The sequence below is a fragment of the Garra rufa genome, chromosome 8, assembly GCF_049309525.1.
Source record: "Garra rufa chromosome 8, GarRuf1.0, whole genome shotgun sequence".
NCBI lineage: Eukaryota > Metazoa > Chordata > Actinopteri > Cypriniformes > Cyprinidae > Garra > Garra rufa.
The window spans coordinates 51,931,300-52,075,478 of NC_133368.1; the positions used below are offsets into that span (position 1 = coordinate 51,931,300).

General features: G+C 35.9%; 2 protein-coding genes across 8 annotated transcripts; both read left to right on the forward strand.

Annotated features, from left to right (window-relative positions):
* Positions 1-13,288: 13,288 nt before the first annotated feature.
* Positions 13,289-84,012, forward strand: LOC141340513 (R3H domain-containing protein 1-like). 7 transcript variants are annotated; one of them, XM_073845512.1, is made up of 24 exons: positions 13,289-13,412; positions 39,052-39,250; positions 41,223-41,376; positions 46,918-46,953; positions 47,182-47,271; positions 53,308-53,428; positions 53,502-53,580; positions 53,713-53,772; positions 55,550-55,690; positions 55,874-55,982; positions 56,094-56,186; positions 56,267-56,295; positions 58,290-58,343; positions 58,428-58,645; positions 59,748-59,975; positions 63,507-63,649; positions 63,899-64,000; positions 66,711-66,920; positions 69,918-70,038; positions 74,945-75,093; positions 75,219-75,316; positions 78,008-78,111; positions 82,198-82,352; positions 83,824-84,012. In XM_073845512.1, the coding sequence occupies exons 3-24, from the start codon at positions 41,263-41,265 to the stop codon at positions 83,995-83,997; spliced, it is 2,628 nt and encodes an 875-aa protein (XP_073701613.1). In that variant the 5' UTR covers positions 13,289-13,412; positions 39,052-39,250; positions 41,223-41,262; the 3' UTR covers positions 83,998-84,012. The 7 variants fall into 7 exon arrangements, with proteins under 7 accessions (XP_073701613.1, XP_073701615.1, XP_073701616.1 ...); XM_073845514.1 differs by lacking the exon at positions 13,289-13,412 and adding an exon at positions 37,071-37,244 and having other exon boundaries at positions 66,714-66,920; XM_073845511.1 differs by lacking the exon at positions 13,289-13,412 and adding an exon at positions 37,072-37,244.
* Positions 84,013-100,756: 16,744 nt separating this feature from the next.
* Positions 100,757-127,814, forward strand: LOC141340259 (serine/threonine-protein kinase Nek5-like). The gene is made up of 21 exons (XM_073845181.1): positions 100,757-100,876; positions 102,426-102,522; positions 102,626-102,723; positions 103,223-103,306; positions 103,394-103,464; positions 103,529-103,615; positions 109,829-109,883; positions 110,466-110,666; positions 111,875-111,947; positions 114,406-114,609; positions 115,115-115,263; positions 116,073-116,221; positions 118,319-118,397; positions 119,373-119,477; positions 119,630-119,710; positions 122,303-122,374; positions 124,585-124,707; positions 124,821-125,022; positions 127,043-127,141; positions 127,292-127,403; positions 127,479-127,814. Exons 1-21 carry the CDS (start codon positions 100,757-100,759, stop codon positions 127,672-127,674), a joined length of 2,457 nt encoding a protein of 818 aa, XP_073701282.1. The 3' UTR covers positions 127,675-127,814.
* The last annotated feature ends 16,365 nt before the right edge of the window (positions 127,815-144,179 follow it).

A 144,179-nucleotide genomic window follows, 5' to 3' on the forward strand; every position in this document is an offset into this window, starting at 1 on the left:
AAACTCAAGTTAAATCAACTTAAAAGTACAAGTCATTCAAACTCAAGTTAAATCAACTTAAAAGTACAAGTCATTTAAACTCAAGTTAAATCAACTTAAAAGTACAAGTCATTTAAACTCAAGTTAAATCAACTTCAAAGTACAAGCCATTTAAACTCAAGTTAAATCAACTTAAAAGTACAAGTCATTTAAACGCAAGTTAAATCAACTTAAAAGTACAAGTCATTCAAACTCAAGTTAAATCAACTTAAAAGTACAAGTCATTCAAACTCAAGTTAAATCAACTTAAAAGTACAAGTCATTCAAACTCAAGTTAAATCAACTTAAAAGTACAAGTCATTCAAACTCAAGTTAAATCAACTTAAAAGTACAAGCCATTTAAACTCAAGTTAAATCAACTTAAAAGTACAAGTCATTTAAACTCAAGTTAAATCAACTTAAAAGTACAAGTCATTCAAACGCAAGTTAAATCAACTTAAAAGTACAAGTCATTTAAACTCAAGTTAAATCAACTTAAAAGTACAAGTCATTCAAACTCAAGTTAAATCAACTTAAAAGTACAAGTCATTCAAACTCAAGTTAAATCAACTTAAAAGTACAAGTCATTCAAACTCAAGTTAAATCAACTTAAAAGTACAAGTCATTTAAACTCAAGTTAAATCAACTTAAAAGTACAAGTCATTTAAACTCAAGTTAAATCAACTTCAAAGTACAAGCCATTTAAACTCAAGTTAAATCAACTTAAAAGTACAAGTCATTCAAATTCAAGTTAAATCAACTTAAAAGTACAAGTCATTCAAACTCAAGTTAAATCAACTTAAAAGTACAAGTCATTCAAACTCAAGTTAAATCAACTTAAAAGTACAAGTCATTCAAACTCAAGTTAAATCAACTTAAAAGTACAAGTCATTCAAACTCAAGTTAAATCAACTTAAAAGTACAAGTCATTCAAACGCAAGTTAAATCAACTTAAAAGTACAAGTAATTCAAACTCAAGTTAAATCAACTTAAAAGTACAAGTAATTCAAACTCAAGTTAAATCAACTTAAAAGTACAAGTCATTCAAACTCAAGTTAAATCAACTTAAAAGTACAAGTCATTCAAATCAAGTTAAATCAACTTAAAAGTACAAGTCATTCAAACTCAAGTTAAATCAACTTAAAAGTACAAGTCATTCAAACTCAAGTTAAATCAACTTAAAAGTACAAGTCATTCAAACTCAAGTTAAATCAACTTAAAAGTACAAGTCATTCAAACTCAAGTTAAATCAACTTAAAAGTACAAGTCATTCAAACTCAAGTTAAATCAACTTAAAAGTACAAGTCATTCAAACTCAAGTTAAATCAACTTAAAAGTACAAGTCATTTAAACTCAAGTTAAATCAACTTAAAAGTACAAGTCATTCAAACGCAAGTTAAATCAACTTAAAAGTACAAGTCATTCAAACTCAAGTTAAATCAACTTAAAAGTACAAGTCATTCAAACTCAAGTTAAATCAACTTAAAAGTACAAGTCATTCAAACTCAAGTTAAATCAACTTAAAAGTACAAGTCATTCAAATCAAGTTAAATCAACTTAAAAGTACAAGTCATTCAAACTCAAGTTAAATCAACTTAAAAGTACAAGTCATTCAAACTCAAGTTAAATCAACTTAAAAGTACAAGTCATTTAAACTCAAGTTAAATCAACTTAAAAGTACAAGTCATTTAAACTCAAGTTAAATCAACTTAAAAGTACAAGTCATTTAAACTCAAGTTAAATCAACTTAAAAGTACAAGTCATTTAAACTCAAGTTAAATCAACTTAAAAGTACAAGTCATTTAAACTCAAGTTAAATCAACTTAAAAGTACAAGTCATTGTACTTTTGAATAGAAACATTTAAAAAACGTTAAACTAAAACATTCCAGAAATTAGGTGTTCCATGTATAAATAAGGATGTATAAATAATATTGTGTTAACATTTTGAGAATGTTATTAAAGACCAGATAACTTTTAATGAATGTTCTACTAATGTTACCGAAAGAACGCTTCGAGAACGTTCCTTGTTAGCTGTCAGTAATTTTGCTTTTCCTCAGTGAAATATCTTAACCTGTTCTCATCTAATCGAGAACACATCTAAAACATGTTATCAACAGACATATGTGACCCTGGAGCACAAAATCAGTCTTAAGTATCACAGGTATATTTGTAGCAATAGACAAAAATACATTGTATGGGTCAAAATTATCGATTTTTCTTTTACACCAAAATCTTTAGGATATTAAGATCATGTTCCATGAAGATATTTTGTAAATTTCCTACCGTAAATATATCAAAACTTAATTTTTGATTAGTAATATGCATTGCACTGTAAAAAGTTTTCACCAGATTCAACTTAAAAACCTAAGTTCAGCAGCTGCCTTAAAATTTTAAGTTAAATCAGCTTAAAACTACAAGTCATTTAAACTCAACTTAAATTAACTTAAAAGTACAAATTAAACTCATAAGGTAAATCAACTTAAAAGTACAAGTCATTTTAACTTAAAAATGAGTTGATTTAACTTGTGAGTTGAAATTACTTAAGTTGATTTAACTTAAAATTTTAAGGCAGCTGCTAAAGTTTTTAAGTTGAAACTGGTGAAAACTTTTTACAGTGTAAGAACTTCATTTGGACAACATTAAAGGCGATTTTCTCAATATTTAGAGTTTTTACACCCTCAGATTTGAGATTTTCAAATAGCTGTCCTATGGAAATGAAAAGCTTATTTTTCAGCTTTTAGAAGATGTATAAATCTTAATTTGAAAAAATCAACCCTAATGACTGGTTTTGTGGTTCAGGGTCATATATGTTTACATGATATATTTATATATGTTTATGTTCCACATAAAGATGCCGTATTGAGGCTGCTGTGAGAATCTAGATGTGGCTCTTTTTGGGTTCTCCGTTATAATTCATGTATTATATCGACTTTCTCAAATGTTTCTCCTGAAATCCCTTCAGAGCAATAAAAATAGCCTGAAATGAGTCAATAGTTGTGGTTGAGTGTATATAGAGCGGGTCACGGGCGATCGGGTCACGGTGAGCCCACACAGGTCAGTCTCTCTCTCTTTCTCTGATTCTATATAAAGACGCCTGAAGGCAGACAGTAATGCAGTCCATTAATGACAGTAACGCGTCGCTCTGCTGCAGTGTTGGAGAGTAACTCGCTCTACTCTATTCTAACACCAGAAGTACTGCTGATGGAACTCTTTTACAGTAACTGTAGAACAGTATTGTTTTCTAGTAGTTTCTCTAGTCGCAGTGTGGCCATTTTATGTCTCATTATATCACTCACGCAACCTTGCAGTGAAGCGCCGAAGCAGAAATCAAACGCTCCGGTAGGAAATCTGTCTGTAATGGCACTGGGAGGTCTGATTTATTTTAGTGAGAACGTTCGTTTTCAGTTCATTTAAATGAACCGGTTAAAAAAAAACACTTTATCATTTTTTCAAAAAAGCAAAAACATTTGAATGATTGCATTTGATGTGTTTCTGGAACTCCCTGTGTGACTTTATTAAAAGTAAAACATTGGGTTTCGATACTTAATGATTGATTGTATTTTGTTCATTGCTTGTTCTCTTGCAAAACTTTTTCTTTCTTCTGAGAAACGCTTTGTGACTGAACATATGTGACGCTGGACCACAAAACCATGTGTCATTAGGGTCAGTTTTTTTTAAAAATTGGGATTTATACACCATCTGAAAGCTGAATAAATAATCTTTCCATTGATGTATGGTTTTCTTAGGTTCGAGATACAACTGTGAAAATCTGGCATATGAGGATCGAGAAAAATCTACATATTGGGAAAATCGTCTTTAAAGTTGTCCAAATTAAGTTCTTAGCAATGCATATTACTAATCCAAAATTACTTTTTAATATTTACGGTAGAAAATGTACAAAATATCTTCATGGAACATGATCTAATCTAAACATCCTAATGATTTTTGGCATAAAAGAAAAATCAATCATTTTGACCCATACAATGTAGTTTTGGCTATTTCTACAAATATGTAGACTGTGACTGGTTTTGTGCTCCAGAATCCATATTTTTTTCATGCAATCATCAGAAGCTCCATGTATTTGACATCTTTTTCTTTTTCTTCCTTCTTCTTTCGTAAAAAATAAATAACTAGTGCTTAAAGTCAGTTTTAGGTCATTTTTTAATTAATTTTTTAAGTTTTTAATTCATTTTTAATGAGGGTGTCATTACTTTGATTAATGTAACGATAAAAGCTTCTCTTTTAATAATGGTTTATTATCTGATAATTGTCTTTTTCTTAGTATAAAGAACATTTTAATAATTTTTCTATTATAAAGAACCTTCACTCTTAAAAATAAAAGTTCCCATCTCATTTTCACATTCAATAAAATAACCATTTGGGCTCCTTTCAGTGGCCATTTATTAAAAGAACCATTTTTTATTAATGTGAAGAACCTCTTTCCACTATAAAGAACAATGTGGATGTTAAAGGCTCTTCATGGAGACATCAATGGCAATAAATGCCAATATTTTGATTGACCAATAACACACAACTCAGTTATTGATATTTATTTATGTCCTCAAGACTATTGGTTTACACCTTACATCAAAAGCAAAGTCAAGTTTATTGTTGCATGACAATGGATAAAAACATCCACAAAATCAGTCATAATGGTAAATTTTTTGAAATTGAGACTTATACATCATCTAAAAGCTGAATAAATAAGCTTTCCATTGACGTAGTAAATAGTTGATGAAATAAAGGTGCTTTAAAAGGTTCTTCACAGAGATATGAACCATTTTTGTAAAAGGTTCTTTAAAGAACCATCCATTTCTCACAAAGAACCTTTTGTGAATCAGAAAGGTTCTTCAGATGTTAGTTCTTTATGGAACCATTTAGACAAAAAAGGTTCTTCTATGGCATCGTGAAGCACCTTTATTTTTAAGAGTGTGTAGGGACAATATTTGGCCGAGATACAACTATCTGAAAAGCTTTTTTCTATTATAAAGTTCCCATCCCTTTTTCACATCCAACAAAAGAACCAATTCAGGTTCCTTTCAGTGCACAGTTCTTAAAAGAACCTTTTTAAATGAGTGTGAAGAACATCTAAAGGATCTTTTCCACTATAAAGAACACTGTGGATGTTAAAGGTTCTTCATGGAGACATTAATGCCAATATTTTAAAAGTTAAAAGTTTCTTATGGAACCATTTAGACAAAAAAGGTTCTTCTATGGCATCGTGAAACACCTTCATTTTTAAGAGTGTGTAGGGACAATATTTGGCCGAGATACAACTATCTGAAAAGCTTTTTTCTATTATAAAGTTCCCATCCAAAAAAAAGAACCATTTTGGGTTCCTTTCAGTGCACAGTTCTTAAAAGAACCTTTTTAAATGAGTGTGAAGAACATCTAAAGGATCTTTTCCACTATAAACAACCTTTCCTCCAAAGGTTCTAATCAATGCTAATGAAGAACCTTAGTGCTCATCTGATGTGTTCACGTAATGTTTATATCAGTATGTTCTGGGTGCAGTGTGAGTAGATATCTCTCCTACAGAGATTACATTTGTAAAGAGTGCAGCAGGAGCAGGAATCCACAAATCCCTCCTCTCATTTCCAGCGCCGCTGCGTCTCGCTCCTGAATGAAACGGCTCAGAAATCCGACATAAGCGCTGGGGTCAGTGTGAAGACAAACCCCCCCGAGGGCGAGATCCAGCAGCACGGCCAAATGAATATGAATGACGCGGGTCAACTGGCCAGTAAAATACGGCTGCAGGGGAGCAATAAGCTAGGGAAATTTTTCGCAGGATGAATAATACAGGGAAAAGCCATCTGGGGCGACGCGAGGGGAGCAAAATTGGTCCATTATGAAGCGCTAAAGCCCTGCTGAATGTTTGCGAGCTCGAGCTGCCCTCCCAATTTCAGCAGGACACAAGCGGCGGCCTCCTCCCTCGAAGTCCTGCCGATCAATTTACAGATAAATAACCTGTCTGGAGGAGAGCGTCTGTATCTCCGCACACACAGCCGAGCCTCCAGAGCTGATCGTATATCAGAACAGAAAGTTTCGGGATCATGAGACGCGCCGCGGATTTGCGCTGTCATTGGAGGATCAGGGCGAATAACGGCGCGCGCGTGGCCGTCTGGAGCGCCTCGTAAAGCGGCTGGCTGACCGGTGTGTCCCGGAGAGATAAGCCCAGCGCTGTCACGTCCCGTTGATGGCTGTATTGTTCTGCTTTCTTCGGTGGCTGCCGTTCAAGCGGCTGAATGCGAGACAATACCTGAATTATAATTCTGATGCTGACGCGCTCTGTAGAGGATCAAGCAGGCCGTGACACGAGGAGAAGGTCCTCTGACACCGAATCATTCACAGCTTTTACATTTACACGCCGCTTGACTAAAGAAACACCACGCGCTGGTGGTTTCAGCACCTCTGAATACATTTACTTGCATTCAGAGTGCAGTGGATTAAATGCTACTTTATTATAATGAGGTGTTGATATGCAAACATATGTTGATGGAAACAGTTATATTGTGTCATCTTTCATTAATAAGTCTAGTGTCAAGTGCACTCTTAAAAATAAACATTCCAACAGGAGGTTTTCAATGCAATGCCATTGGGTTCTCCAAAAACCTTCTTAAGAGAACCATTTAATATTAATGTGAAGAACCTTTTACCACTATAAAGAACATTGTAGATGTTAAAGGTTCATCATGGAGCAATCAGTGGCAGTAAATGGCAATATTTTGATAAAACACAATTCAGTTTAAAATATTTATGTCCTCAAGACTTGGTTTACAGCTTACATCAAAAGCAAAGTCAACTTTATTGTTGCATGACAATGCAATGGATAAAAACATCACTTTCTTCAGTTGATGTATGGTTTGTTAAGATAGGATAAAATGTGGCTGAGATACAGCTGTTTGAAAATCTGCAATCTGAGGGTGCAAAAAATCTAAATATTGAGAAAAACGTATTTAAAGTTGTCCAAATGTAGTTCTTAGCAATGCATATTACTAATCAAAATTTAAATTTGATATATTTACGGTAGGAAATTTACACAGTATCTTTTTGTAACATGATCTTAAAATCCTAATGATTTTTGGCATACAAGAAAAATTTATAATTTTGACCCATGTAATGTATTTTTGACTATTGTTACAAATATACCTGTGACTCTTAAGATTGGTTTTGTGCTCCAGGGACACAAATGTGTAAATACAGACAATAAATACAGATGATCACAGGTGAAACTGACAGTTTTGTTGTGCTGGGGTCAATTTGACCAACGTTCGATTTTTTAACTGATTGAAATACTAGTTAAACTATTTTTTTCTAATTTCTAATTTATTCCCATGAATGTGCATGCAAAGTTTCAACACATTGATGTGTTTTGGAAAGACAAAAATGAAAAAAAAAACTGTCTAGATTCATCAAAAAAAAAAAAAAAAAACTGTTTCTTCATCTAGTTGAGTTTCACAGTCACAAAAATGTGTCAAAGGTTGTTTTTGGATCTCAATTACTAGACAGTTTCAGCACTCAACAGAAGTGTGAAAAACTCATTTTTCACTCATTTAAAGACAGAGGAAGTACAAGTAGCAACTCAATAAAAACCTTTTAGTGGTCAGTTCTTAAAATAACCATTATTAATGTGAAGAATCTTTTACCACTATAAAAAACATTTTGGATGTTAAAAGGATGTTATTGTTGCATGACAATGGATAAGAAACATAACTTTCCTCATTTGATGTAATGGTTTGTTAGGACAATATTTGGCCGAGAGACAACTATTTGAAAATCTGGAATCTGAGGGTGCAAAAAAAAAAAAAGAAATCTAAATATCAAGAAAATCGCCTTTAAAGTTGTACAAATTAAGTTCTTAGCCTTGCATATTACTAATCAAAAATTACATTTTGATTGATTTACAGTGGGAAATTGACAAAATATCTTCATGCATCTTTACTTAATATCCTAATGATTTTTGGCATCAAAGAAAAATCAATAATTTTAACTATTGCTACAAATATACCCATGCTACTTAAGACTGGTTTTGTGCTCCAAGGTCATAAATATGGAAATATAAACAATAAATACAGACAATCACAATTGTTGTGCTGGGGTCAATTTGACCAACGCTCGATTTTTAAACTGCTCAAAATACTGGTTAAACTATTTCTTTCTTCTTGAAATTTGGTGGATATTTCTCATTTAGGGCTATGAATGTGCATGCAAAGTTTCAACACATTGATGTGTTTTGGGAAGACAAAAATGACAAAAATTGTCCAGATTTATCAAAAAAAAAAAAAAAAAAAAACTCATCTAGTTGAGTTTCACAGTCACAGAAGTGTTAAAAACTAATTTCACCGTCACACGGCTTTTAGAAAAGACATTTAAAGACAGGAAGTACAAATAGCATGCAATACTTACACTTAGTACAAATAATGTAAGATGCTATTTATACTATTAATATATCAGTGTGCAAGTCAAGACAAAACAAATCTAAATCTTTATTTTGTGTTTGTGCAGCAACGATAAACTGTGTGGGTCAAATTGAACCCTAACACTATAAACATCGAAGGAACAGAATCAGGATTTTACTTTTATGCCAAAAATCATTAGGATATTAAGATCGTGTTCCATGAAGATATTTTGTAAATTTCCTACCGTGAATATACCAAAATGTACTTTTTGAGTAGTAATATGCATTGCTAAGAGCTTCATTTGGACAACTTTAAAAGCAATTTTCTCAATATTTTGATTTTTTGCACCCTCAGATTTCAGATATATTAAAATAGTTGTATCTCGGCCAAATATTGTCCAATCAACAATAACCTGTGGGTCAAATTAAACCCTAACACTATAAACAGAAGGAACAGGATCATTTAAATTCCTCTCATATTTTAGATTTTTAATCTCTGACTTTCGTACTTTCATAATGCCAATTTTTGCCAAATTGCGTGGAAACCAATGTGGGTCAGTTTGACCCGCAACACAGAAACTGAAGCCAGTTTTTAAGCAGAATACAAACTGGTATTCCATAGTTAAAGTGTAGCAGCAGTGGGATATAATTAATTTGATCAGATTCATAAATGATAAAGCACAACAGACAGAGTTTCCCAGAGCGTTTGTGTGATCAGCGTTTGGGTTTAATAGGAGCTGCTTTTCTCTTTTCTCAGCCAATACTCCAGAAATCCATTGAAGTGCTGCTGTCTGAACTAAATATTAAAGTGGAAGCAACACTCTTATTTGATCTCAGTTTTAAATTCAGCTACATTTTCTGAATTTGCCATTCCAAATTAAGAGCAGACCCACACACAAATAATCAGCAAATACACAAATCAATAGATATTTCCAGCTCCGTTTGAGCGCACACGTATCCGTATCCGTTGTGTGTCACTACTTTGGAGGGTATTTACATAATTTCATTCCTGTACTCCCCCATAACCTGAGTGTGAGCCAGTATCCATTTGTTAAAAGCGCTGCCCACACATCACCCAGCAGAGCCGTATGCACTGGATGGGCTCGTCACCGGCCTCCCACACAGCGTTATATAAAACTAACAGCGTCTCTTCACAGGAGCATGAACGTCAGCAAGTGACTTCTCAAAGGTATCAATCAGTTTAGAGAGAAGGCTGGGACGCAGAGGCTGCCCTCGCTGAATTACAGCTTTCTCCGCCGGGCCCGCAGAGGGACAAAAGAAGGAGGTCGCGGGGTCGTCTGGAAGTGCTCTCCGCCGCGCTCGGGTCCGAACCGTGTCGTGCCGGCGGATCCGCCGAAATGGATTTGACTCTGAAAGCGTTTCCACAGATCAAGGCTGCAGTCATTAGTGCTGTTCTGATCTCAAGATCCACCTGTAAATGGAGCAAATGGAGGGAGGACAACATAAACAATGACTAAACTGCTCAAATTTCTTTTTTAGGGCTTGATATGGAGCTTGAACAGCGAAAAACAGGCCCTGTTTATTTTCTAGCCTATGTGCCTTAATAAGTCAGCTAACAAATAAACATTGGAAATGTTCAATTCAAACAGGGATTTACTCACTGCATGCCTTCAACCTATCAAAGACAAACATATTGCTGATAATATTCACTGTAGTATGAATGAAGCTTCGTCATCCAAAACCAACAATATCATTTAATATTTAGTGATTCATAACCAACACTAGTTTCTGATAAACAAAGGATGAATGTAGATGTATATGTGCATTTTTAAAAAACCATCGCATTTGGATAAAATCCATAAATATGCATACAAATGTGAATGAGTAAAGTTCCACTTCATATAACACATTACAGACAAGTACACTTCAAATCTTAAGTTTAGCAGCTGCCTTAAAGTTTTAAGTTCAATCAACTTAAGTCATTTCAACTCACAAGTTGAATCAACTTATTTTAAGTTTAAATGACTTTTTTTGTTGTTTTAAGCTGATTTAACTTAAAATTTTAAGGCAGTCCTGAACTTAGGTTTTTTAAGTTGAATCTGGGGAAAACTTTTTACACTTGTAAATTTTGAGATTTTGTGTTATTTGGCTTTTCATAGCATGTTTTTTTAGACTAGTGGAAAGAAAACACTCTGTGTGACCCTGAACCACAAAACCAGTCTTATGTAGGACGGGTATATTTGTAGAAATAGCATTGTATCGATTATCGATTTTTCTTCTTTAATGCCAAAAATCATTAGGATATTAAGATCATGTTCCATTAAGATATTTTGTACATTTCTTACCCTAAATATATCCAAACTTAATTTTTTTGTGGTAATATGCATTTCTAAGAACTTCATTTGGACAACTTTAAAGGCGATTTTCTCAATATTTAGATTTTTGCCCCCTCAGATTCCAGATTTTCAAATAGTTGTATCTTGACCAAATATTGTCCTATCCTAAGAATACATCAATGGAAAGAATATCTATTCAGCTTTCAGATGATGTAAATATCAATAACCCTTAACCCTTTTTGGTCCAGGGTCACATTTAAGTGTTTCTTTTATTGCACTTTATCTATTTGCGTCTGCAGGATTCCATTCCAGGCTATATCTTTAAATACGTCAAAACAGTTTTATTCCTGTATCTATATTTTGAAGGCTTGTACATATTTCATTCAAACTGATTTATACAACATTGTATTATTAAAAGCTGTGATACTTTGTTTTTGGTCTGATTACAGTATTTTCTGATTTATGGAGTGATGAAAACAGAAATCCCCTCTGGGAAAACCTTGAATATTTCAACAAAATATTCTAAAAAACAAACAAACAAACAAACAAACAAACAAACAAAAGAACTTTGAACCTGTATTCAGATTTCTGTTCTGGACTAAGCAAATTTGTACATATTTAGATATTTCAGAAAACTTGTATTACAAAACATATTTGCAACTTTTGAATGCAATCAATCAACTGGGGATTTATGGTGATATTATATATATATATTAGATTTGTTTGTCATTAGCTTTTAGCCATATACTGTACATACCTGACCTTAAATCTTAAGTAGTATGGGTATATTTGTAGCAATAGCCAAAAATACATTGTATGGGTCAAAATTATCCATTTTTCTTTTATGTCAAAAATCATTAGGATCATGTACTATGAAGATATTTTGTAAATTTCCTACTGTAAATGTATCAAAACTTAATTTTTGATTAGTAATATGCATTGCTAAGAACTTCATTTAGACAACTTTAAAGGCCATTTTCTCAATATTTAGATTTCTTCGCACCATTAGATTGAATATTTTCAAATAGTTGTATCTCAACTATCAAATCTCAAATATTATCCTATAATTACAAACCATACATCAATGGAAAGCTTATTTATTCAGCTTTCAGATGATGGTTTTGTGGTCCAGGGTCACATTTAAGTGTTTCTTTTATTGCACTTTATCCATTTGCGTCCATAGGATTCCATTCCAGGCTATATCTTTAAATACGCCAATACAGTTTTATTCCTGTATCTATATTTTGAAGGCTTGTACATATTTCATTCAAACTGATTTATACAACATTGTATTATTAAAAGCTGTGATACTTTGTTTTTGGTCTGATTACAGTATTTTCTGATTTATGGAGTGATGAAAACAGAAATCCCCTCTGGGAAAACCTTGAATATTTCAACAAAATATTCTAAAAAACAAACAAACAAAAAAAAAAGAACTTTGAACCTGTATTCAGATTTCTGTTCTGGACTAAGCAAATTTGTACATATTTAATTAGATATTTCAGAAAACTTGTATTACAAAAAATATTTGCACTTTTGAATGCAATCAATCAACTGGGGTGGTATGGTGATATTATATATATATATATATTAGATTTGTTTGTCATTAGCTTTTAGCCATATACATACCTGACCTTAAATCTTAAGTAGCATGGGTATATTTGTAGCAATAGCCAAAAATACATTGCATGGGTCAAAATTATCCATTTTTCTTTTATGTCAAAAATCATTAGGATCATGTTCTATGAAGATATTTTGTAAATTTCCTACTGTAAATTTATCAAAACTTAATTTTTGATTAGTAATATGCATTGCTAAGAACTTCATTTAGACAACTTTAAAGGCCATTTTCTCAATATTTAGATTTCTTCGCACCCTCAGATTGAATATTTTCAAACAGTTGTATCTCAACTATCAAATCTCAAATATTATCCTATAATTACAAACCATACATCAATGGAAAGCTTATTTATTCAGCTTTCAGATGATGGTTTTGTGGTCCAGGGTCACATTTAAGTGTTTCTTTTATTGCACTTTATCCATTTGCATCTATACATTTCAATTCCAGGCTATATCTTTAAATACGCCAATACAGTTTTATGCCTGTATCTATATTTTGAAGGTTTGTTTAAATTTTGCATTCCAACACATCAAAAAGTAATTCCTAATTAGTAATATGCATTGCCAAGAAGTTCATTTGGACAACTTTAAAGGCCATTTTCTCAATATTTTGATTTTTTTTTTCGCATTTTCATTTTCCTCGGCTTGCATTTTTTCAAATAGTTGTATCTCATCCAAATATTATCCTATCCTAAAAACCATACATCAATGGAAAGCTTATTTATTCAGCTTTTTATGTTTAAATCTTCTCAATTTCCAAAAAATAACCACTTATAACTGGTTTTGTGGTCTAGGGTCACATATATAAACACGAGCGCATCTCATCTTGGTATTTATAGAGCTCTTATCTTTAGCACCCGCCTCTCAGGTCAACGCTGTGAAGCGATTGGCTCGCGATCGCAATTAGACCGCTGTGATTGGTCCAACCTCGCTGTCTGTCAATCAAAACGCTCCACGCCGCTCTCTTCAGCGGTCGCTCTCTCAGCCTGTGAGTCCTAATGTTTCTACATTAAATGACAGCAAACACTCCCAAAATATAACAATTACCGTCCACAATCGACACACTGTAACGGAACCGGTAAGAATATGTCTATACTTGTTGTTTTTAGTATGATGTTGAGAAATGGCCAAATGCCGCAGCAGCGGTTCATTAGCGCGTCTGCTAACGCGGTAGCTGGATTAGCTGGTTAGTTAACTCCTCAGACAGCTGGTTTAAATGCATAAGCTGACTGGACTAGTCCTGTATATAGTCAGAAAAGCTCGGACTAGTTCATTTTTGGTTTCACTGCTTCTGTAAATGAATTCTCCGAGTGTCTTTCATTGAATCGGGCGCCGGTTTCTGTGACTGGACTCCACAGATGAGGCCTGTGGTTTGAATTGATTGACATGTCACATGAACGCAGTCACTTTGAATATCTAATGATCTGAATTAGCAGACCTCTCTTTGAGATGGCATGTGGGCTTCATAGAGGTTTACCACAGCCGCTGTCAGATGTGTGTTATTACTGACTGTGTGTTAGCAGCAGAGCTAACATGCTAGCTGTTGTCATTGAGGGCTTCAGTCAGAGATGATGACAGGTGCTCACAATGCTTTATCTACAGACATAACTGTTAATATGATTTCTGTGTGGTCACAATTGTTTGTGTGTGTGTTTATATGGTCATATGTGACACAGAGTGCTGTCATATTCGATCACAGATGCTTCAATCACACTGACATGAAGTTTTTCCAAGTTTCAGCCTGTTTTTCATAAATTTTCATGCAGTTAATAAATTATACAGTATTGGAGAACAGTGCAGTTGTAATGTAAATAGTGCAAACCAAACCAGTCTGTAATGCTTTTGGCTTGCCTTTTGACCTCCATTATGAGGTTTCCACTGAGATTTGGCAAACCGCATTTGGATTTTGAAACATTTCAGATAAAAACAAGTTTACAGTTTGCATTTTTACCCTGCAAAGCCTGACATATGAAATAATAGTCCAAAAATGTTTTTTGAAATGCTGAAGGTTATTGAACGTTTAGACAAAATGGCTAAATTTAATAAAAAGTTTGCACATGTGCTTTTTGTTTTGTGTCATATTTGATGCATCAGGCTCATATAGTCTGATAGAATGAAAATATGGAGCTCAGTTTTATTCAGAGACTCAATCTGAGCAGAAATATGAATCTGGTGCAGATGCTGATATTGATATGATGAAATTTTGAGGCTTGTAATGTGAATCAATGAGATGTTTATAACAGTACAGCAGATACTGACATAATATGATGTAAATATGAGTGTTCGTATTATCTCCAGTAATATGTCTTAGTAAGATGCGATTGAAATGTTTTAAACATAATGCAATGCAATCCAATAATGATTAAGAGATGAACAAACACACCTCAAAAGATGTGATGTTTTGGAGGCTTAGAAAGATCATTCCTCCATGGAGGAACAGTGAAAGTAAAGCTTCTGGAAACATTACTCAAAAGATTCTGATCAGATTTGAGATGCTTCAGTTCAATAAGTGTTCATAAGTATTACAGATATTCTCATGTTTACTTGATAAAACTCAGTCAAGATCTGACAGCAGAAAGACACTTGAATCACATTCTTGTTCGAGTGGATGAGTTGAACCCGGTGCGGTAAATAAGAGTCTGCCGCTGTCAAGTGCACTCAATAGTGATGTAGTAGTGTATGTGGCTTGATCAGAACGCTGTCTTACAGTGTGTGATGCACGGGTGTCAAACTCAGTTCCTGGAGGACCACAGTCTTGCAGAGTTTAGATTTAACTCTTAAGTAGGGCCAGCTAACCAACTCCTTAAGCCTTATTTAAAAGCTACATGGTTTGTGTGTTGGAGTAGGGTTGCAACTAAACTCTACAAGGCTGTGGTCCTCCAGTAACTGAGTTTGACACCCCTGGTCTAATGCATCGGGACAAAACCTGCTCTCAAACACAAGCCGTTTAACACTCATAATGCATTTAGAATCTGCATACTGATGTGGAATTTACTTGAATTTGAACTTGAACTTATTTGTGACACTGGACCACAAAACCAGTGATAAAGGTCATTGCATGCTATGTATGAAATTTTCATATGTATTTTTTCAGGTTTTTTGGTATTCGTCATCCTTTCCTATCAAAATGCTTGCTGTGGATGTGAAAACGCAGAAAATTTAACCTGATCTGATTTTTTTTTATGATGGACAAAAATTCTAGAGGCAGTGTGTAAACATGATTGATACAACGTGAGGTTGTATTTATTTTTTACCCTGCAAAACTTTTGGACTCGGTGTGCAGTGACCTGAGATTTATCATCTGAAAGCTGAATAAATAATCTTTCCATTGACGTATGGTTTGTTTGGACAATATTTGGCTGAGATACAACTATTTGAAAATCTGCAATCTGAGGGTGCAAAAAAAAAAATCAAAATATTGAGAAAATCACCTTTAAAGTTGTCCAATTGAACTTCTTAGCAATGCATATTACTAATCAAAAATTAAGTTTTGATATATTTACGGTAGGAAATTTACAAAATATCTTCATGGAACATGATCTTAATATCCTAATGATTTTTGGCATAAAAGAAAAATTGATCATTTTGACCCATACAATGCATTTTTGGTTATTGCCACTAATGGTACTTAAAGGTTGTATCAGCGATTTCTAGCCTAAAACATAAAGTGTCAATTTCAGCTGACCTTTCTTCACGATCCGCTCGCTGCTTGTCCCATAAATTGTCTGTGAAAAAAACGCGTCTCTCTGGTCAGCCTAGGGTCCGAGATATGCCAAAAAAACAATCGGCACTACCAACCTTTCCACAGATAAACAAACAGTGTTCCAACCAATCAGCGTCAGGGGGTTGGTGTTGTGGACTTTCCTACTGGTGCAAGGATGGTTGGAACACTGTTTGTTTATCTGTGGAAAGGTTGGTAGTGCCGATTGTTTTTTTTGGCATATCTCGGACCCTAGGCTGACCAGAGAGACGCGTTTTTTTCACAGACAATTTATGGGGCAGGCAGCGAGCGGATCGTGATGAAAGGTCAGCTGAATTTGACACTTTATGTTTCAGGCTAGAAATCGCTGATACAACCTTTAAGACTGGTTTTAAAACATAACTTAATGTTTTTCAGCTAATTGTATAAGGCACTTCTCATTAATGAGTGAATGTGGAAAAAAAGGTAAATCTTTGACATTTTAAATTACACATGGACCACACACACACACACACACACACACACACACAAATCAATACAAATATTCTTTTTTAATATTGATGTGAAATTTTGAATATATCATTGAACTCTGTGAAATGAATATAAACTAGAGATGACCAAAAACAAAACAACAAAATTTTTCGTGTTTTTTCCCTCATGTATTTTGCCTTTTGTTTTTTTTCACCATTGCATAAATTAAATAGCCAAAATGTGCTTTTAACATTTTTGTCATCTAACAGTATTTAATACTGTAATACCTGGACCTGAACGTGAAAATTTTTCTCTTTTTAATAGTTATATCTCTTAAATCTCTTAAAAACCACACACACACAAAACGTTTTGAGGGTCTGCAAAGGTTTGTTCTTTTACTAAAAACTATGCAGGTTTTTTTATTTTTTTTAAGAAATGTTAATATCTCTTCCGGGTCAAAACTGATCTGAATGTGTCATGAGGGTGTAAGAAGTGATGATGGCAGCTGATGTGTGTTATTTGTCTGTCATTTAGGTTGAAATCATGTGTTTAGCAGTTGAGGCAGAGAGAGGAAAGTGAGTTTTCTGTCTAGATGTGTGTGTTTGTGTATCTGTGTGAGAGATGTCTTCCAGCATTATAAGTGCTCTTATCAGCAGTATTGTTCATGGTGTTCCTCTATGGCCTGTATCTGTCAGCGGCTGATATTAATAGAGCACTAGTGATGTATGAGCTCTGCTGAACACATGTACTGCAGCGCAGGACGGACGCACCTGAGATCCACCGTCCTTCATCACACACCTCAGAGCCATTTAATCAGCCCTTAGTGTTCAAGCTGTAAGTCAGCCTCAAAACAAGCAGCAAACGCTCTAATTCCAAGCCATGTATTTGTCCAGAAACATTCAAATCAGTTGTGTTAAAACGCCGTTAATTCCAAAACCATTAAAAGCAATTATTGTATCAATTAGCTGATCTGATAGAGGAGTAGTTCAGTAGTATTGATGTTGTGTTTGTGCAGCATGGGGACGTTGTTTTCTTGTTGCGTGGTAATGAAATGTGTTCCTGCTGCAGGTAATGCTCAGGAGGAGTGTGGGAATGAGATTACGTTTGATTGTACGATTGCAGAAGGAAATGTGGCCCCATTATGCTCAAGATGAACACTTATGTTTTTTTAAACCTGGTGTTGGTGGTTTAAACAGCAACAAGTGCTGTATTTTCTATAAAATAAGCTGTTTTATATGATCTGAAACCACTTTTACAATGCAATTAAAGGATTACTCCACTTCCAGAATGAACATTTCCTGTCATCCAAGATGTTCATGTCTTTCTTTCTTCAGTCGCAAAGAAATTACATTTTTGGAGGGAAACATTCCAAGATTTTTCTCCATATAGTGCAGTTTAAATGCAGTGTCAAAGAGCTCTAACCGATCCCAGCTGACGAATAAGGGTCTTGTCTAGCGAAACAATGTTATTTTCTTAAAAAAATTAAACATGTATACACTCTCGTTTAACCTCAATCGCTTGTCTTGTCTAGCTCTTCAATGGTGTAAAGATGTAATCACGATATCTAATGAATGTTAATGTGAGTGTGAGTGATTGTGTATGTTTAATCTGTGCTTTTGTTTCACTTTATTATGGTGGCAATGGTTTTAATGTTAATATTTGAGTATTTGAGCTCTTTATTGCATGGGTTGCAAAAATGTGAAAATTTCCAGTAGATTTTGGAAACATTCCAGAAATTTTAGAACATTTCCAGGCAGAGTTGGGGGAAGTTACTTTTAAAAGTAACGCATTACAATATTGAGTTACTCCCTAAAAAAGAAACTAATTCCGTTACTTAGTTACTTTTTATGGAAAGTAATGCGTTACGTTACATTTACGTTACTTTTTAAATCTGGGCAGGGTTTTCTTGTTTGTTTTTAATATAAAAACTTCTATTTTTGTCAAATTTAAAAGCCTTTTCACAGTAAAAGCCTCAGGTTTAGAGAAAAGTAATTGACGTCTGTACAGTAGACCGCAGAAGAAACGATGTCAACTCTTCAGCAATAAAAAAGGAAAACAAATGTTCGATTATCTTGAGTAATTTGTGCTTATTAGTATGGATGAATTGGATCATCGAAGGTCGGCAGCAAAGACATCGGTTAATAAAACGGGATTAAATACATAAAGGATATTTGTATTATTTAACATTTAATTATTGCAGGTTTGCTTGAATTTCAATGTTTTTATTCAATTTGAAGAACACTGAATCTGTTTTTTAGTGAGTGAGATGAATTAATGCATGTTCACATTTATTCTAGAATAGGGCTGTGCGATATGGACAAAAGAAACCTATCATGATTTTCTTGAACAGTATTGCGATTTCGATTTTAATCACAGTTTTGACACATACATGTTTTACAGTGTGAATCTAAAACATTTTTCTAAAAGGAAAACAATTAGATCTTTATCAAAGACCTGTAACATGTCTCTAAAACAGAAGGCGGAAAAAAAAATCACCTAGCAGGTGAAAAAAAGTTAGGAGCACCAAAAAAAATGTAGGCGCACCCAATTTCTTTTTAGTAATGCACTGATCTTGATTCTTCATGGCTGATTCTGACAGCAGATGTTTTACAAGCACATGATCAAAGTAGGCTACTCTTTCAATATTCAAAGTGCAAATAGAGACCGAATTTTTCAAGCATGATACAGAGCTATAGACAACTACACAATATATTTTTATAGCCCACATACTAATAACTGCCTAGATATTTTATGTAGCCTAATTTGCGCGCATTGAGGAGTCGCTCTCTAAACGCGGGATATTAAAATTGCTTTTGAATGCGCGTCCGCGTTTTACTTTTGGTTTTGTTTTAACGATCGTGCGAGACTCTCTCAGGCGCTGAGCGTGCATTCTACAATAAAAGAGATTATTATAACAAAACCATTTGAAATATGAGAGGACACAAACAGGATTTTGAAAAGCATGTCCCCAGTGAAAATTACACCCCTGTGTGAGTGGAACTCTGCCGCTGAGTTATCATCTGATGTGGATGAATGCCGCGTTGTTCAGTAACGTATATGGACACGGAGGCGCCAGAATTGTATCTGAAAGAATGTACGCTGTAGCACGAAATATATTATATTTCTTCAAAAGCGGTTTGTGGAGACCTTTTTTTTTTTTCACAATAGAAAAAGAGAATGGCGAACCTGTCACTGTGTCAGCTCCCAGCAGTCTGTTCAGTAGTTAGGCTACCGAAAGTTTGGTAAAGGAATGAAACCAAGTCGGAGCACAACAGTTTCTCGCACTCGCACCAATGCTCCCAAATATAATTTCAGGTCACGCAGATTAAATTTTGGGAGCATATGCGACCAAAACGTTCACAATTTCGAGCCCTGCCTAGTAAAGGTAGAACAAAATGTCTTTAGAACAGACCTATGGCAAAACGTAAGTATGTGTGTGCGTATGCGAGTGCGTGTGTTTGAAAAAACAACAACCCAGACCACAGTGTCCCACATAAGAACAGTTAGAACACTGGCAGAGTCTAGCTGCTTTCTGCTAAGAAAACCAGCATGACCATTTCTGGTTTCAAGCATGAACGTTGGCATGTTCTTGCTCTCTGTTTAGGCGCGCTGTGTTGTGATTGGTTCAAATAGCATGCTGCGGGAAAAGTATCAGTCGAGTGCGTGCAAAAAATCGTGCTGTAAGGCGATTTAGAAATCGTGCATGTTCACATCGCGATTTCGATTAATCGCACAGCCCTATTCTAGAACTAAAGTAACATCTCACAATTTCTCTCAACATGGGGACAGGAGAGCTTTTAATCAATAAATCGGGGTAAAAAGTAACTGGCGTTACTTATTTGAAAAAGAAACTCAGATATTGTCAATTTAAAAAATAATGCGTTACTAGTTACTTGGAAAAAGTAATATTATGTAACTTGCGTTACCCCAACACTGTTTCCAGGATTTTTTGGAATGTTCCAGAGATTTTTAAAAGGTTCCAGAAATTTCCTGGAAATTTTACACCCTTTTGCAACCCTACATATAACACATAGCATAAAATCTACATGGGTTTCTTCCTCAGTTTGCACACTGTTTGGAAGATCTATGATCTAGTAGGCGTCTTCAGTAAGCACTGGTTTTATCTTGGTCTGAGGTATATCAGATGTGATCTGTGGACAGAAGCAGTGTTGCTTTAAAGCACGTTTAGCATGTTATTCAATCGACTGAAGTGTACGCCGGCTTTGAACTCGTCCGCTCCTGATTTAGAGCCTCGTCTTTCTTTCATCGGCGTTGCGTTAAGAGCAGTTGTGCGGTAATGGCCTGACCCGAATCGAGCAGAGGTCCGTGAACGGCAACTCGCGGCTTTCTGGCAAAGCGTAATAGACGCAGTCGCCATTAGAGCCGTTATTTGGCGACGTCTCTCTCGACTGTATCATCGTGCGCCCATCCCGCCGGCGTTACACTTAAAAGCCCTCCGCTCTCGCTCTTACAACCTCTTAGCATTTATCCTCACTCTTCGAGCCCCTCTCTCCTGGCCTTTCGCTATGGAAATGTTCCTGACAGAATTTCCGTGATTCGCATCCGTGCTTTTTCTGCACCTTTTCCTCCGTCCTCCATTAGAGACATTCATTTCCCGTGTCTATATGAAGCGTCTGACACCAAGCATTTGTAGAGCTCTTCCTCTGACGCGGCGGGTGGCCGTATCCATCCCCCTCTGAGTGCGGGTTTAACGCCATTAGCGGCTCACCCATCAGTCTTTCTTGTCTTTGAATGCTCCAGGTATCTAGAGCCATCCATCAATGCGGCGGGTCACCGAGTCAATTAAGTTTCCACAACATTACAGTTTCGCTTCTGCGCTTTGCAGAGAACAGAGTGTTGCGCGGTTCGCCGGCTCACTTCTCCAACAAAGTTGGAAGTCTGTGATATTCTTCCTGGTGTTTTCAGATTCGTGAAATGAAAGCGAGAGTGTTTGGAGTTCCCACAAGTCCCGGTTCTCTCCGGCGAGTCGTGTGATTCTCCAGGTCCCGTCAGATCCAGGTAGAGGTCGACGTGTAGTGCACACTGACCTAATTAGAGAAGGCGGATTGTCCCGCGGTGCCCTTCGTGTGTTGGTGTGATTGTGATTGGACTGCGGTTGCACTGAAATGATTCTATTGCTTTAATTGCTGCAGGCGTCTCTCCAGTCATTGAACTGACATTTCTTTCTCTTTAGTGTGGTTTTCTGCAGGTGAATGAGAGCTGCTGGTTTAGTGATGTATGTAAAACACAGCTTTGAAAACCATTGAGTTTTTCTAGCAAAGGTAAAGCGATTTAAAGCGATTTAATGACTCTTAGCTAGAAACAGTAGCCTATCATCATTTATGGCTGTCAACGTCCACTCTGTGGGATGCCCAAGTTTACTTCACCATTTTACAAATAAATCCTAATCTAATCATGACAAACTATATATCATTGAAGAAGGTCTAAGGCTCCTAAATAGATATTTGACATTTTTTTTGTGTTACAAATTATGTAGGAAAATAATTTATAACAAGAGTTTCATAGATTAATTTATGCACCTCAAAAATCTCCTTCATAACCGGAGTTCTGACCTTTCGCACAAACAGACTTTCTTGTTGCCTTTTTCCCTATTACACATTAGAAATAATAAGAAATGATATATCAGATGAAAACTTAAAATGTCAAAATTCATCCTTTGGAATGCCATTTTAAAATCAGACATTGAATTAACATACATCAAAATCATATTACTAAATGTTCTTGTCCATGAATGATAAAGATTTAAGCTTCAATTCTTCATTTTCTCGTCTCTGTTCAAAAATGGCAGTAACAGTTGAGGGGTTAATGGATCGTCATGCTCATATATGGCTCCATTGCTCTGCTGGTCCATGAATCTGGCACCATCAAAGTACTACTCTTTCAATATTCAAAGTGCTAATAGAGACCGGATTTTCCAAGCATGATACAGAGCTAACTACACAACTACACAACTTATAGCCCACATACTAATAAAAGTCTAGATATTTTATGTAGCTTAATTTGCGCGCATTGAGGAGTCGCTATCTAAACGCGGGGTATGAAAATTGCTTTTGAAAGCGCGTGCGGGTTTTACTTTTGGTTTAGTTTTAACGACTGCGTGAAACTCTCGGCGGCGCTGAGCGTGCATTATACAATACAAGAGATTACTGTAACACAACCATTTGACACAAACGGGATTTTGAAAAGTGTCCCCAGTGGAACTCTGCCGCTGAGTTATCATTTGATGTGAATGAATGCCGCATTGTACAGTATATTGAGACGGAGGCGCCATGAATTGCATCTGACAGAATGTGCGCTGAAGATGAAGTTTAAATGGTTATGTAATGTTGGAGAGAACGGCGAACCTGTCACTGCATCAGCTCACAGCAGTCTGTGCAGTAATAAGGCTAGCAAAAGTTTTGTAAAATATAATTGGCTGAATCGTATAAATGCTGGATTAAGATCGTGAGGGGGGTCGAATCGAGATCGCGACCTTTTAACAATTAATTGTGCAGCTCTAGGTCAATCATGTTGAAGAATATTTTAGGGATGCGCCAATATGAAAATTCTTGGCTGAAAGCAAACTAAATTAAACACTAGGCCAAAAGCAGAAGGCCGACATAGGTTTCTTCTTTGGTTTGGAAGATAAAACTGTTTTCTTGAACTAAATTAAACACTGGTCCGAAGGCCGATTACTGAACACCCTTTTCATGTTTTTTCCCTTTTTTTTCACCATTGCGAAAATTAAATAGCCAATATTTGCTTTTTACAGCAAATATTTTTGCTGTAAAAAGCAAATATTGCAGCATTTTTGTCTTGCTTTCCAAAGAAAATAAATAAATTACAAAACAACAATTTAGGAATATTTACTTAACACTGAACATTTTTTAACATTCTAGTAGACATTATAGCCTACCAACAAACCACAATTTAACTTAAAATCAATAATAAGCTAGTAAAATACTATTCTTTGGCCATTTTTAGGACCTCCTTCTTGAATCAGATGTGTTTTTAATGTACAAATAAATGCAGCCTTGCTGAGCAAAGGACAATGTTAGAATAAATGTATTAATAGAGCTGTTGGGATGATTGTTAGCATTATTTTTGTCTTAGTCAATTTTATTTGACAGAATAACAGTAAAATGACAGTACTAGCATTTCTGAATGTTGACTTTTATTTTGCTGTAATCCCACAAGAAGACCTCAGTACTACTTTTAGGTCTAAATGTTAAAAATTTAAAAATTTACTGGAATTTTCCACCCTTTTGCAACCCTACATAGCATGAAGTCTACATAGGTTTCTTCTTTGGTTTGCACACTGTTTGGAAGACAGCACTGTTTTCTTGAACTAAATTAAACACTGTTTTTTTTTTTTTTTTTTTTTTTCAAAATTTTTTTTTTTACCATTGCATAAATTAAATAGCCAATATTTGCTTTTTACAGTGTTGTCTTGCTTTTCAAAGAAAAAAATCAATTACAAAACAACATTCTAGTAGACATTATAGCCTACCAACAAACCACAATTTAACTTAAAATCAATAGCAAGTTAGTAAAATAATATTCTTTGGCCATTTTAGGACCCTCTTCTTGAATCAGATGTGTTTTTAATGTACAAATAAATGCAGCCTTGCTGAGCGAAGGAGAATGTTAGAATAAATGTGTTTGTAATGATTGTCATTATTATTTTTGTCTTACTTTTATATTTTATTTTCCAGAACAACAGTGAAATGACAATACTAACATTTCTGAATGTTGTCTTTTATTTAGTGGTAAACCCGCAAGAAGAGCTCAGTCCTGGTTTTTGCTGGCAGCAGCAGATTTGTGAATGATTGTCATCTTTGGTCTTTGAACCCTGGCTAAGGAGCTGCTGTCAGAATAAACACCATTGGTGTCTGGTGTATTAGACAACAGAACGTTCTGGAGTTGATTGACTAATGGATGATTTCAGTCATCATACAGTAACCTTTCTCTCCTCATGAAGACATGCGATGCGCTTCTAAACAGTCTCTCGCTGTCGCTGCTTGGAATGATTTTTGTGTCTTTCTCGGACAGTTTTAAATGCTTCCACACTGACCACATGTTTGATCATTAGTGCACGCCTCTGTTTGATCATTGATCATTGTTTGCTATCATTTATTCAGCCTCTGCTGCTTCAGTGATGAACATAAAACACCATCAGCTTTGAAAACCATTGCGTTTTACTAACAAAGGTCAGTCATGTTGAGAATATTTTTGTTTGATGTAAGTGCTTCAGAAATGCTAAAGTTGGTTGCTTGTGCTTTTAAGACCCTTAGGAAGTGATTAGTTCCTGCAGCAGCCCATCTGAGATGGAATGACCCATGCTGTTTAATTTCTAGACAGCGGCACACTAACAAGTGCGTCTGGGATTCATAATGTGACTTTTTAACTCGATTAAAAGGTCCAGACTAGTACTTGGTGGAATGATGCTAGATTGGATTGATGTCGTTTATCGTCAAGTCAGCTTTATTTCTACAATACAGATTGTGTCAAAGCAGCTTCACAGAAATAAACTTGAAAATAACAGAATCAGTTATGGAAACTCAGCTCTAAAAGACTATATATATATATATATATATATAGAGAGAGAGAGAGAGAGCTAATTTAATTGTGATCATGATTTCTGCTGCTCTTGGTTTATTAAGCATAACTGTTATATTTGCCTGCTGGTTATTTATCCTGAAAATGTTCCATTTTAATTTGGCATTTGGTTTTTAGACTGCGTTAGATGTGTTTGTGTGAAGCAGTGTGTGAAAATAAAGCGCTGGACGAGTCCCAAACAAGTCAAGACGAGGGAGAACTTATGAAGAGCTGACTGCATTATTATATAATAGAATCAAACTATATCATCCACTTTCATCAGCTTTTCATTTGCAGTCTGCCGCTCAAAAGTTTGGGATCAATAAGACTTGTAATGTTTTTTAAAGAAGTCTCTTATGCTCATCAAGACTGCATTTATTTGTTCAAAAATGCTGAAAAAAAACCTAATAATATTGCTAAATGTTATTACAATATAAAATATAGGTTATTTTTTTTAATATACATTACAATCATTGTTTTCCTGCGATGCAAAGCTGAATTTTCATCAGCCATGCTCTGGTCTTAAGTGTCACATGATCCTTCAGAAATCATATCTAATATGCTGATTTATTATTAGAATTATCAATGTTGGCAACCGTTGTGCTGCCAAATATTTTTTTGGAACCTGTGACACTTTTTTCAGGAGTTAAAAAGAACAGCGTTTATTCAAAATATAAAGCTTTTCTAATATAAGTCTTTGCAATCACTTTTTATCGATTTAACACATCCTTGCTGAATAAAAGTATTAACTTCCTTCAAAAAAAAAAAAAGAAAGAATAAAAATCTACAGACCCCAACTTTTGAACAGTAGTGTATAAAATAAAATATATAGATTTTTTTTAAATGTATATTAAAATAAAAGAACATTGTTTTACATCATAATATTTCTCAAAATTTTCTGTATTTTTCAAATAAACACAGCCTTGATGAGCATTAGAAACTTATTTCAAATACATAAAATACAAAACGTCCTGATCCCAGTCTTTTGACCTGCACTGTATATCCATCAAGTTCCAAATGAATAAAAGAGGAAATAATCAAATTCACTCATTGCATTAAAATTTTGCATAACCTCATTATATTTAAACTTTTCATTTTTACAAGAAAAATTTATTATATCATGATATACAATCAGTGGTTGAAGCATCTATATAAAATCGTCTTGTGTGCCATTTCTGTGCTGGTTTTGAGTTTCTGTAGGTTCAGTGTAATGGAGGTAAATGTGAAGAGAGCTGCACTCAGGGAGCGAGTGTTGAACCTCATGAATGATTGTGTGTAGGGCTGGGCGATAATTCGATAATGATAATTATCACGATATAGTTTGTTGTTGTTTTTTTTCCGATAAAACGATAATGACAGTTCGATAAGCGCTCGATAATGTTTACTCGCTATGCGTAACGCTGCGCAGGCATTTTGCAGCCCGCACTTCCGGATGCCACACGCAGTATTTAGTTTACAGCCACAGGGCTCTACAGTGAGACCATTTCACTCACATTTGCGACTAAAAATTAGTACGTGCGACTGTAAAAAAAAAATAAAATTTGATTTTGTTCCATTTCGTCGTCAAAAGTAGTCTGAAACAAGTCACAACTGCGCGCATCTCCATTCAAACACAGCGGTGTTTCGTTTATGAATGAATGAAATGATTCAGTTTCATAAAGAGAGTCACTTGCTTTATTCCCGAATGAACCATCCGTTTGAACGAATCAAAAGAATGAAATGATTCAGTAATTAAATCAGTGTCTTACCGCCACCTGCTGGCAGATCTGTTCAGTTAGTTAAATCTTTTAATATTTCTGTATTCAAACTTTATTTAAAACATTAATCTCATGAATTTATGATTTTGATTGCTCTCATGTCACCTCTGAGCCTCATTAAACATACGAAAAGGTAAAAGCAAAGGTAAAAAACTAAATAGGAAGGCAAATTTTTTTATCTGAGTTTTAATTATTGCTTACAAGTGCTCCTAGCAAGAAAAGTAAGTGTAGAGCCCTGAGCCATTATTTTTTTTTTATTTATATTTATATTTTTATATTTATACAAAATGTGTTAAATCAGCTGCACAAAGGGATTGGCATGCTGAAAAGATTTGTCTGTTCTTATTTTTGTTGAATGATAAATATCATTAAAAATCACTCTGCGTTTACAGTCAGAACCATGAACCAAGTGTTGTATCATATTACACTTCTTATTTTTTTTTATAAAAACGTTTTATATATTCTATTAATATGAATAATATTGTATTCTATTGATGTTGATTTTACTAGTAATATTCTAATCTGTATTCTACCTCAATTGATCATTGTTTGGAAAGTATTTGTCATGTTCTGACAATAAGCCATAAATAATAATTAACTGTCTGTTTTTTCTTTCATTCAGGAGTAAAAACCTGCCTTTAAAACTGATAGATATAAAGATTAGACATTTATCGTGATAATTATCGATATCGACTGATATGAGAAAAATCATGGTGCCATATCGCCCTAATTGTGTGGATGTTGTCCTGGCGTGAGGTTAGTTTGACACATTGCAGGTGTGACGGGCAGCACTGGTTGGTCATTTGTGTTAGGCGAACAGGTGATTGTCATACTGTTAGTTTGTCAGCAGTGTTAGGCCTGCTGTAGCTTCACTCCATAAGAAAAGTGTCGTTGATTTTCTCCAGCAGCCAAAAGTTGATTTTAAGCATGAGCAGTGCAGCTGTTGATGTGTCCTGTCATCAGAGGCGTGTAATTGCATCTCGTCACTGATGTTCTGCGTTTTCATGTGTTGTTTGAGCTGGATCTCTCTAGATCTTCCTCAGTGGCACTGATATAATAGATACTGAAACACATGTTAAACTGGAACGCCCTTCATTCACAAACTTCTGCACATCTGTTAGATAAATAATTCAGCTCATTTCATCATCCAGGTGCTAGTAAGACAATTTTTAGCTCAGTTTAAAGGGTTAGTTCACAAAAATGATCACTCCGAACCTATAAGACTTTGGTTCATCTTTAAAACATGGTTCTTAAAATTACATTGCTATTGCCTACAAGCTAGAAACGGTGCTTTACCACGACTCGTTGTGTCTCATTATTTAAATATGTTCACGGATTTGGTAGTTATGAGAAGTTCTGAGAGGAAAAACAAGACTTACGGTGCACAGTTCAGGTTTTCGTGGAGCTGCATCTCTGACGGCTTCGGACGAACCACAGTCTGACGGCGGACCCGATGAAGGTGTTGTGTGCACCGAAGGAACTGCACCGGCTCTGAGCCTCACTTGGTTCTTGCTTCGGCATCCCATGTTGAACTGTATCGTATCGCCGGGATAATAATCCTCGTTGTAAAGTGAACGCGTTTTTCGAAGCAGATGCATTAGGCTCGTCTCTTCGCCCGCACAAACGCACCCAGATACGGAAGATAGCACCGTTCTTTGTATTGTAAGTAAACCCGTGGAGATGATGTCCTGACAGGCTGGAGTTTGTGCAGCCTCCATAAACACAATAATTTACCACGACGATGATCAATTGAAATTAAAAATAACTACCGAAAACACACTAACTCACCGCTGCTCCTACTGAATAGCAACAGAGCTTGGCGAACGACTCCCTCTCGTGACGTCAGATGACGCGGTGTGGGGAAAAAGAGCTGTTTTTGAGAGCGGTCAAGGAAATCGTCACTTTTTCTTCTAAACTTGTGCCCTTACATCTTGTAAAATATTTTAAAATCCTGCATCTTTGGTCTGTTCTTTCCAATGTTGTATGTATGTCTCCTTTTCTTCATTTATAATTTCTTTTATTCTTCCATGATCCTCAAGTTTTGTGATATTGAGTGCTTTGTTAGTCAGATTGGACACCATTACACAAAGATGACTCTTTTGCTTTAAAATGAAGAGAATCTTCAGAACTAGAGTTTAAGTGGATCCAAAACTTTAAAACCCTTTTTTTAATGATTAGGTTTAGGGGAAGACGGCCTAGCTCAGCTCTGCAGGCGTTATTAGGCGTGTTTCTGTGGACATGAAGGATACTTCTGCAGAACTCCACATGCAGAACTTCTCAAGGGTGTTTGTGCCAATCTTTATGGCTGTAGTCAGTCGCTGGGCCCCAGATCTCGCTTCCATACAGGGCAATAGGCAGCATGACACTATCGAAAATCTTTGTCCAAATTCTGATGGGGATGCTTATTTTGAATAATTTCGTTCGTATGGCATGCAGTGCCCTGTGGGCTTTTACAAGTAATGTTTTTATTGCCACATTGACATTTCCTGCGGGAGTTAAGACTAGATCAAGATAGCTGTATTGTAAAACATGTTGTAGTGTGGTGTTGTTTAAAGTAAATATATGTTTATGTTCTAGTAGGGCTGCACGATTAATCGCACGATGTTGTGAGGCGCGTTTAGTCAATGAAGCCTTTGATTGAAACTACTTTGATTAGTAGTAAATCTCCATCACGTGCGTTCAGCTGGAGCGGCAATTAATACACAGAGACGTAAATCACTGACAAGCTACGCCAATTCGCATTCGATTTTGAGCGCGATTTGGCGTAGCTTGTCAGTGATTTCCGCCTCTGAACACAGCTGAACGCACGTGATGGAGATTTACTACTAATCAAAGTACCGGCTTCATTGACTAAACGCGCCTCGCAACATCGTGTGATTAATCGTGCAGCCCTATGTTCTAGATTTCTGGGTTTTTTCTGAAATATCATAATCTTAGTTTTTTGGATGTTGACTTCTAAGATCCAGTCATGGCAGAATTTAGTTAAAATGTCAAGGTTGTTCTGGAGACCTTCAGGTGTTTTAGATAAAATTAGCAAGTCATCTGCATATAGTAAATATTTGACTTCTGTGTCAAATAATTGTAGTCCAGGACTGTTTGATTGGTCCAGTAGATCTGCCAGTTCATTGATATAGATGTTAAATAAAGTCAGGCTGAGGCAGCAGCCCTGTCTCACTCCTCGCTGTTGAGAAAAATAATAATCAGTCCTTTGCTGTCCAATTTTTACTGCACAGTTATTTTGGTTATACATGTTTTTAATTAAGTCATATATTTTGCCCCCTATGCCACTTTGAATGATTTTATAAAACAATCCATTATGCCAGATGGAGTCAAAAGCCTTCTTAAAATCTACGAAGCATGCGTATACTTTCCCATCTTTCTTTTGGTGTACATGTTCATTTATTAATGTGTGTAGTGTGTGGATATGGTCAGTGGTTCGATATTTAGGAAGGAAGCCAATTTGAGATTTGCTGATGACATTGTGCTGCATTAAGAAAGATGAGATTCGAGAGTTGATTATAGAGCAAAATACTTTTCCCAGATTACTGGTTACACATCCCTCTGTGGTTCTCAGGATCAGTTTTGTCTCCACTTTTAAAGATGGGAGAGATGAGTCCTGTATTCCAGACCTCAGGGAAAACGCCTGAATTTTTTCCCCTCACAGTTGGTGCAGAAGATGCAAAAAGTGTTTAATAAACCCCTAAATTAATGTTTTATGATGCCTTTTTAGGGCCGTTGAAGTTTTGGTTGCATGAACGTCCAATGTAGGAATAGAAACGTCACAGGTTTTATTTAAAACATCTTCATTGAACTAAAGTCTAATGGGTTTGGGTAAGTAAACAAACCCTTCAAATCCATTCCACACACTTTTTTTCCTCGCAGTTGGAGCAGAAGATGCAAAAATCCCCTAAATTGAATTTGTTTATCATATAAAGCGATTGATTTGGATTAAACCGCTTGATTCATATGGATTTGTTTCAGGATGCTTGTCAAAGTCCTGGTTGCATAGACTTCCAATGTAGGGACAGAAACCTCTCATTATACCTTCATTGAGCTAAAGTCTAATGGGTTTGGGTGACTAAATGATGATATATTTGGCTGAACAAACTCTTCAAATCCATCCCACACAGTTTTTTCCCTTGCAGTTGGTGCAGAAGATGCAAAAAATGTAAAAAAAACAAATTTGTTAATATTGTTTATTGCATATAAAACCCTGACGTGGGTTAAACCGCTTGATTCATACGGATTCGTTTTCGGATAAGTTTTGGATGGATGGATTTTCAATGGAGTGTCAGAAGCCTCTTAGATTTTTTTTTTAGTCTTTGACTTTGGGTGAGTAAATAAACCCTTAAACAAACCCCTTAAGTTAAATCTGTTCATCATATAAAGTGATAAACTTATGGATTTGCTTCATGACACCTTTTTAGATCAAGTTTTGGATGGATGGAGTTTCAATGGAGGGACAGAAACCTCACAGGCTTCATTCAAAACATCTTCATTGAACCAAAGTCTTTGTTTTGGCTGAACAAACCCTTTAAATCCATTCCACACGCAGTTGTGGCAGGAGATGCGAAAGAAGTCTGTAGATTGAGTCACGAGACAGCGGCACGTTCAACAGGTCCCGTATACGTACGTTTGGTCTTGAGCGGTGTGACGAGTCGGCCACATCAAAGAGAGCAGAATTATCCCGGATGGAGCGGCGGTGGAACATTTCCTGGGCTGTAATTGCCGTGTGACCCGAGGACAGACGCGGGAAGGATCGGTGTGGCAGTAAGTGCGCATTAAGCGTCAGTTCGGCAGCCGTTTCCCGTCCTCACCTGTCCCGCTCTACACAAGCAGCGTGTCACGGTGAAGAGGAACACTGTCGCTGCTCGCTGACACATCCTAAACCAGAGCGGCATCTTTCCCCCGCTCTAATGAGGATGGAACAGTGTCCGCGCGCCGCTGTCACGTACCGATGAAGGCTCCTCTCCCGCTCGGCCTCCGGGGACCTCATTAGGCTTTTTTTCCAGCGTCTCCGTGCAGGAATCACATCGTCCTTAGGGAGAAATGTAAATAAACGCGTTTGTCACTTAGCTCCCTCCCATTTTGCTTTTTCCAGGAAGAAAAATTGCATCGCGAGGCTTAATTAGTAAGCGCTGCCATTACGCGTTCTTTATTATGTAAATGAAGCGGCCGAGCGTTCGGAACCGGCGTCTCGCAAGCTTTGTGCCAGGTGTTTTCTGGCTGAATGCTGCCGGTGCTTTTTTCAAAAGAAAAAGACAACTGTACTGTGAAAACGTGGGACGAGCTATAATTATTTGACAGATGATTTTTTTTTTTTCTCCCTCCCCTGCGGTCCGCGGCTCGAGTGACGCGGCTACTTTGATTTCCTTTGTCCAGGCTGAGCTTGTGCGTTCTCTAGGATTCTCACGTCTCTTCCCGAGAACTTGATACCCGGAAATCCGGAGCGGTGACTGCGCTTCTCCCCGGGGGTTAGCGCTTGATTAATATTGAAAATCTATAAGTCTTGGCCCTTAGCGGCAGGTGATGGCGGGTTTATGAGAGGAAATGTGGAATGTTAATCTTGCCCACCTGCTCCCGCCGTCCTCGGGAGCGAGGGAAGATGATGAGGGAGATCTGGGAAGGATTATGGCTTGGAAATTGACAGTGACTGAGGAGGACGAGGCGGCCGTCCATCCAGGGCTTGGCTTGACTTGATTTATTCTGAAGGAACTTTTCGCCGTGTCTCTTTGTCTGGCCTGAATCCCGAGTTGTCAGCCAATGGGATTCTCTATCGGCATCACCTGTCCGTCACGTCTTCATTTTTTAGTGTTGAGAACAGATTTGGTTGCGATATGAGCCCTTCGGTTAATCCAGTGATGACTTTGGCTCATATTTGACTGTCGTATTGCCATAGATGTTCCACGTCCAAAATCTAAAAAGTCAAGTCAGCTTTATTTCTGTAGTGCAGAAAACTAGAATCAATGATGGAAACGTAACTATTCAGATTGAGCTGCAAAACGGCTCTAAAGGACAATAATGTCATTCGGACAAATTCAGTTCAGATTCAGTTCATCCATTTGAAATTAAAATGTTTTTGCAAAATATTGATATTGCATAAAATAAGCATTACTTTTGTTTCGGCAATGGTCATTTGACCCTGGAGCACAAAAACTTGTCTTAAGTAGCACAGGTATATTTCTAGCAATAACCAAAAATACATTGTATGGGTCAAAATGATCTATTTTTCTTATGTCAAAAATCATTAGGATATTAAGATCATGTTCCATGAAGATATTTTGTAAGTTTGTTACTATAAATATATCAAAGCTTAATTTTTGATTAGTAATATGCATTGCTAAAAACTTCATTTAGACAAGTATTTTCTTAATATGTAGATTTTTTTTTTTTTTTTTTTCCTTGCACCCTCAGATTGCATGTTTTCAAAAAGTTGTATCTTAGCCAAATATTGTCCTATCCTAACAAACCATACGTCAATGGAAAGCTTATTTACTTTTTCACAAATGCTCATTTGTGACCCTGGAGCACAAAACCAACTAGCAATAGCCAAAAATACATTGTAATTGCAAATCAAAATTATACATTTTTCTTTTATGCCAAAAATCACTGGGATATTAAGATCATGTTCCATGAAGATATTTTTAGTAACACGCATTGCTAAAGACTTCATTTAGACAACTTTAAAGGCGATTTTCTCAATATTTGGAAATGTTTTTGCACCCTTTTTTGCACCATACATCAATGAAAATCTTATTTATCCAGCTTTCAGATTACGTATAAATCTCAATATCACATTTATGAAACCTTAATTTAAAAAAAAAAAAAAAAAAGTGTTTTTTTAATTCTATACTTGGTGTTATATTATAATGGTGTTAAAAACAGAAAACTAGTTAACATCACTGCATGTGTGTTTCTGAAGAAAACAGCAAAGTGACATTTTCCATTTTATTTTCTGACCAACTTAATCAATCTCTGCACATTTTGTCCTGTTTTTAAAGTCATAGAAATGCTATTGTGTGTTTTCCTTTTGGTCCAAAAGTGATATTTGTTGCACTATGTTGATTTTCCAAACTACGATGACTTCTGCTTCTGAGAAACTGTACTCAGGGTCCATCTAGACCTACATATGCGCCATTGATCTCCTAAAATTTTCATTTGAACTTGTTGATTAGTGACCAGCAGTGTCATGTTCATCCTATAATGTGATCACTTCCTGTTCTCAAGGAGGCGCGTCTGACTGTGTGCAGGTGTTGAGTTGAGGCTGTTGCAGGTGCAGTGTTTCCCATTATCCTCTCTGGTGATGTTCCTCCTCTCTAACTAGCCAATAGTGTAGGCTAATGTGTGGAGAAGCGTCCCGTTTAGTGACAGCAGCTCTCATCAGTCAGTCTGTAAGTGAGCGGCGTTCAGGTGTTGAAGCGTTGATGGCGCGCGTCACGCTGTGATGTTGGCTCTGGGTTCTCGGGGAAGGTCACGGCTCAGTTGTTGGCAGCGGCTCCACCCGTGCGCCCTGATGTGTTGACGCTTCTCGCCCGCTCGCGTGTCGCTCGCACCTCCGCCCGTCAATCTGCCGCGGCACCTGTACGCGGGTAATAAACTAGTGCGGCGGCTCAATGACACGCGTGTCAATTTAGGTGGTGTTTTCGGCACCCTATTGTTCCTCTGAGCGATCGCAGCAACATTCGGGAGAAATCGGTTTTAATGCGGGACTCGCGGCTGTTTGCTCACGTTTGTCAATAAAGCAGCTCGTCTGATGTTTCTCATCATCTTCTCATTATTAGGATATTACGTGCTCCTGCGTTATTACTCGTCGCAATCCCTGTTTTCTGAGGACTAATGTAACGCTGTTCGGTGAGCGCACGCTCTGAGGAGCTTCATTGCAAACTGATATTAGCTGCAGAAGTCCGTCTGTCCGTCCCGCGCGGGAGGAAATCTTCATCTCGTCTCCTGGAGTGTCATAGTTCACACGCACAATTGAAATAAATTGATTATGGGGTGAGAGATTTCCAGCGTGTCGTTTATCAGCGGGGCAATTATTCCAGAGCGGTGGAAGTGTAAAGATGTGAGCCTGGCTAAATGAGAATTTCTCTTTAATTATATGTAAATTACAGCTTTTCAGATGCTGCTGCACTCTTTTAGGGGTATTTTTACTTTCTTTATTTCAGGTGTTAAATGTACAATTAAACGAACATCAAACATTCTGCTAGAAAATGTGTCCTTGTGTTACACAACGGTTTGCGATCACAGATTTAGTGGGGTTTTTTTACATTCAGTAATATTATCAATTTAACTGCAGTTTATTGGACGAGAACAGAATTTGAACTGAACTGAGCTGAATAATGACGCTGTTGTCTACTATTAAAGTTGAAATTTGTTTCATAATTAATGAACTGAAAAAGCGACACCATTATTGAACTGAATTGAATCAACATTAAACTGAACTATGACGCTTTTGAGTTCTATAGAGCTGCTTTAGAGAAATGAAGAATTAATTTTTTTTCAAAACCAATTAAATTTGCAACATCAATGCTGTTATTAAGCTGAATTGATTCGGAATGCATATTGTGACTCTTTTGATTCAGAATGGAACAGGTTCGTAAATCATTTGCGAATTTAATGATTCAAATCAAATGATTGGCGAATCATTTGATTCAGATCCGGACTTTGGAGTGCGTATCTGGTCTCAATTGATTTAAATTGGATCGGGTTTGTAAATCAGTTGTGAATTGAATGATTCAAATCAAATGATTGGCGATACGCAATTTGAAGTCCCAATATAAATCTAATTCAGATTGGGACTACAGAACGGGTTCGCAAATCTTTTGCTTTAGGTTGGAATTTGGAGCACCGAATGCGAATCATTTGATTCAGGTCGAGACTTTGGAGTGCGTATCTGGACTCATTTGATTTAAATCGGAACAGGTTTGTGAATCATTTGCGAATTGAATAATTCAAATCAAATTATTCAGAAGTTCAGAACATGGATCACAAATCATTTGGTTTATATCCGAACTGTGGAGTGCGGATGGTTAATCATTTGCTGTGGGTTTGTGAATCTTTTGCTAAATATCTGCAAATCACTTTTGGAGTGATTTCGCAAATCTTTTTTTCAGATTTTTGTTTTCTTAAACGGTAGAAAGCATCAAACCAATAATGCAGTACAGTTATAAAAACACAAAGTATACACAAATACAAATCCTTTTAGAAAATGAACAGTGGATTTACAATAGTAAAAGAATAGTATACTTTGTCATTCTTTAGTAGTAATACTTAGCATGTGTTTCACTTTATTTTTACCATTTTTATCTATTTTTCTTTTTTTAGTATGTGAAAGGGAAGACTTTGCCAATAAATGAGCTTTCTGATTGAAGTCCTTGAAAATCAAAAAAGTAGTGCTTGAAAATTTCTTAAGTCCTGGAATTTAATTTTACAGTATCTGTTCGAACCCTATCGTTATTGAACTGAATTGAATCAACACTGCACTACGAATAACTGAATTATGACACCTTTCTTAAGTAGAATTTTGAATTGGTTTTCTAATTGAACTTTGCAACATCAATGCTGTTATTGATCTGAATAATGACTCTGTTGTCTTCTATAGAGCTGCTTTCCAGCAGGAATTGAGTTGAATTCATAATTAATTGAATTCCGCCGCAGTAATTTTCTGTTTTGTTAAGATGAAGCTGCTTTGAATCAATCTGCATTGTATAAAGCGCTTTACAAATGCTTGACTTGTGTTGGGCATCTTTAGAGCGTTTAATCTGAACACCTCTTCTGTGCCCCGTTTGATTTGACATGTTTAGTTGACAGGGGAGCGTCCGTATGGAAATGAACCGAACGCACGGTTGATGTGGGGAGCGTCCGTATGGAGAAGAGCTTCTGGCAATTAGAAGGATTGCATCCGAATGAAAAGCGCCCTGCAATTATCGATTAAAGCCACTCGAAATAGCGCTCGCGTGTGACCCGTCTCCACGGACCGGCGACCCGCGAGCTGCGGGTGTATTTTTGGGGTTGGGGGTGAAGGTAAACCGCCCACGTCTCCCCCCCGACTCCTCGGGCTGTGGCTGTTTGGCTAATGAAGAGCTCAAATTAGCCAGTGACGTGCCGCGAGCGCAGCCGAGCGTTCTGACTGGCTGAGAGCTGCTGACATCACGCCGGCCAGCCGTTGATTTGCCGCTGTCTCTGAGGCTGCGGGCGAGAGTCTCAGCCATGGGCTCCGGCAGTTAGGCGCAGACGGAGGAGCTCTCGCCGCAGACCGAGCCACAGAGAGGAGGAGGAGAAGAGAGGAGAGGAGGAGGTGGAGGAGGAGGAGGAGGGGCGCTTTAGGGTACTATGGAAACTAACCCTCTGACCGATGGAAATAATGACCGCCGACATGCGGCAGGTGAGTGCCCACAGGTAATGCGCCAGAGAGAGTTTGGCTGCTGAAACTTTGCGGTTTGTTTTGGCTGAAAACGGGGCTTGAATGCGTGATGGAGGTTGAGACGTGCTCCGGCGCGCTTGCGATCGGGTGAGGTGAGGACATCCGTGGCTCGCTGCTGTGATTGTGATGAGCGTTTACTCTGATAGAGCACTTGAGATGCCTGATGACTGCTGGTTTGTTGTATTTCACTGTGCACAAGTTTGATCTGTGTGGATTTAGAAATGCTTCTGATTCGCAGAATGTCAATTAAATGTGTTTCTGATGTCAAAAGTGTGTTTTCATGCACTCTGTTAATATAAAAATCAAACATGCTTCTATTATATGTAGGCATAATTGACTGAAATAATAATGATGTTGTTGCATCACAGATGAGGCTTGTGTTGTTAAAGACGCTGTGGTTATGAATATATGAAGGAATAAGCGTTGATATCATATGCATTTATTAATGAACAAGAGCAGAGATTAGACTTGATGACATGATATCAGATGTAATTGTTCCTGCATAAAGGATTGCGGTTGACTTGCGACAGCAATCGATTTGTTGAATGTGAATAATTCCCAGGTTTGAGACGTGGCTGAAATTGGCAGCGTCTCGTATCACAAACGCACGCAGAACAAGCAGCTTATTTGTCTACGCTGACACGATCGATACGTGTCCGACAGCAACACCTCCGTCTCATTTAGACGCCAGCTTTTGGCTGCGCTGGGGCCGTGAGTTCAGATTGATAGTGCCATCAAACTGTGTTTTCTCTTTCCTGTTTCATTTTCCCAATCCTCCTGTCAGCAGTTCCCAGTGCGCTCCACCGTGAAGCGCTCGACGTCTCATTCAAACATCGTTTCTGTCTCGCTTCGGCTGCTGCACGCCGGACTATTAGTGGATCCTCAATTGCTCTCAAACACCAAACAGGCGCTTTATGTGCAAACAAACACACGGTGATGTTTGAGTTGATGCAAACTGAGATGAAGAGTTTGTGTTTGTGCGTATCTAAACTCTTCGATATTATTTGTGGTGGTCTTCAACTCTTTGTCCTGGTGTGAAGGCGCTGTGGTGTGTCTGTAAGCGTATGGCGTCTCCAAATCCTGGCATGCGTCCCTTTCCTCCTCTTTGTCCCCCGTCGAGGCTCCATCTTTGCTGGATTGGGCATCTGGCTCGCGTCCGGAACGAGCTGTTTCTCTCCGCATCGCAATCCGAGCGTTCAGAGAGAAAAGAGTTCGCAGGATTCATTTTGAGAGATGTTTGCGAGCGCAGTGTCACTCCCACACGCAGAGATTTGACAGCTACCTTGTGCAACATTATTGCCTGTGTGTGTGTGTGTGTGTGTGTGTGTGTGTGTGTGTGTGTGTGTGTGTGTGTGTGACCGATGACAATGCGCACACACACACCCTGGGGCTACAGATCTCATGAATATCAATCAGCCGCGGCCATCAGCCTCTTAAATAATGCAGCAGCGGCCGGCTGATAAATGCACTACATTGTCAGCGTGGAGTGTTTGCTTAGCTGTGCCCTCCGTTCCACACACGCTTTCATCTCACAGAAAAAAAGAGGCTGCTTTTCAAAGCGGTCCGGCGTGCTGCTTCATCAGAGGTCAAAGTGCGAGGCGTCTAATTTCAGCTCTCACATGAGTTTGAGATCATTAAGCGAATGCAACTCAGAGCCCGTTTTTTTCTCTTGTATTGTTTTTATGCAACACTTGTCAGGTTGCAGACATGGCATTAAAACTGCCGCGGTTTCCTGGTGTTGACGTCCTGATCTGTTGTGTGTCTGCAGGTTCCTGAAGGACATGAGCTCTGCGTCGGCGGCCCGCGCTGCAGCGATCGGGCTCCGGGGCCGGTGAAGGGGACATGGGCCGCCGTCTCACGTTCAGCACATGCGACCACACGCTCCGCAGCGCCACTGAAAGCCACGAGGGTTCGGTCTTCACGGCAGGGCCACATCAGCCGACCCGCAGCGCGCAGCAGAACATCGGGTAACGGTGCTGCTCCTGCGGCTCCACGCTCTTCTGTTTATGGCCTGTGTTGAGTTATAAATACACTGCTGATGGTTTTCCAGTGTAAATGACCTCATTGTTGCAATCAAACTGATTTTTGACCGTAGTATTTGAGCTGGTGTTCATTAGCGAATGAAACCAAATAGCTTCTGATGGCAAAACACTGAAAACTAACTGCACTGGAATGAAACATTAAGGAGAAACACTGCAGGTGGATAGGGTACAAAAATAACTAATAGTTATCGCTTTGCCTACCCAGTTGATTGATTACATTTATAATTGCAAGCATCTTTTGTATTACAGGTTTTCTAAATATGCAAATGAGCCATTATTTAATGAAATATGTGCTCATTTGCATACATTTCTAGTATTAAAATTTAAACACCGGTGAAGTCAGTTTCAAAATTCTTATGTTTTTTGACAGAGTCAAATTTTGGAAATCTCATATTGTTACTTCATAATTCAAAAAATACTTAGAACAGACAGGAAACACTATTTTTTTACTTTTGGGGAATAAAATGTATAAAATCAAGCTAATATATGAACAAATCCCTCTGTAGAAACCTTCAGGATATAGACAGGAATACAAATGTAAAGTGTGGTGTGTGTAAGTGCTGCTGAAGTGGAGATTTATGTCTCAGTGTAGCAGAAAAAACTCTTGGTTTTTAGAAATCTGTATTGTAATTGAAATCTATCGACACAAATAGATAAAGTGCTGTAAAAGAAAGACTTAACAGTGTCTTTTGGGTGTTTTCTTTCCACTAGTCTGAAAAAAACACTTTATGAAACAACAAAAAGCCTAAAATCTCAAACTTGACAAGTGCATGAAAAAGCTGTGTTTTTGTCTGCAGTGTCTCTCCGAAATGCGTGACTTACATTAGATAAACACTACGAGCAAAAACACTTTTTTAATGCAATTTTTGTGCTATTTGGCTTTTCATGAAGTAAACATCCAAAATACACATTTGTTTATTTAATTGCACTTTATCTATTTGCGTCTGATTTCAATTCCAATGCGTATGCCTAAAGATTTATTCTCTTACAAACACCAGATATTACAGTTTTATTCCTATCTGTATTCTGAAGGTTCATTTCATTTACACTGATTTATACAACATTTCACTCCTAAAAACAATGAAAATACATACATATTACAATACATATTTAAATATAACCGTTAATACAAAAACTGGGAAAGTACCCTATATTAAGTGTCTTTTTAAACAGTGTTCACCTGCAGTGTCTTGCCTTAAATAAAAATAAAGATTATTATTGCACAGGTGCGCGGTGTTGCTTCTAGACAGTTTCCCAGAACATGCAAATAATTCATATTTAATGAATTTTAAATTTGATGACGTTTGTGGATAGGTAAACGATTATTAGAAATAGCTTTTCTAAGGGCAGAAATGTGTCACGGAGACCATTAGAACAGCGTTCTGCCGTTTTCAGAGTGTTTTTGTTCCTCGTGGCTCGCTTGGAAGCGCGGTTTGCCTGCGTTCACAGGTTTGTCTTCCGTCTGGATAAGGTGTCATCGCTCCCGCGTCTCGCTGGGGATTTGGAGCGTCACGCGTGTTAGAAATCTCACTCTGAGCTAACGTGTTAATGAAAGTCTGAGATTGGTGTAATTCTCATTAGCTCACTTTGCTCTTCAGACTCTGAGCTCATAATTGTTGGAGGTTAATTGGTTTGGGTAACGGCGCTCATGTATAGCGTCTCCCTGGAGGACTCGAGCGCGTCACCGAAGACGTCATTGCGTTTTATATAAGTTTGTGCTATTTTAGTACATATTGACGAGGGGGTAATTTGTAATTTGTGAAAAACACTAAAGCTTCTGTGAGAGACATTTACGTGTTTAATGATGCACTTTAAGAGCAAACAAATCAGATGGTTCTTTTAACTATTAGTGGATTTTTGTTGCAGTCGCATGTTAGAATAATTGTTTGTGTTTCAGCTTCCAGGCTCTCGGTCGACGCTCCAGGTAGCCGTGTCTGATGAGGATGTCTGATTCTAACGGCGAGACTATGAGATCGCAGAACACCTCGACCGCAGACGAGCAGAGCCGCACGCACCGGGAACACTGCAGCGACGACAGGACGGACACGCAGGTAATGACGTCACCTCAGATACGCCTCTCTCCTTTATGCATTTCAGTTAAAGCCTAAAAACAACCACTCAAAGCTTTGTGAGAGAGAAAGAGATGAAAACAGACATGGAGAGTGTTTGTGTCCAGATCTGTCCTTCATCTTACACTGAACATGAGTTTATTAGAGTACAATTATATGACTTAAATTCAAGAAATGAGCACAAGAACGTATTTCTAATATATGATATAGTTGAGCAATATCACACCAGTGAGAGTGCCGTTTCTCCCCAATATCCGCACCACTGCCATTATTGCAACAGTCCAGTAAACCAGAAGTTTATATTGTGTTTTAGACTGTTTTAGACACAATATCGTCTGTTTTGCTCAATTTCACAAATGAAAGTCGTTCCAATCAAAGCCGCATTAGAATTGTTGAGTCTCGGTTTAACACAGCTGTGATTCGTTACTGATTGAATCCAGTTTTGAATGAATCGAGTGAATCAGTGACTCATTTCTAAAGAGTCATTTCAGCTTTCTCTCTGAATGACTCACTGCCACCTACTGGTGCTTTATATTTCACTTCATAATACATAATTTAATATTTTAATATAAAAAAAAAACATTAATTCACATCTAACCCAGTAATATGGAAACCCATTTCCGCCGCTGAATAAAAATAAAAAAAGGTAGTTGCGACTTTTCTCACAATTCTGACATTCTCACAATTGTGAGACAAACTCAATTGCGAGTTATAAAGTCAGAATTGTGTGATATAAACTCTTTTTTTCTGCTCAGAACTGGACTTTATAATTCGCAATTGTGCATTTATATCTTAAAGTCAGAATTGCGAAATGTAAACTCACAATTGCAAAGGGGAAAAAAATCTGAATTGTGAGATAAAAAATTGCAATTACCTTTTTTATTTCTTATTTAGTGATGGAACTGGGCTTCTATACAGTAATGATTTGAATCGAGTGAATCAATGATTCAGTGACTCATTTCTAAAGAGTCATTTCAGCTTCCTTTTCTGAATGAATCAGCAGAATGAATGATTCAATGACTCACTCATTGAGACAGTGACTCACTGCCACCTACTGGTGCTTTTAGTTTCATAATATTCATACAGAAATAAAAAAAGTTTTAAATTCACCTCAGTAATATGGAACACAATAATATGGAAGTCCGTTTCCGCTAAATAAAAAATAAAGGTTATTGCAACTTATCTCACAATTCTGACTTTTTTTTTCTCAGAATTGTAAGATATATAACTTTTTATATTTCTTTTAACTATTAGTGGATTTTTGTTGCAGTCGCATCGCATGTTAGAATAATGTGAGATATAAACTCGCAATTCTTAGAACATCTGTTTTTTTTTCTCCTCAGAGCTGGACTTTATAATTCGCAATTGCGAGAAAAATTTCAGAATTGTAAGTTTATATCCCGCAATTCTGGCTTTAAAACTCGCTATTGTGCATTTATATCCCAAAAAAGTTAGAATTGCGAGTTAAAAAGTTGCAATTACCTTTTTTTATTTTTTATTTAGTGGCAGAAATGGGCTTCTATACAGTAATGACTTGAATCGAGTGAATCAATGATTCAGTGACTCATTTCTAAAGAGTCATTTCAGCTTCCTTTCTGAATGAATCAGCAGAATGAATGATTCAATGACTCGCTCATTAAGACAGTGACTCACTGCCACCTACTGGTGCTTTTAGTTTATATTTCGCTTCATAAAAATAATTTCATATTGTAATATTTAAAAAAGAAAAAAGACATTAATTCACGTCTAACACAGTAATATGGAAGACAGTTTCTGCCACTGAATAAAAAATAAAAGTTCTCACAACTCTGACTTTTTTTTTCTCAGAATTATGTGATATAAACTCCCAATTGCAACTTAGAAAGTCAGAATTGCACAATATAAACTCGCAATTCTGTGAACATATCAGTCTTTTTCTTTTCTCCTCAGAACTGGACTTTAAAATTCGCAATTGCAAGTTTATATCTCACAATTCTGAGAAAAAAAGCCAGAATTGCAAAATTTCAAAGTTCAAATCTCTCAATTTTGACTTTATAACTCGCATTTGTGCATTTATATTTCAAAAAAGTCAGAATTGTGAGTTTATATTAAGCAATTATAAAAAAATATTTGACAAAAAAGACAGACTTGCAATTGCGAGAAAAATGTCAGATGTGAGTTATATCTCTCAATTCTGACTTTATATATCTATATTTATATCTCAAAAAAGTCAGAATTACAGGAGAAATCTCAGAATTTAGAGTTTATATCCTGCAATTCTGACTTTATAACTCGCAATTGTGCATTTATATTTAAAAAAAAATTTATATAAAGCAATTCTGAGAAAAAAAAAAAAGTCAAAATTGCGAGACACAGACTTGGAAAAAAAAATCTGAATTTTAAGACAAAGTTGCAGTTACCTTTTTTATTTTTTATTCAGTGGCAGAAATGAGCTTCCATCCAGTAATGACTTTAAATGATCTTTGGGGGAGTAATTTTTCATCTCGAATTGTTGTGCAATTAATTACCGATGAATTAATCACTACATCATCTAATTAATTAGATAAAAAATTTGAGCTCTACTAATAACATTATTCTACATGGTGCTCACCTTCAATAAACGCATAGATATGAATGAAAATATAGCAGCTGTGTCATTATTGATTGGTGTTTAATTGACGGTTCGCCCCCTGCAGGCCGCTAGGAGCGATGACCGGCGCTGTATTGTTGCTATATTGCACGTATTGATCGCTGTAGTCAGTTCTGTCCTTCAGAAGCGATTGTGCCGTTGTTTGTGTGGAGAGCAAGGGTCAGCGAAACAAATCAGCGCAGCGATCGTTGTGCTTTAGAGCCGCAGCCCAGAGCCGCCAATCAATGGAGCGTAATTGTGTTACGAGGAGCGGCAGACGAGAACACGGCGCTCAGATGTAGAAGGTTAATCTTTTGAAGGTTACGCCGCTGCGTCTCTCTGTTCTGTGATACGGTGACATTTCCTCCGTCCAGACTTTCGTTTGGTTTCACAAGCGTCTCTCTGGTCTCTGGCGGAGGAGAGAGCGGATGTCCGAGGCGATTGGCGGGGTCCAGTGAGCCACAGCGAGGAGCTTTACGGCCATCTGTCTGTTTCCTCCTGTCGCAGATCTGCTGTGTGTGTGTGTGTGTGTGTGTGTGTGTGTGTGTGTGTGTGTGTGTGTGTGTGTGTGTGAGTGTGTGAGTGTGTGAGTGTGTGAGTGTGTGTGTGTGTGTGTGTGTGTGTGTGGACAGGACTCTTCCAGCATGGTCTGTCATTGAGGATCTGTGGCCTCGTTCCAGATTGAGTCTCTCGGGGAATACGGCGTGTTCAATAGCCAATTAAAGCTGAATAACCATCCGTCATTATTCAGTAAAGACACCCTGCGCTTATTAACAATCCACCACTTCTGCCTGTTGAGGCTGAGAGAACAACTGAGACAAAAGACACGCCAACAAATCATCTACTCGATCACTGCAGATTTTGTACCTATCTATCTATATATATATATATATGTATATGTATATGTATGTGTGTGTGTGTGTGTATATTTGTATATGTTTGTATGTGAGTTTGTCCCGCAATTCTGACTTTATAACTCACAATTTAAAAAAAAAGTCAGAATTGTGACAAGCAATTATAAAAAATATTTGACAAAAAAAAGACACAAACTTGCAATTGTGAGAAAAATGTCAGATTTGTGAGTTATATCGCTCAATTCTGACTTTATATCTCTATATTTATCTCAAAAAAGTCAGAATTACAAGAAAAATTTCAGATTTGTGAGTTTATATCCCGCAATTCTGTCTTTATATCTATATTTATATCTCAAAAAAGTCAGAATTACAAGAAAAATCTCAGAATTTAGAGTTTATATCCTGCAATTCTGACTTTATAACTCGCAATTGTGCATTTTATATTTAAAAAAAAAAGTTTATATAAAGCAATTGTGAGAAAAAAAGTGTGTATATAAATGTGTATATAATTATATACATATGCGGGTATATATATATATATATATATATATATATATATATATATATATATATATATATATATATATATACATGCATACATATGAATATAAATAGATAATATGTATAAATAAATATACTGCCGCTCAAAAGTTTGGGATCAGTAAGATTTTTAATGCTTTTTAAAGGAGACTTTTCTGCTGATTGAGGCTGCGTTTATTTGTTTAAAAATACAGAAAAAAACTATAATATTGTGAAATGTTAATGCAATTTAAAAATAGTGGTTTTCTATTTTAATCTACTTTAAAATATAATTTATTTTTGTGATGCAAAGCTGAATTTTCAGCATCATTACTGCAGTCTTCAGTGTCACATGATCCTTCAGAAATCACTCTAATATACTGATTTATTATCAGTGTTGGAAACAGTTGTGCTGCTTAATATTTGTTTGGAACCTGTGATACTTGTTTCGGATTCTTTGATAAATAAAATGCTAAAAAGAACAGCATTTATTTAAAATAGAAACGTTTTGTAACAATAAACACCTTGCTTTTTCTCTTTAAAAGCAATTAATACTTTTATTCAGCAAGGATGTGTTAAATTGATAAAAAGTGGTAACAAAGGCTTATTGTTAGAAAATATTTCTGTTTTGAATAAATGCTGTTTTTCACGTTTTATTCATCAAAGAATCCTAAAAAAAAGCATCACAGGTTCCAAAAACATACTGTTTCCCACATGTATAGTAAAAGTAATAAATCAGTATATTAGAATGATGCTAAAAATTCAGCTTTGCATCACAGAAATAAATTACATTTTAAAGTATATTAAAATAAAAAACTGTTATTTTGAATTGCACTATTTCATAATACCTTTTTCTGTATTTTTGATCAAATAAATGGAACTTTGATGAGCATAAATTACTTTTTAAAGTCACGCTAATCCCAAACTCGATATATGCAGTGATCAAAAACATTTACATATTTTAATAACTTAAAAGTGCAATAACTTAACGCGTGTGCGTTAATATATTCTAATAATTTAATATATTTTAATTTGATATATAAAATATATGTATACATTTTTTAATATTATTTTTTTTACACAATTCCCCCCGGTCTCAGTGTCATTCATAGTGATTCAGTAATGGGTTTTTCATCCTGAGGGATCACGTTTCTATTCTATTATATTAGCAGAAACCTCGAGTGTATCCTGGAGGAGCATTTGGAGATGGCGACAGTCTTTGTTCTGGTGTCTAATGAAGGAAGATGGCGGCTGCGAATCTAATAATGTCTTTGATTGACACTCTCGCCTTTATTAATCTAATCAGTGTCCGAGATATTTTCATAACTCGCAGGACTGCTTTAGTGCTAGCCAATATTCCTGTGGCCACTAAACGCTGGTGTGATGTTTAATGATGTGTTACAGGAAGAGCAGATGTTTCTCCTGTAAGTGGTTCAGACGTACAGTATGTGTTGTCCGTTTCTCTCAAGCAGAGCTGAGCTCTCTGTGGTTTGTGATTCAGAAACTGACATGCTTGGTTTTGTCTCATTGCTCACCGAACAGCGGCAAACACCCGGAGCAAGCGCTAAAAGACCCAAGGTACGGCGGCATGAGCTCATCTGACAGCGTTCTCCTGAAAAGTCGTCCTCATGTGCTTGAGTTCTGCATGATGCTCGTTTTTGGTTTAGGATCAGAGCGTCGTTGTGTTCTTATGTTTGCATGGGTTTTTCAGTTTGATCCGTGTGTTCAGGGTTTGGTCATGCGCTGCTGCACGTGTGTTTGTCAAACTCAGTGACTCTGTGTAACTTCACTCATGCTCTTCGCCAGAACGCAAAGGTAAAGTTAGTTCGGAGCCTGGCCGTTTGTGAAGATCCCTGTCCTTCCACCATTACCACACAGCTGCCTCAAGATCAGCAGGTAAACGTGCTTTAGATCACTCCATCAACTGATTTCACTGAGTAATATTAAGAGAGGATGCAGTTGTGTTTCAGTCGTCCTGCTGACGAATAGATTAATATCTTCTTATAATATGTCTATTAGGGATGCAACGAAATAAAAATTCTTGGTTGAAGCCGAACACGTTTTTTTTGTTTTCCCCCATGTATTTTGCCATTTTTTTTTTTCACCATTGCATACATTAAATAGCCAATATTTGCTTTTTACAGCTTTTCAAAGAAAAAAATCAATTACAAAACATAAATTAAAAAAATATTTACTTAACATAATAGTCATTGTAGACATTATAGCCTACCAACAAAGCAAATTTAACTTAAAATCAATAATAAGTTAGCAAATAATATTCTTTGGCCATTTTTAGGACCCCCTTCTTGAATCAGGCATGTGTTTTTAATGAACAAATAAATGCAGCCTCGCTGAGCAAAGGAGAATGTTAGAATAAATGTTTTAATAGAGCTGTTGGAATCAGTGTTGGGGAAAGTTGCTTTTAAAAGTAATGCGTTACAATATTGAGTTACTCCTTAAAAAAAAGCAACTGATTACGTTACTTAGTTACTTTTTATGGAAAGTAATGCGTTACAATATTGAGTTACTCCCTAAAAAAATAACTGATTATGTTACTTAGTTACTTTTTATGAAAAGTAATGCGTTACAATATTGAGTTACTCCCTAAAAAAATAACTGATTATGTTACTTAGTTACTTTTTATGAAAAGTAATGCGTTACAATATTGAGTTACTCCCTAAAAAAATAACTGATTATGTTACTTAGTTACTTTTTATGAAAAGTAATGCGTTACAATATTGAGTTACTCCCTAAAAAAATAACTGATTATGTTACTTAGTTACTTTTTATAGAAAGTAATGCGTTACAATATTGAGTTACTCCTTAAAAAAAAGCAACTGATTACGTTACTTAGTTACTTTTTATGGAAAGTAATGCGTTACAATATTGAGTTACTCCCTAAAAAAATAACTGATTATGTTACTTAGTTACTTTTTATGAAAAGTAATGTGTTACAATATTGAGTTACTCCCTAAAAAAATAACTGATTATGTTACTTAGTTACTTTTTATGAAAAGTAATGCGTTACAATATTGAGTTACTCCCTAAAAAAATAACTGATTATGTTACTTAGTTACTTTTTATAGAAAGTAATGCGTTACAATATTGAGTTACTCCTTAAAAAAAAGCAACTGATTACGTTACTTAGTTACTTTTTATGAAAAGTAATGCGTTACAATATTGAGTTACTCCCTAAAAAAATAACTGATTATGTTACTTAGTTACTTTTTATGAAAAGTAATGCGTTACAATATTGAGTTACTCCCTAAAAAAAGTAACTGATTACGTTACTTAGTTACTTTTTATGAAAAGTAATGCGTTACAATATTGAGTTACTCCCTAAAAAAGTAACTGATTACGTTACTTAGTTACTTTTTATGAAAAGTAATGCGTTACAATATTGAGTTACTCCCTAAAAAAGTAACTGATTACATTACTTAGTTACTTTTTATGAAAAGTAATGCGTTACAATATTGAGTTACTCCCTAAAAAAGTAACTGATTACGTTACTTAGTTACTTTTTATGAAAAGTAATGCGTTACAATATTGAGTTACTCCCTAAAAAAGTAACTGATTACATTACTTAGTTACTTTTTATGAAAAGTAATGCGTTACAATATTGAGTTACTCCCTAAAAAAGTAACTGATTACATTACTTAGTTACTTTTTATGAAAAGTAATGCGTTACAATATTGAGTTACTCCCTAAAAAAGTAACTGATTATGTTACTTACTTTTTATAGAAAGTAATGCGTTACAATATTGAGTTACTCCCTAAAAAAAGTAACTGATTACGTTACTTAGTTACTTTTTATAGAAAGTAATGCGTTACAATATTGAGTTACTCCCTAAAAAAGTAACTGATTATGTTACTTACTTTTTATAGAAAGTAATGCGTTACAATATTGAGTTACTCCCTAAAAGTAACTGATTACGTTACTTAGTTACTTTTTATAGAAAGTAATGCGTTACAATATTAAGTTACTCCCTAAAAAAGTAACCGATTACGTTACATAGTTACTTTTTATAGAAAGTAATGTTACAATATTGAGTTACTCCTTTAAAAAAAGTAACTGATTACGTTACTTGGTTACTTTTTATAGAAAGTAATGCATTACAATATTGAGTTACTCCCTAAAAGTAACTGATTACGTTACTTAGTTACTTTTTATGAAAAGTAATGCGTTACAATATTGAGTTACTCCCTAAAAAAGTAACCGATTACGTTACATAGTTACTTTTTATAGAAAGTAATGCGTTACAATATTGAGTTACTCCCTAAAAGTAACTGATTACGTTACTTAGTTACTTTTTATAGAAAGTAATGCGTTACAATATTGAGTTACTCCTTTAAAAAAAGTAACTGATTACGTTACATAGTTACTTTTTATAGAAAGTAATGTTACAATATTGAGTTACTCCCTAAAATTAACTGATTACGTTACTTAGTTACTTTTTATGGAAAGTAATGTTACAATATTGAGTTACTCCCTAAAAGTAACTGATTACGTTACATAGTTACTTTTTATGGAAAGTAATGTTACAATATTGAGTTACTCCCTAAAAAAGTAACTGATTATGTTACTTACTTTTTATAGAAAGTAATGCGTTACAATATTGAGTTACTCCCTAAAAGTAACTGATTACGTTACTTAGTTACTTTTTATAGAACGTAATGCGTTACAATATTAAGTTACTCCCTAAAAAAGTAACCGATTACGTTACATAGTTACTTTTTATAGAAAGTAATGTTACAATATTGAGTTACTCCTTTAAAAAAAGTAACTGATTACGTTACTTGGTTACTTTTTATAGAAAGTAATGCATTACAATATTGAGTTACTCCCTAAAAGTAACTGATTACGTTACTTAGTTACTTTTTATGAAAAGTAATGCGTTACAATATTGAGTTACTCCCTAAAATTAACTGATTACGTTACTTAGTTACTTTTTATGGAAAGTAATGTTACAATATTGAGTTACTCCCTAAAAGTAACTGATTACGTTACATAGTTACTTTTTATGGAAAGTAATGTTACAATATTGAGTTACTCCCTAAAAAAGTAACTGATTATGTTACTTTTTATAGAAAGTAATGCGTTACAATATTGAGTTACTCCCTAAAAGTAACTGATTACGTTACATAGTTACTTTTTATGGAAAGTAATGTTACAATATTGAGTTACTCCCTAAAAGTAACTGATTACGTTACATAGTTACTTTTTATGGAAAGTAATGTTACAATATTGAGTTACTCCCTAAAAGTAACTGATTACGTTACATAGTTACTTTTTATAGAAAGTAATGTTACAATATTGAGTTACTCCCTAAAAGTAACTGATTACGTTACATAGTTACTTTTTATAGAAAGTAATGTTACAATATTAAGTTACTCCCTAAAAAAGTAACCGATTACGTTACATAGTTACTTTTTATAGAAAGTAATGTTACAATATTGAGTTACTCCTTTAAAAAAAGTAACTGATTACGTTACTTGGTTACTTTTTATAGAAAGTAATGCATTACAATATTGAGTTACTCCCTAAAAGTAACTGATTACGTTACATAGTTACTTTTTATGAAAAGTAATGCGTTACAATATTGAGTTACTCCCTAAAAAAGTAACTGATTACGTTACTTAGTTACTTTTTATAGAAAGTAATGTTACAATATTGAGTTACTCCCTAAAAAAGTAACTGATTACACTACTTAGTTACTTTTTATAGAAAGTAATGCGTTACAATATTGAGTTACTCCCTAAAAGTAACTGATTACGTTACATAGTTACTTTTTATGGAAAGTAATGCAAAAGTAATGCATTATGTTACTTTTGTGTTACTTTTAAATCTGGGCAGGTCTTGCTTGTTTGTTTTTAATATAAAAAGTTGTATTTTTGTCAAATGTAAAAGCCTTTTGACAGCAAAAGCCTCAGGCTTAGAGAAAAGTAAATCTCCGTCTGTACAGTAGACCGCAGAAGAAAAAAAGTCAACTCTTTAGCAATAAAAAAAGTAAAACAAATGTTAGATTATCTTGAGTCATTTTTGTTTATTAGTATGGATGAATTGGATCATTGAAGGTCGGCAGCAAAGACATCGTTTAATAAAATGGGATTAAATACATAAGGGATGTTTGTATTATTGAACATATTTAATTATTGCAGGTTTGTGTTGAATTTCAGTGTTTCTTTAGTGAGTGAGATGAATTAATGCATGTTCACATTTATTCTAGAACTAAAATAACATCTTACTCTTGATTTCTCTCAACTTGGGGACAGGAGAGCTGTCAATCAATAAATGAGGGGGAAAGTAATTAGTTATTAGTCATTTATTTAAAAAAGTAACTCATATTTTCTTGTGAATTAACAAGTAATGCATTACTTTACTAGTTACTTGGAAAAAGTAATATTATTCGGTGCATCCCTGATGTCTATAGAAGGTCTTAAGTGCGTAATGCATAATAGATCCGGTGATGAAAGGGCACACAAGCTGTGATAGCGACAGATGAATGTTTTCTGATTGGCTGGTTTGGTTGTTTATGTCGTATTACACAACGCTTTAGTTTCCAGTGTGGAAGAGTGTTTTTGGACAGAAAGGAAATGTCAATGTGGTCGTTTGTAGAGGATTGTGAAGGTGTTTCTGTTTTCTCTTACAGTACTGCAAAAAATTATTTTCTTACTCAGATCTTTTATCTTGTTTCCAGCTAAAATATGTAAAAATTCTTAAATCATGAAAGATTTTCTAGACAAGTAAAAATTCAAAAGTGCATTTTTGATGGAAACAAGCAAAAAAATCTGCCAATGGGTTAAGAAAAATAATCTAATTTTCGGCTTGAAATAAGCTTATTTTTCTGACCCCATTGGCAGATTATTTTGCTTGTTCTAAGCAAAAACTTAATTTTGACTTCTTTTTTCTGAAAACAAGACTATTTTTACTTATATAGAAAATCCTTCTTGATTTAATAATTTTTGGATATTTTGGCTGGAAACAAGACAAAAGATCTGAGTAAGAAAAGCATTTTTTGCAGTGAGTTCTGCTAGTTTTCTTTGTTATTAATCACAGAATAAAGGCTGATTAGTTAGTTTTAGGAGAGTTGGAGGTTTATTCATCCAAATCGTGATCTGTCCAAACTGAAGATTTCTTTTTTTTCTTACTGTACACAAACTACTGATGCATTTATGGTGTTCTGACATTAAACTAATTTAAATGTGACCCTGAACCACAAAACCAATCATAAGGGTCAATATTTTGAAATTAAATAAGCTTTCTATTGGTGTATGGGTTGTTAGGATAGGATGATATTTGGTTGGAATGAAACTAAATGAAATGGAATGAAAATCTAAAATCTGAGGGTGCAAGAAAATCAAAATATTGAGAAAATCGCCTTTAAAGTTGTCCAAATTAAGTTCTTAGCAATGCATATTACTAATTAAAAATTTCTTTTTGATATATTTATGGTAGGAAATTTACAAATATCTTCATGGGACATGATATTAATATTCTAATGATTTTTGGCATAAAAGAAAAATTGATCATTTTGACCCATACAATGTATTACAAATATACCTATTGCTACTTAAGAGTGGTTTTGTGCTCCAGGGTCACAAATATTACAATTAAACATACTACTAATTAAACAATCTAATTCAAACTCATTTATTTAGTCTTTTTCTTGTCTGTATTGCTGTTTGATTAGTATGGCATTAAACATAACAATTTAAATTGATACAACTTATCAGATCTCAGTTCCATTGTGGGTGGTTTTATTAAAAAATCTGGTTTATTATTAATTGATTAAAGTCATATTGGGTGATTTTATTAAAAATATGATTGCAGTTGTTAGTATAAACACACAAAAATCTAATTGAAGTGTACATTTTCATTGAAATGTTGACTTACTGTCAAGCTCCATTAGCTGTGTTTGTTTTTATCCGCAGGATGGAGATCATATTAAACTCTCGCAGACGTTTGACAAAGAAGAGTCGCCTCTTACTGCGTACGAGGATGAGGAAAGTGCCAACAAACTGGAGAAAATGCCACGCAAGATGCTGTCCAGAGGTGAGTGAGTTGCTGAGTGGTGTGAGGATGTTTCAGAGAGAGGCGTGTGGTTAACATGTCCATCTGTCTGCAGATTCCAGTCAGGAATACAAGGACTCCACTGGCATCGATCTGCACGGCTTCCTGGTGAACACACTCAAGAACAACCCCAGGTGACTCACTCAGGCTTGACCTCAGACAAACACTCCTATCATTAGACCTCCAGAGGAGGATCAAGCATTATTTGTGGTGGAAACTTCTGGTTATATTAGTATAGATGGCTAACTGTAGCTGTTCTTCATCAGGGACCGAATGATGCTGCTGAAGCTGGAGCAGGACATCCTGGACTTCATCAGTAACATCGAGTAAGTCCTTCATCACAGAAATCACCTTTATTTTTTCCCCAAGTTCTCTTTTGTCCATTTTAGATTTTCTGGAGTTTTTTTCTGCTTTAATTTTCCCGGATAACTTTTCAATTAAATTGAACTAAAACTGAGTTTTAGTCACCAAGAAGCACATCTAAGTCATTTAAATAATCATGAATAGAATACAGTTTATTAAACGTTTAACATGAATTACATTTTAGGGCCCTATGAAATTCATTTTCTATTCCCGAATTCCTTTTTTTTCCATTTTAATGGTTTAATTCAATTTGAATCATCAAAAGCCGTTTGCAATTAATTTAAATAATGAAACTGTACAGTTTAACATCAATTTATTAAAAATGTAACACTTTTTGACATTTTAAAACCCTATGAAATTCGATTTTAATGGTTTAATTCAATTTGAATCATCAAAAGCCGTGTGCAATTAATTGAAATAATGAAACTGTACAGTTTAACAACAATTTATTAAACATTTAACACTTGTTGACATTTTAGGGCCCTATGAAATTCATTTTATTTTTATATTTATTATTTCTTTTTATTATCCTTTTTTTCCCAATTTAATGGTTTTATTCTGTTTTAATTTTTTATTACATTTTAATAATTGAAAAGCGTATGTAATTAATTGAAATACTGAAACTTGTACAGTTTAACATCAGTTTATTAAAAATGTAACACTTTTTGACATTTTATGGTCTTATGAAATTCATTTTATTTTCCCAAATTCCTTTTTTTTTCCATTTTAATGGTTTTATTCAATTTGAATGGTTTAATTAAATTTAATAATCAAAAAGTGTGTATAATTAATTGAAATAATGAAACGTACACAATATAACATCATTTTATTAAAAATGTAACACTTTTTGACATTTAAGAGCCCTATGAAATTAATTTTATTTTCCCAAATTCCATTTTTTTTCCAATTTTACAGGTTTAATTAAATCTAATAATCAAAAGGTGTATATAATTAATTGAAATAATGACACTTGTACAGTTTAACATCAATTCATTTAAAATGTAACACTTTTAGGGCTCTATGAAATTTTTTTTTATCTTCCCAAATTAATTTTTTTTTTCACCAATTTTAATGGTTTTATTAAATTGTAATGTTTAAATAAATTGTAATAATCAAAAAATGCGTATAATTAATTGAAATAATAAAACTGTACAGTTTAAAAACTATTACAAATTTGACACTTTTTGACATTTTAGGGCCCTATGAAATTCATTTTATTTATTCTCAAATTCCATTTTGTTTTCCCAAATTCAATTTTTTTCCATTTTATTATTTTAATATTTCCACATTTTGAATGATTTAATTTAATCAAAAGGTGTATATAATAAATTGAAATAATGACACTTGTACAGTTTAACATCAATTTATTTAAAATGTAACACTTTTAGGGCTTTTTATTTTCCCAAATTCCATTTTTTTACCCATTTTAATGGTTTTATTAAATTGTAATGGTTTAAAAAAAAATTTATTAATCAAAAAACGTGTATAATTAATTGAAATAATAAAACAGTTTAAAAACTATTACAAATGTAACACTTTTTGACATTTTAGGGCCCTATGAAATTTTATTTTTTCCCAAATTGCATTTTGTTTTCCCAAATTCTATTTTTTTTTCCATTTCCATATTTCCACATTTTGAATGTTTTAATTAAATGTAATGATCAAAAGGCATGTCAAATCAGTTGAATTCAAAAACCTCTAACAGTTGTTGATTTCTGGATGTGTTTTTGGTTTGTTCAGGAGTCAGAGGAGGAGGTTTCCGCCCATGACCTCCTATCACCGAATGCTCCTGCACAGAGTCGCTGCTTACTTCGGCTTAGACCACAACGTCGACCAGTCCGGCAAATGTGTCATCGTCAACAAAACCAGCAATACACGAATGTGAGTGACCTCCGACTGCTAGCGTAGAGCGTGAGACGACCGTAGGCGAACATTTAGCATGTGATCCCTTTGAAATGAGTTTTTCGGGAGAAGCGTAATTATGAGGGATTTGCATCTGTGCGACGGCCGTAAACGTCTCCTGGAGCGTTTCTCATTTTGATTTCTCTCTCCGTTCGTGCGCAGACCAGATCAGAAGTTTTCCGAACACATCAAAGACGACAAGACGGACGATTTCCAGAAGCGCTACATCTTAAAAAGGGACAACTCCAGCATAGACAAAGACGACAGCGGGGTAGGTGGAGATCTGCTAATGAAGCCATCAAACCGGCCGTTAGCTCGCATAGTAACGGCATAATGTGATGTGAGACCGCATTTAGAGTTCAAAGAGTGCTCTGTGTTTCAGATGCGCATGAAACTGAAGGATGACAGGAGGAGCAAGTCCATCGAGGAGCGGGAGGAGGAATATCAGAGAGCAAGAGACAGGATCTTTGCTGATGTGAGATACGTTACAACTATATGATCCTGTGCTTATGGCTGTTTGACATGAAAATAAACAACATTGAATCTCTTTTGCAGGGTTTAGACACCTTCCCGCTGGATAGAAGGTGAGCGTGAGAAATCAAGTCACATCTATTTCTATAGTGCTTCATACAGCGCTGATCATTTCAAAGCAGCTTCACAGAGATAAACAAGAAAATAACAGAATCAGTGATGCAGACTTCATCCACTATGAGACTCATTCTAATTCAAACTCTAGCTCTAAAAAGACTATTAATATAAATTACTATTGAGCTTCAGCAAAGTATAATGTCAGCAACACCATGGTCATGGGTTCGAATCCCAGGGAATGCATAAAGTGAAAAAATGAAAGCTTCTGTCAAATGCATAAATGTTTAGTGAGGGTCGTTTTCATGCACTGAACTGGCCCAAATCATGGTGTTAGTAGCACCAAGGTTCTGGGTTCGATTCCCTGGGAATGCATGAACTGAAAAATGGAACTGGCTTTGGGTTAAAGCTTCTGCCAAATGCATAAATGTTTAGTGAGGGGCGTTTAATGCACTACACTAGCCCAGATCATGGGCTTAGTTACACCATGGTTGTAGGTTTGAATCCTAGGAAAGGCATGAACTGAAATTTTTTTTGCAGAAGTTGCTTTGGATTAAAGCTTCTGTCAAATGCAGAAATGTTTAGTGAGGGTCGTTTTCATGCACTAAACTGGCCCAGATCATGGTGTTACTAACACCAAGGTTGTGGGTTCGAATCCCAGGGAATGCATGAACTGAAAAAAATAAAGCTTCTGTCAAATGCATAAATGTTTAGTGAGGGTCGTTTTCATGCACTAAACTGGCCCAGATCATGGTGTTAGTAACACCATGGTCATGGGTTCGAATCCCAGGGAATGCATAAACTGAAAAAATTAAAGCTTCTGTCAAATGCATAAATGTTTAGTGAGGGTCGTTTTCATGCACTAAATTGGCCCAGATCATGGTGTTACTAACACCAAGGTTGTGGGTTCGAATCCCAGGGAATGCATGAACTGAAAAAAATAAAGCTTCTGTCAAATGCATAAATGTTTAGTGAGGGTCGTTTTCATGCACTAAATTGGCCCAGATCATGGTGTTACTAACACCAAGGTTGTGGGTTCGAATCCCAGGGAATGCATGAACTGAAAAAAATAAAGCTTCTGTCAAATGCATAAATGTTTAGTGAGGGTCGTTTTCATGCACTAAATTGGCCCAGATCATGGTGTTAGTAGCAACAAGGTTCTGGGTTCTATTCCCTGGGAATGCATGAACTGAAAAATGGAACTGGTTTTGGGTTAAAGCTTCTGCCAAATGCATAAATGTTTAGTGAGGGTCATTTTCATGCACTGAACTGGCCCAGATCATGGGCTTAGTTACACCATGGTTGTAGGTTTGAATCCTAGGAAAGGCATGAACTGAAATTTTTTTTGCAGAAGTTGCTTTGGATTAAAGCTTCTGTCAAATGCAGAAATGTTTAGTGAGGGTCATTTTCATGCACTAAACTGGCCCAGATCATGGTCTTAGTAGCACTAAGGTTGTGGGTTCGATTCCCTGGGAATGCATAAACTAATTAAATGTGCACCTTGAAAACAATGTACATAACTGGTCACATGGGAGTAAATGGGTGGCATGTGAATAATTATTCCTGTTGCTCAAACAGTAGATCTCTAGCAACGCAAAGTCATGGGTTCAAATCCCAGGAAATGCATGAACTGAATGTTTGCAAAAGTTGCTTAGCATAAAAGCTTCTGTCAAATGCATAAATGTTTAGTGAGGGTTGTTTTCATGCACTTAACTGTCCCAGATCATGGTGTTAGTAACATCAAGGTTGTGGGTTCGAATCCCAGGGAATGCATGAACTGAAAAAATGGAAGTGGCTTAGGATAAAAGCTTTTGTCAAATGCATGCATTTTTTATTAAGGGTAATTTTCATGCACTAAACTGCTGCAGGTTGTAGGTTTCGATACCCTGGGAATGCATGAACTGATTAAATGAGCATCTCAAATGCAATTAAAGTAGCTCTAGATAAAAGCATCTGCCAACTCCATAAAAGTAATAAGCGACATGTTTTCCAGGATTCAGGAGGACGAGGTGTGCAGCGACATCCAGCAGAGACGGCAGATCTTCAGGTGATTTTGAGCATCCATCGTATCCAATGAGTTGATTGTGAAACGAAGCTGTTGTTCTGAATCCGCCTGATGTTCCTCACGCAGGCTGAAAGACGGTCGGTCGGGGAACAGCCGCCAAAGCAGCTCAGAGAATGAGGCCAAGTATTCAGAGCCGCGGCCGTGGAGCAGCACCGATTCGGACAGCTCCAACCGCAACCTGAAGCCTGCCATGACCAAAGCCAGCAGCTTCAGCGGGATCCCGGTCCTGATCCGCGGAGACAGTTCCAGCAGCAGCAAGAGCGTAGGACGGCTCTCAAAAACAGGTGAGGGACAGATTTATCTGATTGCTGACATACTCTTCCTCTGCTTTTCTTCTCATACAGTCTCTGTTCTTACAATAACAGCATGATTTATGTAGCGACTCATCTGTGTCTCACTGCATGCTCTGAATTCTCTGTCAACTTTATTAACACTGTTTAGTCCTCGGAATTCATTGGTGATCGTTATGCATTAATATCATTAAATCAATCATTAAATCGTTAAAATGCAATAAAAACAGTCATATTGTAAAAAAAAATATTATTTTGGAAAATTTGATCACTACCATTCAAAACTTCAAGGTCAGTAGCATAAAGAAAAGAAGGAATATTTTTATTCATTATGGATGCATTAAAGTGATCTATTTCAAAAAAATGCTGCTCTTTTAAACTTTCTATTCATCTGTGAATCCTGACAAATAAAATGTATTGTGGTTTCTACAAAAATATTGTGCAGCACAACTGTTTTTAACATTGATAATGTTTTTTGAGCAGCAAATCAGTATATTAGAATGACTTCTGAAGGATCATGTGACACTGAAGACTGCAGTAATGATGCTAAAAATTCAGCTTTGATCACAGCTATATAAATTATGTTTTACAATATATTCACATAGAAAACAGTTATTTTAAAACTAATAATATTTTACTATTTTACAGCATTTTTAAATAAATAAATGCATCCTTTGTGAGCTTGTTTCAGAAACATGAAAAATCTTGCTGACCAGTAATGTGTGTAGTTTTCACATAAACTACTGTCAGTATGACCTTTGACATGTAAACACATATTTTTAGTTTCAAAGAGAGAAAAACATCCTTAATTTGAGAGAAGAAGAAACACATCAATGGCGAAATGAAGCGAGACACTAATCAGAAATTAATTAACATGTCATTCTCAGCTAATACAATTATTCTCTTCTTCCATTGCTTCGGTCCCTGAGGTAATTAGAAATGAAATTGAATTGAGCATCTTGTTGAAATTTGTCTGACCTTTTATATTCTGGAGTGTTTTAATAACCGTGGCGCTGCAGTCCGCTGACGATCCCCAATGAATCTGCTCTTCTTCTTCTGTCTGCTTGTTGAGGCTGATGTGGTTGTTCCTCTCTAGGTTCTGACTCTTGTAGTAGCGTAGGTTCGTCCACGGGTTCGCTCTCTCGATCCCAGCCTGCTCCAGCCGCCGCGGCTCTAACGCAGCCCGTGGCCTTCCCCGCCGTCAGCGCTAGCGGCGCCGCTTCCTATGAGCCGCCGGTGTCCGCGGCTAGCGCTAGCTACTATCTGCTTCCGCTGGATGCCGCAGGGATACCGTCCGGGAGTGTCCTGGTCAATCCGCACACAGGTTGGTAAACGCTGACGCCGATTCCTCTCGCATGCACGATTCACGTCCTCCACTAACCCTGATCTTAACCCTGCCACGCTCACACTGACACTTCATGCTGGATGATATTGCAATATTTGCTGGTTTATCCTGAAGGCGTTTTAGTGTAATTTGCCATTGTCATTCATGCTTTTAAAAAAAAGTCATCACAGATGTTGTGGTTGCCAGATATCAAGAGCTTAAATCCTCCAATCAGAGCTTTTCTCTTAAACAGACACATTTCCTACCCAATAGTTTACTTAATCTTCCCAACCTGGCAACCATTAGAAACACAGACAAAAACGTACATTTATGTTCAGCGATCTTTGAGATGTAATCTACTTAAATAATAGTGTGTTACTTTCTTCCACATGTACGCCTGCACTGTTTCATTATGTCACAGACTGATGTTTCATAAACACTCTGCTTCTCATAGTCATGCACAATATTTGCTGATTATATATGCTGAAATGTTTCATTTTCATTTGTTATTTGCAATATCTTGCATTGGAATCAAGCCTCCACCACCTTCTATGATTGCGGTTGCCAGATGTCAAGAGCTTAAATCCCCTATTCAGAGGTTTTTTCTTAAATGGACACAAGTTCTACCCAATAGTTGACTTAATCTTCCCAACCTGGCAACCATTTAAAACACAGACAAAAACGTATAATTAAGTTCAGCGATCTTTATTGAGATATAATCCACTTAAATAATAGTGTATTACTTTCTTCCACATGGACGCTTGCGCTGTTTACTGTGTCGCTCAGACTGCTTAATAAACACTCTGCTTCTCTGAATTTATTGAGCATAATCATTTATATGTCCTAAAATGTTTAATTTTCATTTGCGTTATCTTGCATTGGAATCAAGCATCTACTTTTATGGTTGTGGTTGCCAGATGTCAAGAGCTCAAATCCCCCATTAAGAGCTTTTCTCTTAAATGAACACAATTTCTACCCAGTATTTTACTTAATATTCCCAACCTGGCAACCATTGAAACACTGACAAAAATACTTTTAAGTTCTGTGGTCTCTCATGAGATATTCTACTAAAATAATAGCGTATTACAGCCAGTCTGTTTCTTTCAAACGGATGCTTTCGCTGTTTCTTGTGTCACTCAGACTGATGTTTCATAAACACTCATGCTGTATGCAAGATTTCTGCTTCTCTAGGTTTATTACGCATAATCGTGTGTGATATTTGCCTACTGATTATATATCCTAAAATGTTTAATTTTTCATTTGCCTTTTTGCGTAATAACCCTCCACAAGCTTTTATGGTTATGGTTGCCAGATCTCAAGAGCATAAATCCCCCTTTTAGAGCTTTTCTCTTAAATGGACACATTTTTTTTTGTACCCAAAAGTTTACTCAATCTTCCCAACCTGGCAACCATAAAAAACACTGACAAAAATATGTTTCTGTTGAGATATTCATGATTTCTGCTGCTCTCAATTTTTTAAAGCAAAATCATGTGTGATATTTGCCCATGTTTAATTTTTGCCATTTAGCAAAATCAGCCTCCATAAGCTTTTATGGTTTCGGTTGCCAGATGTCAATAGCTTAAATCCCCCAATCAGAACTTTTCTCTTAAATCATTATTTTTTGTCCTTTGGTTTACTTAATCTTCATGACCTGGCAACCCTTTGCACACTTACTCTGCATTACAGAAAAGACACTGATGGGCTGAAAACAACGGCAAACATATCTGTTTAAGTTTAGCATTCTGTATTGAGAGATTCCACTCAAAAAATGGTGTAATATAGCCAGTCATTATAGGCAATAGCAAACCATTATTGTTCAGTGTTGGTCTGAATGCATCAGTGTGCTGCTGGGAAACTCACGATGAAGCCGTTGTTGTGTGTCCAGATTCAGACGGACGTGTGAAATATTGCGTCTCATTGGAGAGGTGTGTTTAAATATGCATGCGGCTGCTGGGGCGGCTCTAATGCGTTTACAACAGGCGGCGCGGCTGTGTAATTGCTTATTGACCTCTTTTAAGGAGTTTGCAAATGAGACATTTCTCTCTTCTATCAAGGCCTCTGGGATGCGTTTTTGTGTTCTGGAGCTCAATGAGGCTGTTTGTAAGACCAAACCGTCTCCTGTGCTCTATTTGTCATCATTTACAGGCTTATTTTTAGACTTCCTCTCAGGTTTTACCTCAATTACACCATTGTTCGTAATGCAGTGCTGTTCATCTTTCTCAGCGTGAACCGATAAACCAGTCCTGGAAATTATTTTCAGAGCAGCTTTACAGGAAATCAAGAGGTTAATGTTAATAATATCTTATCATCTTATCTTATAGTTGCGTTTAGTGGATCAGAGCTGGTGATTATATAGTTCAGATTTTGCAAAGATATAAATAATCACTCAGCTGAGATCTGCTGTATATTGGAGTAACACTACACAGAAATGATGGTTCACTCACACAAAATTAATTAAACAGTGCTTTATTGAACAGATATGTCTTTAAATAAATTCAATTATAATGTTGAATCTGTCTCAGCTAATGCTGTAAACTATATAGATTACTTGCATATTACTATAATATTAAAGGTTAAAATAACAAAGGCTATTTATTTATTTTTAGAATTAACACTCTAAAGGAGTTTTTACATTAAATTCTAATTATAAAATGTATTTTGTCATTTTTGTTTTCTTAAACAGTAGAGAACATCAAACCAATAAGGCAGTACAGGTTTACTATAATAAAAGTGTGGTATACTTTGTAATGCATGTGGTTCACTTCATTTTTGCCATTTTTTATTAGCACATTGTTATTTATGTTTTTTAGAATTTGAAAGATAAAGCATTGTTTGATAAGTGAGATCTCTGTTTTAAAGGCAGTCCTTAAAAAAATCAAAAAAGTAGTGCTTAAAGTCCTGGAAAAAAAAAAAAAAAAAAAAAAAAAAAAAAAAAATATATATATATATATATATATATATATAGCTAGGCAATAATATAGATAGATTTTAGTTTTCTCAATTTAGTAAATTATTGATGATTATCATTATTGCTGCAATTATCAGTAATGCTTCAAATAATCAAATTTGAGCAAATAAAAATGAAGAAAATGAAGTGCTTAGTTTGTCAGATATCATATATTGAAATATCAAAATATTCAGTGATTATATTGCTGTAGATTGAAATATAAATAGTTTTTCTGTTCTAGCAAATTAAAAAAATTAGTGTGTGTATCAGTTATATACAGGGTTGCCAGATTTTCACAACAAAACCCACCCAATTGCTAATCAAAAGAAGTAGCCCAATTGTGTTTCGAGGGGGGTCCCCCTGTAAAAATTGTGTTCCAGGGTGGGGTTCCTCTGGTCAAATTAGCATTCCAGGGGCTAAATATTACATTATTGGGGTTGGACATGACAAACAACCCGCGACAACAGTATAAAAGTAGCCCGATTCCGCGGTAAAACCACAGACTTGGCAACAGTGGTGATAAATCTGATATCAGTTCTGATAGGAGCCTGTACTGATCTACAATCCTCTTGACTGATCGCAGGTCAGCCGTTTCTGAATCCTGACGGCAGCGCTGTCGTCTACAACCCCAGCGTCAACTCACAGGCCTCCAGATGTCAATCATCTGTAGCTCCGCCTCCAGCCGCCCACCCCCAGCACCAGCCCACCAATCACGTCATGCCACAGGTGAGTTTAGCGGCTCGTCCTGACGGATCGTTATTTAAAGACGGATCGATCTTCTAGCGCTCAGGTCTTGAGGACCACATTAATGTTCTTCTGATGACACTAGAGGATGATGATGGGAAATTAACTGAGTCTGTCAGGCCCTTCTACAACATGCTGTAAACTAACAGCTCCTTTTTCCATCCTGTACATCTGGAAGTAAATCCTGTATTTCCTGTGTGTGTGTTTCCTCTTCCTGCTGGGCGTCTTCAGCCGCTCTGGTCTTGTCAGCCGTCGTCCGCTCTGGCCGTCCAGCACTCGCCGCTGTCTTACCCGCCGATGCTCACGGTGTCTCCTAACCAGACCTTCACTGTGGTACCTACAGCTCTCTTTCTACTTCCTGTCTGGCTCTGATCACTTCCTGTGTCATCGTTCTGCCCTCTGTTCGTTTGTGCTGTGTTTCTGACTCCCTCATCAGTCCACAATCCTCACTAAAGTCTGACGCACTGCAAAAAATGCTTTTCTTGCTTAGATTGTTTTGACTTGTTTCCAGCCAAAATATCAAAAAATTCTTAAATCAAGAAGGATTTTCTAGACAAGTAAAAATAATTTTCTCATTTTCAGTAAAAACAAGTCAAAATTAAGTGCGTTTTTGCTTGAAACAAGCCAAATAATCAGCCAATGGGGTAAGAAAAATAATATTATTTCAAACAAATAAACAAGATTATTTTTCTTACCCCACTGCCAGATTATTTGGCTCGTTTCAAGCAAAAACGCACTTAATTTTGACTTGTTTTTACTGAAAATGAGAAAATTATTTTTACTTGTCTAGAAAATCCTTCTTGATTTAAGAATTTTTTGATATTTTGGCTGGAAACAAGTCAAAAAAATGGAAAGAAAAGCATTTTTTGCAGTGCACTGGAGGCCCATAGAGCAGCAATTTCCACTACTTTTTTCTCAGCTTTGAGATAAAATAAGTATTTTTTTATTAAAAAAATAAATAATTTAACATTATTATGATTGGTTGATTCCTCACTTTTTTAATTCAGTCATAAACCCTAATTTGGGAAGCACTGTTTGTTATATTGATGTGAGCAGTGGTGTATGAAGTAGCTGAAAGCCATACTTAAGTAAAAGTACGGGTATCTTACCAGAAAACATCAACGTTTAGAATATTACTTGAGTAAAAGTCTTAAAGTATGTGATATTTATTGTACTTGAGTACAAAAAGTATTTTTAAAATCTTAAATGTACTTAAGTATTGAAAGTAAAAGTACAAGTAAATGTTAAAAAAAATTGCTTATATCATCAAAGTCTGAGTTATGAGTTTATATTGCAATTCTGACTTTATTTCTCACAATTGCAAGTTTATATCACCCAATTCGGAGAAAAAAAGTCAGAATTGCGAGATACAAACTCACATTTGTGAGGAAAAAAGTCAGATTTGTCAGATACAAACTCGCAACGGCGAGAAAACAGAATTGTGAAATACAAACTCAAATTTGTGAAAATTATTTCTCACAATTGCAAGTTTATATCATCAATTTCTGAGGAAAAAAGTCAGAATTCTGCATTTATTTCTTGCAAATCTGACTTTATTTCTCGCAATTGCAAGTTTATATCAGCCAATTCACAGAAAAAAGTCAAGATTAAGTTTGTATCACACAATTCTGGGGGGAAAAAAGTGAGAATTTCCTGAAAAGAAGTCAGATTTGTGAGATACAAACTGGCATTTGTGAGGAAAATTATTTCTCATGATTGTAAGTTTATATCATAAATTTCTGAGAAAAAAAAAAAGTCAGAATTCTGTGGTTATTTCTCGCAATTGCAAGTTGCAGTCAGCCAATTCCTAAAAAAGGCCAAATTGAGTTTGTATCACGCAATTCTGGGGGAAAAAAGCCAAAATTTCCTGAAAAGAAGTCAGATTTGTGAGATACAAACTTGCATTTGTAAAGAAAAAAGTCAGATTTGTAAGATACAAACTCACAATTGCAAGATACATTTGTGAAGAAAATTATTTCTCACAATTGCAAGTTTATATCATCAATTTTTAAGAAAAAAAAAGTCAGAATTCTGTGTTTATATCTCGCCATTCTGAATTGAGCTTTTGTATCACCAATTCCCAATTCTGGGGAAAAAAAGCCAGAATTTCCTGAAAAGAAGTCAGAATTGCGAGATACAATCTTGCATTTGCAAAAAAAAATCAAAATGTGAGTTTTATGTCGCAACTCAAACTGTTTTCTGAGATAAAAAGTGATGAGTTTGCTCACAAAAACCTCACGAAAATAAAGAGGTGAAAGAAAGAAAACTACATTTCAATGCAAATGCGAAAGGGAAAGGCAACATTTTTGTGAGCAAACACTTTCTAAATAGAACGCCATACTTCTGTGAAATAATTTTTTCCATAAAGTTTTGCAAAATTAAGAAAAAAAAACTTAATTGTGAGTTTACATCTTGCAATTCTGACTGAGATCCTGACTTTTGACTATTTTGTAGTAAGTAACGAATATGCTACTAATATGTAGAAGTATACATTTGAATTAGGAAATATAATGGAGTAAAAGTAAAAGTAGTCTGAAAAATAAAAACTCTTAGTAGTATTATTACTTTGTTACTTGTTACGTTGCACCACAGGATGTGAGTTGGTTGTCATTTGTTGTTGTTTTTTTTCAGTACTGCTTTTTTACCATTTGTTTCATTTAAAACACATTGACCTTGTCATGAAAATAGCGTTAGATGCTGGTATGATGATAAAAGTAAATATAGGACAAGGACGCGGTATGTTCAGTATTTTAGGAGGCGTTCAAACCCATCAGCACTCAATAGGACGCACATCATGTGCTCTCATAACCTCATTTTCTTGACCTCCCTCAGCAGTAAACATCCCTTAATGACCAATTAAAAGACTAGGAGATGTTTTGAATAATTAATGCAGGAGCAGATGCTGGAATTAATATTCAATGAATAGAAAAGCATCTTGCCTCTTCTCATTTCTGATCACATCCGTACAGTAAGAGCATCATCTCAGTGTGCAAGTGCACTAGATAGTGTGCAGACTGCTGTAGTGTGATGTCTCTTGTGTCAGCAGGATAATCTGAGCGCTCAGTTGGGTCACATGATGCTGGTGCAGTCGGGTTCGGGCGACGGACGTGACGCTCACGCGGCTGTTTATCCGCTCCAGAGCCCTGCGCCGCCGCATCAGAGCGGATACGTGATGCCCTCGCCGGGACAGACTGTGGCCAACCCCGCATTTCCTGCGCCGCCCGCATCCACCGTCAGCCAGCAGCAGCAGCAGGTGTGACACACAACACCTGCATTAACAAACACACCTCAAATCATGTTTTAAACTGGACACGTCTGCCGTTGTTTGGGGCTGTCCCAATACACACACTCGTGATCTTGAACACACCTGCCTTTCTTTCTTAGATTTTCTTAGATTTTTTTGTCTTGTTTCCAGCCAAAATATCTAAAAATTCTTAAGGGGAGACACAAGCGTTGTTTTTTCATGCACCTGTCAAGGTTGAGATTTTGGCCTTGTTTGTTTTTCATAGTGTTTTTTCAGACTAGTGGAAGGAAAACATAAACATTAAACACTATTAAGTGTTTTTTTTTATTGCACTTTATCTATTTGTGTCAGTAGATTTCAATTACAATCCAGATTTCTAAAGGCCAAGAGTTTTTTCTGCTACACTGAGACATAAATCTCCACTTCAGCAGCACTTACACACACCACACTTTACATTTGTGTTCCTGTCTATATCCTGAAGATTATTACAGAGGGATTTGTTTGTATATAATTTGATTGATTTTATACATTTTATTCCCCAAAATGAAAAAAAAATTTGTTTCCTGTCAGTTCTAAGTTTTTTCTGAATTTTGGAGTGAGAAAATGAGAGACCCAAAATCTCCTCTGTAAAAACATTTGACTCTAATATGTCAAAAGAAATTAAACAAGAATTTTGAAAAGGCCTTCATCCAGTGTTCAGATTTTTTTTTTTGTACTAGAAATGTATGCAAATTAGCGCATATTTCATTAAATAATGGATCATTTGCATATTTAAACCTAACATTTTAGAAAACTTGTAATACAAAAAATGTTTGCAATTATTAATGTAATCAATCAACTGAGTAAGTAAGGTCATAACTATTAGTTCATTTTTTACCCGAATCACCTGCATTGTCGCACCTTAAATCAAGAAGGATTTTCTAGACAAGTAAAAATAATTTTCTTTACCCCAATGGCAGATTATTTGGCTTGTTCTAAGCAAAAAATCACTTAAGTTTGACTTATTTCTTCTGAAAACAAGAAAATTATTTTTACTTGACTAGAAAATCCTTCTTGTTTTAAATTTTTTAATATATTTTGGCTAGAAACAAGACAGAAAATCTAAGTAAGAAAAGTATTTTTGCAGTGAAATGCATGATGCATTTGGTCCAGGTGTGAAGAATGCAAGTGTGTGTAAAACTTTTGATTATAATCGTTGGCGCACAAGTCAACCACATTTAGTTCTATGGCGCTTTATACAATACAGACTGATTCAAAGCAGCTTTACAGAGATGAACAGGAAAATAACAGAGTTAATGTTGTATACTTCATCAGTTATGAAATAAACTCAATTTCAGCCGTGCAGCAGCGCTACTGAAGACAATCGAGTCATTATTCAGATTCAGTTCTCATCCAGAGCATGGATAATGGATAATGTGACTGAATATGGGGAGTTGACAAATGCTTATTTTGTAAAAGACAATTTTTGAAGAAGAAATGCATATTTATTGCATATGTATTTATGTAGTTTGAAGTCTGGTATTTGAGAAAATATAAAGGATCACTAACTTTGTAAATTCTTTCATTGTTTTTAATTACACACATACATTTTCAGCATGACAGAGCTTTATCTTCATTATTAGACACGTTCTACACTTTAAAATTCTAAATATCTGTTAAGTAGTTGAAAGATGATTTCAGCCATGGAATAAAAAGATAATTGCTACTTTTTATTTCACAGTTTTGAGTTTATATTTTTATGTCACAATTCAGTCTTCAGTGTTACAAAATGATGCTAATCAGTGTTGGGGAAAGTTACTTTTTAGAATAATGCATTACAATATTGTGTTACTCTCAAGAAAAGTAACTAATTACGTTACTTAGTTACTTTTTATGGAAAGTAATGTGTTACAATTTTGTGTTACTCAAGAAAAGTAACTAATTGCGTTACTTAGTTACTTTTTATGGAAAGTAATGTGTTACAATTTTGTGTTACTCTCAAGAAAAGTAACTAATTGCGTTACTTAGTTACTTTTTATGGAAAGTAATGTGTTACAATTTTGTGTTACTCTCAAGAAAAGTAACTAATTACGTTACTTAGTTACTTTTTATGGAAAGTAATGTGTTACAATTTTGTGTTACTCTCAAGAAAAGTAACTAATTACGTTACTTAGTTACTTTTTATGGAAAGTAATGTGTTACAATTTTGTGTTACTCTCAAGAAAAGTAACTAATTGCGTTACTTAGTTACTTTTTATGGAAAGTAATGTGTTACAATTTTGTGTTACTCTCAAGAAAAGTAACTAATTATGTTACTTAGTTACTTTTTATGGAAAGTAATGCATTACGTTACCTTTATGTTAATTTTTAAATCTGGGCAGGGCTTGCTTGTCTGTTTTTATTATAAAAAGTAATTTTTTTTAGAAAATGTAAAAGACCTTTCACACCAAAAAATGAAATGAATAAGTCTCAGGCTGAAGGAAAAGTAAATTCACGTCTGTACAGTAGAACACTCTTCAGCAATGGGAAAAATGAAGCACAAATGTTAGTTAATCTAAAGTAAGTTTTGCTTATTAGTATAGTTGAATTGGATCAACAAAGGTCAGCAGCAAAGACACTGGTTTATAAAATGGGAATAAATGCATTAAGGAAACAGAAAAAGTCAGATATTTTCTTGTATATTAAAATAAGTAATGCGTTACTTTAGTTACTTAAAAATTAGTAATCTGATTACGTCACTAGTGTTACTTGTAATGCGTTTCCCCCAACACTGATGTTAACATTTTACAAAATAAACACATTTTTCTTTGTACCAATACGATGTGCAACAGCTTACATTTAATTACCAATATAACATGGAATATCTATTTAATGTAACCTACACTGAAAAGTTTTTTTTAACATTGTGCAATTTCTGGCACAATTAACAGCTCTGAGTAAAGATGAAACCCCACACTGCAGCTGTGATTGTAGCGTCACATGGAGATGTGTGTCGCTGGAGTTGACTGTGTGTTGTTCTCATCACAGATGCTGGCGTGTTACTGTTCGCCCAACCAGTACCCGGTGTCTGGACAGCAGTACCGACCCGTGGGTTCAGTGCCGTACAGCACTCAGAGTCAGATGCCTCCCGCACACACACAGCACACAGGTAAATCACTGCACAACACACACCAGAGGAAAACAACACACAAGAGGGAAAACGTTTTAAATCTGGGCAGGGTTTTCTTTGTTTGTTTTTAATGTAAAAAGTTGATTCCAAAAGGTTAAATGTTTGTGCCGTGTACTGCGGTCAAAATGAATTTGGAAATGAGTTTCATCTAGTGGAAGAATTTGGTACTGCGGCCGAACGAAATCTAACTGAAAGCTCATGTTTTTCAGATATCAACCTCAAATTTAGAACGTTAGATTTATGACAGATTTTTTTCCTCATACTTTTAGAATAACATGTATTTAGGAAAATATATATTTCATAAATTTAAAATTGAATTCTTGTGCATTGTGAATTTGGGCTTTAGTCTCACCACAGTCTAAATGGATTATTAGGGGCAAAGCACCGAAGGCGTGACGGCATTTATTGTATCCGTTGGCGTTCTTCTTCTTCCGTTTCTTCCGCTCTTGAGTCTATGGCAGCCCATAGAACCGCTTGCAGGAAAGATACACAAATTGGCACACTGATAGAGGACAGTCTCAACATTAACCACAGCAAATTTGGAGTCTCTAAGTCAAACTCTCTAGCGCCACCACTTGTCCAAAATTTCACAAAATTTATGCTAATAACTTTTGAACCGTAATGCACAGAATCAGATTTTTTTTTTTCTCAGAACCCTTGGCTCATGTCGAGTCGATTAAACACCAAAATGTAAAAATCGTAAGGTTTCGTTTTTTTCTGTTTTTAATAGTTCGTAAAACCTACTTTTTCGAACTCGTCCTTGACGGTTTGTCTGATTTTCACCACAATTGGTGCAGATCATCTTCGGAACATGCTGGCAAAAAGTTATGGAATTCAAGTTGATTAGTCAAAGTGTTTTCGAATAACGTGCAAACGAATTCTACGAAAATCACACAAAAATGGATGTGAGGCTATATCTCCGCAACAGTTTGGCATATTGAGACCAAACTTGGTGTGTGTTATAACAAGCATGACCCGAGACTACCTGCAGTGTTTCAGCACAGTGCCACCTAGTGGTCAGGAGATACGAAAAAGTCTATTTTTGATTATAACTTCTCAATGGTTAGGCCAAAAATCACAAAAGTCTCTTTAGATTTGGCGCATCATGCTGAGTCTATATTTTGACTATATTTGCAAGATTTGTGTTTGGGAATCTAGAACTGCTTGCTCACTAAAGCTAAAGACATGTAATATAAACAGCATGTAATGTGAGTCCATGAAGCACTGATCTGTTATGAGCACACTGACACGTTCTCATCCGGCGCTGCATCAGGAGGCCGCTTTCTTGAGCTCCTGCTGATTGTAGATTGTGTTAATGACTGAGCCGTGGCTCCACGCTCTTGTGTGTTTGTTGTTTGGTTGTTCTCTCCTGTGCTGTACACTCACACACACACACACACACACACACACACACACTGTGATTGTCTGAGGAAAGGAGGCAGCACCGCAGGGGCAGGAGATCGCAGCCCGGAGCTAATTACAGCGAGGCAGGCGTTTGTCCCTTTAACACACACAACACAGGTTTTGTTTTAGCCGTATTGTTCTCTTCAGCTCTGTTCTGCCTCCTGCGCACAACAACAGATGTTTGACTGGATTGAACTGAAGACGCTTTTGTTGATGCTGTGAATATCCGGTGTGTCGGTTGTCGGAGCGGCTGAATGCGGGGCCGAGGCACTGTCTGAGACGCCCTACGATTCTCACAGTGAACCGGTCTCTTTTCCAGCCCCTCACTCCTCCTCGAACACTCGCCGCAGGATCCGTCTCAGAGTCACGGGATGAGTTTGATGCTCACACAACATTAAGCTTTTAACATCTGTGCTGTTTGAATAAAACACTGAACACGCTTCTCTTTTTTGGGTCAGTTACTGGTGGATTGCAGTATGGCTTTATTCATTTGAATGTTTCTGAAAAAAGTCTCACCCAGGCTGCGTTTATTTTTGATCTAAAATACAGTGAAATTGTGAAATATTATTACATTTTGAAACAACTGTTTTCTATGTTAATATGTGTTAAACTGTAATTGATTTGAAGCTGAATTTTCAGTCTTCAGTGTCACATGATCCTTCAGAAATCATTCTAATATTTATGAACATTTCTATTATCAATGTTGAAAACAGTTGTGCTGTAAAATATTTTTGTGGAAGCAGTCTTTTATTTTTCAGGATTCACAGATGAGTAGAAAGTAAAAAAAAAACGCATTTATTTGAAATAAAATTCTACTGTAACATTATAAATGTTATTTACAGGCACTTTTGATTGATTTAATGGATCCTTCATGAATAAAACACAAAAAATAGCTTGTGTTTTGTTTAAATCTTGTTAAAAATGGTAGTGTATCAGTTTCCAAAAAAATAAAAAGTGTAATAATATTGTTTTTACTGTATTTTTGATCAAATAAATATTGGTATACATATAATTTGGAAACATCTTAATAAAAAATTTAGACTGGTAATGTTTTTTGTTTGTGTGTTTGTTTTAAGACATTTAATGTTAATGGTTTATGTATTAAATGTTTTCTGTGTTTGTATAATATGGTAAATAAAAGCTTGTCTCATTTAATTCTCTATATTTGGGTCTTGAAAATAATTGTACGATTCATATTAAATGGATCGAGTGTAAATCAGCTTTATGAAACTGAAGTCTCAAAGCAGTTAAATCTGATTCTGATTGAATGAGACTCATTTAAAAAACTGATTTACATCAGATCTGGTATTTGTTGGGTTTACTGTAATGAGAGCTCATTTCTAATAAAACACACAGATGTGAATAATGTCATCTCATTTGTATCTTAAAGGAACATGTTGTAATAATGTCTGAATGCTGTGTAGAGATTGAATGATGATTTGCCCCAGAAATGAAACCCTTCAGATGTTCCTGACTCTGCAAACCGCCGCTGAATCCAGTAACAAACATGTTCTCCTGTTCTCTACTGCTCGCTCAGCCGGAGTGTTTAATATTATATTCCCATCATGCTCCGCTCCTCGGCGGAGGTGAGAGAATAGAGCTAAAAATAGCGTGCGTTCGCCGTCTCCTCGCCGCGGGCCGTCCGTTTCCTTTGTCCCACTTCTGCTCTCATCTGGGCTAAATTGATTGCTGTCCCTTTGGCCAAAAGCCATCAGAAATTGAAAACGTCCCGCTCCGCCCTCCGCTCGCCTCCCGCAGGGCAGCTCCTCCACAGAGAGCGTGTTTGATATGGCGCTCCCCGATAACCTTGACACCGATGCAAATGATCCGCTGGTAACGGGCCGGTTCCTGCACCTGTGTGGGCCCTGACTGTGAATTAGAGGCTGTTCTTACGTTGACACCGAGACGTGACGTTCGCCGCTATCTCGTAAGCTATTGTCATTTGTGGAGCGTGTGCGTTCGGATGATGAGAGGCGTAGATATGAGATCACCAGAGATTTAAAGTGTTTAGCTGGTAAGGGTGTCATTAGCTGGTTCTGCTCTAATTGAGGAGCTTTATAAAAACATGAATGTGAATTCAGAGATTTGAGCTCAGTGCTGAGGATGTGCATCAGGTCCAGCTGCTCATCGTGTTAGTCCTGATCTGACAGTGTTATAGTACCACAGTAAAAAATGTAATAAAAAATCTGAGATTATAAGATTAAAGTCGTAATATTTTGAGAACAAAGGTGAAATACTACAAGAATAAAGACGAAATACTACGAAAATAAAGTCAAAATACTAACAGCATAAACTCTAAATATTATGAAAATAAAGACAAAAATAAAGATGAAATATTTCGAGAATAAAGACTAAATACTACAATCATGAGGTTGAAATACTACAAGAATAAAGACAAAATACTAACAGCATAAAGTCGAAATATTTTGCGAATAAAGACTAAATACTACAAGCATGAGGTCGAAATACTACGAGAATAAAGACAAAATATTATGAGTATAAAGTAAAAACACTAAGAGCCTAAAGTCTAAATATTATGAGAATAAAGTCAAAATAATAAGAACATAAAGTCTAAATACTACACGCCTGAAGAAATATTATACGAATAAATATTATAAGAATATTATAAGAATAAAGACGAAATATTATGGAAATGAAGTCGAAATATGAAAATAAAGACTAAATATTTCGAGAATAAGGACGAAATACTACAAGCACAAAGTCAAATTTATTACGAGAATAAAGTCGAAATATTACAAAAATAAAGTCGAAATATTATAAAAATAAAGATGAAATATTTCGAGAATAAGGACGAAATACTACGAGCACGAAGTCAGATTTATTATGAAAATAAAAACGAAATATTACAAAAATAAAGATGAAATATTATGAGAATAAAGTTGAAATATTTAAATAAAGTTGAAATACTACAAGAACGAAGTCAGAATGCTATAAAGTCGAAATACAGTGAGGGTCAACAAAATGTGCACAGCCTTTCCAAAACGCATCAATGTGTCGAAACTTTGCGTGCACATTCATGACCCAAAATGAGAAATATCCAGCAAATTTCAAGAAGAAACAAAGAGTTTAAAATGTTTGTCCTGGTGCTCTCAATCAGGGCCATTTGCATACACAATAGGCTAGAATATACTCTCACAATAGTATAACTTTAATCTCGTAATTGCTACGAATTAATTCTCGTAATTTAGACTTTATTTTCAAAATATTTCGACTTTATTCTCATAGTTTTATCTGATCTGCAGACACTTGTGATAGAAATATCTGAATAACACTCATAATGCATTCAGAATCTGTGTATATTTTTGACGATGTTGATGAGAAATCTGATTTGAATATATCTTTGTATGAAATGTACAACATATAATCTAAAAATGACTGGTATATTAACCAAGTTGGAACAAATGGAATTAATTTTAATGAATTAAATTCATGGCTTATAATGGTTTGTGTGTTTGTTCAGGTTACCAAACTGTGATGCCGAATCAGCAGCAGAACTACCAGAACATGATGCAGCCGCCGCCGAATCCGAGTCTGGTGAGCAGCCAGCACAGCAATATGGGAAATCAGATGCAGATGATGGTCCAGTATCCATCAGTGCCATCTTATCAGGTGAGTGTGGCGTTGGTGTAGTGAGTCTGTCAGTAGAGCTGCTCCACATCATGAATAGAGCGCATTAGTGATTATGAAGCTGTGTAATGTGTGTTGATGAGCGTGTGGGCTGTCCGCTGTGTCAGGTGTCCGTGCCGCAGCAGACGTATCAGCAGCCCGCTCCTGCCTCCAGCATTCAGGTCTACTACAGCATCATACCTCCCAACCAGCAGAACGCCGTCAGGTACGTCCACACACACACACTCACACTGACTACACATCACAACACAACATTTATATGATTCGCAGACATATTAGAACTCATTAAGACCTTCGACAAAATACAGACAGAATTGCAATATGGCTTGGTGCGATTATCAAATCACAAAGGCTTTAATTATAAATAAACAAAATATACTCACTGTGTGTTTTCTAAATGAAGTGTGGCACTGTGTTCGTTTACACAAGAGCATTTATGTGAACCAGTTTCCAAAACAGATTTGGAAAGTGTCATAATCAGAATGAAAAGCACACAATATTGTGATGATCCGCCAGTGTGAAACTGAAAATAGACAGAATAATGAATCTGAAGATCACTGTTTGGAGTTCACTTATAAAAAACAAGTGAAATCATAACAGTTTTTCATGTGTCTCTTGACAAATGTTCATATATGGGTCAATGACGTAACTCCTAAATTGTCTGCCCAATAGCGTTTTTTTTTCAGATAAAAATTGGTTTAAATGCGTAAAAACAATGTCATATATATGAAATACTTTGTCTATGTAAGTACTCACTTTAACTTTTCAAAAAACTTTAGTTATTAGTCATTTTTCTCTCATTCAAATTGTTAAAATATCATGTGGTGCAACCGTTTGGCCATAATGTAAAGTTTTCCTCAAATAATAAAGTCAAATATATTGTGAAAATAAAGTCAAAAATTACGAAAATAAAGTTGAATTATTATGAAAATAAAGTTGAAATATTCCGAAAATAAAGTTGAATTATTACGAAAATAAAGTCGAATTATTACGAAAATAAAGTCGAATTATTACGAAAATAAAGTCGAATTATTACGAAAATAAAGTTGAAATATTACGAAAATAAAGTTGAATTATTACGAAAATAAAGTTGAATTATTACGAAAATAAAGTCGAATTATTACGAAAATAAAGTCGAATTATTACGAAAATAAAGTCGAATTATTACGAAAATAAAGTTGAAATATTACGAAAATAAAGTTGAATTATTACGAAAATAAAGTTGAAATATTACGAAAATAAAGTTGAATTATTACGAAAATAAAGTTGAAATATTACGAAAATAAAGTTGAATTATTACGAAAATAAAGTTGAATTGTTACGAAAATAAAGTTGAAATATTACGAAAATAAAGTTGAATTATTACGAAAATAAAGTTGAATTATTACGAAAATAAAGTTGAATTATTACGAAAATAAAGTTGAATTATTACGAAAATAAAGTTGAATTATTACGAAAATAAAGTTGAAATATTACGAAAATAAAGTTGAAATATTACGAAAATAAAGTTGAAATATTACAAAAATAAAGTTGAAATATTACGAAAATAAAGTTGAATTATTACGAAAATAAAGTTGAATTGTTACGAAAATAAAGTTGAAATATTATGAAAATAAAGTTGAATTATTACGAAAATAAAGTCGAATTATTACGAAAAATAAAGTCTAAATATTACGAAAATAAAGTTGAGTTATTACGAAAATAAAGTTGAATTGTTACGAAAATAAAGTTGAATTATTACGAAAATAAAGTTGAATTATTACGAAAATAAAGTTGAATTATTACGAAAATAAAGTTGAATTATTACGAAAATAAAGTTGAATTATTACGAAAATAAAGTTGAATTATTACGAAAATAAAGTTGAATTATTACGAAAATAAAGTTGAATTATTACGAAAATAAAGTTGAATTACTACGAAAATAAGGACAAAATATTTTGAGAATAAGGACAAAATACTACGAGCACAAAGTCAAATTTATTACAAGAATGAAGTCAACATATTACGAGAAAAATGACGAATATTACAAAAATTAAGTTTAAATATTACGAAAAAAAATCAACATATTTTTTTTCAGTTAACCTTTTTCAGGTAATGAAAATGTTTTATTGGCTTTAATTTGTTATAGTTAACTTTATTGACCCTGGTTCATTTTTGGTTAGTTTTAATTTGGTTTAATGCTTGGTTTATAAAACAGACAGGAATAAAGCTACAAAAAGAGAATAGTGTTAGTATTCATAATAAAGTTTTTCCTAGACAAATCATCAGAGCTATTTACAAAAACTCAAAAGAAATGCAAATACTTTGTTTCTAAAAAAAAAAGAAAAAAAAAGAAATGTTAAGTATGTAAAGGAAGTGAATTAATTTTAATATAAACCATGGTCGCACCACATGAAATTTAAAGCTATGCCCAAATCATCTAGATAAAACACTAAATTGTAATATGAATTAATATGTGTACACAACATTCCTAATGTTTGAACAATTACAATAGATATTATTATTTGTATTTGAAAATTGGCCTTATTCGTCAATAACCCATATATTTCCTTTATTCGGACTGATTTAATTCTCTTCTACAAACTCAGAAATGGAAGGTTTTGATTGTGTTGTGAAACACACAGGTTAAGCAGGTTAGTTGTGCATGTGCGGTGAGGAAGAGGTGGTCTCTGGGGACTCTGACTTTAGTAGGCCACGCTCAAGATGATTTATAAGGCCAGAGATGCAGCTGGTCTTAATATAACGCGGCGGGTCCCGTGAGGAGAGCCATGTGAGCGCAGCACATCCTTCATATGAAGCGGCTCACAGATGGGCCGGTGTCCTTATTAAAGCGGGGCGCGCTGAAAGTTGTACCACAGCTGACGTGCTGAAGCTGTGCGTGTGTTTGTCTCCTCAGCTCCTCCGTGGGGTTCCTGCCTCCTCCAGGAGCGGAGCAGATGTCGTTTCACCGCACCACGCCACCCTGCGGCTCGCAACAGATTCCCGCCCAGCAGTGCTCAGGTACATCCATACGGCTCTTCCTCTGTGTTCTCCGCTCCGCATTCTGCTCTTCTGACATACGGCCCCAATATTAGCAGAATATTTCACTCCAGTAAATCATTGAACTCAAACAAATACTCCATCAGCTGCTTCATTTTCTTCATGATCAGAAATGAGGAGCCACAATTTAAAAAATGTTAAATCATGTTCCAGTTAAACTTAATCACGGCACATTTTCAAGCTAAAAAATAATTATTATTTACACTATCAGGAACTCAACAACCAATACAATTGTATTTTTACGTTAATGATATCTCCATCAGACCAGGTCTGTTCCAGTCTGGCTCAGGCGCTGTCGGCACAGAAAGTCGCATAATGTGTGGTGTCTAAAAATTATATTCTTAAAAATTCAAGAACCAGTTGTTGTCAGTCATTTTCACATAGATTTTTTTAAACATGTTTAATATTTACGACAGCAGCGATTATATGTGGCTATGTGGTGGAGATGCGTTCACTGGCAAACATCATTCTGCATATATTTGCTCATTTTGTCCAAAAAAAAGTTTTTGTTGTGATTTATTTCATCTTTCTTTTAAGGAGAGACACTGCATTCAAAAACAGTTTTTTTCATGCACCTGTCAAGTTTGAGATTTTGGTCTTTTTGGTGTTTCATAAAGTGTTTTTTCAGACTAGTGGAACGAAAACACCCAAAAGACACTGTTAAGTGTTTCTTTTATAGCACTTTATCTATTTGTGTCAATAGATTTCAATTACAATACAGATTTTAAAGGCCAAGAGTTTTTTCTCCTACACTGAGCCATAAATCTCCACTTCAGCAGCACTTACACACACCACACTTTACATTTGTGTTCCTGTCTATATCCTGAAGATTATTACAGAGGGATGTGTTCATATAGAATTTGCTTGATTTTATACAACATTTTATTCCCCCAAAAAGGTTTTCTGTCTGTTTCTCAGGTTTTTTTTAATTATGACAAAATGAGATACCCAAAATTCCCTCTGTAAAAAGTTTTGACTCTAATATGTGAAATAAATTCAAATAGAATTTTGAATCTGACTTCATCCATTGTTTAGATTTTTGTACTAGAAATGTATGCAAATTAGCACATATTTAATTAAATAATGTCTCATTTGCATATTTAAACCTAACATTTTAGAAAACTTGTAATACAAAAAATGTTTGCAATTATCAATGTAATCAATCAACTGAGTAAATAAGGCGATCACTATTAGTTATTTTTTTTACCCTATTCACCTGCAGTGTCTGGCCTGAATTCATAACTTACTGCTATATGGATTTAAATAGTTTTGTTTTTGAAGAAAAGTATTCCCTAAATTATGTCAGTGATTCTCTCATTTTAAAGATGATCAAGAAATATTATATTTCGATCTGCAGTGTAATACAAGTTAAGATTATAATTTATATTTAATTAAATAATAATTTTAATTAATATATTTAATATATAATATATAATAATTAATTAATTAATATTATTAATATTAGACTATACCCTTCAATATATAGTTTTCTTTTTTAACTTTTAACTTCTTCTAAAAATGTCTTATCAAGAATATTAAATGAACCGGCTAATACATTTTCTTCTTCATAAATATACAAACATGACAAATAGCTTACACTCCAAAACAAAGTCTTCATGTAAATTCATAAATCACGAATATGACGAAATAAAATTATTCTGTATAGCTGTATTAATTGTATAGCTGTAAAAGTTGTATAAGGAAATTATAGTGCCTTGAATTTATTAAGTAATGTTTAATTTCGTTTGTTTCGTTCTCTGGAAATGTAAAGAAAAAAAATACAGTTTTTACTTGGAACCAATTTATTTTTAATCCCTGGTTTTAGACAAGCATACGTGAGAGATCATTTATTTATTATTGCTTGAATAAACGTTTAAAAATAGTGCTAGAAATGTTATAATTAAGGAAATTAAACAGACTCAGGCATTTGAAAAGACGTAGTGAAATGCGTCTATTATTTCCACACAAAAAAAAAAGAGAAGCATCGGACATAATCAAAACATATTTGAGACTGTGGCAATGCATTACAATATTGAGTTACCCCCTAAAAAAGTAACTAAGTACATTACTTTTTATGAAAAGTAATGTGTTACGTTACTTTTGTATTACTTATTAAATCTGGGCAGGGTTTGCTTGTTTGTTTTTAATATAAAAAGTTGTATTTTTGGCATTTTTTCACACCAAATGCACTCTTCAGCAATAAAAGTTTTTGTTTATTAGTATGGTTGAATTGGATCATTGAAGATCAGAAGCAAAGACATCAGTTAATAAAATGGGATTAAATACATAAAAGACATTTGTATTATTGAACATTTAATTATTGCAGGTTTGTGTTGAATTTCAGTGTTTTTATTCATTTTGAGGAATACTGTATCTGTTTTTTAGTGAGTGAGATGAATTAATGCATGTTCACATTTATTCTAGAACTAAAGTAACATCTTACAGTTTCTCTCAACATGAGGACAGGAGAGCTGTCAATCAATAAATCAGGGGAAAAGTAACTGGCGTTACTTATTTGAAAAAAGTAACAGATATTTTCTTGTCAATTAAAAAGTAATGCGTTACTTTACTAGTTACTTGAAAGAAGTCATCTGATTACGTAACATGCGTTACTTTGTTATTTTGTATTAATGTGTAGTTAATCGTGTTGGTTCTGACACAGATCCATGTTTCTCCTCTTCGTCGTTCTTCATTCTCACACCGATCGCAGCACAGTAAGCTCAAACTCATTGTCGTGGATCAGACCGTGTGTCTGGAGAACAGGATGGACGTATGATTCATCTGTAAAGTGTCTCGCGAGCGTCTCTTTGGTGTGACCTTGGGTCTGGTGTGGTTTCCTGCGAGGCGTAGAGGTGCTAATTGAAATGACACTCTCTGCTCCCGACAATCCCATTAGTGAACAGATACGGCTGGTAATTAAAAAGAAATTCCTGCGCCGCTTTGTCTGCGGTTACGGCTATCTCCTAAAGAAGGCCTTCACGGCTCCTGCCGTTCTCATCCTCCCTTAATGTGAACGTCTTCTCTCTGATCGCTCTGTCGCTCGCTTTAATGACTAATTAAAAGAAGGGCTCCTCAAATACTCAAATTAGATTTCTGTTCCCCTTCTCGAGCGTCTTGTGGTTTCATTTGATTGGAGGATTAGGCGGCGAGAGAAAGGAGGCTCTTCTGCGCTGTTTTACTCTCCTGTTCAACGGCTCTCGAGTCACTGTCCGCACCGTGAGACGTCTGGATAACAGTCTTCTGTTGAGTTAATGTGCCCTGGATTTGAAACCATTTCATCATATCTCTATTTACCATAGATCTATCTCTATCATTACAATACTGTTATTGTGGTTTTTATATTTTCCGATTTATTCTTATTATTTTTTTAGTTTTTTAGTTTTTACATTTAGATAACATTTTTATAATTTTGAGTTTTCATTTTTATTAGTTTTGTATGTCTATTTGTGACTCTGGAGAAGCACAGGTATATTTGTTGCTATAGTCAAAAATACATTGTATGGGTCAAAATTATTGCTTTTTCTTTCATGCCAAAAATCATGTTCCATGAAGATATTTCCTACCATAAATATATCCAAACTTGATTTTTGATTAGTAATATGCATTGCTAAGAACTTAATTTGGACAACTTTAATGGTGATTTTCTCAAAATTTTGGATTTATTGCACCCTCAGATTCCAGATTTTCAAATAGTTGCATCTCAACCAAATATTGTCCTCTCCTATCAAACCATACGTCAATGGAAAGATTATTTATTCAGTTTCAGATTATGTATAAATATCAATTTTTTTTGTTTTGTGGTTCAGGGTCACATAAAGTTAGTTATTTTAGTACCTTAAGTTGAAAATGAGAAATTCTGTTGTTGTTTAGTTTTTTGATTTAATGAACTAAAATAACCCTGCTTTGACCGTGGCTTCATCGTTTTCCTCATGTTCATCATCATAGCGCTTACACAGTGAAGGTGGCAGAATGAAAGACCTGTAACGGCTCAGTTTGTGTGTTTCTGATTCTAATATTGTAAATGGTGATGAGGCATTGTGTGTTTAGGTGGTCCGCCTCCATCAGCAGGTGGGATGGTGATGATGCACCTGACGTTACCTGCGTCCCAGCAGCCTCAGTCACATTCACCGCAGCAGTGGAAACACAACAAATACTACAGCTCACAGAAACCCAACCACGTCTGCGCTCTGGAACCGTCACGAGTAAGAACACGCTGACACTGTTAAAGGGGTCCTATTATGCTTTTTCACATTTTGAACTTTAGTCAGTGTGTGGTGTGTGTGTTTGGACATTAAAACATCTACAAAGTTACAAATCTGAAAGTCCACTCCAAAGGGAGATGTTTAGTTTAAAAAAAACCTTTTCAAGAACTACAACGAATGGCTCCTTTGGACTACAGAGTTTTCCGCATTCTATGTCGTCACAACGCAGTCCATTAGAATATCATTCAAATAAATCCTGCCTGTGGAAATTCTAATCATTTAGTGCTTTAGAACTTCAGTGATGTAGCATTGATTCTTTTTTGGCTGTAAATGTGCTCACTCTCTGACCATCCCAGATTAGGATGAGTTTGTTTCTTCATCAGATTTGTATAAACGTGTCATTCCATCACTGTCTCACCAATGGATCCTCTGGAGTGAATGGGTGCCGTCAGAATGAGAGTCCAAACAGCTGATAACAACATCACAGTAATCCACACCACTCCAGTCCATCAGTTCACATCTGGAGAAGACAAAAGCTGACACAAATCCATCAAGACGTTTTTAACTCAAATACATTAAGTCCGTAAAAGTGGTCTGGTCTGAATCAGGAGAGAAATCTGCACCGTTTACAAGCCAAAACAGCTCTGAACAAATATGTGGCTGGATTTTGATGGACTTTTTTAAAGAAGAAAGCGTTATTATGGATTATGGACTCAATGTATTTGAGTTAAAATGTCTTAATAATGGATTTGTGTCAGCTTTTGTCTTGTCAAGATGTTAACTGATGGACTGGAGAGGTGTGGATTATTGTGATGTTGTTATCAGCTGTTTGCACTCTCATTCTGACGGCACCCATTCACTCCAGAGGATCCATTGGTGAGACAGTGATGGAATCACACGTTTATACAAATCTAATGAAGAAACAAACTTATCCTAATCTTGGATGATCTGATGGTAAATACATTTCAGTCTGCAGTGAATGGGTGCCGTCAGAATGAGAGTCCAAACAGCTGATAAAACCATCACAATAATCCACACCTTTTCAGTCCATCAGTTCACATCTGGAGAAGACAAAAGCTCAAACAAATCCAGCATTAAGACGTTTTTAACTCAAGTACATTAAAGTCCGTAATCCATAATAACGCTTCCTCCAGTGAAAAGTGGTCTGGTCTGAATCAGAAGAAGAAATATGCACAGATCAAGCACCGTTTACAGTCCAAATCAGCTCTAAATTTTAACACTTGTCTTGTCAAGATGTAAACTGATGGACTGGAGTGGTGTGGATTATTTGTGGATGTTTTTATCAGCTGTTCGGACTGTCATTTTGACGGCACCCATTCACTCCAGAGGATCCATTGGTGAGACACTGATGGAATCACACATTTCTCCAAATCTGATGAACAAACAAACTCATCCTAATCTCATTTTTAGTTTATGTTGTTCATTGAGATGTTATATGGTTTGTCCACAGAGCAGTCCTCAGCTGGGCAGCTCGTCTTCATCACCGGCTCAATCCCCCACACCGACACACCTCACTAACGTCAAGAACATCCGCCCCGGCCTCAACACCGTTCCCATCATGCCTCATTTCTCCAGATCTTTCGTTTCAGGACAAGGTGAGTCCTGTGGTCCTGTCTGGTGTTAATTGAGGTGTTGAGGTGTTGAGGGTCATCAGGTGTGTTGTTGTTGTTGTTGTTTCAGGTGACATGCGTTACCCTCTGCTGGGACAGGCGCTCCAGTACAGCCCTCAGATTCGCCCTCCGTTACTTCAAGCTCCACCCATGGTGTCCAGTCAGGTCAGCCCACCAGTCACAATCCAGATCACATTAACATATGCTAATGATGATATGTGACCCTGAGGTATATTTGCAGCAATAGCCAAAAATACATTGTATGGGTCAAAATGATCAGATTTGTTTCATGCCAAAAGATAAAAGACTTTCCAAACATGCGGAAAGAGCGCTCAGAACTCAAAATGCGCAGTGCCCCTAGTCTCTACTGCCAGCTCAATGCACAGTTGGAAAACTATAGATTGTGAACAAATACAATAATAATTATGTGTTAAAATTTAAGGTGTTTTTGTGTAAAATGAGACCATTTTCATCCATTTAGCCCAATGTATGTGGGAATGGGACACTTTTGAATTCAGGTGTACCTTATCTTGCAAAATGTAGACACCTAAAGGACATATTGCCTCCATTCAAATAAATCTCAATAACTTTAAAAACAAAATGTTACAAAGAAAATTATTTTTCCCTTGTTTACTGGCACCTAGTGAAATCAAAAGAAACTTTCTGCATGACGATGGGCCAAACAGATCTTAAAAAAAACAGACTTTCAAATAAAAATAAAAAATCTGAATTTTTTATTTTATTTGTTTATCATAAAATTATGAAAAAATACAATAAAAAATATTAATTATTCCACCCATGTGTTAAAATATAGGGTATTTTTTGTGAAATGAGACCATTTTTATCAAGTTACTCCAATGTATGTTTTAAATTCAGGTATTCCAAAATCAGTAAAAAAAAATCCAAAATATGACAAAGAATTTAAGAGATTAAATGCGATTTTCTCAAGCTTTAGATTTTTTTGCACCCTCAGATTCCAGATTTTCAAATAGTATCTCAGCCAAATATTGTCCTATCCTAACAAACCATACATCAATGGAAAGCTTATTTATTGAGATATATAAATCTCAATTTCAAAAATGGCATTAAAGGTGCCAACATTTAAATAAAATATCTAGATTGCTCCTCAGCACTGAATATAGATACAGATTGTGACAGAAAGTGTAAGGAGGAGTGATTGTTGAGTTGTTAAAGTGTGTTCGTCTTCTGTTTAGGCTCCGGTGGGGATCCGGCCCGCGGGTCGAGGCAGGAAGCCACAAAGGAAAGCTCTATCTACAGATTTCAGTGTAAGTGACACAGGTAACGGTTTGATAGAGCAGCAGTGGACCAACCCTGATCAAACACACCTCAACAAGCTCATCAAGCTCCTTCATTTAGGATTGGTTTTTGTGTTTCTATTTGCATCTGATTCATCGTAATATTTGGTGATAATATAGCAAAATGAAAGATTTATAAGCATTTGTTTGGAGTCGGGTCATTTTTGACCCGGGAACACCACAAGTGTGACTTTTTGCAATTTTGTACAAAATAAAAGCATTTAAAAGCAAACTTCCTGATTAAACATTAAAGCACACTAGTGTGAGAAACAGTGCACATTATTTTAACATTTTTTGTTTTATATTGTGAAAATTATTCATAAATGTTTCACTCAAAAAACGAGGTGCCTGCTTTCAGATAAATGAGGCCTACGATTAATCAGATGCAAATAGAAACACAAAACCAGTCCTAAATGAAAGAAAACAAGTTGACAAAAAGATTGAATCCAATATTTGGTGATAATATAGCAGAATGAGAGATTTATAAGCAATTATGAATTATAACAAGTGTGACTATGTGAAATAAAACCCACCAAAAATAATAATCTTTTAAAAAAAAAAATGTCTGAGAAGTACTTATACCCTGTGTGAACAAAGTCAGGACATTTGAGTCCAATCCAATAATGTTAACTAGTTTTTTCGGGAAAAGAAAAATCTTTTCCAGGTCAATTTGACCTGAACACAACCAGAGGGTTAAATGGGAAAAGATGTCAACAAGAGAAATTTTAGCGATAAATGGCATTTCCATCAGCTACGTTTTAAAGCGCTAAATATTATTTCGCAAAAAATCCTTGGGTGATAACCTGGGCCCAGTTTTTCAAAAGTAATCCAGTGGTATTTTGGATCACGGATTGGATCAAATCTTGGAAATGGGTTTTTCAAAAGTAAAAGAGGGATTTTGAATTTGGATCAAACCGGCCCTTTGGGTTATTCAAAACTTTGAACTCAGATTGGGATCTATTTGATCCAAAAAAACAGGATTATCCTGATCCCATCAGACGGGTGGATTCAGTTGTGATTTTTTAACCAAATAAAATAAAAAAAAGTTTTATTTTTTAAGTGAATGATCACAAACTTAATGGTTACTGCTGATATATAAATTCCTTCATATTTGAAGCCTATATGACGCATGTCACATCTAATGAGATATAGTTAACAACAACAAAAAAACAATATCAAAGCTATCAGATGTCAAATAAATGCCACTGTTGCTCATAGCTCTATAATTCCACAGTATATTAATGGCAATGACCACAACAGATCATCTCATAGTTCAAAGTAATTTCTCATGTCCAGTGTGTCCTTCATTATGTGAGAACATTGCTGGCTGTTCTGGTTCTACATCCGGCTCAGGTTCATCAAAATCGTCATCAAGAGGGACATGACGCCTGGTTGCAATGTTATGCAAAACAATGCATGCGAGGATTATGTTGCATGCCACCTTGAGTTGCATTTGCAAGTAGTTACCACATTTAAATTAAAACAATTAAAACAAACAATGGCTATTTGTGGCCACTGGTATTTTGCCTACCTGTTGTACTTTGCTAACCCACTGTTGGTTCCATTTAAGGCTCTGGTAAACAGGATTTGGTAATCCTGAAATGTGGCATTTGCTCACAGTGATCCAACCCAATGTTCCTTTAAAAAACTGTCATAAAAGTAAGATAGATCAGTTAATCCTGGATAGAAAACATGGGATTTCCAAATCTGGACCAATTTGATCCAGATTCCATTTTTTGAAAAGCTGGGCCCTGGCTATTGGTGCTCAATCTTCTGGTACAGTGATGCATGTAACCCACAAATGATGCAACAAAACCAAATCACTGCAGCTTAAGTGGATCATTATGAATCAGTCCTGACTGTAGGATCAGTGAATATTGTGTTGTGGGTTTGTTCTGAGTGTGGTCCGTGTCTCCTGCAGTGACGGGTCGTGTCCTGGAGGTGGCGCTCCTGTCCAGCGGGCGTCAGTGGTGTGGAGGCCGGATCTCTGCTGTGACACCTGTGCAGGACACCAGCTCCAGTCAGCAGTGACCCACGTCCTCCGACACCGTCCCGCTCACATTCCCCAACGGGACGCTCTTCGGACTCTGACGGACACGCTGATGTCCAAAAAGGAAACGGTGGAACGGACCGCAGCTGTGTTCTGCTCTCTCGTTGGACAGTTGACTGGAAAAAATCAAAATACAGCCGGGACTGTGTTCTACTTTATTTTTTTATCACCGTTTGTTGGTTGTTTTTTATTTGAACGATCTGGTGTTCAAACACTTCAGATGGACTTTTTCCATTGGGTTTCACATTTGTATTCCGTCACTTTCTCCACCAGCCGTCGGCGCTCCATGTGACGCGTTCGCGGTGTGCCTTCAGTCGGACAAAGATAAACGCGTCTCGCTGTCCCGTGACAAACACAACCTGTTTTTTTGTAAATAATTTATATCATTCCGTTGATGTTGTTTTTTTTTCTTGTTCATTTCCTTGTTTTTAATTTAAGACGTCATGCCACACCTTTGTGTCAGCACATTTTTAATAAGTTGAACGGTTGTGTTTGCCGTTTTCACACGTCATGTCATTTTCTGGGGGTATTTTAATATTATATTCATACTGGGGAAAAATAAAAAGAGAAAAACAGAAAACAGTTTGCACATTTATACCAACTCTATCTCTCTCTCTCTCTATATATATAAATATATATATATATATATATATATATATATAAATCTATTTTTTCTTTTGGAAAAGCGTGTGGAAGCCTTAAGGCTGTTTGATGTTTACTGGTGCGAGTCCATTTTTATTTCGGTTTGAGAACCAATAAATGTTTACACCAAATGATCTACTTTATCAAACGCCGTCGATCAGTTTGTGGTGTTTGTTGCTCCGGTGTCGCTCTTCCCGTCTCCGTCATCCATCAGGCTTTATTTTCCAGCGATCCGCGGCGACGGACGGCGTCGTTCGTCTCAATTCTGCTTTTATTGGCTCATTTGTCTGCTACATTAACCTGCAGTTCACCTCATCCGTGCGAACGCCCCGCAGTTCATCTAGATTCTTCTCTTCTTTTCCTCCTCCAATAACGTCAAAGTCATTTGGCAAAGGAGAAATCCCCCACCTGCCGCTGCTCTTATTGAGCCGGAGGGAGGGAGGATGGATGGCTTTATCTTCATATGAATGTCCGGTACGGCTGTGAATTGGCTGAGCGCCGGCGAGATTATTAACGTGTAATTAAATCAACATCTGGAGAGCTCCGCCGCACGAGGACGAGGACGAGGGCTGCTCATAAAGGCTCCGTCTCTCTCGCCGTCGAGCTTCTGTTTGTTCAGCAGTAATTGATGTTTTTATCAGAGAGTCTCTAGTGCTGGAATGCTCCACCATCCAGTGCTTCTCCATTATACCACAGTCAAAGTGTGCAATAATGCAGTATTTTGATCTAAAAACATTGAAGTCAGGGCATAAGATTGTTTTTCATGTCAAAGCAGCTTTCAGCACTGCAGGCGAGAGCATATTCACTCCTGAATCACTCTCATCATATAAAGACAACAAAACAGTGCTAGAAAAATGCATGGTGAAGACCAGAAAATTGACTGAGATAGTTTCCACAATCATTTATATTGTAAATAAAGCACAGATTTTTAAAAATATTTTCATTATTAAAATATTCTATGTACATTTCAGTGTTTTAGTATTCATATGCTATTATCATTTCTGTTTTATATTGGATTTTATTTTATTAACTTGTTAGTTTTTTTTATTTTTATGTGTATAGTTTTTCCTTGAAATTTTAGTACTTCCACTTAAAAGAAAATGAGAAATATTGCTTTGGCAACTATCTGACACATTTTTTATGCAAGGTTTTTTATATATATTTCAAGTATTTTATTATGGTTTTAGTTGCTGGTACATTTACTGCACGTCGTCTTCTTTTGTTAACCATGACACACATTTATACAACTGGAATTATATGATCATAGGGCGAAGAGAAAAGAAGACTCTGGATATGAATTATGAATGAGTGAAGATGTAATGTCCGGTAGTCAGTTGTTCACAAGAGGAGAGTCATGAATACATCTATATTTAAACAAAAAAATCTTCCATGAATCATTTCAGTGACTGATTGTTTTATCAGATGTTTGACCAGACCTTCTCTCAGTGTGAAATGGACTTTCAGTGATCAGATGTGAGCAGCTGTCATTGAGATGAATGGGAGATCTGATGGAGAACTGCAGGTATCTGTTATGTTCAACTCAACACAAGTGTGATGTTTACAGATCAATGTTAATAGTGATTTCATTCAGCAGCTGTACTAACTTCAGATTTCACATTAACAGATGCTTTCATCAAGAAGTCAATTAGCCAAATGATTTGCGATCCTTTCTCGTCCCGAACTGAATAAAATGTAGGGCTGCAACTAACGATTATTTTAATAATCGATTAATCTGTCGATTATTTTTTCGATTAATCGATGAATCGGATAAAAAAAAAAACAAGGGATTTACAACCCTTTATTCAAAAACAGAACTAAAATCTTTAGAAAGTGCACGAACATGTTGCTCCTTGAACTGTTATAATAATAATAATAATAATAAAATAAAAATGGACTAACACAAAAAACATACACATGTATGCTTTACATCTGCCAAATATAGACTAAATAAACTAAAATTACTATCCGTCAAGACAGCGGATTGCTGTGGTGTACATGCTGCATTTCCCATCAAGAAGCCTCTCAAATTGAATTCCTCAGTGCGCATTAAAAAAGTCATGTGACTTTGCACGCTGGAACGGGATAACTTGACTAACTTTCTGCTCCATTCATTCTGCCATGGCGGTGTTTAGTGTCCTGCCATCAGCAGCGACCAGCTGGAAGAGTTCCGCATTCAAATGCACGCAAAACTGGCCTCAAAGCCCCAGCAAAAGTAATTATCATGAATGTGTCAAGGCAAAAATTAAGAAAATATTCGAATTACTTATTAATAAACTAGTATTTTCTGATTCAGTGTTGCAAAGATGAAATTGACGATCCTGCCATCTGCTCATTAATGCCTAATGCATCTTTATGGATTAGCTAATGAAAGAGTTTTGTTTTCGATTTTAATTATTTCGTTTTATAGTAAAATAATAATTTAAAGCTTTCTATAGATATTGTGTTTGTGAGGGGTTTGATTACCTGGGTTACGGTTAATTATTGTGAAGCGCTCCTGTTTAAACCAAAGATATCAAGCATATTCTGTTTGTTTTCTTTAAGAGCACATTTTGTTGATACTGTGAGTACACACAAACTAAGGTAGACCCTTTACAGTTCCGGCCCGGGTGGTAAATTACTCTTACCTTTATGAGCAAAAAAGAAATTCCACATTGCACTGGCGTGTCCATGCGCTGCAAAGCGCGCTTCTCTCCGCACAAACTTTGGATTTATATTGATTGAATGATTAAACTAATATTGTGATATGTTTTAAGTTTTTTATATCAATGGATTTTAATTTAAATCGCGATGAATTAAGCAGGCTTTTGATCTGTCTGCCGCTGTTTGCTAGGTATAACTTTAAAAAACAAAAACTTGAATTTAACAAACAGAAAGTGTTCCAAATATATCTCTAAATTAACTTTATAAACTAAAGGAACGAAAATAAATGTAATCACTTTGCTATTAAAATCAGCAGCTGTGTAATGAGGAAGAGAAAGAGAAAAAAAGACAGTCGGACTGGAAATTCAGTCGGCCAAAAATTGATGAGCTGTCGGACATTTTTACAAGGAATGTTTGTTTAATAACCTATATAATATTCTTAGGCTACTTTCTTAATTAAATATATTATTTCTTTGATTTATTTTAGCGTTTTTAGGCTGCTTGTTCGCTGATTGAAGTGTAGGCTATAGACAATGTGCCACCGTCACAGCCCTATTCAAAACTGAGACGATTTCACTTCAGCAGAGCTCCTCTTTCTCCTCACGGTTGTGGTATGTTTTCGACACCTTATACAGACAAAAACTATAGAAGTAGTTTTCTCCATCTCCACTATCCAACGACCCGTACACCAGATGTTTTGCGATCGAGCATGGGCAGCATTGGCTGCCAAAGTAGGCTTAAATATCAAACATGTTTGATATAAATCGGGGCAGCATATATATATAATGTAGAAACGGTGCTTTATGCTCAAATGTTCCAGTTTTGCGCATAAGTTAAATTCGCATTTTTGGATGGAAACACAGCTTATGAGGTGCCGAACTCTGCTGGCATCAGTGCGGGAGAGAGACCGAATGTGTCCACTCCGCTCTGCGCTCAATTTTTTTAAAATATATATAATAACCAAATGTCTCTATGACACAACGAATCGATTATGAAATTCGTTGCCAACGCTTTTAGTAATCGATTTTTATCGATTTTATCGATTCGTTGTTGCAGCCCTAATAAAATGTGAATCTAAACCTAAACCCGATCTAAATCTAAACCTAAGTCTCGATCTGAATCAAAAGATTCACAAACCGAGCTCCAAAATCACGATCTGAATCAAATGATTCGTGATCCGCACTCGTCCTGAACTGAATCAAATGATTCACGAACCGCACTCCAAATTCACGATCTGAATCAAATGATTCACGAACCGAGCTCCAAAATCACGATCTGAATCAAATGATTCGTGATCCGCACTCGTCCTGAACTGAATCAAATGATTCACAAACCGCACTCCAAATTCACTATCTGAATCAAATGATTCGCGAACCGAGCTCCAAATTCACGATCTGAATCAAATGATTCGTGATCCGCACTGGTCCTGAACTGAATCAAATGATTCACGAACCGCACTCCAAATTCACGATCTGAATCAAATGATTCGTGATCCGCACTCGTCCTGAACTGAATCAAATGATTCACGAACCGCACTCCAAATTCACGATCTGAATCAAATGATTCGTGATCCGCACTCGTCCTGAACTGAATCAAATGATTCACGAACCGCACTCCAAATTCACGATCTGAATCAAATGATTCGTGATCCGCACTCGTCCTGAACTGAATCAAATGATTCACGAACCGCACTCCAAATTCACGATCTGAATCAAATGATTCACGAACCGAGCTCCAAAATCACGATCTGAATCAAATGATTCGTGATCCGCACTCGTCCTGAACTGAATCAAATGATTCACAAACCGCACTCCAAATTCACTATCTGAATCAAATGATTCGCGAACCGAGCTCCAAATTCACGATCTGAATCAAATGATTCGTGATCCGCACTCGTCCTGAACTGAATCAAATGATTCACGAACCGCACTCCAAATTCACGATCTGAATCAAATGATTCGTGATCCGCACTCGTCCTGAACTGAATCAAATGATTCACGAACCACACTCCAAATTCACGATCTGAATCAAATGATTCGTGATCCGCACTCGTCCTGAACTGAATCAAATGATTCACGAACCGCACTCCAAATTCACGATCTGAATCAAATGATTCGTGATCCGCACTCGTCCTGAACTGAATCAAATGATTCACGAACCGCACTCCAAATTCACGATCTGAATCAAATGATTCGTGATCCGCACTCGTCCTGAACTGAATCAAATGATTCACGAACCGCACTCCAAATTCACGATCTGAATCAAATGATTCGTGATCCGCACTCGTCCTGAACTGAATCAAATGATTCACGAACCGCACTCCAAATTCACGATCTGAATCAAATGATTCGTGATCCGCACTCGTCCTGAACTGAATCAAATGATTCACGAACCGCACTCCAAATTCACGATCTGAATCAAATGATTCGTGATCCGCACTCGTCCTGAACTGAATCAAATGATTCACAAACCGCACTCCAAATTCACTATCTGAATCAAATGATTCGCGAACCGAGCTCCAAATTCACGATCTGAATCAAATGATTCGTGATCCGCACTCGTCCTGAACTGAATCAAATGATTCACGAACCGCACTCCAAATTCACGATCTGAATCAAATGATTCGTGATCCGCACTCGTCCTGAACTGAATCAAATGATTCACGAACCGCACTCCAAATTCACGATCTGAATCAAATGATTCCTGATCCGCACTCGTCCTGAACTGAATCAAATGATTCACGAACCGCACTCCAAATTCACGATCTGAATCAAATGATTCGTGATCCGCACTCGTCCTGAACTGAATCAAATGATTCACGAACCGCACTCCAAATTCACGATCTGAATCAAATGATTCGTGATCCGCACTCGTCCTGAACTGAATCAAATGATTCACGAACCGCACTCCAAATTCACGATCTGAATCAAATGATTCGTGATCCGCACTCGTCCTGAACTGAATCAAATGATTCACAAACCGCACTCCAAATTCACTATCTGAATCAAATGATTCGCGAACCCAGCTCCAAATTCACGATCTGAATCAAATGATTCGTGATCCGCACTCGTCCTGAACTGAATCAAATGATTCACGAACCGCACTCCAAATTCACGATCTGAATCAAATGATTCGTGATCCGCGCTCCAAATTCACGATCTGAATCAAATGATTCACGAACCGCACTCCAAAAGCCTGATTCAGACTGTCAGCCCAAACCAAATTTTGTGCATATCTGGATGGAATCCGATTTGAAGAACTGACTGTCCACACAGTCATATCACAACTGTTCAAATCCGATTTGTGTGTCAATAAGCGCTCTTTCGTTTCACAGAATGTGTGTTGGTTTCTATGGCAATGCCGTTGCGTTGTTATGCCAACGTTAAAAACAACAATAACAGCAATACAGTTTGTAATATAGATGCTGTCTTGCGATATGACAACGTTGCCGCTGCGTTGGATTATATTTTGTCTTCTAAAGCAGCGGCAGAAACACAGGAAGCTGGAATGTGTGACTTTATTCTGTGCTGCCGTCTCAGCTGGTTTCAAATCTCAAAGAGGTGCATATACTAGCTGTATATTGTCTTTTCCCGCTTCATTTGCAGTTCGCAACAACACAAGCTTGTTTCTGCGATTGAGACGTTTGTTATGTTTTCCACAAAAACGTCTGACGTGTTTACGTTTTCCATGGTATAAAAACGTTAAAAAGCATTGCCGAATCGGATCTGACCAGTCAGACTGAAACAGATTTCCAGAAATCCGATTTGAATAGGATTCCAAACCACATATGAATGTAGCTTGAAATGGATTTTACCAAATCAGATTTCATGTAGTTCGTTGCTGTTCAGACTACCTAAATATGATCGGATTTGCATACAAATCGGATTCGGGCTGACAATAATTGAATATATTTGAAATAGTTTGAGCTGCAGTTCAGTTGCTGACAGTTCAATAGGAAATCAGCTGAAAGCATCCAGTCATCTCATACCATTTAAATCAATTTATATTGGTATATATCATAATAAATATGAGAAATGATTGTTGTATAGGGCTGCAACAACGAATCGATAAAATCGATAAAAATCGATTACTAAAAGCGTTGGCAACGAATTTCATAATCGATTCGTTGTGTCGCGCGACGCAGAGACATTTGGTTGTTATTATATATATTTAAAAAATAATTGAGCGCAGAGCGGAGTGGACACATTCGGTCTCTCTCCCGCACTGATGCCAGCAGAGTTCGGCACCTCATAAGCTGTGTTTCCATCCAAAAATGCGAATTTAACTTATGCGCAAAACTGGAAGATTTGAGCATAAAGCACCGTTTCTACATTATATATATATATGCTGCCCCGATTTATATCAAACATGTTTGATATTTAAGCCTACTTTGGCTAGCATACTTTCACAGCAGCCAATGCTCGATCGCAAAACATCTGGTGTACGGGTCGTTGGATAGTGGAGATGGAGAAAACTACTTCTATAGTTTTTGTCTGTATAATGTGTCGAAAACATACCACAACCGTGAGGAGAAAGAGGAGCTCTGCTGAGGTGAAATCGTCTCAGTTTTGAATAGGGCTGTGACGGTGGCACATTGTCTATAGCCTACACTTCAGTCAGCGAACAAGCAGCCTAAAAACGCTAAAATAAATCAAAGAAATAATATATTTAATTAAGAAAGTAGCCTAAGAATATTATATAGGTTATTAAACAAACATTCCTTGTAAAAATGTCCGACAGCTCATCAATTTTTGGCCGACTGAATTTCCAGTCCGACTGTCTTTTTTTCTCTTTCTCTTCCTCATTACACAGCTGCTGATTTTAATAGCAAAGTGATTACATTTATTTTCGTTCCTTTAGTTTATAAAGTTAGTTTAGAGATATATTTGGAACACTTTTTGTTTGTTAAATTCAAGTTTTTGTTTTTTAAAATTATACCTAGCAAACAGCGGCAGACAGATCAAAAGCCTGCTTAATTCATCGCGATTTAAATTAAAATCCATTGATATAAAAAACTTAAAACATATCACAATATTAGTTTAATCATTCAATCAATATAAATCCAAAGTTTGTGCGGAGAGAAGCGCGCTTTGCAGCGCATGGACACGCCAGTGCAATGTGGAATTTCTTTTTTGCTCATAAAGGTAAGAGTAATTTACCACCCGGGCCGGAACTGTAAAGGGTCTACCTTAGTTTGTGTGTACTCACAGTATCAACAAAATGTGCTCTTAAAGAAAACAAACAGAATATGCTTGATATCTTTGGTTTAAACAGGAGCGCTTCACAATAATTAACCGAAACCCAGGTAATTGCCTCACAAACACAATATCTATAGAAAGCTTTAAATGAATATTTTACTATAAAACGAAATAATTAAAATCGAAAACAAAACTCTTTCATTAGCTAATCCATAAAGATGCATTAGGCATTAATGAGCAGATGGCAGGATCGTCAATTTCATCTTTGCAACACTGAATCAGAAAATACTAGTTTATTAATAAGTAATTCGAATATTTTCTTAATTTTTGCCTTGACACATTCATGGTAATTACTTTTGCTGGGGCTTTGAGGCCAGTTTTGCGTGCATTTGAATGCGGAACTCTTCCAGCTGGTCGCTGCTGATGGCAGGACACTAAACACCGCCATGGCAGAATGAATGTAGCAGAAAGTTAGTCAAGTTATCCCGTTCCAGCGTGCAAAGTCACATGACTTTTTTAATGCGCACTGAGGAATTCAATTTGAGAGGCTTCTTGATGGGAAATGCAGCATGTACACCACAGCCATGGGCGTAAATCCCGGGGGGGACGGGGGGGACATGTCCCCCCCCATCCGAGGGTTGTCCCCCCCCCTCGAAAAAAATTATTTAAAAAAAATCGCACTCTCTATTGTGAAAAATATATGTATGTATACCTACTCGTGTAAGTAGAAAAAACCCCCGCAAAAAATGCATTTAGAAACAGTTGAGTTCCCCCTCCCCTTCCTTACAGTGGTTTGGCCCACTGCCTGCTTTACACACACGAGTTAGGTGTGTGGCTGCGGCTCAGTTAATGCTGAACTCCAGTAAATAGGGTATTTCATTAACTTTAAATAAAGCGATTCTCTTTAATGTAGTTGATGCAGACTCATTCATAAATTAGTTGCGGCAAAAATGCTGATTACCGATGTAATTTTCCATGAATCTGCTATATTAGCAATTAAAACATTACTTATCTAGTTAACGTTAGCTTGTTTACCATAGCTTGTTGCATAATGCAATGCAAGACGCCAAAGCCGTTTCCCATGCATTGTTTTATTTGTGACGACTTGGCATAATGTTAACTTAACATTAACGGCCACAATTAGGCCCTGATCACACCGAACGCGTCTTTTCGTTCTAAAAACGCGAGGCGCACAGCACTGCCTTGTTTGGTGACTTTTAATAAAAGAGCAGTGTACTGCGGTTTTTTTATGTTGCTAAGCAACGACCAAAACAGCTGTCCTGTCAGTCAAATCAAAGGATTATAGCGCGAGCGCTCTAAAATCTTAGTTTTTTTGCTGTTAAGTAAACTGTCATATTAGCAGAAACCCTAAATAATACAGCTCCGGGTTACCCACGATAGACCACAAAGGTTTCTCCTCCTTTTCTGCAGTCTCCAGACGTTTTAAGCAACGGTAAACTTTCGTCACCGTTCATTCGATTGGACAATGGAAAAGAACGCGAATGACGTTGGGCGTTTTTCCGCTCAGAGTTGATTTTTTTTCAACTTCAGGCGCTCAGAGCGCTCCTGCAAAAACGCGAGGCGCAGCAGGCGGCGAAAACGCGAGGCGCCCAGTGCGCATAAGCAGCGCGGAGAACGCTGACTGCCAACAGAAAACCATTCAAAAGAGGCGCCTCCAACTGCTAAAACGCGTTCGGTGTGATCGCGGCCTTAGAATGTTGCAGGTATACCTCACTTCCCTGATGTCAAGAGATAAACTAGCGAGCGTTATTAGTAGGTCCAGCCTTTAGACCTTTTGTTAGCGCGTCCGCCTCCCGTGCCGGAGACCCGGGTTCGAGACCCGCTCGTCGCGAGTGTGTGGCGTTTCATTTAGCTGTGCATTTACTAAATGAGCACTGTGTTACGTCCGAACAAACCTCACTATAAATAAAATTGTAAACCTTTTTTTGTTTTTGTTTTTATTGTTGTGTATCTTTATAAGTACAATTTGACTGTATTATTTTGCGTCCCCTTCAAAAATTGCTCATGATAAATTTTATATTTATTGTCCCCCCCTACTGTTAAATGAAATTTACGCCCATGACCACAGCAATCCGCTGTCTTGACGGATAGTAATTTTAGTTTATTTAGTCTATATATTTGGCAGATGTAAAGCATACATGTGTATGTTTTTTTGTGTTAGTCCATTTTTATTTTATTATTATTATTATAACAGTTCAAGGAGCAACATGTTCGTGCACTTTCTAAAGATTTTAGTTCTGCTTTTTAATAAAGGGTTGTAAATCCCTTGTTTTTTTTATCCGATTCATCGATTAATCGAAAAAATAATCGACAGATTAATCGATTATTAAAATAATCGTTAGTTGCAGCCCTATTGTTGTATGTGATTGTATTACTATATATAGAGTCATAGTTAATGTAAAAAGAGCAAATGGGAGAAGCAGATGAACATAAATCAGCAGAACAACACAAAGTTAAACTTCATCAGTCAATTGAACTGTTCTCTTATGTAAACAACACTTCATCTACCTTATATGTTCTTACTCCATATGTATTTCTTACTCTGTCTGAATTCCCCTACACCTGTGCACTTCTAAAGGGATGGCCAGAAGTGGTCTCAAAAGCATAATGGACATTATCAAGTGCACACTGTACAGTGACTGACACATTAGTGGGGTCATATAATAGTGAGTGAGGGTACAGTAAGTGAACCGTGAAAAATAGTGAATGCAGGTCTCATCAGAACATTAGTGTGCACAGCCATTCTTTGTATTCATTATTGAGTGATAAATTAAGATTCATAATCAAGACTCGAGAGAACATAAATCAGCTCGGCTACATTATACTTTATTTTAAGTTGTTATCTTGTTCGTTGTGTACTAGTTAATAAGAATAAATGTTCAAATTGTCATTTAATGTGTTTTTATTAGTGCTGTTCAAATGATTAATCACGGTTAATTGCATCTGAACAAAAAATTCTTTGTTTATATAATATATAGTGTGTATATTTATTATGTAGGTTATATAAAGACACATATACAGTATAACATGTACATATATATTATATAAAAAATATATTTATGATATCAACATAACATATTTTTCTAAAGTAACAAAGTTATGATTCATGAGATTGTGGAATGTGTATTTTCTTCCAATAGGTAACCTACATATTAATGTCATTATTCTATGTTTTATTTACAGAATACTGAATAATGTATATAATTTTGTGAGATAGAACTGTCATATAATTGATATTTAAATAAATTTAATATAAGAAAAATAAATCAATCAAGAAGGATTTTCAAGGCAAGTAAAATTATTTTCTTGTTTTCAGAAAAAAAAAAAAAAAGTCAAATAAGAGTTTTTGCTTAGAATAAGCTAAATAAAATACCAATGGAGTAAGAAAAAAAAAATTATTTCAAACCAAAAAAAAAACGAAAATAATTTTTCTTACCCCATTGGCAGATTATTTAGCTCGTTTCAAGCAAAAATGCATTTAGTTGTTTTTCTAAAAACAAGACAATAATTTTTATTAGGCTAGAAAATCCTTCCTAATTTTAGAATTTGTTTGATATTTTGGCTGGAAATGTTTTGCAGTGCATGCATTATTTGAAGTCGTTATCCCGCTTATGTCAAATGTCACGTTTTAATATCATAATGTTTACAAAAACGAAGTCAGCACGCCATCTTGCGACAAAATACAGACATTACTACAGACAAAGTGTTTCATGTAAATGAGTGTTCTCTTTTTTTACGGTTTCTTCAAAATAATGCTCAAAGTTAACATGATTCGTTTTAATACGAATAACTATTTCTATAGGCTAATATGACGCTTTAACACAGTATAGATTGTTTTAAAGCATCTAAACTGGAAAATAATAGTGTTAAAGTTGAAAGTTAATTTGTTAAATTGAATAATTGATATCATTTCGTAAGATAAAAGTGTCTTACCTCAGGACAGTTTAAGCGCTGCTCTAGTCAGTTTAACGGTTTTTGTTTGAATTTAAATTTGCCGCCGGACTCGTACGCGCCTATTCCTTTCACAATATCAAATAAATATAATGAATCATTATTGTTTTGTATATATAATCGTGATTTACTTAAGTGAAATGTTTTAAAATCCCGCTGTTTGCACGTTTAATTAGTCTGTTTATATCTTTTTAAAAAAACACGTCCATAAATGTTGTTTTTTTATTTTTATTTACCGTAAATTTGAATAATTGATATCATTTCGTAAGATAAAAGTGTCTTACCTCAGGACTGTTTAAGCGCTGCTCTAGTCAGTTTAACGTTTTTTTGTTTGAATTTAAATTTGCCGCGGGACTCGTCCGCAACTAATATATTGAATCATTATTGTTTTGTATATATTATCGTGATTTACTTCACATTTAGGCTAATTAAAGTCTGTTTCTAGCTTTTTAAGAAAAACACGTCTTGAATAACACAAATGTAATGTGGCCTGGTCATTTATGTTTCAACTTTTATTTGAATAAAAACATTTGACCTGCATGAGTATAACTTTTTTATGTTACACTAGCATTAGTACAAGGTGAGAAAATGCTAATGAATAATCGATGGCGATGGGAATCCCACAATGCCTCACTATCGGGCGCGCGCCTGCACCGAGTCTCGCGTAAAGTGTAATTTTTTTTTTTTTTTTTTTTTTTTTTTTTACGAAATTAATTTTTATAAACTCTTCCTTTTCATACTAGTGTCGAACAACTTCTGAAGTTGTTCGGTTGTGTTTGGTGAAACTTTTTCCACGCGGATTCCTCAGAATGGCACTGCGTGATGACGCTGTTGACGTGTTGCTATGGTGACGCGCCGTTCGTGTTCACGCGCGTCCTGACCGACCCGCAGAAGATCAGCATCATCATCATCTTCATCATCATCTTCTTCTTCTTCATCATCCTCATCTGGAGCGATGAATCAATATGAAGTGGTTCGGCAGGTCGGTCAGGGCGCGTTCGGGCGCGCGCTGCTGGTCAAACACCGACACGGAGACGCGCAGCTCTACGTCATCAAGGAGATCAACCTGAGACAGGTGAGACATTCCTGAGACACACTGGAGACTGACTGACAGGTACTTTTGGGGGAAAAAAAGAAAGAAATGTCATCAGACCAGACTCAAGTTCGAATCATGATTTTTTTCAACATTCAACTGGATTTGTGATATTTTTTTACGTTTTTCCAACACAAGTCAGCTCACAGTCAATTCATTTTGAAATAAAACATAAAAAATATATTGATTCTGAATTAAAATGTTGAGATATAGTCTCTAAGAAGAACATTAAGAGGATCTACTAACCACAATGTAAGTAAATGCATGGCTACATGTTAAAAATGTAAATTCTTTATTTAAATTTTAATATTGTGTATTTTAAACCGTAATTTCTGTTGATCTATAATAATGTTTATAAATTTGTTTTATCTTGTTCGTTGTGTACTAGATAATAATGATAAATGTTCAAATTGTCATTTGATGTGCTTTTAGTAGTGCTGTTTGAATAATTAATGTCGGTTAATTGCATCTAAAAGTTTTTGTTTATATATGTGTGTGTTTAGTGTGTATATTTATTATGTAGGCTAAATATAAAGACACACATACAGTAAATATTTTGAAAATATTTACATGTATTTATATTCATATAATTTATATTATATATTTAATATATAAACACAACATATTTTTCTAAAGTAACAAAGTTTCTATTTATAAAATTGTGGAATGTGTATTTTCTTAATAACATCTTAATGTTATTATTCCCATGTTTTATTTACAGAATACTTAATTTATATAATTTTGTGATATAGAAGTGTCATATAATTTATATTTAAATATATTTCATTTATAAACATATTTATCTTAAATATATACACACTGCAAAAAAAATACCTTTCTTACTTACATTTTGTCTTGTTTCCAGCTAAAATATCTAAACATTCTTAAATCAAGAAGGATGAGTAAAAATTATTTTCTTGTTTTCAGGGAAAAAAAACAAGTCAAAATTAAAAGAGTTTTTGCTTAGAACGAGCAAAATAATTTGCCAATGGGGTAAGCAAAAAAGTATTCTTACCCCATTGGCAGATTATAAAAAAATTTATTAGTCTAAAAAATCCAGGAAACAAGACAAAAAAATATTTTTTTTTGCAGTGCATGCATGTGAGTGTATTTATATTTACATAATAAATACACACGGTTCACACACACACACACATATATGTACACAAAAACATATTTGGATTGTGGCTAATCGTTGCCCAGCAGTAGTTTTTAGTAAAGGGAAAGACCTGTGTATTTTTAAAACGGTTATATTTGACATTTAAAAGAGATTATTTTTAAAAGTTGTGTTTTTTTCATAACTCAAAAAGTTTGCAAATGTAAATTGATTTTCAATTGTTATTTTTTATTTTTTATTTTTTTATTGATTCCAACTGTTATTTTGTTTGTTTATTTGTTTTTAGAGCGTTACTTTGTTGCTTTGGCAAAGACAGCAGCAACAGCCAGAACTTCTAAAGCTGTTAAAATGTATCTTTTCCCACACCTGTCTGTCAGTCATTGTCTCTCTCTGTCTGTGTCACATGTCCAGCAGTTGTCCTCTCGGGATAAAGACGCCTCCAGAAAGGAAGTGACTCTTCTGTCCAAAATGAAACATCCAAACATTGTGGCGTTTTATAAATCATTTTACGGTGCGTTGCTGCATTTGTCCAGTTTGTGTGCTCACTCCATCATTATATTGTGTCTGATACAGACTGATTTATATGTGATGCTGTGTTTGTGTGTGATATCCAGACAGGAATAACCTGTACATCCTGATGGAATACTGTGACGCTGGTGATCTGATGAACAGAATCAGGATGCAGAGAGGAAAACCCTTCACAGAGCAGCAGGTGGAGCACACAAACACTTGTATTTCTGAGCAGAAAAGTCAGAATTGCGAGGTAAAAAGTTGCAACAGCATATTTCATGGTAAAAAATTACACCTAAATTGCAAGAATTCAGAATCGGGAGAAAAAAAATCTAAATTCTGAGTTTATATCTTGCAATGCTGACTTTTTTTCCCTCGGAATTGCAAGAAAAAAAGTTTTGCAAACTTAGAATTCATAGAAGGAATGTTCACATTCTGACTTCTTTTTTATACTGGAATGTATATATATTCCAAATTTGAAATAAAAAGTTGCAATGACCTTTATTATTGTTTTTCATTTCATGCCAGATACAGGCTTGAGTAAAATATTGTGGTCTATTTTTGTGTATTGTCCTAATACAAATGCATGAGATCTGCACATGGAGATTTCTTACATGAACACAACGACATTTATTTAAAATAGAAATGGTAATTCTATATATATATTGCAGCTTTTGTGAAAGTGTTGGTGTGTGTTTCAGATCATGGACTGGTTTGTTCAGATCTGTCTGGGACTGAAACACATTCACGACAGGAAGATCCTGCACAGAGACATCAAAGCTCAGGTACGTCAGACTCGTGTGTGTTAAAGCATCACCTGTCTGCCTCATATTAACCCAAAACACTCTGATTGTGTCCATCATGGTCTCCAGAACATCTTCCTCACTCAAGGAGGACTGAAGGTGAAGCTGGGAGACTTTGGCATCGCCAGAATGCTGAACAGGTGAGTGTGTTTGTGTTTGATTGTGTGTCTGTGGTTTGTTCTGATGTTGTTCTGTGTGGAGCAGCACCATGGAGCTCGCCAGAACCTGCGTCGGGACGCCCTACTATCTGTCTCCAGAGATCTGTGAGAACAGACCTTACAACAACAAAACGTACGTTTCTCAGCTCTCCTTCTGACTGCTCTTTTCACAACGTCCTTTTTTTTTTTTTTTAATTATCAGTAACATTTTCACCTGATTGTGTGAACGTTATGGGAACATTCCATTCTATCATTTAGACAAAAGTATGAGAATGTTACATTTGAAAGTTTTAAATGTAAACATTTTTTTAAAAAAAAAGTAATATTTAAAGATCTTTTTTTGTTGTTATGTGGGCATTCTGTTTTGACATTTTAAACACATTATAAAAACGTTATTTCAGATTTTGTTCCCCAATACTTTCAGGTTTTTTTATTTTTATTAATGTTTTAGAAACATTTTCTCCTGGTTGTGTGAATGTTAAAGAAACATTCCATTTTATCATTTAGAAAATGTTGTGAGAATGTTACATTTGAAAGTTTTTATGGTAAACATTAAAAAAAAAAAAAAAAAAGGAATATTTAAAGATCTTTTTTTTTTTTGTTATGTGGGCATTCTGTTCTGACATTTTAAGCACATTATAAAAACATTATTTCAGATTTTTTTCCCCAATACTTTCAGGTTTTTTTATTTTTATTAATGTTTTAGAAACATTTTCTCCTGGTTGTGTGAATGTTAAAGAAACATTCCATTTTATCATTTAGAAAATGTTATGAGAATGTTACATTTGAAAGTTTTTAATGTAAACATTTAAAGCAACACTAAAGAACTTCAACAACCCTCTACAGGTTGGAAGCGGAATTGTCCATTACCGCTGTCGTAAATAATTTAGTATGTTGCATGACTTTATGAAAGTATGAAAACGAAATAAAACATAATGATGACATTGTTTGCTATTTATTTTTGCCGTAAAGCAAGTCGCATTTGTAGTCTCATTTGAACTACAAAACCGCTACCCGACGACCCAAACTTACATAGTTCTGTTCTGGCCGATAGAGGGTCACAAAGCGAATACGAAACTGCCGTTTCACCCTGTTATGAGTTGATGAACCACTGACACGAGTTTGGAAACATTATTTTAAGGTAAAAAAAACTCTTTAGCGTTGCTTTAAAACACACATTTTTTAATATTTTAATTTTTTTTTTTTTTTTTTTTTTTTTGTTATGTGGGCTTTCTGTTTGTACATTTTGAAAACATAAAAACATTATTTCAGGGTTTTTTTTTCCAGAACTTCCAGTTTTGTTTTTTTGTTTTTTGAATGTTTTAGGAACATTTTTTTTCCTGATTGTGTGAACATTAGGGAAACATTTTATTCTATCATTTAGAAAATGTTAAATGTTACATTTGATGAGAATGTTACATTTGAGAATGCTACATTTAAACGTTTTAAATGTAAACATTTAAAACACATTTTTTTAAATTTAAAGATCTTTTTTTTTATGTGGGCATTCTGTTTGGACATTTTGAAAACATTATAAAAGCATTATTTCAGATGTTTATTTCCCAGAACTTACTTTTTTTTTATTAATGTTTTAGGAACATTTTCTCCTGGTTGTGTGAAAGCTAGAAAAACATTTCATTCTATCTTTTTGAAAACGTTATGAGAATGTTACATTTGAAAGTTTTAAATGTAGACATTTAAAACACCCATTTTTAATATTTAAAGATCTTTTATTTGTTATGTGGGCATTCTGTTTGGACATTTTGAAAATATTATAAAAACATTATTTCAGATTTTATTTTCCAGAACTTCCAGTTTTGTTTTTTGAATGTTTTAGGAAATTTTTTTCTGGTTTTGTGAACATTTTCTATCATTTTCTATCAAATGTTATGAGAATATTACATTTTAATATTCTCTCAAAGTTTTTCTTGGTTATGCAAATGTTAGAGAAATATTCCATTTTATCTTTTGTGAAAACATGGAAATGTTCTGTTGTCATTACATAAGAATGTTACTGAACACAGTTCTGAACAAGTTTTGAAACGCACGAAAAACATCATTAGGACATTTCAAGAACATTTTTCTAAGAATGTTTCCTCTAAACATTACGAGAGTGTGTTAAATACAAATAATGTTATATGAATGTTGTATTTACATTTACATTTTACATTTATTCATTTAGCCGACGCTTTTATCCAAAGCGACTTACAATTGGGAATACAACAAGTGATTCATCCTAAGGAGGCAGATCAACATAGGAAGTGTTCAAAAATACCATATATCAGGCGTTGTTAGAAGAGTGCGGGCTAGAAGGAGAAGATCAAGAAAGAGAGGAAAAACAGGCTAGAAGGGAGGATATTTTTTTTTTTTTTTTTTTTTTTTTTTTTTTTTTTTTTTTATTGAGTCAGATAGTGTCGAAAAAGATGGGTTTTCAGCAGTCGTTTGAAAGCTGTTAAGGAGTCTGCATTCCGGATAGGGGTGGGAAGATCATTCCACCAGGCAGGAACGTTGAACGAGAATGTTCTGGACAGTGATTTAATACCTCTCTGTGGTGGTACAATGAGGCGTCTTTCACTAGAGCATCTCAGTCTTCTGGAAGGAGTGTAGATGTGTAGTAGTGAATGGAGGTAGGCAGGTGATGATCCGGTGGCTGTCCTATAGGCCAGCATCAGTGTCTTGAATTTGATGCGTGCTGTAACCGGTAGCCAGTGCAGGGATATGAAGAGAGGTGTAACATGGGCCTTTTTGGGCTCGTTGAAGACCAGTCGTGCTGCTGCATTCTGAATCATTTGTAGAGGCTTGATTGTACATGCTGGAAGACCAGCTAAAAGAGCATTGCAGTAGTCCAGCCTGGAAATGACCAGGGCCTGGACGAGGAGTTGTGTAGCATGCTCTGTTAGGAAGGGCCTGATCTTTCTGATGTTGTACAATGCAAACCTGCAAGATCGAGCGGTCTTAGCTATGTGGTCTTTAAAAGTCAGTTGGTTGTCAAAGATAACACCCAGATTTCTGGCTGAAGTTGATGGGGTAATTGTTGATGAACCTAACTGGATGGAGAAGTCATGCTGTAGAGATGGAGTGGCAGGAAAGATAAGGAGTTCCGTCTTTGCTAGATTGAGCTGTAGATGGTGTTCCTTCATCCATGCAGAGATATCCGCTAGGCAACCTGAGATCCGTGCAGCTACCGATGGATCGTCTGGTTTGAAAGAAAGATAGAGCTGTGTGTCATCAGCATAGCAATGGTAGGAGAAGCCATGTGCCTGTATGATGGGGCCCAGAGATGTAGTGTATATGGAGAAGAGGAGAGGTCCAAGAACTGAACCCTGAGGAACCCCAGTGACCAGTTGATGAGTTTTGGATACCTCGCCTCCCCAGGCCACTCTGAAAGACCTACCAGAGAGGTAGGATTTGAACCAGCGAAGTGAAGTCCCTGTAATACCCAGCATTGAGAGGGTGGACAGGAGGATCTGGTGATTCACAGTGTCAAAAGCTGCAGATAGGTCCAGCAAGATGAGTACCGATGATTTGGACTCAGCTTTTGCCGTCCGCAAGGCTTCAGTGACAGACAGTAGCGCAGTCTCAGTTGAATGGCCGCTTCTGAACCCTGATTGGTTAGAGTCCAGTAGATTGTTCTGTGAGAGGAATAAGGATAGCTGGTTGAAAACAGCCCGTTCCAGTGTTTTTGCTATGAATGGAAGGAGGGAGACAGGTCTGTAGTTGTCTATGAGTGAGGAGTTAAGTGTAGGTTTTTTGAGCAGTGGGGTTACCCGGGCCTGCTTAAATGTAGTGGGAAAAGTGCCTGTGAGAAGAGATGTGTTGATGATGTGTGTGAGCGCCGGTAGGATTGTAGGGGAGATTGCTTGGAGAAGGTGTGAGGGGATAGGATCTAAAGGACATGTCGTCGGATGGCTGGAGAGGAAAAGTTTGGTTACTTCTGCCTCCGAGCAAGGACAGAAGGAGAAGTGGGGGGTTCCAGCCGTGATTGTGGTCAATTTTAGTTCCTGTATGTGTGGAGCTGAGAACTTATTATTGATCGATGTAGTTTTGTCTGTAAAAAATGTGGCGAAATCATCAGCTGTTATAGAAGTTGTGGGAGGTGGTGGAGGGGGACAAAGCAGTGTATTAAATGTTTTGAAAAGGTTGCGTGCGTCCGGGGAATTGTTGATCCTGTTGTGGAAGTATGAAGATTTGGCTGTATGTACTTGGGTAGCGAAAGATGAGAGCATAGACCGATACATACTGAGGTCGGATGGATCCTTAGATTTGTGCCATTTTCTCTCAGCTGCCCTAAGTTTGGAACGATGCTCACGAAGAACATCGGATAACCAAGGGGTTGTCGGAGCAGATCGTGCTGGCCTGGAGGAGAGAGGGCATATAGCATCTAGACAGGAGGTAATAGTGGAGCATAAGGTGTCAGTTGCTGCATTAGTGTCCAGGGATGAGAAGTGAGTAGGAGAGGGAAGGGAGGAGGATACTAAAGAAGAAAGATGGGAGTGTGAGAGAGAGCGTAGGTTTCTTCTAAAAGTAACAGGTAGAGGGGTTGGGAGTGCACAAGTAGCAAGATGTAGGTCAAATGTAATGAAGAAGTGGTCAGAGATGTGTAGGGGTTTGACCACAATATTGTCTGAAATACAATTTCGCATGTAAATGAGATCAAGTTGGTTGCCAGATTTATGAGTGCATGTAGTGATAACACGTTGTAGATCAAATGAAGCTAGAAGTGAATTGAAGTCAGCAGCATAGGGTTTGTCAAGGTGAATGTTGAGGTCCCCAAAGACTAGAAGTGGGCTGCCATCCTCTGGAAACGAGGACAGCAGCCCATCCAGCTCTTCTAAGAAGATGCCAAGTTGAGTAGGAGGGCGGTAGATTACCACAATGTGGAGTTCGATAGGAGATGTTACAGTGATTGTATGAGATTCAAATGAACTATAATTGCATAGAGGAGAATGGGTTGAGTATTTCCAGTTGTTAGAAATAAGAAGTCCCGTCCCCCCACCCCTTCCAGTCTGACGAGGGGTGTGAGAGAAGGAAAAGTTATTAGAAAGAGCAGCTGGGGTTGCAGAGTCTTCTGGACGAATCCAGGTCTCAGTCAAGCCTAGAATGCTCAAACCAGATTGCACAGAAAATGCTGAAATGAAGTCAGATTTGTTGACAGCTGATTGACAGTTCCAGAGTCCAACCGTGAAAGAGAAAGGTTCAGTGGAAGAAGTGTCGATAGGACGCAGGTTAGAAATATTGCGTCGACGTGTGCGTGTGATATTAGAGCGGTGTGAAGAGACCACCGGAATGAGTTGGAAACACATGATAGAGGAGGACAGAAAGAAGAGTGAAATAAAGGAGAGGAGTACTTAAGTGCGTTGTCGGTGTCGTTGCTCGGAGAAGTCGCGCAGGAAAAGTCGCAGTCTTTACTCTCGTCGGTCTTCACGCGAGGAGGCTGAACGCTTCCGCTGACGCTTCAGCGTCAGCTGTTCTGACGCAGTTAAATAGACAACCAAACAGTGCTTCAATGATAAAAGCTAGGGACGCCTCCTAGGCTCAGTGAGCCGCGAATGTCTCGCCCGCACGCAAAATGGCTCAATCGAAACTCAAAAAGCAACAGCTTCGCACTTGTAATAGCTCCAGAAGGGAACGATATGACAAAAACAAAAGCTTCCCTTGGCCGTACGCTCAGTTATCAATTTTAATGATTGCAATAAAAACTAGAATTTAAAGCAAAAACAATCGCAGGACAAATAACAGAAGAACACTCCTTTTCTAACAGTGAATAGATGTAAATAAAACAAACGAATAATTAAATAGAACAACAGAGTACTTTAAGAAGCAGCTCAAAATTAATATTAACGAATAAGTGAATAGAAACTACAGAGTGCGTTTTAGAAGCAGCTCAAATTTAATATTAACCAATAAGTAAATAGAAACTACAGAGTGCGTTTTAGAAGCAGCTCAAATTTAATATTAACCAATAAGTAAATAGAAACTACAGAGTGCGTTTTAGAAGCAGCTCAAATTTAATGTTAACCAATAAGTAAATAGAAACTACAGAGTGCGTTTTAGAAGCAGCTCAAATTTAATATTAACGAATAAGTGAATAGAAACTACAGAGTGCTTAAGAGAACAGCGGCTTAAAATTAATACTTAGGAATAAGTAATTAAACAGAAACGACAAAGTGCTTTTAGCAGCAACTCTAAGTAACGACCGCCTAGTGAAATAGTATTAAAGTAGACACTTACGCGCCGTCGTTCTTTCTCGTCTGAGGACTGAACTCACTTTCCCATTTGTTGTACAAATGTTGTATGATCGATGATGATGATGATGATGATGATGATGATGATCTCTGTCCTGTAGGGATATCTGGTCTCTGGGCTGTGTTCTCTATGAGCTCTGCACACTCAGACACCCAGTGAGTCAATCATCACACACACACACACACACACACACACACACACACACACACACACACAGACAGAGGTTTTAATAATATAATTATATGTGACCCTGGACCACAAAACCAGTCATAAGGGTCATTTTTTTTTCCGAAATTGAAATTTATACATCATCTGAAAGCTGAATAAACAAGCTTTCCATTGATGTATGGTTTGTTAGAATAGGACAATATTTGAAAATCTGGAATCTGGGGGTGTACAAAAATCTAAATATTTAGAAAATCACCTTTAAAGTTGTCCAAATGAAGTTCTTAGCAATGCATATTACTAATCAAAAGTTAGGTTTTGATATATTTATGGTATGAAATTTACAAAATATTTTCATGGAACATGATCTTTACTTAATATCCTAATGATTTTTGACATAAAATCGATCATTGTGACCCATACAATGTATTGTTGGCTATTGCTACAAATATAGCCGTGCTACTTCAGACTGGTTTTGTGGTCCAGGGTGACATATCTTGATACTAAAGGACCGCTGGCACACATGGTGATGTTTGGTTGTGTTTTCATGCTGTATTGTGTGTGTGCTGTAGTTTGAGGGCAGTAATCTGAAGCAGCTGGTGTTGAGGATCTGTAGGGGGCGCTATAGTCCAGTGTCTCAGCGCTACAGCTCTGAAGTGCGTCTGCTGCTCCAGCAGCTGTTCAAGGTCAGTCCACGAGACCGTCCCTCCGCTAACTCGCTGCTCAAACGACCGATGCTGCAGCAGCAGATCAGCAAACACCTGGACACACAGGTACCGCATGTTTGGAGTTTTTCTAGCAATTCCAATGCTTTTCCTCATAATTCTGTTTTTTTTTTTGTAAATATGATTTTTAGATCCTACAATTTGTCCATTCTGAGTTTATATCTTGTAGTTTTGAGTTTATATCAAATTGAGAATTGTGAGATATAAACTCAGAACTACAAGAAATAAAGTCAGAATTTTGAGATATAAACTCAGAACTATCTCACAATTCTGACTTTATTTCTTGTAGTCCTGAGTTTATATCTCACAATTCTGAGTTTATATCTTGTAGTCCTGAGTTTATATCTCACAATTCTGAGTTTATATCTTGTAGTCCTGAGTTTATATCTCACAATTCTGAGTTTATTTCTTGTAGTCCTGAGTTTATCACATAATTCTGAGTTTATTTCTTGTAGTTCTGAGTTTTAAGTTTATATCTAACAAATTTGACTTTATTTCAGGTAGTTCTGAGTGTGTATCTCACAATTCTAAGTTTATGTCTTGTAGTTCTGAGTTTATATCACAATTCTGACTTTATTGTAGTTCTGAGTTTATATCTCACAATTCTGAGTTTATTTCTTGTAGTTCTGAGTTTTGAGTTTATATCTATCAAATTTGACTTTATTTCTTGTAGTTCTAAATTAATATCTCACAATTCTGAGTTTATTTCTTGTAGTTCTGAGTTTATATCTCACAAATTTGACTTTATTTCTTGTAGTCCTGAGTTTATCACATAATTCTGAGTTTATTTCTTGTAGTTCTGAGTTTTAAGTTTATATCTAACAAATTTGACTTTATTTCAGGTAGTTCTGAGTGTGTATCTCACAATTCTGAGTTTATGTCTTGTAGTTCTGAGTTTATATCACAATTCTGACTTTATTGTAGTTCTGAGTTTATATCTCACAATTCTGAGTTTATTTCTTGTAGTTCTGAGTTTTGAGTTTATATCCATCAAATTTGACTTTATTTCTTGTAGTTCTAAATTAATATCTCACAATTCTGAGTTTATTTCTTGTAGTTCTGAGTTTTGAGTTTATATCCATCAAATTTGACTTTATTTCTTGTAGTTCTAAATTAATATCTCACAATTCTGAGTTTATTTCTTGTAGTTCTGAGTTTTGAGTTTATATCCCACAAATTTGACTTTATTTCTTGTAGTTCTGAGTTTATATCTCACAATTCTGAGTTTACTTTTAAATAAGTCTATTTTTTTCCAGTTGTTGGAGGACGAGTTCAGTCATACAGTTCTTCACAGACAAACTCCAGCGGCTCCTAAAGCCACAAACACAGGTGACAATGTGTGTGATTATGTGTATAATGTTTTGAAGAATCCTTAGATCCTTACAAGTAAACTGTGTGTGTTGTTTTAATTTTCTTGTTTTTTAATTCATTTATAATCATTTATTCACATAATAACTGATAATCATTTATTTTATAATCATTAGTTATTCATTAGGAATTCAAACAGAAAACAAGATTACTCTGCTTGTTTCGAGCAAAAACGTACTCGGTTACTCTCGTAACCTCGGTTCCCTGAGATAGGGGAACGAGTACTGCGTCGTAAGACGCTATGGGGAAAAAACTCCTTTTTCTCCTGAGACTGAAGCATTTCAATAACGCAGTGTAACTGCAAGGCCATTGGTTTGTGCAGTGAGTAAAATAAAAAATGAGTAATGAGTAAAATGAGCGGAGCTGCATGAGCCTATAGCGATGATTCGCGCCAGATCGCGCCAAAAGGGGCAGAGTAACTGGCTATATAAGCGTGCATTTCGCCATAGGATCTCAGGTACTTCTACTGAAGCGACGACTGAGTCGTGCAGCTACATAGCACGGCCAGCAACGCAGTAATGATGGCTTCCTCTATCCATTTGGATAACTTTCGTGACCGAAGATCCCTTGGTGCGGCCACCGAAACATACAAACAGCTGTTCTGACTGTCTAAAGGAAGCAGAACGCTCTAAATAACATCTCAATGCCCTAACGGGGCAGAGGGGATTAAAGTCTTGGTCTTGCTCCGAAGGGGGAAGTGCCAAGAGGAAGATAACTTGGTCTCTGAACGGCGTCAAGAGACTTTTAGGTACATAACCACATCTTGGCTTCAGGATGACCTTAGAGTCATTTGGCCTGAATTCCAAGCATACAGGGTTCACAGAGAGAGCCTGTAGGTCACCCATATGTTTGACTGATGCCAATGCCAAAAGCAGGGCAGTTTTCAGCGTCAGAGGGCGAAGGTCAATGGACTGAAGCGGTTCAAAGGGAGGGCTCTTCATAGCCCTCAGCACAGTGGGCAGGTCCCAAGAAGGGACTGTGATGGGGCGAGAAGGGTTAAGCCTTCTTGACCCCTTCAAAAAACGAATGATTGTTCTTCCCCACAGATTGACCGTCCATAAGGTCGTGAAATGCCGCTATAGCCGCCACATAGACCTTGAGCGTGGAGGGAGATCGTCCCTTATCCAACAGCTCTTGAAGGAAGGACAATATCACTGATATGTCGCATAAACTCGGATCTGCACCGCATTTGGAACACCAGGCGGAAAAGACTTAAGATCATAGAGCCGCCTTATAGAGGGGGCTCTGGCCTGAGAGATAGTGTTTAAGACGGTCTCGGGGAGACTTGTAGGCTCCCGTCGAGAGACCATACATGCAGCGGCCACAATTCCGGTTGGGGGTGCCATAGCGTTCTGTTTGCCTGTGTTAAGAGATCTCGTCTCAGTGGAATGGGCCATGGGGCTGACGAAAGCAGCCGAGGTAGATCTGGGAACCAATGCTGGTTCTGCCAGAATGGGGCCACCAACAGGAGTTTGAGTCTCTGTTCCCTGACTCGTCTGATGACCTGTGGTATCAGAGCAGTCGGGGGAAACGCATATAAGAGGAGATTGGGCCAATTGTGGGCCAATGCATCCTGTTCCTTTGAAAAATAAATTGGGCAGTGAGAATTTTCTTCTGAGGCGAAAAGGTCTATTTGCGCCTTGCCAAAGACTGTCCATATTTCCTGAACCGTTTGTGGATGAAGCATCCACTCGTCTGAGGAGACGTTGCTCCAAAACAGCATAGACACCAGGCTTGGGGAGGAACCCTTGGTTTCAGCCAGTACTGCAGAGGGCGCATTTGAAGTAGGCCCAGCTGGAGTACTGGAGATGCCGAGGCCATAAGGCCCAGCATCTTCTGGAAAATTTTGAGAGGGCGAAGGGCTCCGACTTTGAAGGAGGCCGCGAGCTTCCGGATAGCCTGGGCTCGTTGCGGCGCAACTGCTGCCTTAATTTGAGTGGAGTCGAAAACTGCTCCCAGGAACGAAATACGTTGGCTGGGAGACAGAGCGCTCTTGGCAAAATTGACCCTGAGTCCTAGGCACTCTAAGTGGCTGAGGATTATGGATCTGTGGTGAATTAGCTCGACGCCGCCTGTCCAGCCGATGAGTAGTCTCATCCAGCGAGGGCCGAAGTAGCCCTGCAGGGCTTGGACGGGTGAGCTGCCTTTGCCTTCCATCCGATGGCGGTGGGCGGGCACAGATGCGTGGCCACAGACTCATCCAGCGGGGGCAGCTTGTCATAGCCTTTCTCTTCAGCGCCGTCAACCGTCGTGAGGGCGGAGGAAGAGGAGGCACTTAGACGGGGAGAGTATGGAGCGCGCCAAGATTTGGAGATCTCGTCATGTACTTCAGGGAAGAACGGCAAGGCTCATTGACGAGGGGCCTGGTGGCGTCCCGGCAGAAACCAATCGTCCAGACGGCTCCGTGTGGGCTCCTCAGGAGGAGACCAGTCCAATCCCAGCTCCTCCACAGCTTTAGATAGGACGCGGAACAATTCGGCGTGCATACCAGCGCTGGCAGTGCTGGGTTGCGTAGACGGCAAGGGGGCGGGGTCATCCAGTGAGCCCGAGAGCACCTCTCCGAGCAGGAAGGATCTGCTGCGAGGCTCATCGACGGTGAGAGGAGTTTTCTTTCTTGAGCGAAGTCAGTCTCTGCGAAGATGTGAAGTCGTCGCTGAAGGAGAAGGATCTGAGATCCTATGGTGAAATGCACGCTTATTTATATAGCCAGTTACTCCGCCCCTTTTGGTGCGATCTGGCGCGAATCATCGCCATAGGCCATTGGTTTGTTTTTTACTCACTGCATGAACCAATGGCCGTGCATTTACGCTGCAATGAAATGCTTCAGTCTCAGGAGAAAAAGGAGCCTTTTCCCCATAGCGTCTTACGACGCAGTACGAGTGAAAGTATCGAAAGGGAACTGACTTGTTCTTTCTGAAAACAATTTTAAGATATTTTGACTGACACAAGAAAAAATTCTAAGTAAGAAAAGCATTTTTTGCAATGTGGGTATTAGACTTGTCTGCTGACTAGTTGTTCTGTTACCAGAAACTGATATTTTTCTGACGGGATCTGGCACTAGATCTTAATTATAGTCTTGGTGTGGGGACTTTTTCTAACAGTGTTAACTGGTGTGCTGGTGTGTATAGTGTCAATGTTACCTGGTCTATCTGTAACATCAGGACTTTCTCCTGCAGATCACGTGTCCAGAGATCCAGTGGTGTGTAAACCGGTCCTCAGACCTGCGATTAAACCGGCACAAAGACCCGATCACAGACAACCAGGAGCAAACGCCTTGGTGAGCCTCCATCAGACGCCGCTCTCATCACAGAGACCAATTTATGTTTTCATGGTTATTTTAGCTACTGCACACACACACACAAACACACACAGTTATTTTTAAATATGTCTGTATAGTTTTTATGTTGGTTTTAGTTATTTTAGTGCATTGTTAAACTAAATAAATGTATTTTTATTTTTAAGTATCAAAAATGTTATATGTAACTCTGTATCGATTTTTCTTTTATGCCAAAAAATCATTAGGATGTAAAGTAAAGATCATGTTCCATGAATTTATTTTGTAAATTTCCTACCATAAATATATCAAAGATTAGTAATATGCATTGCTAAGAACTTCATTTGGACAACTTTAAAGATGATTTTCTCAATATTTATTGCAATATAATGCATCCTCAGATTACAGATTTTCAAATAGTTGTATCTCAGCCAAATATTATATATATATATATATATATATATATATATCCTAACAAACCAGACATCAATGAAAAGCTTATTAATTCAGCTTTTATGGTCTCACATAAATCTCAATTTCAAAAAGCTGACCCTTATGACTGGTTTTGTGGTCCAGGGTCACATATTTATGGTTTCAGTTTTTGTTAACTATAATAATCCTGAATTGTGGCGGCGATGTGAGTCATGTGACTGAATTTATAATAAATTAATTAAATGAGATGAAAATAAGCAAATGCACACTTTTACAGTCCAGTTACCACTGCTGTATTACTGATTTTGTACTGAAATTAATTATAAGTATTATAAATGTTTACTAATAAAATTAATAAATATCGTTTCTGTCTTTCCCAGCATATAAAGCCTGATGTTCCCGCTGCAGTTGAAAAGCGGGTTGCGTTCAGACCTGTTTTTGGTCACGAGCGGTGGAGAGCGCTGGTTCAACCGCAGCAGGAACCGGAACATGACGAATATAGACCCGTTGATCTGGAGCCGTACAAACGGTGAGAAGCTGAACCGTCTTACTTCATGACCCGCTCTCATCTATTCCAGAGAATATCAGCAATCTCAGTGCTCAGATGTGCTGTACTGTACAGATTGCATTCAGGATTATTATCCTGAACTGAATATAAAAATACTAAAAATAAATAAATTATCCTGAACTAAAAATAAAACTTTTAGAGACATTTTCATTAAGTGAAATAAACCTAACCTAAACTAAAATACAAATATTAGAGGAAGAACTTTAACTAAATGAAAATGAGAAATGTTGCATTGGTAGCTAACTAAAGCAATACAAAACATAAATTAAAACATAAATCAAAATAAATTAAACCTAAATAGTAATATTTAATAAAAAAAAATATTTTTCTGTATAGTGATGAAAGCCAAAATATTAAATGATCCAGAGTGATCCAGTATTTTGTAGAGGGAGGTCAAAATGGCTATTTACAGGAGGCTAAAAATGACTTTAGAAAGATGGCAGCATCATAATATCATTTTTACACAGAGATTGGTAGCTCTATTAGTAAAATCTGTTGACTTTATCAATCTTTGTTGCATTATGTGCCAATGGTGACCATTCAAAAATGGGGAAACAGCACTTTTCAAGTTTTTACTCCAAAGTTTGCATGTCTGTAACTCAAGTATCAAAGATATCTTAATGCCCTTTTAGATATTGGCTCTTAACAAACTGTTCATTTGGCGTTTTTATTTTTAATGGCCTATGAGATTCGTTCCAAAGATATTGGAATTTCAATATGGCTCCAGAAATAAATCATTAAAATTTATACATTTTCAGTGGTCAAAAACCAAATGTGGGTCAGTTTGCAAGAATATTATCCTTTGTTTCTTTTAAAGAGGAATGTCTGAAGAACAAATAATGTTGAAACTAGTGATGTTTCTCGTTTCTTTCTGTTAAGACAACTGCATTGAACATACCAGTCTGAGTGCCATAAATATTCTTTTTCCAAAGTTCACATGTCTATAACGCAAGAAGTATTAAAGATATTGCAATATGATTTTAGATTCTAGTTGTTAATAAACTTTTCTTTTGGAATCTTCATTTTCAAGGCCCTACATCATTCAGTCCCAGAGATATGAGGATCTCAATGAGGCTCCGTGTCCAGTTTGTTGAATATTAGCCATTTTCAGTGGTCGAAAACCAAATGTTGGTCACTTTGTATACAGCTGATACTTATTTTATTTAAAGAACAATGTGTTTCTGAATGAATCATTTGAGTCAATGATTAAGTGATCCATTCATAAAGACAGGCACTTGCTTTATTTTTTTAATGAATCAGTCATCTGAATGAATCATTTGAAGGCATGACTCAATGACTCATTCATTAAAACAGTCACTTGCTGCCACCTATTCGCGGTTTACTTTCATTTTTTAAAGTAGCTTATCTTTGTATTTTTTTCTAACATTTCATATTTTTATAAAAAAAAAAACTTTTAAAATTTTAAACATCAAGCTCATAACATTATTTATGCAGTTGCAATTTTGCATTAAACGTGTAAATGCATCTAAATGCCACTTCAGCTGATTCTTCTGCAGTGGAAAGATCGGTTTTGTCAATACTGATTTTATTTGACTGGAAACAGCCCTATGGTGTCTTATTAAATTAAGTGAAATTATTAATAAAATATAAGAATTTGAAATGAAAGATGATGCATACATTTAATTCGTCTTAAATAGGAACAACAAAAGACCTGGAAATCAATTTAAATACATTTTAGTACATTTTTAGTCATATAAAAAGTAATTTATTAACAACAAAATTGTGGGTAGTGAAAACCACTATCCACTGTGAGCGGTGAGCAAAAAAGTTAATGCCAAGCCCTGTCCATGATAATATTTTGGCTTTCATTACTATACATGTCTATCTTTCTTCAGAAAAGATATTAGCAAAATCAAAAAAATTGAGTCGAGGACCTCTGGTTGAGTTGACACGGAATGACCCACATAAGAAAACTACTAAAATGACTAAAAGGGTACTGTATATAAATGAGTAAATCTGGATATACTTATGTATTATTATATATATGTATTATATGTATATATTATATGCTTATATTATATACTAATGTGTATTCAGTGTTGCAGCGGCAAGAGAGGAGTATCTTCAGAGGAGATATGAAGCACATCAGTACAAAATCAGAGCTCAGAAACAACTGGTGAGACATGAAAACCAGTCATATTGACATATATCATATATATATATATAACTATACATACATATATATATAAAGACATTTCTTCTGCTCATCAAGGCTGCATTTATTTGTTTAAAAATACTGAAAAAACTGTAATATTGTGAAATATTATTTCACTTTAAAATAACTGTTTTCTAATTGAATATATTTTAAAATATTATTTATTCCCGTGATCAAAGCTGAATTGTCATCAGCTGTTACTCCAGTCTTCAGTGTCACATGATCCTTCAGAAATCATTCTAGTATATTAATAATTATCACTGTTGAAAACAGTTGTGCTGCTTAATATTATTTTGGAACCTGTGATACTTTGTTCAGGCTTCTTTGATCAATAAAAGGTTAAAATAAATAAAATAAAATAAAATAAAAGGCTATTTAAAATAAATAAAAAGGTTTTCTAACAATATACACTACTGTTCAAAAGTTTGGGGTCAGTACATTTTTATTCTTTCTTATTTTTGAAAGAAATTAAGAATTTAATTGCATAAATACAGTTTTTTTACTTGTTATTCATCAAAGATTCCTAAAAAAAACATCAATAGTTCCCAAATAATATGTTTCCAACATTGATAATTCTAATAATAATTAGTATATTAGAATGATTTCTGAAGGATCATGTGACACTGACGACTGGATTAATGATGCCGAAAATTCAGATTTGCATCACAGTTATAAATTATATTTTAAAAACAATTTTTCAATATTACTGTTTTTTTTCTGTATACATGATCATTGATCATATGAATGCAGTCTTGATGAGAATAAGAGACTTCTTTAAAAACACAAGTCTTACTGATCTCAGACTTTGGAGCAGCAGTGTATATCTGAGTTTCACCTGTTTGTGTGAGCTGAAGGTTCTCTGGTGCTGTGTTTTGAGGAAGTGTTTTCTCTCAGCACTGAGTGTGTGTGAAATCAGCTGTGGTTTCTGGTGTTCAGGGTCTCAGACCGTCTACAGCAGACGCTGACGGACATCGGTCAAACCCACAAGAGCATCATGGGAACGTCAGAGCGGCTCAGGACAGGAGACTGCAGGGACAGGAGGTCCGTCATCACACACCTGACGAGACGCGTGTGTGTTCACGATCACTGGATAACATACGTGTGTGTGTGTGTGTGTGTGTGTGTGTGTGTGTGTGTGTGTGTGTGTGTGTGTGTGTGTGTGTGTGTGTGTGTGTGTGTGTGTGTGTGTGCAGGACTACCTGAAGCAGCTGCGGCGAATCAGAGAGCAGTATCGTCATGATGTCAGACAGATGAAGACGAGGGCAGAGCTCGAGGTGTGTGTTTGATACTGTATCTGTCCACTATTATTTTTCCAATCAGCAGGAAATTAGATACATCACTAGTTTCAACATTATTTGTTCTTCAGACATTCGTCTTTAAAGGAAAAGAAGTATCATATTTTTGCAAACTAACCCACATTTGGTTTTCGACCACTGAAAATGGCTAATATTCAACAATCTGGACATGGAGCCTCATTGAGATCCTCATATCTCTGGGACTGAATGATGTAGGGCCTTGAAAATGGAGATTCCAAAAGAAAAGTTTATTAATAACTAGTATCTAAAATCAAATCAATAATACTTCTTGAGTTATAGACATGTGAACTGAAAACAAATAATATTTATGGCTCTCAAATATGTATGTTCAATGCAGTGTATTGATGAGATTCCAGTGATACATCTCTAGTTTCAACATTATTTGTTTTTCAGACATTCCTCTTTAAAAGAAAAGAAGTATTATATTTTTGAAAACTGACCCACATTTGGTTTTCGACCACTGAAAATGTGTACATTTTAACGATTTACTCCTGGAGCGATATTGAAACTCCAATATCTCTGGAACCGAATCTCATAGGGCATTAAAATTAAAGATGGAAAAAGGAAAGTTTGTTAAGAGCCAATATCTAAAAGGGCATTAAGATATCTTTAATACTTCTTGAGTTACAGACATGCAAACTTGGAAGGAAAAACGTGAAAAGTGCTGTTTCCCTATTTTCGAATGGTCACCATTGGCACATAATGCAACAAAGATTGCTAAAGTCAGAAGATTTTTTTAATAGAGCTACCAATCTAGTTTCTACATTATTATCAAAGTTTTGCAAACTCACCCAAATTTGGTTGTTGACCACTGAAAATGTGTACATTTAAACAATTTACTCATAGAGCCATATTGACATTCCAATATCTCTGGAACCAAATCTCATAAATGAGATATGAGCTTTGTGGGGTTTTTTTTTTAATATAAAAATATGAAATGTTAAAAAAAATACAAAGATAAGCCACTTTTAAAAATGTAATCGGTGGCAGCAAGCAACTGTCTTAATAAATGAGTCATTTAATCATGCCTTCAAATGATTCGTTCAGAAATACCTCAGAGATGTGTGACTATTCTGCTGTCATTTGTCGTTAACCAAATCGTGCAAAAACAGTCAACACTGACAATATTGTACTAAAATGTATATTAACTACTCATTTGAACACTTGTATAAAATGAATGTCACTTTAATGGTTTTCAGGCAAAAACTGCACTTTCTTGGTCGTGTCTAGCAATTGTACCTTGATAGAAAGAAGTTACAATTCTAATTTCAACATTATTTCTTCTTCGGACATTGTTCTTTAAATAAAATAAGTATCAGCTGTATACAAAGTGACCAGTATTTGGTTTTCGACCACTGAAAATGGGTAACATCCAACAATTTGGACACGGAGCCTCATTGAGATCCTCATATCTCTAGGACTGAATGATGTAGGGCCTTGAAAATGGTGATTCCAAAAGAAAAGTTTATTAACAACTAGAATCTAAAATCATATTGTGATATCTTTAATACTTCTTGAGTTATAGACGTGAACTTTGGGAAAAGAATATTTATGGCACTCAGACTGGTATTTTCAACGCAGTTGTCTTGACAGAAAGAAACGAGATACATCTCTAGTTTCAACATTATTGGTTCTTCAGACATTCCTCTTTAAAAGAAACAAAGTATCATATTTTTGCAAACTGACCCAGATTTGGTTTTTGACCACTGAAAATGTGTACATTTTACCGATTTACTCCTGGAGCCATATAGAAATTCCAATATCTCTGGAACCGAATCTCATAGAGTATTAAAAATAAAGATGGCAGAAGGAAAGTTCGCTAAGAGCTAATATCTAAAAGGCCATTAAGATATCTTTATTAATTCTTGAGTTACTGACATGCAAACTTTGGAGTAAAAACTTGAAAAGTGCTGTTTCCCCATTTTTGAATGGTCACCATTGGCACATAATGCAACAAAGATTGCTAAAGTCAGCAGATTTTATTAATAGAGCTACCAATCACTGTGTAAAAATAACATTATGATGCTGCCATCTTTCTAAAGTTATTTTTAGCCTCTTGTAACTTGCCTCTGAATCTCAGGTAAAAAAAAAAAATGCCATTTTGACCCCTCTCTACAAAATAGTGGATTACTCATCCATGACATTTAAAATCAATATTAATCAGTAGGTTGAAAAGCAGAAATGTCTAATGGTCATTTGGTGGACAACACAAAATAGCCGATAATTAAATAGCAAAACTCCTAATAAGTTCACGTACTTCTTGTTTACAACTGTAGGGAGTTTACAGCGGTATCTAACTTTAGGTTAGTGTCAGAGACGCCCAACAGTAATCAGATCTTCATCACTTTCACATCTGTTTATCAGTATAAACTCACAACTGATTAATGCAGAAACTAAATGACCAGTCAGTGGGAAGAAAAACATGAACATTTATAATTAATAGATTTCTAAAAGCACACCTGGAGGAGCTGAAGCATCACATCCACATGTAGATCAGTCTGACTGCAATTAATCTGATGATGATGATGATGATGATGTTAATGTTCTCAGGAGCGTCTGATGGCAGGAACACATGTCCTGAAGAAGAACAGAGACCGACGGACACACGGGAGACAGCAGCAGGTGCAAACACAGATAAGACACAACCATAAACCAGAGAACAAATGCAGGATATAAAAAACATTGTGAAACGTTGTTTCTAAAACACTGGAAATCCAGTTTTCTAGACGTGATTCTAAAGTTATTAAAACTAACTTTATTTTACCATAAATATGTTATTTAAACATTTATTTAAAAAAATTTAAGAGAGTAAAAGGCACAATATGTAAGATTTTTAAATAGAAATATCAAAAAAAAAAAACACTCAGTGTTATATATTTTGTTTGACTTGATTTTGATCAAACTACATTTTTTTCTGTTTTTGTCTTTGTTTCTTTGTTTGTTTTGAATATGCGCTCTCTAGCGGTGAAAATTCAAATTGTTTTTGATTAGATGTTACTTAAACATTGCAAAAACGTTTTTTTTTTCAACGTTATAAGAATGTATATCAGACATTAATAAAGTTATCAGAGTGTTCCATAAACATTACTTTAACGTTATCGCATTGGACTCAAACTTCCTGAATGTGTTCACACAGGGTATAAGTACTTCTCATAAATTAAAAAAAAAAAAGTTAGTTATTTTTTTGTTGGTTTTATTTAAATTAAATATTTTAATATTTAATAATGTAACGGCTTCCGGCTTTGCTACTGTTCGGACGCTCTTGCTTACTGCTCCGCGCTTTGCTCCCTGTTTATGAACTTTTCTCATATTTTTCTAAGATTTTAACTTCAGCATATCAGCACAGTGCTCAGACAACACATTTTTGATACAAACATTACGAAAAAGGAGACTTTTTGCCTCCCACTTGCCTTTGCCTATGCATTTGGAAACAAAGATGAAGTTCATAAGGTAAATGCGTACCTTGACGCTAGGGGTCAAAAAACAAAAAATTAAGTCAAGAATCTGGGTGTGATTCTGGAGTCAGACCTCAGTTTCAGTAGCCATGTCAAAGCAGTAACTAAATCAGCATACTATCATCTTAAAAACATTGCAAGAATTAGATGCTTTGTTTCCCGTCAAGACTTGGAGAAACTTGTTCATGCCTTTATCAGCAGCAGGGTGGACTATTGTAATGGTCTCCTCACTCCTTCCCAAGAAGACCATTAGACAGCTGCAGCTCATACAGAACGCTGCTGCCAGGATTCTGACTAGAACCAGAAAATCAGAGCATATTACACCAGTCCTCAGGTCCTTACACTGGCTTCCAGTTATGTTTAGGATAGATTTTAAAGTACTTTTACTTGTTTATAAAGCACTCAATGGCCTAGGACCTACATACATTGCAGATATGCTCACTGAATATAAACCTAACAGACAACTCAGATCACTAGGATCGAGTCAGTTAGTAATATCAAGGGTTCACACAAAACAAGGGGAATCCGCTTTTAGCTATTATGCCGCCCGCAGTTGGAATCAGCTTCCAGAAGAGATCAGATGTGCTAATACATTAGCCACATTTAAATGCAGACTCAAAACTCATCTGTTCAGTTGTGCATTTATTGAATGAGCACTGTGCTACATCCGAACAGATTGCATTATTTTATGTATAATCATTTGTGACCCTGGAGCACAAAACCAGTCTTAAGTCGCTGGAGTATATTTGTAGCAATAGCCAAAAATACATTGCATGGGTCAAAATTATTGATTTTTCTATTGTGTCAAAAATCATGAGGAAATTAAGTAAAGATCATGTTCCATGAAGATTTTTTGTAAAATTCCTACTGTAAACCTATCAATGTAATTTTTGATTAGTAATATGCATTGCTAAGAACTTAATTTGGACAACTTTAAAGGTGTTTTTCTCAGTATTTTGATTTTTTTGCATCCTCAGATTCCAGATTTTCAAATAGTTGTATCTCAGCCAAATATTGTCCTATCCTAACAAACCATACATCAATAGAAAGCTTATTTATTGATCTTTCATATGATGTATATATCTCAGTTTTGTAAAATTTAACCTTATGACTGGTTTTGTGGTCCAGGGTCACATTTTACTGTGCTAATTAATTTTAAATCAATTTTTTAAATCATCTTAAATGTTCTTAAATACTCTGTTTTTATTGTTGTGATTATTTTAAATTTTTATGATTTTTATGCTATTATGATTTTAATTCCGTTTATGTACAGCACTTTGAATTGCCATTGTGTATGAAATGTGCTATATAAATAATGTTAATAATGTTTTGTCCTAACAAGTTTAGAAGGTTTCCTGTCAGCTGGGAAGATAACTGACACACAGCTTCATGCTCCTCAACTTGTGTTTCCAGAAAGGAATCATGTTTGAGATCAAGCTGAACGATGAAGAGACGCCGCAGCAAACAGAGATGAAGACTGAGGAAGACGAGGAGTCAGAGGTGAAGTGACGCTCACACACTTACTCATGAAACACACTAGACTAGAGCGTCATCTGAAAGTGTGTGTGTGTGTGTGTGTGTGTGTGTGTGTGTGTGTGTGTGTGTGTGTGTAGGAAGAGCCCTTGAACAACACACTGACATTTGCACAAGAAAAAAACCAACGCAACCGACCGCACGGGTCAGAGATCAGACAGGAAGTGGAGGAGGAAGTGGTGAAGAGACCTGTGTGGCATCGAGATGCAGCTGAGACATTACTAAATGCTCTGGAGAACATGGATGTGATGACAGAGAGCAGCATCAGTCAGTCTCAGACCGGTGACAGACACACACACACTAACCCTGTCTTATGAAAGAGAACAGTTCAATTAACCTTTAGTTGTTGATCTAAATCAGTGAGATCTTTCTAACACTCGAGCAGATAGTGACATAAAATGATCTAAATATCAGTGGTCACTATATCTGCAATAATATGTCTTAGTGAGATGAGATTGAAATGATCCAAACATATAATGCAATGCAATCCAATGATGATTGAGAGATGAGCAAATAAATGTTCCTCAAAAGATGTGAGATGTTTTGGTGGTTTTTGAATATCATTCCTTCACCGAGGAACAGTGAAAAAAAAATTCTAATGAACTTTTGGTAACTCCAGAAGCTGTTGAAATGAACAAAATTCCTTCTTTCAAATATCCCTGAAACGGATTCTAAAACAGAATCTTCTGAATAGACTACTGAGAGCAAGTTAATGTGCCTCAACTTGACCATTTCAGTGCATTTTGGCACAGAGACGTGATATCTATGCAATTGTTTTGATAGAGGGAAACAAGATATAGATAACAAGGCATTCCTCTTTAAAAGGAAAAAAGTATCAGCGCATGCAAAGTAACATTGAAAATTTGTCAAATTCATTTTATTTGTGAGGCCAGATTGAGATCCCCATATCTCTAGAACCTAAGCATATATTGCCGTAAAAATTACGATACTAAAAGAAATGTTTATTAAGAACCAAAATCTAAAAGGTCATTAACATATCTTTAAAACTTTTTGAGTTACAGACATGCAAACTTTGGGGAAAAGCACATGAAAAGTGCATTTTTCCTCATTTTGAACCGAAACCATTGGCATATAATGCAACAAAGATTGCAAAAGTTCAAAGATTTTACTAATAGAGCTACCAATCTCTGCGTAAACATGATATTATGATGCTGCCATCTTTCTAAAGTCATTTTTACCCTCCTTTAATTTGGCTCCAAATCTCAGGTGAAAATTGTCATTTTGACCCCTCTACTAAAAATAGTGCATTACTCAGTAAATATACATCCATTCCAGTCAATATTTTGGTTTTAATCATGATGTATATTTGTCCTTCTTTAGAAAAAATATCAACAAAATCAAAATTTTTAGCTGACCTTTAGTGAAGTTGACCCACATGCAGCCAAATTGAAATCCCCATATCTCTGGGAGTAAACCATATATGACCTTAAAAATTAAGATACCAAAAGAAAAGTTTGTTAAGAACCATAATCTAGTAAGATATGGATATAGCTTTAATACTTCTTGACCTAAAGGCATGAAAACTTTGGGGAACAGCACATGAAAAGTGCATTTTTCCTATTTTGAACTGATACCATTGGCATATAATGCAACAAATAATACTAAAGTCAACAGATTTTATTAACAGAGCTACAGATCTCTGTGTGAAAATAACATTATGATGCTGCCATCTTTCTAAAGTCGTTTTTACCCTCCTGTAATTTGGCTCCAAATCTCAGGTGCAAACTGTCATTTTTTGCACTAAAAAATAGTGCATTACTCAGTTAATATACATCCATTCCTTTTAATATGTTGGCCTTAATTATGATTTATGTTTGTCCTTCTTCAGAAAAAATATTAACAAAATCTAAATTTTTCGCTGAGGACCATATTGAAATCCCTATATCTCTGGGAGGGAACCATATACAGCCTTAAAAATGAAGATACCAAAAGAAAAGTTTGTTAAGAACCAAAATCTAATAGGATTTTGATATATCTTTAAGACTTCTTGACTTACAGGCATGAGAATTTTGGGGAACAGCACATGAAAAGTGCATTTGTCCTCTTTTTGAAATGATACCATTGGCATATAATGCAACAAAGATTGCTAAAGTCAACAGATTTTACTAACAGAGCTACCAATCTCGGTGTTAACATAATATAATGGTGCTGCCGTCTTTCTAAAGTCATTTTTCCTCTTCTGTAATTTGGCTCCAAATCTTGCCTTCTTTCCTAATAAAACATTGTATGTAGTTTGTTTCATAACTGATACATTTTTTCTGTTTTTTATCTGTAGTGTCAGAGGAGCAGGATGGAGGAAACAGAAAGCACTGGACGGATCGTCTGCCGGAGACGCTGTTGAACGCTCTCGCTCAAGCAAACATCATGGAGTGCAGTACAGGTACAAACACACACATTCAGATCAGACATAGGTTTCAATCAGTTTCAAATTTTCAACTTAAATGAGCATCTTGATACATTTGTGTCCAGTAACATTGATCAATATTTTCAGTGTTCGTATCAGACTGTAATCTGCTTGTGTTTCACTCAGAGATGCTGATTTCACCAGAGGAGAAGCATCTCACAGAGGAAGAGTGTGATGATGAAGATGATGTGGAGGTAGACAAAGAGCGTCTGGAGCCTCGATCAGACGATGAAGACACGTGAGTGAGACACTGAGACAGAGACGAGACGTCTGAGAATCACTGAGACTGACGGCTGCTTCCCTTCTGCCTCAGGAACTTTGAGGAGTCTGAGGACGAACTGCAGGAGGAGGTTTCTGACTCCATGAGGAACCTCTTCACCACACAGGAGCTGCAGGAGGAGCAGACGGCCGCTGATGGACCAGCACAAGAAACACAGGAGGAAGTGAACAGCAGAGCAGAGGAAGTGTGTGAGGAGACGCAGCCTCAGAAAAACACTGCAGTGAACTGATCCTGCTTCAGTCCTTCATTTCTTCTTTTCATTCTTTTTTCAGTACAGTAGAAAATTATTTTGTGTGATAACTTTTCACAACCTTTTCTGTATTTTTGATCAAAAAGTCTTTATTGATGTGTGTTAAATGTGCTCTGCAAATAAAGTTAGACTTTCTTGTTTAAGTGTTTTTAGTGTTCTAATAAATGTTTTAACAGTTATTTGAGTCATAGAGTGGATTTATGGGATATTGATCATGTTCAGTCACATCATGTTTCCATGTGTCATTCATCAATTATATAATAAAATCTTTCCTGTATGACTGTTGTAATATTGTAAATGAAACTGATTCTTGATCATTTTAGTGAAAAACAGTGTGAAAACACCTTAATTGCAAAAAGTGCTTAGATTTTTCGTCTTGTTTTCACCCAAAATATCTAAAAAATCTTAAATCAAGAAGGATTTTCTAAGTTAAAATTAAGTGCATTTTGTTTTGCTTTCAGAAACAAATAAGGAAAATAATCCACCAATGGGGTAAGAAAAATAATCTTGTATTTGTTTGAAATAAGATTTTTTTTCTTACCCCATTGGCAGATTATTTTGCTTGTTCTAAGCAAAACTCGCTTAATTTTGGCTTGGTTTTTTTTTTTTCTGAAAACGAAAGTAATTTTTACTTTTCTAGAAAATCCTGTTCGACTTGTTTTTTTTTTTTCTAAAAAAACTAAAATAATATTTACTTTTCTAGAAAATCCTGCTTGAGTTTAGTTTTTTTCTGAAAACGAAAATAATTTTTACTTTTCTAGAAAATCCTTCTTGACTTGTTTTTTTTTTCTGAAAACTAAAATAATTTTTACTTTTCTAGAAAATCCTGTTTGACTTGTTTTTTTTTTTCTAAAAAAAACTAAAATAATATTTACTTTTCTAGAAAATCCTGCTTGAGTTTAGTTTTTTTCTGAAAACGAAAATAATTTTTACTTTTCTAGAAAATCCTTCTTGACTTGTTTTTTTTTTCTGAAAACGAAAATAATTTTTACTTTTCTAGAAAATCCTGCCTGACTTTTGTTTTTTTCTGAAAACCAAAATAATTTTTACTTTTCTAGAAAATTCTTGACTTTTTTTTCTGAAAACTAAAATAATTTTTACATTTCTAGAAAATCCTTCTTGACTTTTTTTTCTGAAAACGAAAATAAAATTTACTTTTCTAAAAAATCCTGCTTGACTTGTTTTTTTTCTTGACTCTTCTGGTTTTCGCTGTCTTGTGTCGATGGCCGTCTAGGTGATGAGGTCTTTACTGATGATCTGTCTCTGGGGCTCATCTAGTTGATGTGGTCTCTGCTGACATTCAGGGCTGTAGAGGATATCTCTGGGTGCTGATGGGCACGGACTAGATCCGGGAGACTGCAGTGACCGTCTGATCTGGATACAGGTGGCTGCGGTGACCTCGAAATATAAATACAAATTTTTGAGAACGCAGCGGAAGTGAGGGACTATAATATGATAAGAGCTCGCTCAAGTACTGAGGAGCTAAACCATTGAGGGCTTTATAAGTAATTAGCAAGATTTTAAAGTCTATACGATGTTTAATAGGGAGCCAGTGCAGTGTTGACAGAACCGGGCTAATATGGTCATACTTTCTAGTTCTAGTAAGAACTCTAGCTGCTGCATTTTGGACCAGCTGGAGTTTGTTTATTAAGCGTGCAGAACAACCACCCAATAAAGCATTACAATAGTCTACCCTTGAGGTCATGAACGCATGGATTAACGTTTCTGCATTTGACATCGTGAGCATTGGTCTTAATTTCGATATATTTTTTAGATGAAAAAATGCAGTTTTGCAAATGCTAAATGTGGCTTTCGAAGGAAAGATTGCTATCGAATAGGACGCCTAGGTTCCTGACTGATGACGATGAATTGACAGAGCAGTCATTGAGTATTAGACTGGGTTTTAGGTTATTACATGCGGAGGTTTTAGATCCAATAATTAACACCTCTGTTTTTTTTTTCAGAATTTAGCAGTAAAAAATTTCTTGCCATCCAATTTTTTATTTCAACTATGCATTCTGTTAGTTTTTCAAATTGATGTTTCGCTGGGCCGTGAAGAAATATAGAGCTGCGTATCATCAGCGTAACAGTGAAAGCTAACACCATGTTTCCTGATGATATCTCCCAAGGGTAACATATAAAGTGTAAAAAGTAATGGCCCTAATACTGAGCCTTGAGGTACTCCATACTGCACTTGTGATTTAAATGATACCTCTTCATTTATTGCCACAAACTGATGACGGTCAGATAAGTACGATTCGAACCAAGCCAGTGCACTACCACTAATGCCTACATAATTTTCAAGTCTATTTAATTTTCAAGTCTTATTTGAGTATTGTGGTCAATAGTATCAAACGCAGCACTAAGATCCAGTAGCACTAATAGGGAGATGCAACCATGATTGGTTGACAAGAGCAGGTCATTTGTTACTCTAATTAGAGCAGTCTCAGTGCTATGATACGGTCTAAAACCTGACTGGAAATCCTCACAGATACCATTTTTCTCTAAGAAGTGTGAGCATAATTGTGAGGACACTACCTTTTCTAGTATCTTTGACAGAAAAGGGAGATTTGAAATTGGTCTGTAATTGTTTAATTCATTGGGATCAAGTTGAGTTTTTTTAATTAGAGGCTTAATAACAGCCAGTTTGAAGGTTTTGGGGACATATCCTAACGATAGTGACGAATTAATAATATTCACAAGAGGATCTATGACTTCTGGAAGCACCTCTTTTAGTAACTTAGATGGAATAGGGTCTAACATACATGTTGTCAGTTTAGATGATTTAATAAGTTTGTACAACTCTTCCTCTACTATAGTTGAAAATGCATGGAATTGTTCCTCAGGAGATTTATAGCATATCTGATTTGATACTGTAGCGGATGGCTGCATAGTTATAATTTTATCTCTAATAGTATCTATCCTGGTAGTAAAATAGTTCATGAAGTCATTACTGCTGTGCTGTTGGGAAAATTCAGCGCCTGTTGGTGCTTTATTCTTCGTTAATTTAACCACAGTATTGAACAAATACCTAGGGTTATGTTTGTTTTCTTCTAAGAAAGATGAAAAATAATCCAATCTGGCAGTTTTTAATGCTTTTCTATAGGATATGTTACTTTCACGCCTGGCTGTACGGAAAACCTCTAGTTTTGTTTTCTTCCAGCTGCGTTCCATTTTCCGTCCTGCTCTCTTCAGTGCGCGAGTGTGATCGTTATACCACAGCGTCGGACTGTTTTCCTTAATTTTTCTCAACCGCAGAGGAGCAACTATATCTAAAGTGCTAGAAAAAAGAGAGTCAATAGTTTCTGTTGTATCATCAAGTTTTCCTGAGCTATCGGATATGCTGAGGAATTCAGATAAATCAGGAAGGTTACTTACAAAGCAGTCTCTTGTGGTAAAAGTAATGGTTCTACCGTACTTATAGCGAGGAGTTAGTTTTACAGTTTTAGCTATCTGTAGTATACAAGAGACTAGATAATGATCTGAGATATCATCATTTTGATGCAGAATTTCAACGCCATTAACATCAATTCCATGTGACAGTATTAAATCTAGAGTATGATTTCGGCAATGAGTAGGTCCTGAAACGTGTTGTCTACCCCAATCGAGTTCAAAATATCTATAAATGCTGTTCCTAGTGCATCTTTTTCATTATCAACATGGATGTTAAAATCACCCACTATTAAGACTTTATCTGCGGCCAACACTAACTTGGATAGAAAATCAGCAAATTCTTTAATAAAGTCTGTATGGTGCCCTGGTGGCCTGTAAACTGTAGCTAGTACAAACGTCACAGGAGATTTATCATTAACACTTGATTCTTTGGATAATGTTATATGAAGCACCATTACTTCAAACGAGTTATTTTTGAAGCCCTTTCTTTGAGAGACATTGAGAATATTGCCATAAATAGTAGAAACACCTCCCCCTTACCTTTTACACGTGGCACATGTTTATAACAGTAATCTTGGGGGGTGGACTCGTTTAAAATAATGTAATCGTCTGGTTTTAGCCAGGTTTCTGTCAAACAGAGCACATCTAGCTTATGATCAGTGATCATATCATTTACAAAAAGTGCTTTCGTAGAAAGGGACCTGATATTTAATAAGCCAAGCTTTATCATTTGTTTCTCAGTATTATATATATTTTTTATTTGTTGAACATCAATTAAATTGTTAGTCTTGATTTGATTCAGGCGTTTTTTGTATTTTCTTGCTCGGGGAACAGACACAGTCTCTATAGTGTGATATCTAGGTGAAAGGGTCTCTATGTGCTGAGAAATAACTGATTTCTGTGACGTGAGGCGGCTAGCAGACGGTCGGTTTAGCCAGTCTGTCTGCTTCCTGACCTGGGCCCCAGTTAGTCAAGTGCAAACTCTAAGACTATGTGCCATATTTCTAGACAGAAGAGATGCTCCACATCCGGAGGGATGAAGACCATCTCTTTTCAACAGGTCAGGTCTGCCCCAAAAGCTTGTCCAATTGTCTATGAAACCTATGTTATTTCGCGGGCACCACTTTGACATCCAGCCATGTCCAATCTCGTCACCACGGTAAGCCGGGAGGGGACCAGAGCATATTACAGTGTCTGACATCGTACTTGCAAGATCACACACCTCTTTAACATTATTTTTAGTGATCTCCGACTGGCGAAGTCGAACATCATTAGCGCCGACGTGAATAACAATCTTACTGAATTTACGTTTAGCATTAGCCAGCACTTTTAAATTTGCCAAGATGTCAGGCGCTCTGGCTCCCGGTAAACACTGGACTATGGTGGCTGGTGTCTCTATTTTCACGTTCCGTACAATAGAATCGCCAATTACTAGAGCACTTTCATCAGGTTTCTCAGTGGGTGCTTCACTGAGTGGGGAGAACCTGTTTGATGTTCTGATCGGAACGGAAGAGCGGTGTTTTGACCCGCGACTATGCCGCCTCACAGTCACCCAGTGGCCCTGCTGCATGGGCGTTGTTACTGGAACCGAACAATGTACAGGGCTTTCTGAGCTAGTCGCATCCAAAACCGTATCTAAGTCCCTCACATTCTTACTATCCTCCATTAAAGTTTGGATGCGTGACTCTAGTTCTGAAATCTTCTCTAAGCTATACATGTGGCAGGTTGTGCAGACAACAATAGCAAGAGAAGAAGCTATTACTCACCGTTTTTGTAGAATGGTTCCAACTTACCACTGTTGTTTTTGATGAACTCTTGGAGAGAGGTATGGGAGGAGGAACAACGGAGTGAATAGGATGTAAAAGGAATCGCGATTCGCAAGCTAATCGGCTAACGGAATGCTAGCTTGTTGCAAATCGAGGTTGTGGACTAAAAGCAAAACGGTTCGCGAGAGAGAAAGGAGAGCAGTAGTAGGTGCGAGTAGAGAACGTGAATGTAAATGCAAGTCGCCAGTGGCAAGCTAAATAGCTAACCCACTGCACTCATGGTTATGGGGTAAAGTGAGCGGTCAGATTAGTGTGACGAATAATTTCACAAGTCTGTTGGGAGTAAAGCTGTTTTTAATTACTTTAAACAGCAGAGAGTAATAAGATAGAGATTTCTAAAGAAAAACAAGCTCCAGAAAGCTACAATCACAGAGAGCTAAAAACACAAACCACAAAAACCTCAACCTCAAAGCAAACATGAAGTGCCTTTTTTCCATTTTTGAACCATCACCATTGGCACATAATGCAACAAAGATGGCTAAAGTCAACAGATTTTACTAATAGAGCTACCAAACTCTGTGTAAACATAAAATAACGATGATGCCATCTTTCTGAACTCATTTTTACCCTCCTGTAATTTGGCTCCAAATTTTTGTATTTTTTTCCTCATCAAATTTTATAAAATGATAAATTTTAATATTTGCATACCATCAAAAGGATGAAAAATCGCAAACATTTATTTATAAAATACAGCAATATAACATAATATGACAGTGTTTGGGCTTGAAAGGAGTTCAAAACAGTCCAAATTAAAGAAATATTTTACATGATTTGATTATTTTTCTCTAAAGGTGTTTTAAAGGAGAAGTGTAAACACTGCTGAAGAATAAAGGCTTTCTCTGATCAAATTGCGTCTGGTTGTTCGTTGATGACGTTGGTTTGATTCCTGAATCTGTGGAGACACGCAGGAGAACAGCAGAAGAACATGATGGGGACGAACGGAAGCCCAAACACACCGTGCACGGGACGAATGAGCTTGAGACCCGCACCGAACATGGGACCCGAACAGACGTCACACACACCAGCACTGAAAACACACACATAGACATTACAGTTTTTTAAAAGAATCCTCATATGCTCATCAAGGCGGCATTCACTTGATCAAAAATACTGACAAAAATGCAATATTGTGAAATATTATTACAGATTATAAAACGGTTAGTTCCATTCCTCAATTCTGATTGGTCAGCAGCTGTGTTTTATTCACGATACGGCACTGCTATGACCGCTTCACTCAACGTTCTGTGTATCCTTGAACCTCCTTAGCAACCACCCTTAGCAACGTAAACAAAGCTTTAGCAGTTAGGGACTACTTTTTACAGCGGAAGGCAGTTAATGATTTTACTTTATGAAAACATACAACCTAATATATATAAATTAATTTATATTTTTGGTATTAATATTTTTATTGTGTGGTAACCATTTTAGCTGAATTTTCAGCATCATTACTCCAGTCTTCAGTGTCACATGATCCTTCAGAAATCATTCTAATATACTGATTTGCTTCTGATTATTTTTTTATCTTTATTTTTGGAACCTGTGATTCTTTTTTCAAGATTCTTTGATAAATAAAAAGTCAAAAAGAACACCATTTACTGAAAATATAAATCTTTTCTAACAATGTATTAATTTCTTTAAAAATATATATATATATTGACCCCAAACTTTCAGATTATATTGTTTCAAAAGGTTTCTGTTTTAAATAAATACTGTTCTTTTCAACTTTTTAAAAAAAATCACAGGTTCCAACAAAATATTAAACAGCACAACATTAATAATAAATCGGTATATTAGAATGATTTCTGAAGGATCATGTGACACTGAAGACTGCAGTAATAAAAATTAGTTTTTTATCACAGGAATAAAGTACATTTTAAAATATATTCACATAGAAAACAGTTATTTTAAATTGAAATAATATTTCACAATATTACATTACATTTACATTTTCTGTATTTTTGATCAAATAAATGCAGCTTTGATGAGCAGAAGAACATGCTAAAATACTTACTGATCCCAAACTTTTGAGCAGCAGTGTTTATATATATACATATTTAATATATGAATCACTAAGATATATAATGATAAACATCAGCATTCACTGAAGTTCAATCATCAGTCCTCTTCATTTATTTATTTTTTAAATATATTTGATCTAAATTATTTTCAATTTTCAACATGACCCACAGACTGGACAAAAAAGCAAGACGGTTATGAATTTGGATTTTACAACACATAAAAATGAAACATAAATTGTACATTTGTACAAACATGAAATTAAGAAATTCTTACAAGGTTTCACACAGACTTTTTGAGCATATACCTGAAAATGAAATTTCCAACTTCAACACTAAAAAAAAAATGCTTGCAATCAATTTTAGCTACATTTCAATAAACATTTTTTTTTTACATAAATGCAGCTAAAATAAATTGATTGCAAACACTTCTCTCAATGTATCATTTTTTTCAGTAAATCTTAAATTCTTTGAAGTGTCGACTTACATTTGGTCTCTTTTAAAAGAAGACACTTGACAGATTAATAAAAATGTTGTTGCTATTTTCAAACGTGACCCTGAACCGCAAAACCAATCAAGAGGGTCAGTTTTTTGAAACTGAGATTTATAAATAATCTTTCCATTGATGTCTGGTTTGTTAGGATAGGACAATATTTGGCTGAGATACAACTATTTGAAAATCTGCAATCTGAGGGTGCAAAAAAATCTAAATATTGAGAAAATTGCCTTTAAAGTTGTCCAAATGAAGCTCTTAGAAATGCATATTACTAATCAGAAATTAGGTTCTGCTATATATCACATATTTTAGTAATCATCATAAATGATATCATTTGAAAGCTTAAAACCTCATTTTTTAAAACATGAAAATAATACTTTAAAATCTTTTAGCGGTCTCCTCCCCTTAGTGGGTGGAGTCAAGTGTCATATTACAAAATGTATTGCTGTCTTTTAAAATCAAAACTTGATTGACAAAATACGTATGGTCTGAAAAAGATTCCATATTTGGTGGTTATTTTTTGATAGAAGTAATACTGACAGAGGATTTTAGACATTTGTGACAGAAAAATGCACAAAAAAATTCAATGGAGTTTTGATGGCTGTTTTGTAGTATAACGCCTCAAATAAATTCTCACAGGATCCAATTCCAACATAACACCGACTATTACGCAATAATCCTGATTGTTGATACTTATGCCCCCAACATTTGCATATTTATGGTATATTTATCATCATAGTTATCGGTAAATATCGTAACAGTTATCGGTTTAGTTATGGTATATTTAGCATCATAGTTATCGGTAAATATCGCTATAATTATAGTTTTATTTGTCATATTTATCGGTAGATATTGTTATAGTTATTACTATAGTTATTGTTATAATTTTATTATAGTTATCGGTAAATATCGTAACAGTTATCGGTTTAATTATGGTATATTTAGCATCCTAGTTATCTGTAAATATCGCTATAATTATGGTTTTATTTATCATAGTTATCGGTAGAAATCTTTATAGTTTTCACTATAGTTATTGTTATATTTTATTATAGTTATCGGTAGAAATCTTTATAGTTTTCACTATAGTTATTGTTATAATTTTATTATAGTTATCGGTAAATATCGTAACAGTTATCGGTTTAATTATGGTATATTTAGCATCCTAGTTATCTGTAAATATCGCTATAATTATGGTTTTATTTATCATAGTTATCGGTAGAAATCTTTATAGTTTTCACTATAGTTATTGTTATATTTTATTATAGTTATCGGTAGAAATCTTTATAGTTTTCACTATAGTTATTGTTATAATTTTATTATAGTTATCGTAAATATTGTTACAGTTATCAGTTTAGTTATGGTATATTTAGCATCCTAGTTATCTGTAAATATCGCTATAATTATGGTTTTATTTATCATAGTTATCGGTAGAAATCTTTATAGTTTTCACTATAGTTTTGATGGCTGTTTTGTAGTATAACGCCTCAAATAAATTCTCACAGGATCCAATTCCAACATAACACCGACTATTACGCAATAGTCCTGATCGTTAATAGTTACGCCCCCAACATTTGCATCACCCAATCATCAGTAACGTCAGTACATCAGTAAAATAAGGTGAGTCACTGAAGGGACACGGTTAGCTTAATGCTAGCGCTAGCCTGTTACATTGCAGTACATAGGATTTACAGATGATTTACAGATTCTGAGCATCACTCACAAGCATCTGAACTTGTGTGGTAAGTCCTTGTGTCGCTGCAGTATAGCGGAGCACATGTGATCACAATAGTGAGGGTAAAATATCACGGATTCAAAACGGCAGATTCAACAAACCGCATATTAAAAGCGGCTAGAGCTCCTAATTAAATATAAATTTTCCTACATGTGCAGCTATTGAGATGAGCAGCTCTGTGAAACAGCCAATCAGAGCAGAGCCCCTCATTAATATTCACAGACTTCCAAATAAGGCAATAACAGAGCATTTCATTCTAGGGACAAATCCTAGGGTTGTAAATGGACCTGTAAAACCGTTTCTGGAGATTTTTTGCCCTTTCCTATGCCATATACCTTCTATGTAAATATCATTTTGACCCATGCAATGTATTGTTGGCTTTTGCTACAAATATACCCGTGCTACTTAAGACTGGTTTTGTGCTCCAGGGTTAAATATTTCACATGAAATATATACTTTCCAAAACATGTTTTGTGTGTGTTTTACCTGTTGAGTAGTATCTGTGCGGCGGGGGGCAGGTGTGTGTATCGCTGTAGTGTGTGTGTGAGTGTGTGTGCAGCCGTATGCAGCAGTGTCTGAGGAGAGTTGCAGCTGTTCTCACTCCACAGTAATGCATGTGTGTAATTCCCACACATCCTGAGCTCAGACACGGACACATGGAGCAGACCGACGGGGAGAGCCACCAACTGATTCCCTTCAACATTCAGAGACCTCAGAGACCTGAACACACACACACACACACACACACACACACACACACACACACAAACACACACACAATAACACAAAAGATCAGTATTGCTGGAATCACTTTCAGAGTAATGTTTTCCAGTTGATAAACTAAAAAACACTAACAGCCAATCAGAATCCACCCTGCTTTAAAGATCTCCAGCATTCAATGTGACAGATGACAAAACTCGCATTTATAACAAACTGAATGTTATTGTCCATTTGTGTGGAATCTAATATAATTATCATAACAAGCATTGTTAGTCATTGCTATAGTTATAGAACTATATAATGAACTATATTTTCATTACAGTTGTTGGTAGTTATTGGTATAGTTATGGTATATCATAGTTACCGGTAGACATCATGACAGTTATTGTATATTTATCACAGTTATTGGTAAATATTGTTACAGTTATCGCTATAGTGATGGTATATTTATCATCATAGTTATCAGTAGATATTGTTATAGTTATTGTTTTATTTATCATTATAGTTTCTGGTAAATATTGTTACAGTCATTGCTATAGTTAGTGTATATTTATCATTACAGTTATCGGTAGATATTGTTATAGTTATTGCTATAATTATTGTATATTTATCATCATAGTTATCAGTAGACATTATTAGAGTTATTGTTATAACTGTTGTATATATATATGTTACAGTTATCGGTAAATATTGTAATAGTTATTGTTATATTTTTATTATAGTTATCAGTAAATATTGTTACAGTTATTGCTATATTTATGGTATATTTATCATCATAGTTATCGGTAAGTATCGTAACAGTTATCGGTTTAGTTATGGTAAATTTAGCATCATAGTTATTGGTAAATATCCCTATAATTATTGTTTTATTTATCATATTTATCGGTAGATATTGTTATAGTTATTACTATAGTTATTGTTATAATTTTATTATAGTTATCGGTAAATATTGTTACAGTTATCAGTTTAGTTATGGTATATTTAGCATCCTAGTTATCTGTAAATATCGCTATAATTATTGTTTTATTTATCATAGTTATCGGTAGAAATCTTTATAGTTTTCACTATAGTTATTGTTATATTTTATTATAGTTATCGGTAAATATCGTTACAGTTATCCGTTTAGTTATGGAATATTTAGCATCATAGTTAACGGTAGATATCGTTATAGTTTGTCACTATAGTTATTATTATATTTTTATTACAGTTATCGGTAAATATTGTTACAGTTATCGATTTAGTTATGGTATATTTAGCATTTAGTTTTCACTATAGTTATTGTTATATTTTTATTACCGGTATTGGTAAATATCCATACAGTTATCGGTTTAGTTATGGTATATTTAGCATCACAGTTATCGGTAGATATCGTTATAGTTTTCACTATAGTTATTGTTATATTTTTATTACAGTTATCGGTAAATATTGTTACAGTTATCGGTTTAGTTATAGTATATTTAGCATCACAGTTATCGGTAGATATCGTCATAGTTTTCACTATAGTTATTGTTATATTTTTAAAATAGTTATCGGTAAATATTGTTACAGTTATCGGTTTAGTTATAGTATATTTAGCATCACAGTTATCGGTAGATATCATCATAGTTTTCACTATAGTTATTGTTATATTTTTATTATAGTTATCTGTAAATATCATTACAGTTATGGGTTTAGTTATGGTGTATTTAGCATTACAGTTATCGGTAGCTATTGTTATAGTTATTGTTATATTTGTCTTATAGTTATCGGTGAATATTGTTACAGTCATGGCTATAGTTCTTGTTTCATTTATCATTAGTTATTGCTCTAGTTATGATTATATGAATCATTGTAGTCATTGGTTTAGTGTGAGTGAATCATGTCAATATTGATAGAGTAAAAACTGCATGTAGACCAGAGGCTGACTTGAGGTGTTTGATGGCACTGCTGAGGGATCTGAGGAGATTATAAGACACGTCCAGATGCTGGAGACACGCCAGAGAATACAGCCTATACACAAACACCCACCCACACACACACACACACACACACACAGTAGATTTTACATTAATAACTACAGTAACAATTACATAAATAATCTGCTATCAAAATGACAGTAATGGCAGTGTGTGTGTGTTTCTCTCACTGGTCGGGCAGCTGTGTGATCTTGCAGAAAGAGAGGACGAGTGTCTGGAGCTTGTGGAGTTTGCTGATTTGAGCAGGAAGCTCCTCGATGGGGTTATTCCTCATCTTTAACACCCGCAGCTGATGAAGATCACACACCTAAGAGAGGAAGACGAGGGACAGCAGAAGAACATCACGTCAAACTACAGCACATGATCTGAATTGTGACAGAAACAAAAAGACTGTAAGTGAAGAACCTCCTGAGGAACATGAGTGAGGTGATTGAAGGACACGTTCAGATACTGGAGACGTTCAGACAGGGACGACACGTCTGGAAGATCACAGATGAAATGAGCCTGTGGGGGAAAACACTATATTAGGATTATTAAGTAGCACGGGTATATTTGTAGCAATAGCCAAAAATACATTGTATGGGTCAAAGTGATACATTTTTCTTTTATGCCAAAAATCATTAGGATATTAAGTAAAGATCATGTTCCATGAAGATCTATTGTAAATTTTCTATCGTAAATATATCAAAACTTAATTTTTGATTAGTAATATGCATTGCTAAGAAATTCATTTGAACAACTTTAAAGGCGGTTTTCTCAATACTTAGATCTTTTGCACCCTCAGATTCCAGATTTTCAAATATTGTCCTATCCTAACAAACAATAGATCAATGGAAAGCTTATTTATTCACCATCTGCATAAATCTCAATTTCCAAAAATTGTCCCTTATGACTGGTTTTGTGGTGCAGGGTCACAATTCAAGGGATGATGGCAAGGTATGATGTTTTTTTACAATAGTTCATAAACAAGCTTATATTGTGTTACAAATGATTCACGAACCAAATGATTTGCAAAGTCCAGAAATTAATCAAATGATTCGCGAACCTGCTTCAAAGTCCCAAAATCAATCAAATGATTCATGAACTCGCTTTGAAGTCCCAAAATGAATCAAATGATTCGCGAACCAAATGATTCACGAACCCACTTTAAAGTTCAGAAATTAATCAAATAATTCGCGAACCTGCTTTCGAAGTCCCAAAATGAATCAAATGGTTTGTGAACCTGCACTGAAGTCCCGAAATGAATCAAATGATTCGCGAACCAAATGATTCACGAACCCACTTTAAAGTCCAGAAATGAATCAAATGGTTCGCGAACCTGCATTGAAGTCCCAAAATTAATCAAATGATTCACAAACTCACTTTGAAGTCCTGAAATGAATCAAATGATTTGCGAACCTGCATTGAAATTTCGAAATGAATCAAATGATTTGTGAACCCGCACTGAGCCAAATGATCAAAGATCTGAAATGAACCAAATGATTCGCGAACCCGCTTCAAAGTCCCAAAATGAATCAAATGATTCGCGAACCTGCATTGAAATTCCGAAATGAATCAAATGATTCGCGAACCAAATGATTCGCTAACCCGCTTTAAAGTCCAGAAATGAATCAAATGATTTGCAAACCCGCATTGAAGTCCCAAAATGAATCAAATGATTCACAAACTCGCTTCGAAGTCCTGAAATTAATCAAATGATTTGCGAACCTGCATTGAAATTCTGAAATGAATCAAATGATTCGCAAGCCAAATGATTCGCTAACCCGCTTTAAAGTTCAGAAATGAATCAAATGATTCGCGAACCTGCATTGAAATTCCGAAATGAATCAAATAATTCGCGAACCAAATGATTCACGAACCCATTTTAAAGTCCAGAAATGAATCAAATGATTCGCGAACCTGCATTGAAGTCCCAAAATTAATCAAATGATTCACAAACTCACTTCGAAGTCCTGAAATGAATCAAATGATTTGCGAACCTGCATTGAAATTTCGAAATGAATCAAATGATTTGTGAACCCGCACTGAGCCAAATGATCAAAGATCTGAAATGAACCAAATGATTCGCGAACCCGCTTCAAAGTCCCAAAATGAATCAAATGATTCGCGAACCTGCATTGAAATTCCGAAATGAATCAAATGATTCGCGAACCAAATGATTCGCTAACCCGCTTTAAAGTCCAGAAATGAATCAAATGATTTGCAAACCCGCATTGAAGTCCCAAAATGAATCAAATGATTCACAAACTCGCTTCGAAGTCCTGAAATTAATCAAATGATTTGCGAACCTGCATTGAAATTCTGAAATGAATCAGATGATTCGCAAGCCAAATGATTCGCTAACCCGCTTTAAAGTTCAGAAATGAATCAAATGATTCGCAAACCTGCATTGAAATTCCGAAATGAATCAAATGATTCGCGAACCAAATGATTCACGAACCCACTTTAAAGTCCAGAAATGAATCAAATGATTCGCGAACCTGCATTGAAGTCCCAAAATTAATCAAATGATTCACAAACTCACTTCGAAGTCCTGAAATGAATCAAATGATTTGCGAACCTGCATTGAAATTTCGAAATGAATCAAATGATTTGTGAACCCGCACTGAGCCAAATGATCAAAGATCTGAAATGAACCAAATGATTCACGAACCCGCTTCAAAGTCCCAAAATGAATCAAATGATTCGCGAACCTGCATTGAAATTCCAAAATGATTCAAATGATTTGCGAACCAAATGATTCGCTAACCCGCTTTAAAGTCCAGAAATAAATCAAATGATTTGCAAACCCGCATTGAAGTCCCGAAATGAATCAAATGATTCACAAACTCGCTTCGAAGTCCTGAAATTAATCAAATGATTTGCGAACCTGCATTGAAATTCTGAAATGAATCAGATGATTCGCAAGCCAAATGATTCGCTAACCCGCTTTAAAGTTCAGAAATGAATCAAATGATTCGCAAACCTGCATTGAAATTCCGAAATGAATCAAATGATTCGCGAACCAAATGATTCACGAACCCACTTTAAAGTCCAGAAATGAATCAAATGATTCGCGAACCTGCATTGAAGTCCCAAAATTAATCAAATGATTCACAAACTCACTTCGAAGTCCTGAAATGAATCAAATGATTTGCGAACCTGCATTGAAATTTTGAAATGAATCAAATGATTTGTGAACCCGCACTGAGCCAAATGATCAAAGATCTGAAATGAACCAAATGATTCACGAACCCGCTTCAAAGTCCCAAAATGAATCAAATGATTCGCGAACCTGCATTGAAATTCCAAAATGATTCAAATGATTCGCGAACCAAATGATTCGCTAACCCGCTTTAAAGTCCAGAAATAAATCAAATGATTTGCAAACCCGCATTGAAGTCCCGAAATGAATCAAATGATTCACAAACTCGCTTCGAAGTCCTGAAGTTAATCAAATGATTTGCGAACCTGCATTGAAATTCTGAAATGAATCAAATGATTCGCAAGCCAAATGATTCGCTAACCCGCTTTAAAGTTCAGAAATGAATCAAATGATTTGCGAACCTGCATTGAAATTCCGAAATGAATCAAATGATTCGCGAACCCGCACTGAGCCAAATGATCAAAGTTCTGAAATGAACCAAATGATTTGCGAACCCACTTCAAAGTCCCGAAATGAATCAAATGATTCACAAATGTGGAATGAATCAAATGATTCGTGAACTCGCTTTGAAGTCCCGAAATGAATCAAATGATTGAATTATTAAATTTTCAAATGAAAGTTCAGCTTTGCATCACAGGAATAAATAATATTTAAAGTATAATAAAATAAAACCGTTATTTTATATTGTAAAAACATTTTGCAGTATTACAGTTTTTTATCTTTATTTTTGATCAAACAAATGCAGCCTAAAAGAGCATAAGAGACTTCTTTTTCTTACCGATCCCAAACGTTTGAATGGTAGTGTAATGTCTATTCAATGCTCTAAATGATCTTTTGGAGGATCATTTCTCAGCCAAAACTGATGTGAAATTATTGCAATTATGTAATCAAATAGCTTAAAAATGTTAATTGCTTGATCAACCCTAGTTGAAATGATCTCTGGTCCACACTGTGTCTAAAAACAGCCGTTTACCGTGGTGAAATGATGGTACCAAACACAATTAGAAACGTGCCTGCAAACAGTTCCTTAAACTGTGAATAAAAATAAATGAGGCAAACGAGAAGTGCACATGCTCTTCTTCCGCTTTTAATCAGAGCGTTTCATATCCTAAAGACATAAGGCTCTCTGTGTGGATGCAGAAGCTTCATCAGCGTCACACGCTCAAGACACCGAACACAGGCCTCCTTTAGAGGCACGGAGG

Bases quoted from the DNA above. Each gene is read 5' to 3' on its own strand.
- LOC141340513 (XM_073845512.1), top strand. From the start codon at position 41,263: ATGAGGATGTCTGATTCTAACGGCGAGACTATGAGATCGCAGAACACC. The intron at 53,429-53,501 runs GTGAGTGAGTTG...ATCTGTCTGCAG, and splicing joins ACGCAAGATGCTGTCCAGAG to ATTCCAGTCAGGAATACAAG. The intron at 59,976-63,506 runs GTTGGTAAACGC...GACTGATCGCAG, and splicing joins CCTGGTCAATCCGCACACAG to GTCAGCCGTTTCTGAATCCT.
- LOC141340259 (XM_073845181.1), top strand. From the start codon at position 100,757: ATGAATCAATATGAAGTGGTTCGGCAGGTCGGTCAGGGCGCGTTCGGG. The intron at 103,616-109,828 runs GTACGTTTCTCA...TCTGTCCTGTAG, and splicing joins AGACCTTACAACAACAAAAC to GGATATCTGGTCTCTGGGCT. The intron at 118,398-119,372 runs GTGAGACATGAA...TCTGGTGTTCAG, and splicing joins TCAGAGCTCAGAAACAACTG to GGTCTCAGACCGTCTACAGC.